General features: G+C 43.3%; 1 long non-coding RNA gene across 1 annotated transcript; it reads left to right on the top strand.

The window, feature by feature from the left end:
* Positions 1 to 72118: 72118 nt before the first annotated feature.
* LOC123439556 lies at positions 72119 to 72672 on the top strand. Its single transcript, XR_006630114.1, has 2 exons — positions 72119 to 72288; positions 72424 to 72672. It is a non-coding gene; the product is annotated as an uncharacterized LOC123439556 (long non-coding RNA).
* Positions 72673 to 144179: the final 71507 nt, after the last annotated feature.

Raw genomic sequence — 144179 nt, 5'->3', positions numbered from 1 at the left:
TTTATCGGGATGATCAAAATTGTTGCTTGCCTTGTTGCTCAGCAGAGGGGTGATATCCGTCAGTCGGATAATCAGTCGTATCTGGAGGGGCGGGGCCTACCGAAATAACAACATACAATTAATAGCAATCATATGCAACAATCATGATGCATGAACATGGCATGAAGTGAGGGGTGATATGATTCAATGTGGTTGGTCAAACCTTATAGTGCATCTGGTTTGAAATCCAAATTCAAATAACATTTGAAATGGCATATTTATCTTAATCATTTAATTGATTTGACCTGATGTTGTTTCATAACTTTGTTTATCATGCATGAAAGTAGCACCATTGTGTTCATTGAATTTTTCTGATCAATTTGCATATATTATTTGTCTGATTTGGAGTTATAATCAAAGTTCTATGAATTTCCAAAGTTTTGCAATTATTTAAAAAACCAGAATTGGACTTTTGCATCAGCATGACATCAACAGGTCAGCTGGCCGTTTGAAAGTCAAACCTGACGAGTGGGACCCACTGGTCAGTGACTCTCGCCAGGAAATAGTTAAATTTAAACTTAATTAGGTTTTAAACAGGGCTGGACCCACATGTCAGTGTCTGTTTAACTTTTAATATAATTTTTATTTTCATTTTAACTAAACCTAATTAGTCTGGGGCTGGCCCCACATGTCATTGACTTTGGGGAGCCCAGATCCACCGACGGCAAGGTGAAACTCGCCGGCGATGAGCTCCGGCGACCACAGAGAAGGCGGGGAGCTTCAGGTTTCTGTTTCCGGCGAGCAAACACACGGTGGAGGGCACCATAAGAACGAGTGGTCGAACGCGGATCCATTTTTGCGCAAAGGAAGGGCTGAAGTGGCCGGAGATGACGCCGGCGACGAGCCCAGCGGCTGCCGGAGTTCAGGCTATGACAAGGTCCTCGAATCCGGGTGCAAAACGTGCGGTCTTGGGCTCCTAGAGCATCTACACGATGCATTGATGCTGCTGGTGGCCTTAGAACAACCAGCCGATCATCGAAGAGCTATCGGTGATGAGCTCCCGCGGCGGATCGCATCGGGCTCCAGTGAAATCGGGCGCTAGAGGAAGGAATCGAGGGGGCAAACATGGGAAAAATCTTCTTGGGCTCACTGGAAGTGCAGAGGCGGTGAGAGCGGGCTCGGGGACGGCCTAAGGAGGGAGAACGGCGGCGGCGAATGTCGGCGATCCGAGGAGGAAGATGACGGCGTCACAGCTTCTCAGGGGTCCTTGGCGTCGAGCAGCTAGCTGAAGAGCTTCTGGAGACCATGGTGATATTTTTGCGCATCTCACGGGAGAGAGAGAGGCCGGAGCGACGGCGTGCTCGAGCTCGGCTCGGGCTCTAATGGCGACCGAGAGGGGATAGAGCAGGGGGAACAATAAGGCGAGGAGGATCTCGGGGACAGCTGCGGGATGCTTATCCCCTCCTTGCCAGCGTGAAGCGGCGGCCAGGCAGGCACGCGGGTGCGTGGCCGCGCCGGAGGGAGCGGCGACCAGCTCGTGCTGCCGACTGGCAGGAGGTGGACGACAGGAGGGGGAGCTGGGCCTAGGCCAGCGATGAGCGACAGGTAAGTTTTTCATTTTTCTTTCTCCATTTCTGTTTTCTGTTAAAACAATTCTGACTTTGTTTCATTTTATTTTTGGCTCCAAACTATTCCTGAAATAGTTTGAAAAATGCTGGGGTGTTATTTGGAAAATTTCCAAACACATATAAAGTTTTCAACATTTTTGGAAACTTTGGATTATTTGAAATCAATTATATAGTTGATTTCAGTAACTTTTAAATTTATAATAAAATGCCAAAAGTATTTTGAAAATATATTTCACCCCTGATATTTTGTTTTTCACATTTATCAGAAATGATGAACTTTTCTAATGGCCATTTTGGGTTCATTGATTTGTCACCAAAGTTTGGAATTGATTGGAATTAGAGTAGCTAGGGTTAGCTTTTGTTTTGTTTTCTTTGCTTTTGATTTCATTTCATTTTCTTGGATGCAATGGAAAAGGCATGAGCACATCCTTGGTAAACTCTAGTAGGGATTCAGGGATGTGACAGAGTTCTCTTCTGAGGATGTATGCAATGTACGGTGTTGTCCACTCGGATGTGATTACCAATATTTGCATAACTAGATCAACCACTGCTGGGACGTCAATCTTAGTCGGATTGGATGTGCTCACTGGTTGTGGGGGCTCTTCAGTGAAAGGATCCTTTTGCACTGAAGGAGTATGCAAATGATCCGAGAGCACATTGCTGCGGATAGGTTTCCGAGTGGATCCAATCTTGTCCAATTCATCAGCCGCTTGGTTTTTCAGTCGGGGAACATGGTGGAGCTCCAGACCTTCAAACTTATTTTCAAGTTTCCATACTGCATTGCAGTATCCAGTCATGGCGGGGTTCCTGACATCCCATTCCTTCATGACCTGATTGACCACAAAATCTGAGTCGCCGTAAACCATCAGCATCGGACGCCGAGTGAAATGGCCATACGCAACCCGTAGAGGAGAGCTTCATACTCAGCCTCATTGTTGGAGGAATCAAAATAAATATGGAGGACATAATTAAGCTTTTCGCCTTTTGGAGACACCAACACCACACCAGCACCGGACCCATTTAGCATTTTGGAGCCATCGAAGAACATAGTCCAGTGTGCCGAGTGAATCTGAGCTGACTGCTGTTGTTCCACCCACTCGACCATAAGATCAGCAAGGGCCTGAGTCTTGATGGCTTTCTTTGCCTCAAATTTGATGTCCAAATATATCAGCTCCATGGCCCACTTAGCCAGTCGACCTGTTGCGCCTAGATTGTGAAGAATCTCTGATAGTGGGGCATCACTCACGACTGATATAGAGTGATCTTGAAAGTAATGCGCCACCTTCTTTGCTAACAAGTATATTCCATAAAGAAGCTTATGTTAATGGGGATACCTTTGCTTCAAAGGGGTCAATACTTTAGAAATGTAATAGACTGGGTGCTGGACCTTGTAGGCTTTGCCTTCTTCCTCTCTCTTGACGGTCACAACCGTGCTGACGACCTCATTGGTGGCTGCGATGTATAAGAGTAGTGGTTATTTGCTGTGCGGAGCAGCAAGCACCGGCTGGGTGGAAAGCAGGACTTTGAGCTCTACAAACGCTGCTTCTGCTTCGTCATACCACTCGAACACATCTGATTTTTTCATCAGTCGGTATAAAGGTAGTGCCTTCTCACCGAGACGAGAGATGAACCGACTCAATGCTGCCAGACAACCTGTGAGATTCTATACATCGTGCACCCGCACACGGCTTTGCATCCGGACGATGGCGCTGATCTTCTTGGGGTTAACGTTGATTCCCCGTTTGGAAATGAGGAAACCGAGTAACTTGCCGCTAGGGACTCTAAAAGTGCACTTAGCTGGATTTAGCTTGATGTCATACTTCCTCAAATTGGCGAATGTCTCGGCTAGGTCAGTCAACAGGTTGGAACCTTTGCGTGACTTGACCACAATATCATCCATGTATGCTTTAACGTTCCGACTGATCTGGTCGAGCAGGCACTTTTGGATCATACACATGAAAGTTGCACCGGCATTCTTCAGACCAAAATGCATGGTGATATAACAGAAACACTCGAAAGGGGTGATGAAGGCCATTTTTATTTCATCTCGACAAAACAGACGAATCTGATGGTAGCCAGAGTAAGCATCAAGAAAAGATAGACGCTCACACCCCGTAGTTGAATCGACAATTTGATCAATGCGGGGGAGTGAGATGTGGTCTTTTGGGAAGACCTTATTAATGTTTTTGAAGTCGATACACATGAATAGGGATTTGTCCTTCTTGGGGACCATGACGACATTCGTGAGCCAGTCGGAGTGCTGGACCTCGCGAATGAATTTGGCCTCCAAGAGTCATGCCACCTCTTTGCCGATTGCTTTTCTCTTCTCTGCTACAGACCATCACAAATGCTCCTTGAAAGGTCTTGCCTTCGGATCCACTCTCAAGCGGTGCTCATGCAGCTCCTTGGGTACACCTGACATGTCAGCAGGCTTCCATGCAAAGACGTCCTAGTTCTCACGGAGGAACTAGATGAGCTCGGCTTCCTATTTGCTATCGAGTGTAGTGGATATGTTGGCCAGAGCAACATTGGTATCCGCCGGGTGGATGTTCACTGGTTTGACTTCGCCTGCCGATTGAAAAGCGGACTCAGAAGAGGGCTTCTTGGAAAGCATCAAGTCAGTAGGGTTGGCATTCTTTCGATATTGTTCTAGTTCGCCCATAGCCATCTGTTGATCTGCAATTTTTGAGCCTTGTTGCAAGCACTATTCAGCTCTCTGCCGATTGCCTGAGACAGTGATGACTCCTTTAGGTCGTGTCATCTTCATCTTTAGATACACGTAACATGGTCAGGCCATGAAACGAGCATAAGCAGGACGACCCAGAATGGCATGATATGCACTCTAGAAGTCCACCACCTCGAACGTCAGCTTCTCTCTGCGAAAGTTCGTATCGCAGCCGAAAACAACATCCAATGCAATCTGGCCGAGTGACTTAGCCTTTTTTCCTGGGATGACTCCATGAAACTGCATGGTGCTATTGCTGAGTCAGGACATCGGAATGACCATTCCCTTGAGAGTTTTCGCATATAAAATATTCAGTCCGCTTCCTCCATCCATCAGGACTTTGTGCAGCCGAACACACTCCACAACTGGGTCGACCACCAAAGCCCTTCGACCAGAGGTAGCGACAAGAGTTGGATGATCCGACTGATCTAATGTTATGGGCGTCTGCAACCATTTGAGGTATATGGGGGTGGAGGGCATAGCCATATTGACTTCTCTATTGATGACCTTCAATCGACTCATGCTCTCAACGTCAACAAAAACCATGAGGGTTGCTTGAACCTTTGGGAAATCATCTTTCTCTTCATCGTTATCCTTCTCAGGATCTTTTTCACTCGACCGATCCTCTTTAAACTATTGGATCAACAGTCTACACTGACGGGTGGTGTGCTTAGGCAATATGAGGTTGCCGTCTTCGTCTTTGTTCGTGTGAAGTACACACGGCTGATCTAGAACATCCTACTGACCCTCGAACTTCTTGGGGGAAACTGTCCTTTGGACTTTCCCTTGTATTTTCCTTGTGTCGCCAGGGCGGCTGCTTCTGCTCGAGTGGAACCATCAGCCTTGCGATTCTGCTTCCGATTGGAATTGCCGTCGGCATCGTTGTCGACTGCTTTCCCTTTACCACTGTGGATGCGGTCTTCCTCTTTGCTGTTGGCGTATCAGGCAGCAATCTCCATCATCTTACTCATGGACATATCGCCTGTGTGGCAAAACTTCAAGTATAGCTCTCTGTATCTCACGCCAGCCTTGAAAGCACAGACTGCGTGGTGCTCAAAAAAATTCTCCACCGTGTGATGAAGGGTGGTCCACCGCTGAATGTAATCTCTCAATGACTCGTTTGACTTCTGCACACAAAGTTGTAGCTCAGACAAACCGCCTGGACGCTTGCATGTGCCTTCGAATGTATTGATAAACACTCGGGCGAGATCCTCCCAGCAGTAGATGCTATAAGGAGCCAACTAATTCAGCCACGCCCTGGCCGAACCATCCAACATCATAGGCAACTGCTTCATGGCGACGCTGTCATTGCCTCCGCCAATCTGCATAGCCACTCGGTAGTCGTCAAGCCATGTTTTAGGCTTGGATTCTCCTGTGAACTTGCTGATTCCAGCCGCCAACCTGAAGTTGGGGGGAATATCAACATAACAGATTGCTCTGCTGAAGCACTCGGGACCAGAAACTGCAGTACCACTTCCACTCGGATGATCTCTGTGGAAACCTGCTAGCAGTCCCCGGCAATGGCGCGAGAAAAGAGCTGCTTCCAGTTGCTCAACAATTAGCAATTGTCTTGCAATGGCCCACCAGCGTGTGGGATTGCGGCTGTTTTCGAGGGTAGAGTATTCAACCCAAATATGTTGGTTCGATACGATGGGAGTGAAAGGATATTCTCCAGTATTAGCAGTTGAGTTGTTGGCTCAACCACACCTGAAAGATTAGTATTTGCAAGCAGGGTATAAGCAGCAAAGGTAATATGATAGCAACGGTGCTAGGAAAGAATCCATTGACGACAGATTATTCCTAACTGAAGTATCAATGGCGCCAGAAAAGTATTGTAGCAGGTAGCAGCAGTGTAACGAGTAACATCAGTGGCAAGGAACAGCAATAGTGACAGCAGTAGCAAGTAGCAACAGTAGCAAGTAACACCAACAGCAAGTAACAGTAGTAGCAACAGTAGTGGCAGCAGAAGCAGGACAAGGCAAGTAACAGTAGCAGTGGGACAAACTCGTAGGCAATGTATCGGTGATTTGTTGGATGATATTCATCATGCAATAATTATAACACGGAGAGATATGTGGCTAGCTCTCATTCGTCAATGTGATGTAGGCATGCATTCCGTGTGTAGTCATACGTGCTTAGGGAACAGAACTTGCATGACATGTATTGTCCATCCCTCCTGTGGCAGCGGGGTCCAAATGGATACTATGGGATATTAAGGTTCTCCTTTTAATAAAGAACCGGACCAACGCATTAGCACTTGGTGAACATATGAACTCCTCAAACTATGGTCATCACCGGGAGTGGTTCCGGTTATTGTCACTCCGGGGTTGCCGGATCATAACACATAGTAGGTAACTACAACTTGCAAGATCGGATCTAAAACACACATATATTGGTGACAACATAATAATTTCAGATCTGAATTCATGGCACTCGGGCCCTAGTGACAAGCATTAAGCATGGCAAAGTAGTAGCAACATCAATCTCAGAACATAGTGGATACTAGGGATCAATCCCCGTCAAAACTAACTCGATTACATGATAGATCTCATCCTACTCGTCATCGCCCAGCGAGCCTACGAATAGATTACTCACGAACGATGAAGAGCCTCATGGAATTGGAGAGGGAATAGATTACCCACGAACGATGGTGACGATCTCCTTGATTCGGAGCCCAAAACGGACTCCAGATCTGCCCTCCAGGCCAAGAACGGGATGTGGCGGCGCCTCTGGATCCTGAAACGCGATGAACTCTTCTCTCTTGATTTTTTCCGGGACGAAAGGGAATAAATAGAGCTGGAATTGGGGGCGGCAAAGCCACGTGGGCCCCACAAGCTTGGTAGCCGCGGCCAGGGGGGAGGCCGTGGCTACACGACTTGTGGCCCACTGGCCCGTCCCCTCCGGTGGATCTTTGCGCGGGTATTTTTCATATTTTCCAGAAATATTCTCCGTAAATTTTCAGGACGTTCCGAGAACTTTTATTTCTGTACAAAAACAACACCATGGCAATTCTGCTGAAAACAGGGTCAGTCCGGGTTAGTTCCATTCAAATCATGTAAATTAGAGTCCAAAACAAGGGCAAAAGAGTTTGGAAAAGTAGATACGATGGAGATGTATCAAAACCATCTCTGTGAGCTCTGCCCCGGTCGATCCTTCTCCGTGCGAGTACATTTCTCGCATCAAATCCTGGATTCCGCTCATCACCTAACGGGCGCCGGGCATCATAGTTTAGGGACACATACATACTGCTTCATGGAGGAGAATGCACTTGATGGCGGTCATCACGGTGAAAACGAGGAGGGAACTGGTTCCGCCCCTAGTCACTGTGCTGATTCTCTTGGTAACCCCTGTCTCTGTGACGCTGAGGCGAGCCTGGACTGTAAACTGAACGGACTGTATCTGCTCTGGGTGAATTGTTGTGTAACCTGTTGAGCGACTGCGATACAGCTGAAGTCTGTTGCTTCACTGCTTGAAGCAAAGTGCAAATCGGCTCTAAGCCCCTACCAACCTATGAATCTGATGGCTGAATAGAATCTGCTATCTTAGCTGTGTCTGCAATGTTAAATACCGGAGTAGGATATACCTCAATGTTGTCCTGTTGACAACATGAAATGAGTTGTCGCAGACGCCGACTGGAAGTTGGAGGACGACGACGGTCGTGTCCAGGCGACGGTTCGCAGACCTCGTGATCGCCGCGACCAAACCCAGGTGGGCTCTCCGCAGAACCCGCCATGAAGACCTCCGCTGCTGGATTGCATCTCTTGCACTCGGAAGGAAAATTAGACTGATCTGATGCCGAGTGGATCGGGTCCCGAAGAGGTACAGCAGGCTCGATGGTAGCGACCTGAGGAGTCGACGGAGATGACGCCTGGCGAGCCACCGCATGCTTCACCCATCGCTGGAGTCGTGAGCGACCGGATCGCTTGTGACGACGAACAGCAGAATGAACGGTCGACAACGGAGTCGATGGCTGCCGAAGGAGTACGCCAAAGGAGCTTGCACGAAAGTGCGTCTCTCCACGGATCAGGAGCGCCTCGATGTCGAGTGGTGCTTCTTGAAGCAATGCCGAGTCATCGGCGATGAAGATGAGCACACCGAAATGGACCTCGCCGCCCACGGATGAATCGCAGTCGGAAGACATGACGGAGAGTAAAAAATGCAAACTTGTCGGAAGTCGCTTAGACGCCTGCCCCACGATGGTGACCAACTGTCGTGGGAATAAACCTCACAGTAGAGGTGTAGGGTACGAACATAGAGGGAAGAGTCCTAGCTACGACAAGCTTGTACACAAGATGTATGAGTTTAGGCCCCTCTCTTAGAGGTAATAGCACTATGTCTTAGTGCTCGGGAGCTCTTGCAGCGTGGAATGTGTGTTACAGGGGGTGCGAACCCTTGTGCCAGAAGGGAGGGGTGGCTTATATAGAGTGTGCTACCCCTCATCAAGGCCTCAACATCTAAGGGCTCGATCAATATGGTTTAAAGGTGTACGTTACTGATAACGTATGTATGTAATTAATGCTATTCATGACCATTAGCTGAGCGCACGCCCATTGGCCTCGCTGGAGGTGGCTTCTGATCTTCTGTGTTGACTGGAACCTTCAGAGTGAAAGTTGGTTGTCGAGTGAAGGGGAATATCTTTCGAGCGACTTTGTACCGAGTGACTTTTTAGGTGCCATGGCTATCCAGTCGGAATCTTCTTTGTTACCCTCCAGCTAATAATGAGGTACCCTTAGGTAGGACACTTAGGTCAGGCCTGTGACCCTACCCTATGTACATATCCCCATCAGTCAGCAAGGCTACACGGACCCCAACCCTGACCGGGCGAGACAGTCCTATAGCCACATTCCCCTCTGTCTCCTGCGCCTTGATGGCTCGGCGCGCCGGCCGCTGATGCACATGACCAGCGGGCCCCGCGACAAGACTCAACCGCAGGTGGGCCCCACAGCCGACCCGAGAGGCTGGCAGCCGGCCCCCACCTCCGATCCTACCATTACCACTGTATCATCCTGACTACACTATAAAGCCTCACCCCTTGCCCACGACAGAGGCAGGTTAGAGGCAAAGACGAGACACACACACTCAGACTCACATTCACCCACACCATTTGAGGCAGCGAGACCGGCAGCCAGTGCTACGGCCCGCTCCTCACGGACAGGTCAAGGAGCAACCTTTGTACTGTGATTCTCATATAGTCACACGGGCAGGACTAGGGGAATTACCTCATTGGAGAGCCCTGAACCTGGGTAAATCGGCGTCATGTGCGTTGCGCCCACACCTGTTCCCAGACGTCGTGGGCGCCCATCATACCCAAACCACGAGCTAAGCCACCCCATGGCATCTGTCTCAGAAATACCACGACACCATGGGTGTTGAATGAATACCTTCTCCGTTTCTTCACCATGCAGGTGGTTTGAGAGGTAATCATCGGTGAACTTGTTTGTAAAGGATTGCAAACAAATATATGCATAAATATATGTTCTAAATTTTTATATGGCACACAAAAAGGGTAAAAGAGTTAGTACCATCCTATAGTTGATTGATGTCTTCTTATTTGTACAAACATAGATCTTGTTGTTATTCATTGATAGTTTCCTTATCCTAACAATCTTTCTTATTTTTTCTTGACTTCAGTGCCATTTATGGACTTGTCATTTCCCCCATATGCAAACTAGATCGAACAGTGGGTCTAAAACTCTGAGTGTAGCACCTATATATGCAAGACCAAAAAGGTAAAAAATTAGAATGGTTGTTGCAATTTTATAATAATGTGATATTAGCCAAAGGACCATGCATGTGCAAACCTCGATGTCTCCCATTGTTTCCCTCTAAGACATATAAGGTAGGTATTGATCAGTTTAAGTGAGAGTTGGCGTACTTTAAGTGAAAACATATTGATGAAAAATAAACACATTGCGGATCCAGTAGGTTAATTCGAGCCACATGGAAAAGAGAGTTATCCAAACCAAGAATGCTTAATAACTAGGAAATGTAGCAACTCCATATGTTTCTCAAGTATTTAGTATAGCCAAATGCGATAAATTTGTCACTTCATAACAATACAAAATTGAACCCACAAGAATTGAACATCGCATTTGAGAATTGAACCAAAGAGTTAACTGAACATCACAACAAATGAAACCAACGTTTAACTAAGCACCACATTGCACATTATATATGACATACATACTACAAGATCAGGTTGCATATTAACATCACAAGAAGGCACCGAATGTAGCCTTGAGAAAACACCATGAAATGACATTTAAAGCAGCAAACTGCGTGGCAGCGTATGCGCACGAGGCATCGATGGTGGCATCTACGGCGAGGTGCTCCTCCGAGATATGGTTATCAACACGCATGGCAGCCCTTGCGACCCCATCCGCGCATGGGGGCCGAGATTTGATTCCCTGCTGCAAGATGCTCCTTGATCTCCTAGCTATACTACATGCACCAAGGCTTAGGGTGGCACTTATTTGGAGGATGGGGCGGAGATTTGGGTGGAAGTTATTGCACCGGATGTCGGGGGCATGTGGGGTGAAGAAGGAGAAGGACGAGAAGGATGTGGGTCAGGTATGGATTACCTAGCAAGATCGACGATGCCGCACAGTAGGAAGGAGAATCGTCGGCAAGGAGGCGGCGCTGCAAGCAAGCAGTGCATGCATGAATTTAGGGAAACAGTGCGGAAACAATGGAGATGTGAATTTTGGTAGTGGCGAGGTAGATATTTCCATGGTTTCCTAAAAAATTCGCTCGATGCGGTGAAAAACTGGCACGTAAGTGCAGTCGACGCGCGTGCGGTGGACTGTAGCCAACTAATCTTCCGGAGTAAGCCAGACCCCTAAATATTTTGCATGTCACAAGGTTCTTGCTGATGGACTGTTTGAGGTGAACTTGATTGTTCATTTTGAATTGAAAAACAAAACGTGGTTACAAAATATAAAAGGACGATGTTTGAATTGCTAGAACATTTTTTCGGTGAACATGGAAATATAGGAGGGGCGTGTTAAATTTTGGAATTATCAAGGGTTCGTTTTGACCTTTTTGTACATTAACCAAGTTTTCCAGTCATTTAGTGTCATGTTTCAATTTTGAACCTCAGGAACAAGCTCTAGTGCAACAAATTGGGTGGAAACTCATATATGTGTCCGAGGGTACATGTTTAGTTCCCTTGCAAGAAATGAGAATGGATGTCAAACACCTTAGCATCATGGATCAGCTGCAAAGATTGAGAAGCTTGCTTTTAAATTCCTATAAATCCAAAGCACGCCTGCAATTCATGAAACTTGGCATGGTGTCATGAAATGGCGCCAACATGGTGTAATAAAAAAATGTCCAATTTGGGAAAAGTGTTGGCACAATCTTCTTACTAACCAGAGCTTCTCACGAGAAGCACACTACTAGGGAAACACATATAGGTGGAGATTAATCAGTAGCACGGGTTAGAGTAACTAGTCATCAACCCGTGCGTTCGCACGGGCGAACTACTTTATATCATAATATGAATATACTTTCTTTGAAGTTTTTGAACAAAATTTTCTGCCTTTTTGAAACACTCGCACAGTCGTGGCCTAGATTTGACAGCTGTCGTGCATTAGATCCGACAGGTCTTTAGCCAAACGTTCTGATCTTCACGTCAGCGAGCCCATGGGTAATGTGCATATAATAATATGGCCTATACAACTATATCTGCCATTTGTATTAGTACGTGATATCCACAAAGCCTAAATCTTATATGCATCATGTGATAACAAAGTAATCTTCAAATTAACTTGCTTCAAAAACATAATATAATCCTGGAAAATTAGGGTTCACATACAATCTTTCAAATTCTTTAGAAAAATGACATAATATTTTTAATGGAGAAACATGCAAGCTGGTAGTACGAATCTGGTCATTGTTGTCACTATAATTTTAAGGCTGCTAAAATCCACATTTATAATTTAAATTTCTCTCTTGTATATAGTAAATTCATTAAATATCTCAATATTTGAGATGAAATACTAAGAAGTAATAAAAATAAGTATGGAAATTAAAAATACATAGATCGTAGTTAAAAATTTAAAGTTCTATAAATTTACAAAGACAACAAAATCAATCTTACCTATATGTAGTATGACAAACCTATACGGAATAACTATACATACTATAAAAATCAATACTTGAAGGTATCATACAAACCCAAGCTCTAAGAAAATAAATGTAATTCATCACTCATTTATGCATCATGCAGAAGTACGTAGTAAATTCAGAAGTTTCGTACCATGTATAAGTTATAACCATATTTTATAAGAAACCATATATATACATGATAATGGGAACCCACAGTCTAGTCTAGTAGTAGCACACATGTCCACCAAACAATATGACGTCTCTTTACTTTGCATTGGTAGACTTTCGATATAATCTGCACATCGCATCCGAAGACATCATGTCTGGCCTGCAAGCGTTGACGGATAGACGGAGGTTTTTTGTGGTGCAGTTGATCGTTGTAGCCTCTTTCTTTATGCCTTTATACTTGCATCTTATCTTTTTATGCTGGGAGTCATGACCCGTGCTTCATGACATATGTTCAGTCATATACAATATATGAGCTATTAACGAAGATTATAACCTCTGATCAATGGACGACCACGACTGGAGATTGATTGCATTGTACCCTAATTTTTTAGTTTGATTCAACGTGGATGACACACTGAAGGGACACACAGCTTGAATGGAAACACGACTGGATGGCAAATGACAAACTGCGACGGTAGGGCACCTTTCATGATGATCCGTCAACAGGTGCAACGAACCGAAGAGGGCAATCTGCGGCAACACATGGGTAATGTTTTTCCTTTTTCTGAGATTTCAATCAGGACAACAAATATGCGATTTATATTTCAGAACTCAATCAGGAGAGTTCATGAGATATAAGCATGTACGCATGTGTGTCAAGATATGTACGCAATGAATTTTTTCTACATAAATTTCAATCGGGAGAGTATGGATGAGATCTAAATAAAGAGAGTCCATGGGACGTACGCATGTACGCATGTACGCATGTGAATCAAGATCGATGCCTACGTGATGGAAACTTAAAAGAACACTATTGATCCAATGGTTTTGTATAGAAAGTAAATAGATCTGACGCATGACTATCTACTTTAAGCAAAAATTAACGTAGAAGATACCATGGAGTTTAGTTTTTTTGTCATTAACCTCGAAGACTCCATGAGTTCAGTTTTTTTCTAAGGATTATGTGGGTCAATCTCCACCGTAATAATTCGGTCCCACAAGATTAACGGCTCCTAATTACTGATTAACGTGGGAATTTCTTGGGAGTGCCTAATTAGTATAAGTATAGATGCGCTACTGATACTTAGCAGTAGTGAAGGTCGATAAAATGCGCTACTGCTCTAGATTTATTAGTAGAGCGGGAGAATAAAAGGCATTGCTCGTATGGTTACTCACCCGACTATGCATAGTAGCAGCACGCGTTGTGGAAGCGTCTAGCTCCTAGATCTATAGAAATGCCGCTCTTCTCCTTCCCGTGCTACTACTAATCTACCCTTATCCTCTTCTCCTCCCCTCCCCCGCTGCTCACTCTCCCCTCCACACACACACACTCTCTCTCTCACCGCATTGTCGCAGCCCGCCATTGCCGCACTGCCATCTCCGCCATTACCGTAAGCCTCCTCCCCGCCCCGCCCTCCTCTCGCCTCCTTCCACGCCCTCCTCCCCCCTCCATCCTCTCCCTTCTCCTTCCTCCGGCCACAGACCCTCTTCCCTCCTCCCTCCACTTCCCTCCCTCCTTCCTCCTTCCATTTCAATCCCTCCCTCCTCCCTCCACTTCCCCCCTCCTCCCTCCACTTCCCTTACTCCCTCCTCCCTCTGTTCTTGTAGAAATTTGTACTGAAAATATTAGGTCAATAACCTCCTCCTCTTATTGTAGAAATTTGTAGTAAAAATATTAGGTCTAGAAATTTTTAGTAGAAAAAATTAGGTCTATTTGGACATGTGTGTATGTTATTGCAGGGAACACCTCCGAGTGTCCAATGTTTTTCCGGAGTGTTGATTCATTTCCGTTCTGGCAAATTTCAGGTGTTCAATATGTCCTTTTTTAGAAATGGTCATGCCGGAATTTTGGCATGACTTGTGCTAGACAGTAGGAAATATCGAGTGCCCGTGATTTGGTAGAACAAGAATTAGATGACATTCTCGCAAAGAATAGACCATTTTTCTTCCATTACTCAATAAATGCAATGTTAATTGGCTTATGCTTATTAGGGTACTTTCAGTCTGTCGGAGCTCCTTGTGTGACTTTCATGTCTGTTCTTGATGAAGAAATCCCGACTGTTGTCATCGGAGTCGATTCCTCTTCCTTTTCTAGCGATATATACCTTGGTATAATGCATGAGAGAGGGAGAGGAAGCGACCAGCACCAATAGTTAAAATATCAAAGGAACAATCCCAACTGTTGTTGTGGGGTTCATTTCCCTCTTCTTCTTCTTGCGATATACACCTTGGTATAATGCACGAGATAAGAAGAGGAAGCTACTAGCACCAATGGTCAAAATATCAAAAGAAGAATCCCAATTGTTGTCATGGGGGTCACTTCCTCCTTCATTCCCATGTGCTAGAGATTTTGGTAATGCATGTGGGAATGAAGGAAGGAGCGATCATCGCCGACCGTCAAAATATTAGTGTGAGGGAGTGTCGAGCAACATACACCACCATATCAGTGTGACAGAGTGTGCACCATCTACACCATGAGATATGAGAGTTTTTCAAGGAAGCCTCGACAGACCGAAACTCAACCCATACTGAATATTTCCTTGTATAATTGCCATCGACTTCTAATCTTCAAATCATGAACACATGAAATGTATGATGATGATAGGATCCTAGAGTGTGATTACTGCAACGAAGATCTGGGTCTATGCGATAGGCCTCACCTGTGAAACGATGGGTTCTTAATTGTGAAGCTTGACAAGACCTTTGATGTTTTTACGGTATGCCACATTGAATTTTTTTTTGTAATTAATGATGACTTTGTGTTTCTTTCCTTCAAAACGTGTATTTTTTGTTTTTTTACAATTCGACTAGTGCATCCCCTGCTATGCAAGACGGTATGTCTTGGAGAAGCTCGGTTTCAAAGATAGTGAGGATATGGAGACGAGGGGAGCTAACATGAGGACTAAACATGGTTTCACATTTCAGATTAAACTATACAATGCAGTTAATCACTCGCATTTTGGTTACTCAAATTGTGAATCTCTAGGAAATACATACGGATTTCAGGAGCATATCGAAATAACCTTTGATATTCATCCTAAAGATGATATTGATGGTAATATCGACATTTGGGTGGATGTGGGCATGCTTCCTATTTTACCTCCATATGAGTTTGTCAACCATATTTGTTAAGTAATTTGTATTGTTTATTTTAAAATAGTTGGTGTTCATCCCTATTTAACTTTTTTACTTTTAATTATCAGCTTATTTCTCATCTTCAACAAAAACTCAAAAGATAGTAGACATGACATACTATAGTCATGGCTCTGATCTACCTTGATTGGAGAGAATTCATTTGATCTGAATTATTGATGATGTTGATCATTTTAAGATCAATTATGAAGATATTGGCGAAAGTTATTCTGATTATGTGCCACTAGTGGACGAGTTGAACCATAGTAACTTCCATGTTGATAGCATGGTAAGATTATTTTTTACTATTGTGTCATTAATTAGTCCATCTTATTTATACATAATTTTTTGTTAAGAAAAACTAGATTGCTAACTATGTTATTATGATGTTTTTCAATAGAAATTCCCGCAAAAGGTTGTCCTTGAACTAATGTTTATAGAAGGTCATTATTTGAATGTTATCAGCTTACGACCATGGTGGCCAGCATGTTTCTGCAATGCATACTAGATTTCGAGAAGGGATGTAAGCGTGAAACCCAAAGAATTTAGCAAAGTAATGAAAGACCGCAGACAACCACTTGGCGGATACACGAAGGATTTGCGCATGCCACAGGTCGGAGATAGGTGGATCTCTATTCGTCACAATGGAGAGAAAGGAGCTTACTTGTTTTGTGTTATTTCACCTAGGAGAGAGTAGTAGGTTATACCCACGAAGAATAATATGTGCTAGCTAAGAGAGATGACCTTTTATAGTTTATGACATTATTTAGTAATGGTTAACTTGTCATGAGTTGTTAGATGATAAAGATGATGATAAGTTGTCATGTGACTAAGGATGAGGAGTTATTAGATGACATATATTGGATTAAAGTGGATGGGTGCAAGTGATTAAGTTGGGTTAGTAGGAAATACGATGTTACATCGGCACACAAGTAATTTCATTCGACACTTGTGTTCCGTCATGAAATCATATTTTTTACTAATTCATCTTGATCACTTGCACCCATCCACTTTAATCTAAATGTTGTTTCTTGCACAATTATTATTGATGTTGTATATTAATATGTATAACCACGTGTAAATACAATATATATAGCTAGCAGTAGCGCGTGATGGGAAAATACGCGATTACGAGTGGCGAGGGAATAGAACCTTGCTACTAATAGCTAGCAGTAGCGCGTGATGTGAACCGTACTACATATATGTTTATTACTAGTAGCACAGGATGACACATGCTACTACTAGTTGTTAGCTGTAGCACTCTAGCAGTAGCGTGTCGCCCCGTGCTACTGCTACGGGAGAAACTCGCGCTACTGCTAGGTTTTCCTTAGTAGTGGCATGATGGCTCTGATAGCGAATGTCTCACCTTTGTGGACAAAACGACATTCGTTGCCTCTTCTCCCCTTTATTATTTTAGGGGCAACATGGATTATTAGGAGTGTCTTGTGAAAATTTTGAATTATCCAGGGTTCATTTGGACACTTTTATACCTTAACCTAGTTTTCCAGGCATTTAGTGTGCATATTTCAAATTTGAACTGCATGCACATGCTCTAGTGCACCACATTGGGTTAAAAATCATATATGTGGCCCGAGGTACATGTTTAGTTCTCATGCAAGAAATGAGAATGAATTGAAAGACCTTGGCGTCGTGGATCGGCTACAAACATTGAAAGCTTGGTTTTTAAATTTCCATAAATACAGAACTCATTTGAAATTGATGAAACTTGGCATGGTGTCATGAAATGGCACAAACATGGTGTGGTAAAAAATTGTCTAATATGGGTAATTTTGGCATAAGATTTTTACAAACCAGAGCTTCTCACTAGAACCATCGGTCGTGCCTCCAACACGGAACATGTCACCATTGTGGACGAAACGACATTCATTGCCTCTTCTCCCCTTGATTTTTTCAGAGGCAACATGGATTATTAGGATTGTTGTGTTAAAATTTGGAATTATCCAGGGTTCGTTTGGACATTTTTATATATTAACCGAGTTTTTTAGGCATTTAGTGTGCATATTTAAAAATTGAACTAAAGGCACATGCTGCTACATGCCCCTTTTATTTTATTGGCCAGGAGGCGCTGTGTATGCATGTTTGGTAGATGGGACACATGCGATCAGTTTGCCGCGCAGGCTCTACGGGACGCTCGCCATCAACCACTGCATAGGCGTAGCTGGCTCATCGGGAATTGATCCCGTTGATCTCCACCCACCGTTGGCCTCACTCCCAAGTCCTCCATTATTTCTCGTCGTTCTCCTCCATTCTTATCTATATGGGACGCTACCAAGGATCACCTTCTTTTCGGATGCAGGATGAGGCGGCCCACAAGCGGGGGAAGGTCGAGGTAGAACCGCAAGAGCCTCGACGAGCATGGACTACAACAACCTCCTCGACGAGATGCTGGTAACCATCATTCCCTCATCCCGATCAAATCTCTCATGTGGATCATCGTCATCTCCTGCCGGTGGCGCCCCCGACACTCCAACCCCTGGACCTCATCGACGATGACGAGCTCTGCAGAGGGGATTGCAAACGCTGAGCCGCATTGTCCCACATCATTGCCATGCATACTGGGCCAGTTAGACGTCGTGTCATCGGCAAGTTCCGTTCCAACTGCAAGGTTGAACGCAAGTTTCATGAGTGGTTCTTATCCCCCGCCCTAGATGAGCTTGAGGAGCTAAGATTTGCAGATGGGCATGGGCGCTCATTGCCTTCGTCTGCGCTCCGCCTTGTGCCCATGCTGCATCACGTTGCGTTCAAGAGTGCTTTTTCCCCAAATTAATGCCACGCACGTTCTTCATCTCCCTATACTGAAAAACCTTGATCTCATTGCTATCAGCATCTCGAAGGAGGATTTGGAGCTCATTCTCCGTGGTTGTACTGCGCTCGAGTACATTCGTCTTCAGGTGATGTTTGGGTTCATTGGCCTCCACATCGCTACGACGAATGCATGTATCATTTATGTGCATGGCTAGAGCCACAACATGTGGACAACTGAGTTGTTTCACGATATGGTCATTGGGAATGTGCCTTTCCTTGAAAGATTGTTTGTACTTGATAAAGAAGGTCCAATAATAACCAGGTTCAATGATGCACCAGAATTGATAGTGTTGGGCTATTCATGTGTTGAATTCTCCGAACTTGTTACAGTTGGATCCATAATCATTCACGTACAACATTCTTCTTCTCCTTCTTATTATAGTACATAACATTTTATATAATTATTGTTAATCTATCTTCATCAGTCATGCAGAAATTGATTCCCATAGGCTTCACCATGTCTATGCATAGAGTGAAGATCCTCATACTACAATCTATCAGCCCCAATCTGGATGAAATTGTTATATTCCTTAGATGCTTTCCGTGCACGGAGAAGCTATACATCTAGGTGGTGCTCCTTTCCTGTTAATTGTTAACCACAAAGTAATTAAATTTGTTCTACTTTACCCATGATTACAATAACAAATCTACCATGATTTCTAAAGGAAATTTGTACGATTCCAATAGACATTTTTGAGATGTTAATCATGAACGATTGAGGATGACATATCAATGTATTAGTGTATTTTAGAAATCCCACAAATCAAAGATGCACATATATAATGTACAAAACTACATCTAGGCACTGATATGTTGTCTTCATTTGCAGATACAAGCAGGATGGTAGTGGAAAATGTAGCGTAATATTACAAGCTCATCAAATGCCTTGAGTTCCATCTCAAAGAAATTACTTTCAACTAGTACCAAGGCACCAAACCAGTGATTCAATTCACCAGGTTCTTTCTTCACAAAGCAAGGGCACTCAAGGTAATGAGGTTTGACCTATATTTAGTGCATCGAAATGAATGGTTTGTTGATCAACGAAGGCTTCTAAAGTTGAATGGAAAAGGCTGCCCGGAAGCTAAAATTGAGTTTGGAACTTCAAGTGACAGATTATTTGAAAGTCACTGTATCAAGCCAATATACGACTTCTTGATGACGGATTCCTTCGAAAAAATATTGCATGACTCAGATTCTGAAGAAGATGAATTTTATTTTTAATATCAGTTGAACCTTGTCATATTTGAATTTGGGCGTTGTAAATCTGGAATATGGACCTTGTAACAATTCTGGTATTTGTGATACAATGTTTGAAATGGTATTATATTCATTTTTTGGTTATGCAATCATGTTCTAATAAGTATATATGTTGTTGTTCCGTGTACACATCATATTGATATTGTACAAACAGAGCAAATCACATCTGATATGATTAAACTAAGGAGCACGTCGGCAATGATTTCAACAATGGTTTACTAGCCACCATCTGCCCACAGCACACAGAGATTGTTAGGACGACTCGTCTGTATTATTATCAGTTTTCCCACACGATTATGATTGTTGACCTATTTGTAGGCAATCATACACATCCTCTTATGCTAAATTGTGTGCTCTACTGTATCATCGCATACAATTTTTCATAGTGAACTGTGTGCCCTCTATCGCACACATCTGGATGTGTACAGCCGTTTGTGTTATTTTACCTAATCGCAAACAGTTTGTCTGAAAAAACTATATGGACGTATCGCACACATAAGTCTTTTATGAATCATATTTGATGGATCTGTCATTGCACACAGTTTGTGTCATTGGCGACGAAGGTTGAACTATATCGTTTGCGATTCATGCATCGCACACAGTTTCGTCGAAGGATATCTAATTGATGTGTCGCCTTTGGACCTTCATACAACAGTGATTGTTGATGGAGAAGGGTTGGCGATGATGAAGGCGACGAATCCCCCTCTTCATAGCCCCAAACATACTCCATACTAGCCCTCCCGAGGAAGAACACGAGGTGGCGGTGGCTCTGTCTCATCAAACGGATGAAACTTCTTCTTCTATTTTTTCTCGGGGAATAGGAATTTATAGGCTTGGAATTATTGTCAACGGAGCCACGTGGGCCCCACAAGGCATCAGGGCGTGCCAGGGGGTGGGCACGTGTTGTTCCCTTGTAGGCAACTGGTGGCCCCCCTCCGGTAGATATTCTCTCTAGTATTTCTTATATATTCCATAAAAAATCTCTAAAAAAAGTTTCATCGAATACCGAGAACTTTTACATCTACAAAAAAACAACACCATGGTAGTTCTGCTGAAAATAACGTCACTCAAGGTTAGTTTCATTCCAGTAATGGAAATTATAGTCCAAACCAAGAGCAAAAGTGCTTGAAAAAGTAGATACATTTGGCACGTATCAACTCCCCCAAGCTTAACTCATTACTTGTCCTCAAGTAATTCAGTTGGCAAACTGAAAGTGATAAAGAAAACTTTTACAAACTCCTTTGTTCTGTTGCTATATGTATTCTTAGCTAGTGTTAAGGTTTTCACCAAAGATCATAAATAACCATATCAATGATAACACTTAGGTATTATATTTACTCATGGAAATAACGTAACCAACTCGCGAGCAATTATAAAATATCTCATATGCCAACAATTTGTCAAAACAATCATGATATAATACGATGATATGGTATCTTGCTAGCTCTTTGTGAGACTGAAAAACATAAATGCAAAGCCTATTTGAGGTCCAAGAAGCGACTAAACATTGTAATTCAGAGTACAGAAGATCCAGTCATGCTCACATCCAACATTAACTAGACTCAATGCATAAAAATGACAATAGTGCTCTCAGGTCTGGTGCTTTGGTAAGAAGATGATGACTCAACAATAAAATAACATAAAAGTAAATATAAAGGCCCTTCACATAGGAAGGCATTGATTTGCAGAGCTCCGAGAGATCATGGTTGAAAACTGGGATGAAATTGTAATTTTGAGTGGTATACTTTTCGTGTAACCATCAGAACAAGAGTTTTCGGCATCTTGCATGCTAAACACATTATTGGCGGTTTTGAAGCAGAATTGTAAAGTTTACTCCCATTCACCATACATACACAAGCCCGATGCTAGCACCAATGCCAACTCTACTTTTTCAAATAGTGATGGCATTGGAAAAATTCAAACGTCATAGCTATTTTCTTAGTGCTTGCGTTGCACATTACGCCCCACGCCAGCATTAGTAGTTTTAATATCCTGACGCAGTAAAAAACTTATCCCTTTGTCACTCTCGACCCCAACTCCATCGACCCGTCCTCCTCTTGATTCCTCCGCTGCCCCGCCCGCCGCCTAATGCGTCTCGTCTCTGCCCGATGCCGCCCTGCCCGACGCTGCCCGACACAGCTTGATGCCTCCCTCACACCTCTCCTCGCTCCCGAGCACCTCCGCGATAAGTCCAGCACCCCTCCCTCTCTCATTTTGGTTAGGGATAGGGCTAGGCAGTGTATTAGCATGAGTACATGGTGATCCATCGAGGAAGGTTGGCACTCATCTTGGGAGTCTGGTTTTTGTTGATACCTAGCTAAGTGTCATGGAATTTCATTTAGTCTAGAAACTGGTAGAAAAATCATTTCACACTAGGTACATTAGAATTTTAGGTCTTTTGTTTTTTAAAGTGTCAAAGTCTTGGATTGATATTTTAAGTTCTTTTTGAAAGTTGTGCGACAGGGAACCTTGCTATGAGTTGGTATTGCGGAAATCACTTGATTGATCTAGTTTAGAATTTCAAGGTGTTCGTTCACACAAAATGTTGATATAGAATCGATATTGCATGAGTATGGCATGTGATCATTACATAGTAGACTATACATTGTGTAGCTAAATTGTGATCTTTGTGTAGCTACATACATTGTGATATTTGTGTAGCTACATTGCATGAGTAAGGCTTGGGATCTAGCTCCATTTAATATACTTACCAATTTTGAATATGTGTTTGGTAGCATATGTGTGGAGATGAACAACCCTTAGTTTGTGAGTAAAGTCAACCGAGAGGAGTTGTCCACATTCCTAATTTTAAAGATAAGAATTGTTTCTACCAGTTTCTTTCTTTTTCTTTTCAACTCACGCAATCGCTAAGTATTGTTTCTATAGCAAAAAGATAAGAATTACAATCGTTTGTGTTTCTATTTATTTAATTGATGCTTCTTGTTGTTAATTGTAGAATATAGTACTTTTTTTCATGCATTATGCACTCCCATGCCTTTATTCTCTAGCCAAACAACATGGCTGACTCTAGCATGTGGATAGGCTCCTATGATCACTGGATGGGGTATGCTGAAGATAAAGGTGACGTGAGCAGCAACCAGGTAATTAAGGTTACGAAAACATGCGTGAGCATTGCAAACATCCATATATCTAAACACTAATTAATTGTTGATGATTTGAAACCCTTGCCAGGCATACGTACAAGGTCCGCCTTCTCCAGCGCCCGTTGTGCAGCACACATGTGATGTGGACATGCTCAATCACGAACTGATCATGTCATGTAAGAGTACCATCAAGGGCGTGGTGGAGTTAAATGACTCCCTGAAGAAGGAGATGGATACGATTGTCGATGAAAATGCAATTGTCTATGATTAGATTTTGTATTCTCGAATGTTAGGTCGTGTCGCTGAACCTCGAGATAAGCGAGATGAAGAAGGAAATAGAAGTCCTCAAGAAGGAGATGACTCAACTGAAGACGGAGAAAGCCCATTACATCATGGAGGGGCAGATGAACAAGGATAATCTTCGTGATCTTAAGTTAGTCCTTAGATGAAACTATGTAGTGTTGAGAGGTGTAAATCGATACATTATTGGTACTTTTCTTTTGTGAATTTGATAAAATGTTTAGTTTTCGAAGCCGGTACTATCTTTTGTTAATTGCTGACACGTTTAGTTTTTGATGCTGGTAGGATCTTTTGTGAATTGCTGACACGTTTAGCTTACACTAAATTCCAACGTATTTTCTTGTTAGCTAAATATGATAGTACCGACATGCAACTCTGTCTAACGCCATTTCTATTCAAAACACTGTTGGCGTCGCCTCCAAGGGCACCACTAAATTCTAACGATGGAGCCATATAGATGGCGTCGGGTGTCCACGCCAGCAGGTCCCTTTTTGTCATGCCATAGCTAGTCTTTTATGCCTTAGTGTTAGGCATGTGCCTATATTTTTTTTCTTCTCATTGATATGCAAATGTCTATGCTTATAGTTAATGCACTGATTACAAAAACAACATGAGCATGACAGACTGTATCAAATGAGAAATATAAAATGTTCAGATAGAGAGGGTTAGGATATAGGTCTGAGTGCCATCGCCATCGCCATCTTCGCGTCACCTTAGGTGCTTCTTGATTCTTCTGTCCCTCCCCCCTTTGATCTTTGCTTCTGAGTGTGTTGGATCGTTGATTATGTCTGTGTTCCATAGGTGAACCTGTATTTGGTTGCTCTTTGCCTCGTTGTCGTCGTTTTCTAAGCCTAGCCTTAACTGCCTCCTCCCACCTCTCTTCCCTCACCGTGTTTATTTGCTGCTGACCAAGACCGTGCCATTGATTATGTCCGCCCCTTGATAGCTCTTTGCCTCATTGTTTGCTCTTGGTGTTCTTTGACATTGTATAATGGAATAGGCTTGCTTTTGTTCACCTTTAGCAGTGTTGCCGTTACTGCTCTCCGTTTTGGTGTTGTTGCTTATTAGGTTTGTTGTTTTGCACAATAGAGGGTGCAGTTAGTTTAGGGCTGTATGCATCTCTCGATGCAGAGGCCGGGGCGTTGCCTCTTTTCCAAAAAAAAGAGGATGCAGTTAGTGTTGGAGTTCAGTGATGGTACCTAAAAGCAAATTTGGAGTTGGATATGTATTTGTTCAGACCCTTATTTTATAAATTTTCTTTTCTTTTCACTGCCATCACATAATATGTCATATGGATAGTTGATAGCAAAAATAAAATGAAATTGTTAGCTTCCTTTGTACTTTATTCAGCTCGGATCATATATGCTTCTGTAACAATACTAATTTAGATAGATAGTTATAAATTTACTTAAGACACATATAAGCTTGATATATGTAGACATTGATAACTAGATCATTGGTGCACTCGCTCAATTCTGAAAGCGTTCATATTTATGGCTTAGGTATAGAATACAAGTTATTTGTTATATGATTCAAAACATTACCCTTTGCTACTGTTGTAATCAGCAAAATGGTCCGTTTTTACATATTATTGAGGCTGCCTAAACAACACATGTGGCTGCAGATACAAATCGATACCTCGTGTTAATTGGCTGGTGGCAGTGGCGGCGCATCAAGGTGCAAGGCCGCGACATCATGTTCATAATACCGGTAAGGAAGAGCTTGTAATATTTTTTATGCTCCATGTTGTAGGTGACCTGTCACCTCTTCCCACGTGTTCGCGCTCATTATCAAGTGATAATCTCCAAGTGCAAGGAATCATCATAGCACTTTCCAAAGATGAAAGTGGTAAGTATGGAGTGTCGAAGTCACAAGGAACTAAATGTAAGATCGATATTCTCTCAAGTCTTATCTGCCACCGACATGACTCTACATACACCGAACGTTTGCTTCTATCTAGTAACAAGAAATAAAACTGCGTTGTGGGTATAAAGAGGATAGCTTTGCATGATATTGGAGAACTAAAATAAGAAAATAGTTGCTGCACTAAAAGAGTTAGAATATATTACAATATATTACAAACAGCGAGTGTTAAATAATGATGGTATGGAGTGCGGAATCATCCTAGGCAATTGATAACAATATCGGTAATCCTTCTTGCAATTTTATATGAGGGAGAGGCATGATCTAACATACTTTCCATACTTGGATCATATGAAATTATGATTGCATCTCTATCAAGCATCCGCAACTACTATAAATCATTAAGATAAACCCAACCATAGCATTGAATATCAAGTCCCATTTACTCCCATATGAAATAAACTCCCATACTCGGGTGTAAGCTTATATCACTCCAGCCACCCATTGTCAGTGAATCATGAACATATCTGGCTTACCGGGCGCGGCAACAGCTTTGCCGTCTTTCTTGAAGTTCTTCTTACCCCTGCCTTTTTTGAAACTAGTGGTCTTGTTGACCATCAACACTTGATGCTCCTTCTTGATTTCTACTTCTGCAGACTTGAGCATCGAGTACAACTCGGGAATGGTTTTCTCCATCCCTTGCATGTTGTAGTTAAGCACAAAGCCTTTGTATCTTGGTGGGAGAGACTGGAGGATTCTGTCAATGATAGCATCATCCGGAAGTTCGACTCCAAGTGAAGTCAGACGACCGTGCAACCCAGACATTTTGAGTATGTGCTCACTGACAGAACTGTTCTCCTCCATCTTACAGCTGAAGAACTTGTCGGAGACTTCATATCTCTCGACACGGGCATGATCTTGAAAAACTAGCTTCAGCTCTTGGAACATCTCATATGCCCCGTGTTGCTCAAAACGTCTTTGGAGCCCCGTTTCTAAACTGTATAACATGCCACACCTGACCGGAGAGTAGTCATCACTCCGCGCTTGCCAGACGTTTAGAACGTCCTGCGCTGCTACGGGAGCAGGAGGGTCACCTAGCGGCGCATTAAGGACATAAGCCTTTTTAGCTTCTTCAAGGATGAGCTTCAGGTTGCGAACCCAGTCCGCATAGTTGCTACCATCATCTTTCAGCTTGTTTTTCTCTAGGAATGCGTTGAAGTTGAGGTTGACGTTGGACATCTACAATATTTATAAAGACAACTTTTAGACTAAGTTCATGACAATTAAGTTCATTTAATCAAATTAAGTATGAACTCCCACTTAAATCGACATCCCTCTAGTCATCTAAGTGATACATGATCCATGTTGACTAACCCGTGTCCGATCATCACGTGAGACGGACTAGTCACCATGGTGAGCAACTTCATGCTGATCGTATTCAACCATACGACTCATGTTCGACCTTTCGGTCTCTTGTATTCGAGGTCATGTCTGTACATGCTAAGCTCGTCGAGTCAACCTAAGTGTTTCGCGTGTGTAAATCTGGCTTACACCCGTTGTATGCGAACGTTAGAATCTATCACACCCGATCATCACGTGGTGCTTCGAGACAACGAACCTTCGCAACGGTGCACACTTAGGGGAATACGTTCTCGAAATTTTAAGAGGGATCATCTTATTATGCTACCGTCGTTTTAAGCAATAATATGTAAAACATGATAAACATCACAATGCAATCATATAGTGACATGATATGGCCATTATCATCTTTGCTCATTCGATCTCCATCTTCAGGCATCGCATGATCATCATCGTCACCGGCATGACACCATGATCTCCATCATCGTGTCTTCGTGAAGTCGTCACGCCAACTACTACTATCACTACTGCTATGGCTAACCGTTAGCAATGAAGTAAAAGTAGTAAGCACATGGCGTTGCATCTCATACAATAAATTAAGACAACTCCTATGGCTCCTGCCGGTTGTCATACTCATCGACATGCAAGTCGTGAAACCTATTACAATAACATGATCATCTCATACATCATACATGCAACATCACAACTTTGGCCATATCACATCACATGTCAAACCCTGCAAAAACAAGTTAGACGTCCTCTAATTGTTGTTGCAAGTTTTACGTGGCTGATTTGGGTTTCTAGCAAGAACGCCTTCTTACCTACGTGACAGCCACAACGATGATATGCCAAAGCTATTTACCCTTCATAAGGACCCTTTTCATCAAATCCAATCCGACTAGAGTAGGAGAGACAGACACCCGCTAGCCACCTTTATGCACGATGTGCATGTCTGTCGGTGGAACCAGTCTCACGTAAGCGTACGTGTAAGGTCGGTCCGGGCCGCTTCATCCCACAATACTGCCGGAAAAGAATAAGACTAGTAACGGCAAGCAAATTGACAAACCATCGCCCACAACTTTTGTGTTCTACTCGTGCATAGAATCTACGCATAGAAAACCTGGCTCGGATGCCACTGTTGGGTAACGTAGCATAAATTCAAAATTTTCCTACGCATATTCAGATCTTCCTATGGAGAGACCAGCAACGAGAGAGGGGTAAGAGCATCTTCGTACCTTTGAAGATCGCTAAGCAGAAGCGTTGCTAGAACGCGGTTGATGGAGTCGTACTCGCAGCGATTCCGATCTAGTGCCGAACAACGGCACCTCCGCGTTCAACACACGTGCAGCCCGGTGACGTCTCCCGCACCTTGATCCAGCAAGGAGGAGGGAGAGGTTGGGGAAGAAAACCAGCAACACGACGGCGTGGTGTTGGTGAAGAGACGAGGTCTCCCGGCAGGGCTTCGCCAAGCGCCGGCAGAGAGGAGGAGGAAGAAGTGCAGGGCTGCGCCGAGGGAGAGGGAAAACCGTGTCCTCCAAAGGCCAAAAGTGCCCACTATATATAGGGGAAGGGGAGAGGGGGTGCCACCCCTAGGGTTCCCACCCTAGGCGGTGCGGCAGCCCTCCCAGATGGGGGGTGTGGCGGCCAGATGGGGAGGAGGGGGTGGCGCACCCCTCTGGTGGGCCTAAGGCCCACCTAAGTTAGGGTTCCCCCCTCTCCCCCCTTTTCTGGTGCACATGGGCTGGGTGGGGGGCGCACCAGCCCACTTAGGGGCTGGTTCCCTTCCCCACTTAGCCCATCTAGCCTCCCGGGGTCGTCACCCCCCTTCGGTGGTCCCCCGGGACCACCTCCGGTAGTCCCGGTGGTCCCGGTACATTACCGGTGATGCCCGAAACACTTCCGGTGCCCGAAACCATCCGTGCTATATATCAATCTTTACCTCCGGACCATTCCGGAGCTCCTCGTGACGTCCGGGATCTCATACGGGACTCCGAACAACTTTCGGTAACCTCGTATAACAATTCCCTATAACCCTAGCGTCATCGAACCTTAAGTGTGTAGACCCTACGGGTTCGGGAGACAGGCAGACATGACCGAGACACCTCTCTGGCCAATAACCATCAGCGGGGTCTGGATACCCATGGTGGCTCCCACTAGCTCCACGATGATCTCATCGGATGAACCACGATGTCAAGGATTCAATCAATCCCGTATACGATTCCCTTTGTCTGTCGGTATAGAACTTGCCCGAGATTCGATCGTCGGTATACCTATACCTTGTTCAATCTCGTTACCGGTAAGTCTCTTTACTCGTTCCGTAGCACGTCATCGTGTGACTAACTCCTTAGTCACATTGAGCTCATGATGATGTTCTACCGAGTGGGCCCAGAGATACCTCTCCGTCACACGGAGTGACAAATCCCGATCTCGATTCGTGCCAACCGAACAGACACTTTCGGAGGTACCCGTGGTGCACCTTTATAGTCACCCAGTTACATTGTGACGTTTGATACACCCAAAGCACTCCTACGGTATCCGGGAGTTGCACAATCTCACGGTCGAAGGAAAAGATAGTTGACATTAGAAAAGCATTAGCATACGAACAATACGATCTAGTGCTAGGCTTAGGATTGGGTCTTGTCCACCACATCATTCTCCCAATGATGTGATCCCGTTATCAATGACATCCAATGTCCATTATCAGGAAACCATGATCATCTATTGACTAACGAGCTAGCCAACTAGAGGCTTGCTAGGGACACATTGTGATCTATTCATTCACACATGTATTACTGTTTCCTGTTAATACAATTATAGCATGAACGATAGACGATTATCATGAACAAGGAAATATGATAATAACCACTTTATTATTGCCTCTAGGGCATATTTCCAACAGTCTCCCACTTGCACTAGAGTCAATAATCTAGTTACATTGTGATGTATCGAACACCCATAGCATCATGGTGTTGATCATGTTTTGCTCGTGGAAGAGGTTTAGTCAACGGGTCTGCAATATTCAGATCCGTGTGTACTTTACAAATATCTATCACTCCACTCTGGACATGGTCCTGGATGGAGTTGTAGCGGCGCTTGATGTGCTTCGTCTTCCGGTGAAACCTGGGCTCTTTGGCTATGGCAATGGCTCCAGTGTTATCACAGAAGAGTGTCATAGGACCCGACGCGCTTGGAACCACTCCAAGGTCGGTGATGAGCTCCTTCATCCAAATTCCTTCATGAGCCGCTTCTGAAGCAGCTATGTACTCCGCTTCACATGTAGATGCTGCCACGACTTCTTGCTTGCTGCTGCACCAGCTCACTGCCCCACCATTCAACACATATACGTATCCGGTTTGTGACTTAGAGTCATCCGGATCTGTGTCGAAGCTAGCGTCGACGTAACCCTTTACGACGAGCTCTTCGTCACCTCCATAAACGAGAAACATTTCCTTAGTCCTTTTCAGGTACTTAAGGATATTCTTGACCGTTGTCCAGTGTTCCGCACCGGGATTACTTTGGTACCTCCCTACCAAGCTTATCGCAAGGTTTATATCAGGTCTGGTACACAGCATGGCATACATTAGAGAGCCCACGGCTGAAGCGTAGGGGACAGAACTCATCTTCTCTCTATCTGCTGCCGTGGTCGGCGACTGAGTCTTACTCAATCTCATACCCTGCAAAACTAGCAAGAACCCTTTCTTTGAGTTTTCCATATTGAACTTCTTCAATATCTTGTCAAGGTATGTACTTTGCGAAAGACCTATGAGGCGTTTCGATCTATCTCTATAGATCTTGATGCCTAATATGTATGCAGCTTCTCCAAGGTCCTTCATTGAAAAACTCTTGTTCAAATAGGCCTTTATGCTCTCCAACATCTCTATATCATTCCCCATCAATAATATGTCATCCACATATAGTACGAGGAAAGCTACAGAGCTCCCACTCACTTTCCTGTACAGACAGGCTTCTCCGTAAACCTGTATGAACCCAAACGCTTTAATCACCTCATTAAAGCGAATGTTCCAACTCCGAGATGCTTGCACCAGCCCATAGATGGAGCGCTGGAGCTTGCACACTTTGTTAGCACCCTTTGGGTCGACAAAACCTTCTGGTTGCATCATATACAACTCTTCCTTAAGGTTCCCGTTAAGGAACGTTGTTTTGACGTCCATTTGCCAAATTTCATAATCATAAAAGGCGGCAATTGCTAACATGATTCGGACTGATTTCAGCTTCGCTACGGGAGAGAAAGTCTCTTCGTAGTCAACTCCTTGAATTTGTCGAAAACCCTTTGCGACAAGTCGAGCTTTGTAAACGGTTACATTACCGTTTGCATCAGTCTTCTTCTTGAAGATCCATTTATTTTCTATGGCTCGCCGGTCATCGAGCAAGTCCACCAAAGTCCATACTTTGTTCTCATACATGGATCCTATCTCGGATTTCATGGCCTCAAGCCATTTGTTGGAATCCGGGCCCGCCATCGCTTCTTCATAGTTCGAAGGTTCACCGTTGTCTAACAACATGATTTCCATCACAGGGTTGCCGTACCACTCTGGTGCGGAGCGTACCCTTGTGGACCTTCGTGGCTCAGTAGTAACTTGATCCGAAGCTTCATGATCATCATCATTAACTTCCTCTTCAGTCGGTGTAGGCACCACAGGAACAACTTCTTGCGTTGCGCTACTTTCCTGTTCGAGAGGGGGTGTAATTACCTCATCAAGTTCTACCTTCCTCCCACTTACTTCTTGCGAGAGAAACTCTTTCTCTAGAAAGGATCCGTTCTTGGCAACAAAGGTTTTACCTTCGGATCTAAGATAGAAGGTATACCCAATAGTTTCCTTAGGGTATCCTATGAATACGCATTTCTCCGCTTTGGGTTCGAGCTTTTCTGGTTGAAGTTTCTTCACATAAGCATCGCAGCCCCAAACTTTAAGAAACGACAACTTAGGTTTCTTGCCAAACCACAGTTCATACGGTGTCGTCTCAACGGATTTAGACGGTGCCCTATTTAAAGTGAATGCTGCAGTTTCTAATGCGTATCCCCAAAATGATAGCGGTAAGTCGGTGAGAGACATCATAGATCGTACCATATCTAATAAGGTGCGATTACGACGTTCAGACACTCCGTTGCGCTGCGGTGTGCCAGGCGGCGTTAGTTGCGAAATGATTCCACACTTCCTTAGGTGTGTGCCAAACTCGTGACTCAAATATTCTCCTCCACGATCAGATCGTAGACATTTAATTTTTCTGTCACGTTGATTCTCAACCTCACTCTGAAATTCCTTGAACTTTTCAAATGTCTCAGATTTGTGCTTCATCAAGTAGATATACCCATACCTACTCAAATCATCGGTGAGAGTGAGAACATAACGATAACCACCGCGAGCTTCAACGTTCATTGGACCACACACATCAGTATGTATTATTTCCAATAAGTCGGTTGCTCTCTCCATTATTCCTGAGAATGGAGTCTTAGTCATCTTGCCCATGAGGCACGGTTCGCATGTGTCTAATGATTCAAAGTCAAGAGACTCTAATAGCCCATCAGTATGGAGCTTCTTCATGCGCTTAACGCCGATATGACCAAGGCGGCAGTGCCACAAGTATGTGGGACTATCATTATCAACTTTGCATCTTTTGGTACTCACACTATGAATATGTGTAACATCACGATCGCGATTCATCAAGAATAAACCATTTACCAGCGGAGCATGACCATAAAACATATCACTCATATAAATAGAACAACCATTATTCTCTGACTTAAATGAGTAGCCGTCTCGCATTAAGCAAGACCCTGATACAATGTTCATGCTTAAAGCTGGTACTAAATAACAATTATTAAGGTTTAAAACTAATCCCGACGGTAGATGTAGAGGTAGCGTGCCGACGGCGATCACATCGACCCAAAGCACTCCTACGGTATCCGGGAGTTGCACAATCTCACGGTCGAAGGAAAAGATACTTGACATTAGAAAAGCATTAGCATACGAACAATACGATCTAGTGCTAGGCTTAGGATTGGGTCTTGTCCACCACATCATTCTCCCAATGATGTGATCCCGTTATCAATGACATCCAATGTCCATGATCAGGAAACCATGATCATCTATTGACTAACGAGCTAGCCAACTAGAGGCTTGCTAGGGACACATTGTGATCTATTCATTCACACATGTATTACTGTTTCCTGTTAATACAATTATAGCATGAACGATAGACGATTATCATGAACAAGGAAATATGATAATAACCACTTTATTATTGCCTCTAGGGCATATTTCCAACAATAGATAGATGAAGATGATCACCACGACGATGGTTCCTCTGGTGACACTCCAATGCCGCCGGAAGAGAGGGGGAGAGAGTCTCCCCCTTAGGCTTCCTCCTCCATAGCCTCTCCCCATCTAGGCAGAGGTTGTACCTCTGGTAGTTGGCCCCCATGGCACTTGTAGGGGCGAGACCCCCCCCCCCCCCCCCGAGATTGGATGTAGCGACCCGACCTCAAACAGTCAATTCTCGGGTGTTTCTCTAACATCCCAAGATCATGTTGGTACACACACAGTACATCAATATATATATCGAGAGTTCAATCACACTGCTTTATTAATCGAAATCTCATATCGAGTCCTTTATTACAATAAAGTGGCTGAAGACCAAGTCATGAGATAAAACTAATTGAAAACTAGCAGAAGCTTCAAAGGTAATTGAGTCCATCTGACTCCAAGGGCATATTACCGAGCGTAGATCGTGTCCTCAATCCTGGTCGGAAAAGTAGTCTACAACATGACACGTTGCACCCGTGTAGGTCAGAACATTGAATACACCAGCAAGTCACAAAAGAGAGGGGTGAAAGACATCATCTATACTATATGCATAAATGGCTAGTGGGGCTGTAAGTTTTAGCGGAAAGCAATTTTTTCCTACAACAAGAGAGGAGGCAAAAGAGAAAATAATTACTACATTTTTTTGTTTAATGAGAAGGTTCCACCAACTATTTCTCATACCAAAATAATAATTCCCACATCAATAAATTTATTTACGTTGAGAATTCCTGATAGTTTCAGTTCCTTTCGCTTAAGTTGTCGGTAATCGTGGACACGGATAATCGATTAGGTTTGGTAATATGCAGAGTTTTGCACACGTTCCCCATAAGATTTGATCGCCTCCGTTCAAGTCCTTGGACTGCAGGGTGTTTGAGAACCGGATAATCAAAACATGGTCTTCTAACGGGTCCCTCTGAGCCACTGTAGGTGCCCATCCATTCCTATCATTCTTCTACATCTCGTAGCACCGCCCTCCCAGAGTAGCCACGATGTCCAACCAAGTCAGAGCCCATAATGGCTTGTGGCTGTGCAGGTAAGCCTAGTGTCTTGAAGTATCCATCCATCTCTTCGTGCCTGGGTAGGACTTTCCGCGTCAGTACTGGCACTTCTCTAGCAACTCCTAGGCGACCACTTGGTACTCCAGGGTGCCGTTCAACCAATTTCCACCCACAGGTATATTGCATCATGAGGTCTTGAAGTTTTGAGATCTTGGTCATTAATTAAGTCTCACAACTCTCATGATAAACACTCAACCAACCCCGTCTACTAAAAGCATAGCAAAAATAAAATATCGTCTCTCGGAACAAAGTGACAAGGTTTTATGGGGTGCCTACCGCATGATACTACTCAAGAACCAAGTTTCCAATTTACCTACTTAGCATGCAATGGTGGAAATTTTCTAATAACGCAATAAAAATCATAGGTAATACATGATCAATGTGAACTTGCCTTGCTGACGGTCTTCAAACTCGACTGACTCTAAATAGCAAGCCTCGCACTCCGGATGATCTAACGAGACAAACAATTCACACAATAAGCACAACATAAACATAACAGCAAGTAAAAACTAATAATATTAAAACAATCAATAACACTAACAAAGACAAGAGAGAAAAACCAAATAAAGAATTCATCCAAATCTCCATGGTAAAGCTTTTAGTAAAACAAAACAAACTATAAATAGTTTTCTGTAGCTAATGACATCTTAACGAAAACAAGAACAATGACTAATGAAATTAACAGAAAGTATTTCACCTAAACTTTTCTACGCAAAAAGAATCAAATAAAAAGGTTTTATAAAACAAAATTGATGGCCTATTTAAAATAAATCTTGAATCTGTCTAGATCGAAAATTTATAAAAATAAAAATATTTTTATAAGTCCTCTCGATAGACATAACATGTAGAAATTATTAGCAAAAAGAAACACTCAATTTTTTAAAATAAAAGTTATACCTAAATTGGTGTTTAGTACAAATCTGTTTGAACTCAAAAATTAAAAGTCCAAAAATATTTTTTTGATGGTTCCGCGTGATAGAGGGGATTTTTTTTGTATCAGCAGCAAAAGGAATCATCTAAATTGGAGTTATAAAACTAAAGATACAAAAAAAAAACAAAACTGAGATCTAATCAAAAAACGAGATTTTTTTGAAAATGTTAAATTGCGGACACATGACACATGGCTATCACTGGTTTGCTGGAAGCGTTCGCTACAAGTGCTAAAGGTGGACGATCTCTACTTAACTAATAAGGAAATAACTTACAAAGAACGAACATGACGAGGCATGGAAGAAGATGATGGTGGTGCGGCGGCTCCGGCGATCAATTGCGTCTGGGAAGTTGTCCAACAAATGCGGGACGTCAAGGGCAACCGATTTTTGCTGATGATGAAGGTTGGTGGTGACCGAAGCAATCGGGGCGTCGAGATGAACTCCGTGAAATACGACGGCGTTACGAGCTTGACGCGGTCGGTGTAGACGAAAGGAGATCACAAGATCATGTCAAAAGGAATCTAAGGATCGGAAGAAGTCGCGTCAGTTCATACGTGTATGTGTGGATTTCTCTATTCTGTACGCGGGGAAGAAGAAGAACTGGTGGGGTCCAAGTGCCAGTGAAACAAAGAGGACATGAAGAAAAATAAATAAACGAGGGATGGGGAGATCTGCACGTGCTATGGTCCTGGCAGCGGCTCCTCGGAAGTATCCTCCCATGCGTGCTAGGGCTAGGGCTTCTACCCTCATGCATGGGCTGGGGTGCTTGCTGGCTGGCTGGGCGGGCCGGGGCGCTGGCCTGGCCAGCAGTTTTTTTAATTCGTTTTTTTCTTACAGAAAAAAACAAAGGGACAAAAACATATACTGAAAACAAAAAAAAAATTAGGGTATTATATACCAAAACGATCGAAAAAATAATTCCTACAACGTGAACATTTTTTATATACACAATAAATACTTATAAAAATGTATTTTTGAATTTCAAATAAAAATCAAATTTGACCTTCAAATAAATTGGCACTATTTTTCTTCTGACTTTTCGGGTGTCATGTTACCTCCTCTCATACTTGTTAGACAAGGTATTTGTCAGGGATTTGTGAATGAAATTCACGTGCCAATAAAAATGAAATCAAATACCAAATGAAAATTCAATTGCCAAATTCATTTCAATCAAAATGCATGGATGCTTACCTATAATTGTAAAACATTCGAAATTGAAAATTTGGGATGTTACAAACTTACCCACCTTAAGATGAATCTCCCCCTCGAGATTCGGGTTGGCTAGAAAATTGGTGCGGGTGGTCTCAACGAAGATCTTCTTCTCGTTCCTACGTGGCTTCTTCCTCGGTGTGATGACTCCATAGAACCTTACAAAACTTGATGATCTTACCGCGAGTAACTCTGTTGGCAGTCTCGAGGATTCTGACGGGCTTCTCCTCATACGTTAGATCACTGTCAAGTTGTATGGCCTCTAGGGGCACTGTGTCTCTCAAAGGAATATCAACAGTCCCAGCATGACAATTCTTCAGCTGGGACACATGGAAGACATCGTGAATTCCGGACAATCCTTCCAGCAATTCCATCTTGTATGCAACTTCGCCTCTATGTTCAATAATTTTGTAGGGGCCTATATATCTGGGTTCTAACTTTCCTTTAACCCCAAACCTCTTGATTCCTCGAAGTGGGGACACATGGAGGTATGCTCGGTCTCCCACTTCGTATGTCACCTCCTTGCGCTTACTATCAGCATAATTCTTCTGTCTGGACTGGGCTATCTTGAGTAGGTCACGATCCGCTTGCCTGCACTAGTGTGATAACTGTTGTTGTATGAGAACTCGACATACGACAAGTTATCGTACCAACTAGACCGACAGTCTAGCGCACAAGCTCTCAACATGTCCTCTAGAATTTGGTTGACTCGCTCGGTCTGTCCATCTATTTGCGTATGAAAAGTTTTACTAAACTCCAGCCTCGTTCCCAAAGTTACATGTAATTGATGCCAAAACTTTGTGGTAAACTTTGTTCCTCTATCTCACACGATACTCGTCGGAACTCCATGCAAACATACAATCCTGATCATATATATCTTGGCCAACTTAGCACTCGTATAGGTAGTCTTCACGGGAATGAAGTGAGCTACCTTGGTCAAGCGATCGACCACCACCGAGATGGAATCATAACCTGAACGGGTCCTGGGTAATCCTGTGATGAAGTCCATACTTAGCTTCTCCGATTTCCACTCGGGTATCGACAAATGTTGAAGTAACCCTGCTGGCTTCTGATGTTCTTCCTTTAGTCGTTGACAAACATCACATATTGCCACATGCTCAGCAATATCCTTCTTCATGCCTATCCACCAGAAACTTTCCTTCAAGTCCAGATACATCTTGGTGTTGCCTGGGTGTATCAAGTATAGTGAATCATGGGCCTCTTGAAGTATCAACTTCCTGAGCTCTGGGTCATTGGGCACGTAGATACGGTCCTCAAACCATAGGTTTCTGTGTTCATCCTCACGAAAACCTTTAGCTTTCTGGTCTTTCATTCCTTGCTTTATCTCAGCTATTTCCTTGTCCGCCTTCTGGGCTTCACGGATCTTTTCGGTCAAAGTGGACTGAGCCTCCAATGCGGCAACATATCCTCTTGGATCTATTTCCAATTTGAGCTCTCAGATATCGTCGGCTAACTCCTGGGGTAATCCTCCCACTATGACTGTGTTCACATAACTCTTATGTCTCAAAGCATCTTCTATGACATTTGCATTCCCTAGGTGATAATGCAACCTCATGTCATAGTCCTTGATCAACTCTAGCTATCTCCTCTGTCTTAGGTTCAACTCTTTCTACGTGAAGATATACTTCAGGCTCTTATGATCCGTGTAAATATCACAACTATTTCCGATTAGGAAATGTCTCCAGGTCTTGAGTGCGTGCACTACGGCTGCTAACTCCAAATCATGTGTGGCATAGTCCAACTCATGAGGTCGTAGCTGCCTGGATGCATATGCTACAACTTTTCCCTCCTGCATGAGCACTCCTCCAAGTCCTTGACGTGAGGCGTCACAATAAACTTGGAAGTCCTTCCGAATGTTCGGCAACTCAACATTGGGGCTGTAACCAAACGTTTCTTCAATTCCTGAAAACTCGCTTCACATTCCTCGGTCCAAATGTACTTGGACTCCTTCTTCAATAACTCCGAATGGGCTTGGCAATCTTCAAGAAGTTCTCGATAAACCTCCGATAATATCCGACAGGTCCGAGAAAACTGCGGATCTCCTTAACTGTGGTGGGTGCCTTCCATTCGTTGAGTGTTGTAACCTTGACAGGATCCACTCCTATTCCGTCTCCAGAAATAATGTGTCCGAGGAATCCGACTTCCTTCAACCAAAATTCACATTTGCTGAACTTGGCATATAACTGATGCTCTCGAAGCTTCTCCAGAACTAAACGCAAGTGTTCCTTGTGTTCTTCCTCATTCTTGGAGAAACATCAGTATATCATTGATGAACACCACGACAAAATTGTCCAGATATTCCGTAAATACCTTGTTCATCATACTCATAAAATATGCAGGAGCATTAGTCAAACCAAATGACATGACTGTGTACTCATATTGACCGTACCTTGTGGTGAAGGATGTCTTGGGTATATCCTGTTCACGAATTTCCAACTGATGATACCCTGATCGAAGATCGATCTTGGAGAATACTCTGGTCCAACTAGCCGATCAAATAAATCGTTAATCATCGGCAGACGGTACTTGTTCTTGATAGTCGCCTCGTTGAGTGAACGATAATCACCTACCATCCTCAAGGTTTTATCCTTCTTCTCCACCAAGAGAACTGGGCTCCCCAAGGTGACGGACATGGGAGAATGTAGCCTTTCTCCAATAACTCCTTGATCTTCTTCTTGATTTCCTCCAAATCATTTGCGGGCATCCGATAGGGTCTCTTGGATATTGGGCCTGTTCCTGGCAATAACTCAATCAAAAATTCAATTTCTCTATCCGGTGGCATGCCTGGCAATTCCTCCGGGAATACATTTGGGAAGTCTTGTACAATGGGCACTTCCTCCTGAACAACTCCCGTGAGGGAATTCACCCGAGTACTCTTCGATGTGTGTCGGGATACATATTTAATCCTCTTATGCTCTGGGGTGGTGAGAAAAACAGACTTACGGGCACAATCAAAGTTTCCTTCGTACTTGGTGATCCAATCCATGCCTATGATTACGTCCAATCCCTGTGACTCTAAGACGATGAGGTCGATGGGAAATACATGGTTTCCAATATTGAGGTTCAATGTGTGGCATCCTATCCCTGCCGTCATCATGCCTCCTGGGGAACTGACCTTAATGGACCGACTAAGGGTTCTAGTGGGCAATCCGTACTTTTCCACAACTACCCTTGATATGAATGATAGAGTTGCACCAGAATAAAAAAGTACCAGTACTGGACGTGAATTTAACAAAAACTTACCAACTACAGTCTCGGGCTGATCATAGACTTCCTCCACATCAATGTGGTTCACCTGAGCACGGGGAAAAGGGTTTGGCTTCTTTGTTGGTGAATTGCCGTTGCCGTTTCCGTTTCCAGTTCCCTACTTGTTGTGGGGACATTCAGTGGCATAGTGCCCCGTCTTCTGGCACGTGAAGCAGGTGATATGGCTCACATCCTTGTGAGATGGAGCAGGATGGTGCTGACTACCATTACCTCCATTGCCATTCTTGAAGTTGTTGTTGTTGTTGCGGTTGTTCCCATTTTCTCCATGGTTGTGTACGGCATGGGTGTGGTGGATGTATCCTCCAAACTTACCGGATCCTGCTCCAGTATTCCCTGAATAAGGAGAGTAATGGGGGCTTCTACTGGGCTCCATAGCTATACTTCCCATGTCCATACTTCCTTTTGAGGTTCTCGATCTGCTGCTGCTTTCCCTCTAAGATGAGGGCCTTATCTACCAGCTCTAGGTAGTTGTTGAAGGTAGCCACAGTCAACTGAATGCTCAACTCATCGTTGAGTCCTTCCATGAACTTTTCGTGCTTGGCAGCATCATCGGCCGCATCTCCAGGTGCATATCGGGCCAACATGCCGAATTCATCAACATACTGGGCCACAGAGCAATTTCCCTAGCGTAAATTGCGAAACTCATGCTTCTTCAGACTCATCGCTCCAGCTGAGATATGAGCGGTGCAGAAAGCCTGCTTGAACTGCTCCCAAGTCACACCGGGAATGTGGTATGTGGTGGTGTAGTTATCCCACCATGCAGCTGCTGGTCCTTCAAGTTGATGTGCGGCAAATTGCACTTTATCAACTTCAGTGCATCCGATGGTGATCAGTACCCTCTCCATCTTGTGGAGCCAGTCATCTGCCACAATGGGCTCAGTGCTGCCGGAGAAGGTCGGGGGATTCAGCCTCAGAAAATGGTTGAGGTTGTCGGCCTTGGGTGGAGGGTGGTTGTTGTTATTGTTGGCCTGGTTCTGAATGATCAACTGCATCAGGGTATTCTACTGCTGGATCAGCTGGATGAGTTCCAGTGGGAAGTTGGAAGCAGGGTTACTTCTCGGAGGCATATGGTTTTTTAGAGTGATGAGAATTATAATAGAACAAGGGTCTAAAGAGAAATACACTACCCAGATGAAATGCAACAAACATCATCACACCAAACATTCATTGATTAATTCAACTCAGGGTTCAAACTTAGATACAAGTCTTGCGATAAACCTAAAATCGGCCTAAATATCTAAGATAAGGTAAAGATAACTTGGTGGTATTGAGTATGTGTCCTCCTCAGAAGTACAGGGTGGTGGGTCCATCGGTTGAGCTCTCTTCGTAGTCATCCTCGTTGCTGATGAAGGGGGCCACGTCGCCTTCTGGGTGAAGATTTTCTCCCATGTCCAATTGATCCTCCAGGTATGCAACGCGAGTCTTCATTTTCTCAATCCTCTTGAGGAAGTCCTTCACTTCTTGTTCGCGCTTGTAGTGGGCTTCTCGGGCTTCTGCTTCGAGGTCAAGTTCACGGAGGATCAGTAGCTTGATATTCTTCGTGTCTTTGCTTACATGGAGCTCCAAAGTCCTGATGTGTGTCTCCAATGTTTGGGCATAGGACAGGATAGAGGCTTTAGTCTTGGTCTTTATGATTCTCCATCTAGTACTCTCCGGGAGACCATGTACAGGTCCGGCGAAATGGGGAAGCCTATGTATACCTCCTAGATACGTCCAAGTGCACAATGAATCGCCATGTCCCTTCCGAGAATCCAGCTGGGCGAGATAAACTTGAAGTCAATGGGCTCTATGCGATGCTCGAAGGTCCTTCCGGGGATGTGAACCTCAATCCTATAGTGAGCGTCTTCCAGGAAAGACATAGTAGGTTTTCCGGTAATGGTTGGCACACCAATCCTTATGTCCTTGATGATCGGCATTAGATCCTTGCCGAAGGGCATTGTTGCATCGGGCTGGCAAAACTCTGTGACCATAAATGGGTTGAAGGTGGCCATCTAGAAATATTGGAAAGTCGGAGAGAAGTCAGAATTGAACAGACGAGAATATAGAAGGTTTAAAGACATACGAAAAATGGTTTTCTTCCTAAGGCTTTTCCAATCCTAGAGATTACGTCCTACGGTCAACCTGGCTCTGGTACCATCTCTGTAGCTACCCGACCTGAAACGGTCAAGTCTCTGGTGTTTCTGTACCATCCAAAGATCATGTTGGTACACACACAGTACATCAATGCATATATCGAGAGTTCAGTCACATTGCTTTATTAATCAAAATCTCATATCGAGTCCTTTATTACAATATAGATTACAATAAAGTGGTTGAAGGCCAACTTATGAGATAAAACTAATCGAAAACTAGCGGAAGCTTCAAAGGTAGTTCAGTCTATTTGACTCCAAGGGCATATCACTGAGCGTAGATCGTGTCCTCAATCCTGGTCAGAAAAGTACTCTGCAACATGACACGTTGCGGCCGTGTAGGTCAGCATATTGAATATGCCGGCAAGTCACAAAAGAGAGAGGTGAAATATATCATCTATACTATATGCATAAATGGCTGGTGGGGCTATAAGTTTTAGCGGAAAGCAAATTTTTCCTACAACAAGAGAGGGGGCAAAAGCGAAAATAATTACTATATGTTGTCTGTTTAATCAGAAGGTTCCACCAACCATTTATCATACCCAAATAATAATTCCGGCATCATTAAATTTATTTGTGTCAAGAATCCCTGATAGTTTCAGTTCTTTTGGCTCCAGTTGTCCGTAACCGTGGACACGACTAATCGATTAGGTTTGGTAAAATGCAGAGTTTTGCACACGTAACCCACAGGATTTGATCGCCTCCGTTGAAGTCCTCGCACTACAGGGTGTTTGAGAACCAGATGGTCAAAACATGGTCTTCCAACGGGTTCCTATGAGCCACTGTCGGTGCCCATCCTTTCCTACTGTTCTTCTACATCTCGTAGCACTGCCCGTCCAGAGTCGCCACGATGTCCAACCAAGCCAGAGCCCATAATGGCTTGTGGCTGTGCAGGTAAGCCTCCGGTCTTGAAGTATCCATCGATCTCTTCATTCCTGGGTGGGACTTTCCGCGTGACTACTTGCACTTCTCCAGCAACACCTAGGCTACCACTTGGTACTCCAGGGTGCCGTTCAACCAATTTCCACCCAAAGGTATATTGCATCATAAGGTATTGAAGTCTTGAGATCTTGGTCATTAATTAAGTCTCACAACTCTCATGATAAACACTCAACCAACCCCGTCTACTAAAAGCATACGAAAAAATAAAATATCGTCTCCCGGACCAAAGTGACAAGGGTTTATGGGGTGCCTACCACATGATACTACTCAGGAACCAAGTTTCCAATTTACCTACTTTGCATGCAATGGTGGGAAAAGTTGAACTAATGCAATAAAATTCATAGGTAATACATGATCAATGTGAACTTGCCTTGCTGACGGTCTTCAAACTCGAGTGACTCTAAATAGCAAGCCTCGCACTCCGGATGATCTAACGAGACAAACAATTCACACAATAAGCACAACATAAACATAACAACAAGTAAAAACTAATAATATTAAAAATATCGATAACACTAACAAAGACAAGAGAGAAAAACCAAATCAAGAATTCATCCAAAACTCCATGGCAAAGCTTTTAGTAAAAGAAAAAGAAACTATAAATAGTTTTCTGTAGATAATAACATCTTTTAACAGAAACAAGAACTAAGACTAATGAAATTAACAGAAACTATTTCACCTAAAATTTTCTACGCAAAAAGAATCAAATAAAAAGGTTTTATAAAACAGAAGTTATGGCCTATTCAAAATAAATCTTGAATCTCTTCAGATCAAAAATTTATAAAAATAAAATATTTTTATTAGTCCTCAGGATAGACATAACATGTAGAAATCATTTGTAAAAAAAACACTCAAAACAATTTTTTAAATAAAAGTTATACCTAAATTGGTGTTTAATACAAATCCGTTTGAACTCGAAAATTACAAGTTCGAAAATGTTTTTTAATAGAGGGGATTTTTTTGAATTAGCAGCAAAAAGAATCATCTAAATCATAGTTAGAAAACTAAAGATAATAAAAACAAAATTGAGATCTAATCTAAATACGAGATTTTTTGAAAACGTTAGATTGTGGACACGTGACACGTGGCTATCACTGGTTTGCTGGAAGCTTTCGCTACAAGGGCTAAAAGGTGGAAAATCTCTACTTAACTAATACGAAAATAACTTACAAAGAACGAACGTGATGAGGCACGGAAGAAGATGACAGTGGTGCGGCGGTTCCGGCGATCAACGACGTCGGGGAAGTTGTCCAACAGATGCGGGACGTTGAGGGCGACCGATTTTTGCTGAAGGTGAAGGTTGGTGGTGACCGAAGCGAGCTGGGCGTCGAGATGAACTCCATAAAATACGGTGGTGTTACGAGCTGGAGGCGGTCGGTGTAGACGAAAGGAGATCACAAGATCATCTCAAAAGGAATCTAAGGATCAAAAGAAGTCGAGCTGTAGAAGATGGAGGTTTGGGATGGCTCACAGACGTCGGAATCCGGTGATGAACCACAGCTTCTGCCACGAGATCCAAATGACGAGCGCGAGACGTGCATGTGGATTTGGCATGGGTTTTTTAGGGAAATCAGTCGAGGAGAGTCTTAGGTATTTATAGGACATGATGCTTGCAGCAGGGGTTGACCGGCGATAAGATTTCCATGAAGTTTAAAACAAAATCGGCGTCGGTTCATACGCGTATGTGTGTATTTATCTGTTCTGTAAGTGGGGAAAAAGAAGAACTGGTGGGTCCAAGTCCTAGAGAAACAAAGAGGAAAGGAAGAAAAATAAATAAATGAGGGAGGGGGACATTTGCACGTGCTATGCTATCCTCCCATGCGTGCTAGGGCTAGGGCTGTTGCCCTCGTGCGTGGGCTGGGGCGCTTGCTCGCTGGCTGGGCCGGCCGGTGCGCTGGCCTGGCCAGCAGTTTTTTTATTCATATTTTTCATACAGAAAAAACAAAGGGACAAACACATATACTAAAACAAAAAATAAATATAGGGTATTATATACCAAAATGATAGAAAAAACAATTCCTACAACGTGAACATTTTATTATATACAAAATAAAACCTTTATAAAATGTATTTTTGAATTTCAAATAAAAATTGAATTTGACCTTGAAATAAATTGGCACTATTTTTCTTCTGACTTTTGGGGTGTCATGTTACCTCCTCTCATACTTGTTGGACAAGGTATTTTGACAGGGATTTGTGAATAAAATTCACGTGCCAATAAAAATAAAATCAAATACCAAATGAAAGTTCAATTGCCACATTCATTTCAATCAAAATGCATAGATGCTAAGCTATAATTGTAAAACATTCCAAATTGAAAATTTGGGCTGTTACATTGGATCTCTCTCTCTGTTTGTCTCCTGTTTTCGCTGCTGTTTTGTGGCCCTTTGCAACCTCTTGAGCTTGTGTTGGTTTTTTCCTTGAAGAGGAAAGGGTGATGCAGCAGAGTAGGAGTAAGTGTTTCCCTCAGTTTGAGAACCAAGGTATCAATCCATTGGGAGTATGAAGGCAAGTCACCAATGTACCTGCGCAAAAACAAACAAACTTGCACCCAACGCAATAAAGGGGTTGTCAATCCCTTCATGATTAATTGCAAGGTGAGATCTGAAGGTGGAACGTGCAACAAAGTAAAAGTGTAGAACTGAAAATATAATGTGAAGTAGACCCGGGGGCCATAGTGTTCACTAGAGGATTCTCTCATGATAGTAAGTATTACGGTGGGTGAACGAATTACTGTCGAGCAATTGATAGAACCGCGCAAAGTCATGATGATATTTAAGGCAATGATCATACATATAGGCATCACGTCCGAGAGAAGTAGACCGATACTGTCTGCATCTACTACTATTACTCCACACATCGACCGCTATCCAACATGCATCTAGTGTATTGAGTTCATAACAAACAGAGTAACGCCTTAAGCAAGATGACATGATGTAGAGGGATAAATTCATGCAATAGATATAAACCCCACCTTTTTACCCTTGATGGCAACAACACGATGCGTGCCTCGCTACCCCTTCTGTGACTGGGTGAGGACACCGCACAGTATGAACCCAAAACAAGAACTTCTCCCATTGAAAGAATTATAGATCAAGTTGGCCAAACAAAACCCACAACTCGAAGAGAATTACAAGGATACGAAATCATGCATATAAGATATCAGAGGAGACACAAATAATATTCATAGATAATCTGATCGTAAATCCACAATTCATCGGATCTCGACAAACACACCAGAAAAGAAGATTACATCGGATAGATCTCCATGAAGATCATGGAGAACTTTGTATTGAAGATCCAAGAGAGAGAAGAAGCCATCTAGCTACTGGCTATGGACCCGAAGGTCTATGGTGAACTACTCACGCATCATCGAAGAGGCAATGGTGTTGATGAAGAAGCCCTTCGTGTCCGAATCCCCCTCCGGCAGGGCACCAGAACGTGCCCCAGATGGGATCTTGCGTAGACAGAAGCTTGCGGCGGCGGAAAAGTATTTTCGTGGCTCTCTCTGCCAGTTTTGGATTTTTGGAGAATTTATAGGCGGAAGAAGTAGGGGAAAGGAGCCACGGGGGGCCCACAATCCTGCTAGGTGCGGCCCCACCAGGCCGCGGCTAGGGGGCTTGTGGCCTCCCCCGGGGTCCTTTGCCTTGGTTCTCAAGTCCCCTGCGTATCTTCTGTTATGGAAAAAATCATTCCATAGGTTTTATTCCGTTTGGACTCCGTTTAATATTCTCCTCTGAAAAAGGTCAAAAACACGGAAAAATAGAAACTGGCACTTGGCACTGAGTTAATAGGTTAGTCACAAAAAAGATATAAAATAGCATATTCATGCATACAATACATCCAAAGTTGACAAGATAATAACATGGAACCATCAAAAATTATAGATACGTTGGAGACGTATCAAGCATCCTCAAACTTAACTCCTGCTCGTCCTCGAGTAGGGAAGTGATAAAGACTGAATTTTTGATGTAGAATGCTACCTAACATATTTGTCCTTTGTAACTTCTTTCTTGTGACATGAATGTTCAGATTTGTAAGATTGAAAACAATAGTTTGCTATTGACATGAAAACAATAATACTTCAAGAAAACTAGCAAGGTAATCATGAAATTTTGAAATAACAAGGCCAAAGAAAGTTATCCCTACAAAATCATATAGTCTAGCTATGCTCCATCATCCCCACACAACGAATTTAAATCATGCACAACCCGGGTATTGGCCAAGTAATTGTTTTCGCACTCTTACTTTCTCAAACTTTTTCAACTCTCACGCAATACATGAGCGTGAGCCATGGATATAACAATATAGGTGAAACAGAGTGTGGTGGAGGTTGTGAGGCAAAAAGGAGGAGATGGTCACATCGACTCGGCGTATCAACGGGCTACGGAGATGCCCATCAATAGATATCAATGTGAATGAGTAGGGATTACCATGCACCGGACGGACTTAGAGCTATAAGTGTGTGAAAGCTCAAAAGGAGAACTAGTGGGTGTGCATCCAACTTGCTTGCTCACGAAGACCTAGGGCAATTTTGAGGAAGCCCATCATTGGAATATACAAGCCATTTATATAATGAAGATTCCCACTAGTATATGGAAGTGTCAAAACAAGAGACTCTCTATCATGAATAACATGGTGCTATTTTGAAGCACAAGTGTGGAAACAGATAGTAGCATTGTCCCTTCTCTCTTTTTCTCTCTCTTTTTTTGTTTGGACTCTTTGGCCTCTTTTCATTTTTTTGGTGGGCATCTTTGGCCTCTTTTTTTTATTTCCTCACATGGGACAATGCTCTAATAATGATGATCATCACATTTTTATTTACTCACAACTCAATACTTAGAGCAATGATGACTCTATAGGAAATGCCTCCGGCAGTGTACCGGGATGTGCAATGATCTAGCTTAGCGTATGACGTTGAAACATCTCGCTAGCTATCTTAAGATCATGCAATGGCAACATGAAAGTGATGGCACAAGTCATGAGATGGAACGGTGGGAGTTGCGTGGCAATGTATCTCGGAATGGCTATGAAAATACCATAATAGGTAGGTATGGTGGTTGTTTTGAGGAAGGTATATGGTGGGTTTGTGCACCGGCGGAAGTTGCGCGGCACTAGAGAAGCTAGCAATGGTGGAAGGTGAAAGTGCATCTATACCATGAACTCACATTAGTCATGAAGAACTCATATACTTATTGCGAAAGTTTTATTAGTAATCGAAACAAAGTGCTAAACGCATACTCCTAGGGGAAGGGTTGGTAGGTGTTAACCATCGCGCGATCCCGACCGCCACACAAAGGATGACAATCAATAAATTGATTATGCTCCGACTTCCTAACATAGCGGTTCACCATATGTGCATGCTACGGGAATCACTAACTTCAACGCAAGTATTTCTAGATTCACAACACCCTACTAACATAACTCTAGTATTACCAAATACATATCTCAAAACTAAATTGTGAGGAATCAAACTTCTCTTACTAATCAATGCACTTGAATTATGGAAGTTTTTATTGTATCCTCTTTGGATGCCTATCATCTTTAGGACTACTTTCATAGCACACGCCAATTACCAAGTTACTTAGAGAGAGCACTCTCAGAAAGATATAAGTGAAGATCGAGAGTTTTTATTTCTACAAAATATGATACCGCCGTGCTCTAAAAAGATCTAGGTGAAGCACTAGAGCAAAGTTATCTAGCTCAAAAGATATAAGTGAAGCACATGCGAGCTAAATTGCCTAACTCAAAAGATATAAGTGAAGCTCATTGAGTATTCTAGCAAACTCACGATGAGTGCATGTCTCTCTCAAAAAGGTGTGCATCAAGGATTATTGTGACACAACAAAAAGAAAAGTCTCCTATTATACACGACACTCCAAGCAAAACACATATCATGTGGTGAATAAAAATATAGCTCCAGGTAACGTTACCGATGGATTGAAGACGAAAGAGGGGATGCCTTCCCGGGGCATCCCCAAGCTTAGGCTTTTTGGTGTCCTTGAATTTGGCTTGGGATGACTTGGACATCCCCAAGCTTGAGCTCTTTCCACTCTTTATCCCATTGTCCATGAGAACATCACCCAAAACTTAAATACTTCACAACACAAAACTTAAACAGAACTCATGATATCATTAGCATAAGAAAACAAACTACCAACTCTTTAGGTACTGTAGCAAACTTGATTTCTATTTAGATTGGTGTTATATTACTGTATTCTCACTTTTCCATGGCTATTAGCCCCCGATACTATCCATAGTTTCATCAAACTAAGCAATCAACACAACAAAAACAGAATCTGTCAAAAACAGACCAGTCTGTAGCAATCTGTATACTTCGTATACTTATGGTATCCCAAAAATTCTGAAAAATTATGAACATTAGGGAAATTTGCATATCAACCAGAATAAAAAAGAATCAACTCAAAATCTCTTTCTGAACAGGAACTAAAAATAATTTCGGGAGCGCAAAGTTTTTGTCTTTTTCAGCAAGATCAAACAACCATCACCAAAACTAGTCATAAAGGTTTTACTTGGCACAAACAAAAAAAACACAAAAAACACAATCATAACAGAATTATGATGGTGTGGACACAACAAAACAGAAAGCTAAAAGCAAAGATAAATTCATTGGGTTGCCTCCCAACAAGCGTTATCGTTTAAAGCCCTTAGCTAGGCTTAACGATTTCAATGATGCTCACATAATAGATAGCAATCGGACACGAAGAGAGCATCATGAAACATGTGACAAACATATCTAAGTCTAACATACTTCCTATGCATAGGCATTTTATAGGAAATTTTTTTATCAAGACAAGCAATAACTACCATATGCAAGGAAGAAGAAAGAGGCAATATCAATCTCAACATAACGAGTGGTAAATTAGTAACATGAAAGTTTCTACCACAATATTTTCCTGTCTCATAACAATTACATGTGGGATCATATACAAATTCAACAATATAGCTATCACATAGGATATTCTTTTCATGATCCACATGCATGAAAAGTTGACGCTCTTCAAAAATAGTGGGATTATCATCAAATAAAGTCATGACTTCTCCAAACCCACTTTCAATATTATTGCAAATATCATATTAATCATGAGGCTTAAACAAATTTTCAAGATCATAAGAAAAATTATCACCCCAATCACGATCATTGCAACAAGTAGTGGACATAGCAAAAAAGGCATCCCCAAGCTTAGGGTTTTGCATATTTTTAGCATGATTGACATTAATAGAATTCATAGTGAAACCATTGCAATCATGCTTTTCATTCAAGGAGCCCTCGTGAATCACTTCATAAATTTCTTCATCACAATTTTCAGATTCACGCATCTCAAGCAAAACTTAATAAAGATAATCTAGTGCAGAAAACTCACTAGCAATTGGATTAACATAATTGGATCTCTTAAAGCGATTAGAAAGTGGATGAGGATCCATATCAATAGATTTTCACCAAGCGAAGATGCAAGCATATTGAAGGCACAAGGCAACAGAAGCAAACAGAAAGGAAGCGAAAGAAAGGGCGAACAAAAAAGGCTAATATTTTTGTAACTTTTGTTTTTCAGCAGTGGGGGAGAGGAAAATGAGAGGCAAAAGGCAAATAAAGTAAATGCAAGAGATGAGTTTGTGATAGTTACTTGGATATGCTTCACTTTGAATACTCCCCGATGCCAGAAATTGACACATTGAAGGGAGACTATTCTTGACTTGATACTCCCCGGCAACGGCGCCAAAAATTCTTCTTGCTACCTCCTGAGCTTGCATTGGTTTTTCCCTTGAAGAGGAAAGGGTGATGCAGCATAGTAGCAGTAAGTATTTCCCTCAGTTTGAGAACCAAGGTATCAATCCAGTAGGAGTATCAAGACAAGTCACCAATGTACCTACGCAAAAACAAACAAACTTGCACCCAACGCTATAAATGGGTTGTCAATCCTTCACGATTAATTGCAAGGTGAGACCTGATGGTGGAAAGTGCAAGAAAGTAGAAGTGTAGAGCTGAAAATATGATGTGAAGTAGACCCGGGGGCCATAGTGTTCACTGGAGGCTTCTCTCATGATAGTAAGTATTACGGTGGGTGAACGAATTACTGTCAAGCAATTGATAGAACCGCGCAAAGTCATGATGATATCTAATGCAATGATCATACATATAGGCATCACGTCCGAGAGAAGTAGACCGATACTGTCTGCATCTACTACTATTACTCCACACATCGACCGCTATCCAGCATGCATCTAGTGTATTGAGTTCATAACAAACAGAGTAATGCCTTAAGCAAGATGACATGATGTAGAGGGATAAATTCATGCAATAGATATAAACCCCATCTTTTTACCCTTGATGGCAACAACACGATTCGTGCCTTGCTACCCCTTCTATCACTGGGTGAGGACACCGCACGGTATGAACCCAAAACCAAGCACTTCTCCCATTGCAAGAATTATAGATCAAGTTGGCCAAACAAAACCCACAACTCGAAGAGAATTACAAGGATACGAAATCATGCATATAAGAGATCAGATGAGACTCAAATAATATTAATAGATAATCTGATCATAAATTCACAATTCCTCAGATCTCGACAAACACACCGCAAAAGAAGATTACATCGGATAGATCTCCATGAAGATCATGGAGAACTTTGTATTGAAGATCCAAGAGAGAGAAAAAGCCATCTAGCTACTAGCTATGGACCCGAAGGTCTGTGGTGAACTACTCACGCATCATCGGAGAGGCAATGGAGTAGATGAAGAAGCCCTCCGTGTTCGAATCCCCCTCCGGCAGGGCACCAGAATGTTCCCCAGATGGGATCTTGCGGAGACAGAAGCTTGTGGCGATGGAAAAGCATTTTCGTGGCTCTCTCTGGCAGTTTTGGATTTTTGGAGAATTTATAGGCGGAAGAAGTAGGGCAAAGGAGCCACGGGGGGCCCACAAGCCTGCTAGGCGCGCCCCCCAGGCCGTAGCTAGGGAGCTTGTTGTGACATCCTCGACTTTTGCTACAGTAGTGATTGTAATTAAGCTACAGTGATCAACCGCTAATGATGCCACGTCATTGAATTCCCATCTCAGACCCGCGTGGATTCGCGTGTGTCCGGATCGATGATTTGAAAACAAAGGAAAGCACTTTATCGGTTCATTACAAGTATTAAAAGGATATATATATAAAAGGAAAGTATTAAAGAAATAATAATGATGAAAGAAAGAAAGAAAACTGAAAGAAAGAAATAATAAAAAAAGGAAAAAGGTAAAACAAAACAAAACAAATCAAAAAAAAAGAAAAGAAGGAACAACCCCCCCAACCGGCCCAGCTGGGCCAAAAGGGGCCCAGCCGGCCAAACCCTAACGCCCTCCTGGGCGCCACCCCCCCTCGCTACTCCCTCCCTTTCCCACGCCGCCGCCGCCAGCCACCCCCCCTCGTGGGGGGCCCCACCCCACGCGCCATCTCCTCCCCCTCTCTCGGCCCCCTCACCTCACGAGAGCCCCTCACCCCCCCGAGATCCCGTCGCCCCCCTCTGCCCCCCTCGCCTCTCCCTTCCCATCTCGCCTCCTCCACCTCGCCCCTTTCCCTCCCCGGCCGGCGGCCACCCCTCATCACGCCGACGAGCCGCCCCCCCCACGGCTCCTCTCCTCCCCCGGCGGCCCCCCACCTCACGGCCTCCTCGCCTCCCCCACCGGCCTCCTTCCCGTCGGCCCCCTCCCTCCCTGGCCGGCGCGCCATCTCCTCCCGCGGCGAGCCCCGGCCGCCCCTCGGCCTCCTCCTCCCGCGGCGAGCCTCGGCTGCCTCGGCCTCCACCGGCCGGCCATCCCCCGGCCCACCATCGGCCGGCCCCTCTTCACCAACTCCGGCAACCACTACCACCACGGCCACGGCATCCCGGCCACCTCGGGCTCCTCCTTGCCGGAACCTCACCGTCACCGTCACCGCCTCGTCCGCCTCCACGCCGTCTCCTCCGCCCCGTCCCGCAAACTCCGGCTTCACCGGGCCGTCACGTCACCGTCGGTGAGCCCCTCCTCGGGCTCCTCCCACCGTGTCGATCTCCTCGCCGTCCCGGTTCCGTTCCGGCAAACGGGGCCTTGATCCGTCGACGGTGGACTCCGGTAGGAAGATTTGAGTTTTTGGTTCCTCTAGGTTGTGTTAGCACAGAGTTGTTCTCTGTTAACACAGAGATGAGTGTTGAGAGTTTTTTGAGAGAAAAGAAATAAAAACAATTGATGTATTAGATGCCGTATGTATGTATGTATGTATTCGATACCCGTATTATGTATGTATTTGCGTATATAGGCATGTGGAGAGATACGACATTTGTATGTTTATTTATTTGTGTTTTAAAATGTGTATTTGGCCTTAGGTCACTTACCGGTGGGGCCATTGCACCCGGGTCTATGACAGGGAGGCCCCACGCGTTAGTTGAAATAAAAATATAAAAATAATGTTTTTCTTAAAATAAATAAATAAATAGATATTTAGTTAAAATAATTAATTAACATAATTAGAGTATGACACGTGGGTCCCTCGTTGAATTAATCTGATTAATAAATAATTAATCTTAAATAAAACTTGTGCCTATGACGTTCGGGACCCGCTGGTCAGTTGACCGGTCAAACGTTGATGTCAGCCTGACATCGCGATGATGTCATAATAGGATTTTACTAAATCTTTTGAATCTGTTTTTAATTCTTAAATAATTAATAAAACTTTGAAAATTAATATAAAATAATCCGTAAGTCAGATCAAAATAATTTCAACATGAAAGTTGATCAATAAAGCGAGACGAACCCGGATACACGGTCTGTTCGTCTGTCACGCGTCCCTAGCATAGCAAACATGGAACTTTTCCATCGTTTCCAGGATAACCGGTAGTAGCCCGAGACCCGGAAAATATCGTCAGATATTCTTCCGACCCGTCTATGACGGATGTTTCCTGCGTTAGCTCATGTCTAGCCTGCATATTTCCATGTCATGTTTTGTGTTGCATCGGTGCTATTATTTATTGTTTCTTCCCCCTCTTCTTACCGGTAGACCCCGAGACTGACGCTGCTGCCGGGTTCATCTCCGACCCTGCCGATCAGTCCTTTGCCGCAGAGCAGCAAGGCAAGCAAACTCCCCTTGATCATTCCTATATCGCCTATGTCTTTCTTTCTACTGCTTGCATTAGTATTTTGCTACTGTTGTAGTTAGCTCCTATATCTGATGCATAGCCTGTTTTTGATGAACTGCTACTTTCAGTCCTGTACTTTTAATCTGCTTAGTATAGGTGGAGCAGTCATCCCCTCTGACCCCGTAGCTCAGTTGCCCCGCTTGTTTTTCAATCTCGATCTCCGATCGACGAGCCAGACCCGACACAACATGTTCACCCCCCTTCGTTGTACGACGCTACAGGGATACTATCGCGTACCGAGGGTGACACCTCGCTAAGTACTCCTGATGATATCTCTGTAGTATAGCTAGTCGGTCGTGGTTATCGAGGGTGATTCCTCTTTCACCATTCCCGATGACGCCTCTGTCGTGCAACCCCGCGAGTGTGGGACCCCCGAGGGTGATTCCTCTAAGCCCACCTTGACGGGTACATCGTCGGGATCCAACGAGGGTGATTCCTCGGATTCCCCCCGATGTTACAACCACACAGTTACTCGACCATGTTACTGGGTTCATTGGTGATTAGTTGTAAGCCGGGTGGATTCCCGTGAGACTGTGTTGTTGGCCTATTTAAAATGCTAATGGATTTGGGTATTTGATCTGGGTTGGTCGGAGACCTTTTCGCACTAACCGGCTACGCGGGAAGAATTTTGGGTACTCGGCGTCGCGGTATCAGCCGAAGCTTTTCAGATGCCAGCAGTGTAGCGGCGCGCGCCAGAGTGGTCCCGAGATGCATCGCGCTTGTGAATAAGGGATGCTAGGACTGACGTCGGCCGCCCACGCCACGTGCAGGAGCGTGAAGGGGAACTGGGCCCATGAACCCTTTGTGCTTAGGATTTAGACCGGCGGGCTGGCCTCTCTGATTAGTCTTAGGTGGGGCTGCGACGTGTCGATATTCCGAGGCCGGGCAGGACCGAGAAAAGTATGTCCGGCCAGAGTGTTATCGAGCGTGACGGGACATGTGGTGCACCCCTGCAGGGATGAAAATTAACTATTCGGATAGCCGTGTCCACGGTTACAGGACGACTTGGAGTTGTGCCCCGATCTTATACAACTACAATTGTTACTTAACTGGATTTAGTTTGCCTCGGGATTGCTTCCTCGCAGGGAGTCGAGGGAGGATCTTTAGGCGTGACCTCACTTTAATGTTGCTGCAACAATATGGCTATTATTGTGTTACCCCTGTTCTACTCTCGTCTATTGCTGCAAACCCTGAAGATGCTAGTCGTCGATAGGACTAGGCCTTCTCTCTCTATTCTCGCATTGCTGCAGTCACTCCACATATAACCCCCCCTTCTTTGATACTGATGCATAAATAGAATAGTTCTGATGTAAGACTTGCGAGTACTTTGGATGAGTACTCACCGCTGCTTTGCTTCCCCCTTGTTCCCTTGATCCGTTTGCTGCGACCAGATGATGAAGCCCAGGAGATGGAGGTCCCCGCCACCGACGACTGCTACCCCGACGGTGCCTACTACTACGTGGAGGCCGCTGATGATCAGGAGTAGTTAGGAGGTTCCCAGGCAGGAGGCCTCGCCTCGTTCGATCGTTGTATCTTTTGTGTTAGCCTTCTCTAAGGCACCCCATGTTTTATGTCTGTACTCAGATATTTGTTGCTTCCGCTGACTCGTGTGTTTATCGAGCTTTCGTATTCTAGCCCTCGAGGCCCCTGGCTTGTAATATGAAGCTGATGTTATTTTATTTGTGTCTAGAGTTGTGTTGTGATATCTCCCCGTGAGTCCTTGGGTTTGATCGTACGCATTTGCGTGCATGTTTAGCGTACGATTAAGCCGAGGGCGTCACAAGTTGGTATCAGAGCCAACTGCCTGTAGGTAGCCCCCTTTCCAACTCCTTGGCCGAAGTTGAGTCTAGTGTTTGAAAAACTTTACTAACACTGATGTTGTGGCTTACGGGCCCACATCTCAATTGGGTGGTATTAGTATCTTTTACTCCTTTCCTATACTCTGGGCTCTACTTTCTCTTCTCTTTCGGGTCAAAGATTTTACTAACTCTAACATTAGGTTCTCGAATCACATCAATCCGGAGCGCTGGACTATCTACTCTTTTTCTCCTGAATATGCATTACACACACTGTCATTGACATCCGTCAATCTTATTTTCAGATGCGTCCCGCAAGACAGCACGTGCGCCTGACACAGGCCACTGAGACGACTGGGTTCCCGGCCATTTTGGTCGATCTCCTGACCAGGCTGGGATATCGCTGGTACCCCGAATACACTGTGTTCGAGGATTTCCGCGAGTACAACCAGTACCAGTACCAGGCTGAGGTTCGCATCTTCGACCAGAGGGGCGGCGAGACCCTCGAGCGCCACGTGTTCTGTGGTATTGGAGTGTCGGTCGAGATGGCCGTCCATGATGCGGCCTACATCGCCATCACCCGTCTCCGTGGAGCGTACCCTCACCTGGAGGAGAGCCCTTTCAGATACATCCCGCATGCTCCTGCTGGGGATGAGACTGGATCTGATCTCACTGCCTACGCTTCTGACGTTCGGGAGCGCAACGACCGTTCCTACGTCGTTGTCTGCGCCCCCTACGTGACGCGTCGCTACGACGCGCGGATTCTGGTGCAGTACACTGAGGCAATGGATTGTGCTTTCCGAGCTCTGACTGTGGAGCTGTATGCTATGCGCGCTCGTCTTTACGACGCGTTGACAGAGCTGCAGCCATCACACTGTCCGAGGGTTCCTCCTATGCGCATCCGCGAGCCGAGCAGGACAGAGCTACCATCAGCTCTCGAGTGGACTGATGTTGGGGGTAGAACCCCTGCACTTGGACCTCAGCTGCTCGACTGGATGCGGTACCCTCACCAGAGTCACAACGGGACACAGGGTCCTGTCCCTACCTTCTATCACCGCCAGCTACCAGGATTCGATCGTCCTCTCCGACGTTGATGTAGCCTTATCGCTACATCTCGTTGTGGTACTCTTCCACCGCGTGCCTGCGCGCCGCCTAGTGAGTCCAGGGTATCGTCAAATGCGTCCGGGCTATCGCCAAATTTCGAGTTTTTAATCGTTAGTCTGTAATCGAACTTATGTATGGGTCTGTATGTCGAACTCAACTACTATGGAGTATCTATCGCATTTCCCTTTCATTATGCTTGATTACTTCATGAATGCGTGCGATGCCTTTCGATTACTTTAAGCTAAACTACCCCTGCTAAATATTTAACAGGATGGTTAGACCAGTTGGCCGCCCGCGTGGTCCTGCCAACGATGCACCACCCCCGCCTCCTGAGTATATGGCGGGGATGATCCAACAGTTTGAGCTGAACCGCCAGTTTATGCAAGGGCTCATGGATCAGTTCCAAAGGCCGAACATGAACCAACCACAAGGCGTGACACTGCAAGACTTCTGCCGTCTCAACCCTGCGATCTACCGCAGCTCAACTCAGCCTCTAGATGCTGATGACTGGCTCCGTGACATTTCTTATGAGCTGGAGTCTGCCAATGTGCCCCTGGCGAGCTATGTCAACTTTGCCGCCTACTTTCTGAAGGGTCCCGCTGCTCAATGGTGGGACAGCCACAGACGCTCTCAGCCCGATGGAACTATCATCACTTGGGCAGAGTTCAAGGCTGCTTTCCGTGCTCGATACATTCCCCAGGGAATCATGGATCGGAAGAAGCGTGAGTTCCGCAACTTAGTCCAGGGCAACAAGACTGTGGATGCTTATCAGCGGGAATTTCTGGAATTATCTCGCTATGCTGAAGAAGACATTGCGACTGATGCACGCAGGGAGGAGAAGTTCCGTGAAGGCCTCCACCCTGATATCAAGCTGACACTCCTCGTTCAGGACTATGCTGATTTCGCCACCCTCGTGAACAAGGCTATTCAGGTTGAGACTGGTCTGCAGGAATACAAGGATAGCAGCAAGCGCAACCGTGACATGGGCTCTTCTTCGGGCTCGTCTGCACAGAAGCGGAAGATCTGGATTCCCAACAACATGTACCATGCACCTGCTCCTACTCCGAGGCCGTCCTATGCTGCACCTCGCCTGCCTCCTCCACCACCTAGGCAGCTGAGGCTTCCAGCTCCACCACCTCGAGTTCCTCCATCCCGTCCTGAGGACGGGTTGTGCTTCAAGTGTGGCCATCCAGGTCACCGTGCTAGAGACTGCAGGCAGAATCAGAATCAGCTGGCACTTCCCGCAACTGGCCGTGGCAACAACCAGAACCGCAATTTCAACACTAAGCCTGCTTATGTTCGTGGTCAGGCCAACAACATTGATATGGGTCAAGCTCAAGACCAGCCTGCTACCGTGATGGGTACACTTCTCGTTAACTCAGTACCTGCTTCTGTATTGTTTGATACAGGAGCATCGCATTCCTTTATGTCGGAAAATTTTGCATACATGCATGACATTAGGAGCGAAGAGATGAACATCCCGATAGTGGTAAACACCCCTGGGGCCGAATGCCGAACCTCTGTGGTTTGCCCCCATGTTCCAGTTGAAATTGAAGGATTAGAATTCCTTGCCAACCCCATCCTACTAAAGTCATCCAACATTGATCTCATATTGGGGATGGACTGGTTGAAAGCTCATACGGCATCGATCGTTTGTGCCACCAAAACCGTCCACCTCCTACACCCTTCAGATGAACTAGTAAGCTACCATGCTCATCTCGTCCGTAATGCTGAGGCACGACTGTATGCCTTGAATGCATTAAATGCGTCGCCTCTTGAAGGGATTGAAAACATTCCAGTGGTCCGAGAGTTCCAAGATGTCTTTCCAGAAGAACTTCCGGGGATTCCCCCTGCTCGAGCTGTCGAGTTTGTCATTGACTTGGTACCCGGTACCACTCCTATTGCCAAGCGTCCTTATAAAATGCCACCACATGAACTCCTTGAACTTAAGCAAGAAATTGACAACTCGCTCCGTCTGGGTTTCATCCGTCCGAGTTCCTCTGCTTGGGGAGCACCTTCTCTCTTTGTTAAGAAGAAGGATGGGACAAATCGATTGGTTCAAGACTATCGTCCTATCAACCAGGCCACTATTCAAAACAAATATCCTCTCCCGCGGATAAATGATTTGTATGATCAACTTGCTGGTTCCACCGTTTTCTCTAAGCTCGACTTGAGATTGGGATACCACCAGATTCGTGTTCGCAAGGAGGATATTCCAAAGACCGCCTTTGTTACTCGATATGGATCATACGAGTACACCGTCATGTCCTTCGGCTTAACCAATGCACCGGCAACCTTCTCTCGATTGATGAATTATATATTCATGGACTACCTCGACAAATTTGTCGTGGTATATCTGGATGATATTCTGGTGTTTTCGAAGAACAAACAAGAGCATGTTGAACATCTTCGTCTTGTACTGGATAAGCTTCGGGAGCATAAACTCTATGCGAAGTATTCCAAATGTGAGTTCTGGCTAGACGAAGTGACTTACCTTGGTCATGTGATTTCCAAGGATGGTATTGCGGTCAACCCCGAACGAATTCAAGCTATTCTTGACTGAACTCCCCCGAAGAATGTCAAGCAAGTCAGAAGTTTTCTCGGACTCGCCAGCTATTGCCGTCGATTCGTCGAGAACTTCTCCAAGATTGCGAAGCCCTTAACCAACCTGCTTCACAAAGGTGTTAAGTATGAATGGACTGATAAATGTCAGGAAAGTTTCCAAACGCTCAAGGACAAACTGACGTCCGCTCCAGTACTTGCTCCTCCAGATACGAAAAGGGATTTCGTCATATACTGTGATGCTTCTCGTCAAGGAATAGGTTGTGTCCTAATGCAGGATCGCAAGGTGATCGCTTATGCTTCACGTCAACTGCGTGCTCATGAAGAGAACTACCCAGTTCATGATCTCGAGCTTGCCGCAGTCATTCATGCATTGAAGGAATGGCGACAATACCTTGTCGGTAATCGCTGTGAAATCTACACCGACCATCAAAGTCTGAAGTACTTGTTCACTCAACCGGAGCTGAACCTGCGTCAACAAAGATGGATGGAGCGTATAGAAGATTTTGACTATAGTATATCATATACCCCTGGCAAGGCTAATGTAATGGCTGATGCCTTAAGTCGCAAGTCATACTGCAACCACCTCCAGGTTCATCAGGTTCACGATCGTCTGCAAGAGGAATTCCGTAAGCTGAACCTCCACATTGTTCCTCAGGGTTACCTTGTTCCCCCTCCTGAAGAGTATCAAAAGATGAACCTTCGTGTTGTTAATCAGGGATCCCTCAGTAACCTAGTGGTTGAACCAGATCTTGTGAGCTCCATAAAGAATATACAAAACTTTGACGATGATGTCGACAGGATTAAGAGCTATATTGCAAGGGGTAAACCCTCCTTTTTTACTGTTGATGAAGGTGGCGCCTTGTATTTCAAGGGTCGCCTATTCGTCCCAAATAAGAAGGAAAATCTCAGGATGACTGGGAAGGTGATGGAAGAAGCTCATGACACACCATTGTCTATTCACCCGGGTAGTACCAAGATGTACCAAGACATCCGGCAAAGATTCTGGTGGCCCAATATGAAACAAGACATTGCACGCTATGTGGCGGAATGTGATATATGCCGGCGTATCAAAGCAGAACACCAAAAGCCTGCTGGAACTCTGCAACCTATCTCTATTCCCGAGTGGAAATGGGATCACGTTGAAATGGACTTCGTCACTGGTTTTCCCAGGTCTCAGAAAGGTAATGATGCTATTCTTGTCGTCATTGATCGACTGTCCAAAGTTGCACATTTCCTGGCCGTCAAAGAAATGATTAATGCTAGTCAGCTGGCAGATCTTTATATGTCAAGAGTTGTTTCACTTCACGGTATTCTGTTGGTAATCAGTTCGGACCGTGGCAGCTTGTTCACTTCAAAATTCTGGGAAAGTTTTCAGAAGGCTATGGAGACTCATCTGTCCTTCAGCACTGCATTTCATCCTCAATCCCAGGGACAAGTTGAACGAGTCAACCAAATTCTCGAGGACATGCTTCGAGCTTGTGTCATTTCTTTCGGTAAGAAATGGGAGGAATCTCTCCCGTATGCCGAGTTCTCTTACAACAATAGCTATCAAGCTAGTCTGAAGATGGCCCCTTTCGAAGTATTGTATGGGCGAAGGTGTCGGACTCCTCTGAATTGGTCAGAAACTGGGGAACGATCACTCTTCGGTCCGGATATTATTCAACATGCCGAAGGTCAAGTCCGCATTATTCATGAGAATCTGAAGGCTGCTCAGTCTCGTCAGAAGAGTCAGTATGACCGTCATCATCAAGATATGGTCTATCAACCTCGCGAAAAGGCTTATCTTCGTGTCACACCAATGAGAGGTGCACACCGTTTTGGAATCAAGGGCAAGTTAGCTCCTCGTTATATTGGTCCTTTCACTGTTCTCGAAAGGCGTGGAAGAGTGGCTTATCAATTGGAACTGCCGGCGAACCTTTCCCAGGTTCACGATGTCTTCCATGTTTCTCAGCTCCGTCGCTGCTTCAAGGACCCTATTCGAGCAGTGGATCACGATATGCTTGAGCTACAACAAGACCTCTCTTATAAAGAGCATCCGGTCCGTATTCTCGACCAAGCTGAACGTAAAACTCGTCGCAAGGTCACTAAGTTCCTTAAGGTGCAGTGGTCAAATCACTCTGAAGATGAAGCCACTTGGGAACGCGAGGATCATCTTCGTGATGAATACCCCGGGCTCTTTCCCTCTACCTCTTAATTCTCGGGACGAGAATTCTTGTTAGTAGGGGAGAATTGTGACATCCTCGACTTTTGCTACAGTAGTGATTGTAATTAAGCTACAATGATCAACCGCTAATGATGCCACGTCATCGAATTCCCATCTCAGACCCGCGTGGATTCGCGTCTGTCCGGATCGATGATTTGAAAACAAAGGAAAGCACTTTATCGGTTCATTACAAGTATTAAAAGGATATATATATAAAAGGAAAGTATTAAAGAAATAATAATGATGAAAGAAAGAAAGAAAACTTAAAGAAAGAAATAATAAAAAAAGGAAAAAGGTAAAACAAAACAAAACAAATCAAAAAAAGAAGAAGGAACAACCCCCCCCCCCCAACCGGCCCAGCTGGGCCAAAAGGGGCCCAGCCGGCCAAACCCTAACGCCCTCCTGGGCGCCACCCCCCTCGCTACTCCCTCCCTTTCCCACGCCGCCGTCGCCAGCCACCCCCCCTCGTGGGGGGCCCCATCCCACGCGCCATCTCCTCCCCCTCTCTCGGCCCCCTCACCTCACGAGAGCCCCCCACCCCCCCCGAGATCCCGTCGCCCCCCTCTGCCCCTCTCGCCTCTCCCTCCCCATCTCGCCTCCTCCACCTCGCCCCTTTCCCTCCCCGGCCGGCAGCCACCCCTCATCACGCCGGCGAGCCGCCCCCCCCACGGCTCCTCTCCTCCCCCAGCGGCCCCCCACCTCACGGCCTCCTCGCCTCCCCCACCGGCCTCCTTCCCGTCGGCCCCCTCCCTCCCTGGCCGGCGCGCCATCTCCTCCCGCGGCGAGCCCCGGCCGCCCCTCGGCCTCCTCCTCCCGCGGCGAGCCTCGGCTGCCTCGGCCTCCACCGGCCGGCCATCCCCCGGCCCACCATCGGTCGACCCCTCTTCACCAACTCCGGCAACCACTACCACCACGGCCACGGCATCTCGGCCACCTCGGGCTCCTCCTTGCCGGAACCTCACCGTCACCGTCACCGCCTCGTCCGCCTCCACGCCGTCTCCTCCGCCCCGTCCCGCGAACTCCGGCTTCACCGGGCCGTCACGTCACCGTCGTTGAGCCCCTCCTCAGGCTCCTCCCACCGTGTCGATCTCCTCGCCGTCCCGGTTCCGTTCCGGCAAACGGGGCCTCGATCCGTCGACGGTGGACTCCGGTAGGAAGATTTGAGTTTTTGGTTCCTCTAGGTTGTGTTAGCACAGAGTTGTTCTCTGTTAACACAGAGATGAGTGTTGAGAGTTTTTTTTGAGAGAAAAGAAATAAAAACAATTGATGTATTAGATGCCGTATGTATGTATGTATGTATTCGATACCCGTATTATGTATGTATTTGCGTATATAGGCATGTGGAGAGATACAAGATTTGTATGTTTATTTATTTGTGTTTTAAAATGTGTATTTGGCCTTAGGTCACTTACCGGTGGGGCCATTGCACCCGGGTCTATGACAGGGAGGCCCCACGCGTTAGTTGAAATAAAAATATAAAAATAATGTTTTTCTTAAAATAAATAAATAAATAGATATTTAGTTAAAATAATTAATTAACATAATTAGAGTAGGACACGTGGGTCCCTCGTTGAATTAATCTGATTAATAAATAATTAATCTTAAATAAAACTTGTGCCTATGACGTTCGGGACCCGCTGGTCAGTTGACCGGTCAAACGTTGATGTCAGCCTGACATCGCGATGATGTCATAATAGGATTTTACTAAATCTTTTAAATCTGTTTTTAATTCTTAAATAATTAATAAAACTTTGAAAATTAATATAAAATAATCCGTAAGTCAGATCAAAATAATTTCAACATGAAAGTTGATCAGCAAAGCGAGACGAACCCGGATACACGGTCTGTTCGTCTGTCACGCGTCCCTAGCATAGCAAACATGGAACTTTTCCATCGTTTCCAGGATAACCGGTAGTAGCCCGAGACCCGGAAAATATCGTCAGATATTCTTCCGACCCGTCTATGACGGATGTTTCCTGCGTTAGCTCATGTCTAGCCTGCATATTTCCATGTCATGTTTTGTGTTGCATCGGTGCTATTATTTATTGTTTCTTCCCCCTCTTCTTACCGGTAGACCCCGAGACTGACGCTGCTGCCGGGTTCATCTCCGACCCTGCCGATCAGTCCTTTGCCGCAGAGCAGCAAGGCAAGCAAACTCCCCTTGATCATTCCTATATCGCCTATGTCTTTCTTTCTACTGCTTGCATTAGTATTTTGCTACTGTTGTAGTTAGCTCCTATATCTGATGCATAGCCTGTTTTTGATGAACTGCTACTTTCAGTCCTGTACTTTTAATCTGCTTAGTATAGGTGGAGCAGTCATCCCCTCTGACCCCGTAGCTCAGTTGCCCCGCTTGTTTTTCAATCTCGATCTCCGATCGACGAGCCAGACCCGACACAACACGTTCACCCCCCTTCGTTGTACGACGCTACAGGGATACTATCGGGTACCGAGGGTGACACCTCGCTAAGTACTCCTGATGATATCTCTGTAGTATAGCTAGTCGGTCGTGGTTATCGAGGGTGATTCCTATTTCACCATTCCCGATGACGCCTCTGTCGTGCAACCCCGCGAGTGTGGGACCCCCGAGGGTGATTCCTCTAAGCCCACCTTGACGGGTACATCGTCGGGATCCAACGAGGGTGATTCCTCGGATTCCCCCCGATGTTACAACCACACAGTTACTCGACCATGCTACTGGGTTCATTGGTGATTAGTTGTAAGCCGGGTGGATTCCCGTGAGACTGTATTGTTGGCCTATTTAAAATGCTAATGGATTTGGGTATTTGATCTGGGTTGGTCGGAGACCTTTTCGCACTAACCGGCTACGCGGGAAGAATTATGGGTACTCGGCGTCGCGGTATCAGCCGAAGCTTTTCAGATGCCAGCAGTGTAGCGGCGCGCGCCCGAGTGGTCCCGAGATGCATCGCGCTTGTGAATAAGGGATGCTAGGACTGACGTCGGCCGCCCACGCCACGTGCAGGAGCGTGAAGGGGAACTGGGCCCATGAACCCTTTGTGCTTAGGATTTAGACCGGCGGGCTGGCCTCTCTGATTAGTCTTAGGTGGGGCTGCGACGTGTCGATATTCCGAGGCCGGGCAGGACCGAGAAAAGTATGTCCGGCCAGAGTGTTATCGAGCGTGACGGGACATGTGGTGCACCCCTGCAGGGATGAAAATTAACTATTTGGATAGCCGTGTCCACGGTTACAGGACGACTTGGAGTTGTGCCCCGATCTTATACAACTACAATTGTTACTTAACTGGATTTAGTTTGCCTCGGGATTGCTTCCTCGCAGGGAGTCGAGGGAGGATCTTTAGGCGTGACCTCACTTTAATGTTGCTGCAACAATATGGCTATTATTGTGTTACCCCTGTTCTACTCTCGTCTATTGCTGCAAGACCCTGAAGATGCTAGTCGTCGATAGGACTAGGCCTTCTCTCTCTATTCTCGCATTGCTGCAGTCACTCCACATATAACCCCCCCTTCTTTGATACTGATGCATAAATAGAATAGTTCTGATGTAAGACTTGCGAGTACTTTGGATGAGTACTCACCGCTGCTTTGCTTCCCCCTTGTTCCCTTGATCCGTTTGCTGCGACCAGATGATGAAGCCCAGGCGATGGAGGTCCCCGCCACCGACGACTGCTACCCCGACGGTGCCTACTACTACGTGGAGGCCGCTGATGATCAGGAGTAGTTAGGAGGTTCCCAGGCAGGAGGCCTCGCCTCGTTCGATCGTTGTATCTTTTGTGTTAGCCTTCTCTAAGGCACCCCATGTTTTATGTCTGTACTCAGATATTTGTTGCTTCCGCTGACTCGTGTGTTTATCGAGCTTTCGTATTCTAGCCCTCGAGGCCCCTGGCTTGTAATATGAAGCTGATGTTATTTTATTTGTGTCTAGAGTTGTGTTGTGATATCTCCCCGTGAGTCCTTGGGTTTGATCGTACGCATTTGCGTGCATGTTTAGCGTACGATTAAGCCGAGGGCGTCACACTTGTGGCCTCCCCCGGGGTCCTTTGCCTTGGTTCTCAAGTCCCGTGTGTATCTTCTGTTATGGAAAAAATCATTCCGTAGGTTTTATTTCGTTTGGACTCCATTTAATATTCTCCTCTGAAAAAGGTCAAAAACACGAAAAAACCAAAACTAGCACTTGGCACTGAGATAGCATATTCATGCATACAAACCATCCAAAGTTGACAAGATAATAGCATGGAACCATCAAAAATTATAGATACGTTGGAGACATATCACCCTTCACCATTTCTGAAATATTCGGAGATTCGTAACTCCGATCGGGCTGAAACTTTGGGGGATTTTTATAGCGAAAATATCTTTCTTGCGTTAGAAGGAGAGCCTCAACCGATTTAAGGGCTAGCCACAAGCTATGAGGGCGTGACCCCACCCCTTGGCCACGCCCTGTTGGCTTGTGTGGCCCTCGGGCACTGTCTTGTGTTGATTACAATTGCCAAAATTCACATATGTTTCAAAAAAATCTCCATATATTTTTATCACGTTTGGAATGCATTTGATATGAATTTTATACGAACAAAAAACACATAAAAAATAGGAACTGGTACTGGCCACTGTATAAGTAAGTTAGTCCCAAATATAATATAAAATGTTGCTAAGAGTGTATGAAAGTTGAAGAATATTGGCATGAATACATCATAAATTATCGATACGTTGGCGACGTATCGGCTTCCCCAATCATAATTCGTGCTCGTCCTCGAGTAGGTAAATGATAAAAGAAATAATTTATGAAGTGTGAATGCTAGCATAGTATATAATTTTGACCAATGTTACTTACAATCACTTTTTCTAGCATCATAAACCAAAAACTACTCTCTCATAGAACTTCTCATGATCAAGTAACAAGCTATTCACATGTTAGAGTATATACCATACACTTTCTTGAAAGCTAGCAAACTATATTTCAGTCCTCAAAGAATTACAATTCATCTTATTTTCAGGAAGGGCCTACGTAAGAGCTTTGATTTAGAAAATTCCACATACTCAACTATCATTTATTCTTGCATGATTGGTGACACTCCAGGCATATTTTTAGAACAAGAAGTTTCAATCAAACACATAGGAAGATAGGGGCTTAAAGTTTCATCTCCCAACATAGTTATCATGAAGATAATTGTCAACAATAATGAATCATGATCACCTATATCCAACTTGATATATGTGCATGGATCTTTCCCCACCACATGATGCTTGACAACTAAAGGATTAATATATTGGAATGGGGAAGAACATTATTGACTCTTGCATAAAAGTAAAAGATAGGCCCTTCCTAGGGGGAAGCAGAGGTTGGCATGCGCTTTTTGTTTTTGGATGTGCAAGCTCTTAATGAAAAGGAACATCACTTTATATTACCCCTTGTGATAGAAAATTTTATTATACAGTCTCTCGCCCTTATTTCTTTGCCATCACAAGATCGTACAAAGCTTATTTCCCCTTACAATAAAAGATCATACATGTTTAGGAGCAATTTTTATTGCCTTGTGCACCAATGACAATTTACTTGAGGGATCTTTTTCAATCCATAGGTAGGTACGGTGGACTCTCACGGAAAGAAACTGGGTTTAAGGGTTAGGGATGCACAAGTAGTATCTCTATTAGTTCGAATTTTTGGGCTAGTGAAAGATCCTAGGCAAGCACCGCATGTTAGAGGATCCATGACAATATAACCACTATGTGAATATAAGCAACCATAACCATTATGGTGTCTTCCTTGTGCAATGACAACTACTTGATGAAGTTTCAAAATAATTAATGGGGGCTCAGAATCATCGAAGATGTCCAAGACAATATATTTATATGGGAAATATCTCTTACTTCAATATTACTTCATAAATTGTTCAAGTGACCAATGCTATGTTTGTTAACCTCCAATAAATTTTATTGCTTATACTCTTAGTATGTAAAAGTCACTACTCCCTCTGGGACAAGCACATGAAGCATACATAATTTCACGTTTTATGACATTCAATTCATTCAACATTTTCTCTTAGGGTATAATCAAGGCACAAGATTGATCATCAAACTACTATCAACAATATATAGGTGAAGTTCATAGAGCATTCTTCAATGAATATAGAGAGACCAATATCCAATCTCAAAATATATAAGTGAAGCACACGAAGCATTCTATAAAGGCATACTCAAAAGATTTAAGTGAAGCACATGAAGAATTCTATAAATCAACCAAGGATTATCTCATACCAGCATGGTGCAGAGAACAAAAGGGAATAGTAAATACAATATATGCTCCAAGAATAGCACATGTGAACGAATGAATACTTAGGATGAACATTGGCTATCCAATAATTGTTGACAAAGAGAGGTGGGACGCGTAGCATCCCAAACTTAGATGCTTGAAACTTCTTGTAATATTTACTTTGAGTGACTTGGGCATCCCCAAGCTTGAGCTTTTGTATCCCATTCAATCCTTTCATATCCCGATTTCACCTAAGTCTCAAAAGCTTCATCCACACAAAACTTGAAAAGAACTCGTGAGATAGGTTAATACACATAAGAATAAATAAACACTTCATGTACTACTAAGACAAATTTCATAATAATTTTCAAACATTAGGTACTGTATACTATTAGTTCCACAATTTATATCTACTAATATAAGCTATGAAAACACTAGGATAAGTAAATAAGAAAACTATGACATCAATCTATCTAAACAGGACAGTCTGTAACAATTTATTTAAAAGGTGTACTTTTGTATACCCAAATTCTTAAAATTAAGGAAGTGATAAATAATTTGTATGAAAACACTGATTTAAAATTTCAGAAACTTTCGATATTCCAGTAAAACTTGAGAATTCAAATACTACAACAAAAGTATCTATTTTTGTACATCACACATCACACATGCAATTCAAGCATTCTAAAGGCATTTCTTGGAACTCCTTATTGAAAAATAAGATTATAAATAGCATATAATGGAGAATTAGAAAATAAAATGACGGTCGAAGAAAAACACATATCATGTGATGATTAAAAATATAGCTCCAAGTAGGATATACCGATAGTGTTGAAGACGAAAGAGGGGATGCCTTTCGGGGCATACCCACGCTTAGAAGTTTGAGTCTTCCTTGGATATTACCTTGGGGGTGCCATGGGAATCCCCAATCTCACGAGTCTTCCTTATACATATCGATATCTCACCCAAAACTTCAAAACTTCAATCACACAAAACTTTATAGAAATCTCGTGAGATCCATTAGTATAATAGGAAAATCATAAATTTTAGGTAATGTCATAAGTTGACTCTTATTTTATTTAGCATAAGGTACTATATTCTAAATCCTTCATGGCTTATACCCCTGATATTATCCATAGCATAATAAAAGCAAGCAAACTATGCAAGCAAAACATAATCTGCCTATAACAGAATAGTGTGTGAAGATATATTTAATTGCCATACTTATGTAACTCTAAAAATTCTGAAAAATTAGGAAGACCTGAAGAATGTGTATATCAGTACTGTGTAAAACATTCAAATTAAAAATACATTCCAGTAAAATCAGAGAAATTCTACACTGGACATCAAAGTTTCTGGTTTTGCACCGTATCATTTCTACTCATCATACGAATCATCCCAAATGCTTTACTTTTAGGCACATTATTGAAATAAGAGACACAAAACATGATTACTACAATATCTTAATCATGTGAACACACGAAAATAGAAAGGATAAGTGTTGGTTGTCTCCCAACAAGTGCTTTTCTTTTAGGCCTTTTAGCTAGGCAAGATAATTTAAATGATGCTGACATAAGGATAGTTCATGAAACATGCAAAAGAGCATCATGAATATTATGAAAAGCACATTATTTTTATCGTATAGTGGTATATACAAGGGTATAATTATTTTTATGAGAAACTTCCATGAAAAATTCTACATTGTTTGCATGAGCATGAACACAAGTGTTCAAGGTCGACCCTCACTTCTTCAATGCATAACTTTCCAATCGCTTCTCTTTTAAGAGACAAGTAAATTTTTTGTATTTTTAATTTTTCAATATTTTGTTTGTTTCAGCCAAAACCAAAGAAAGAAAAAAAAATAAAAAAAACAAAAACAAAATATACTTAGTGATAAAAGCAAACAAGCATACATGAAAATATTAACCCCGCGCTATTGCTCCCCGGTAACGGAGGCAGAAAAGAGCTCGATAATCCCCAATTGAAAGGAATCACCATAGAACTTTCCAAAGAAGGAAGTGGTAAGTATGGAGTGTTGAACCCACAAGGAGCTAAAGGTAAGATCAATATTCTCTCAAGTCCTATCTTCAACCGATATGATTCTACATACATTGAACGTTTGCTTCTATCTGGTAAGGAGAAATTAAACCACATTGTGGGTAAAAAAAAGGATAGAATTGCCGGATATTGGATAACTAGAATATGAAAATAGTTTCTGCACTAAATAGAGTTAGAATATATTCAAGTATAATACAAATAGCGAGTGTGGAATAATGATGGTATGGAGTGTGGAATCATCCTAGGCAATTGATAACAAGATCGGTAATCATTCTTGCAATTTTATATCATGGAGAGGCATGAGCTAACATACTTTCCATACTTGGATCATATGAACTTACGATTGGATCTCTAGCAAGCATCCCAAACTACTATAGGTCATTAACGTAAACCCAACCATAGCATTAAACATGAAGTCCTCTTTACTCCCAACAACACACACAACAAGAACAATAACAACAACTACACAAACAACTCCCTTACTCGGCTGTAAGCTTCTGTCACTCTAGCCACCCACTATAAGAGAATCATGAACATATTGCAAACCCTACAACAAGAATTCCCTCATGCCTGCACTGCATGAAGGGTAGAATAGGATTGCACGAAAATAAAACATACACTCAAATCAATCAAGATCATCAATCAACCCAAATGACAACATAAATCTACTCAAACATCATAGGATGGCAACACATCATTGATTAATAGTATGTGGCATGAAACACCATGTTCAAGTAGGGGATTATAGCGGGGTGCGGGAGAGTGGACCACCATAGAGAGATGAGGGAAGGTGATGGAGACGATGATGTTTATGAAGACGATCACCGCGGCAATGGTTCCTTCGTCGGCACTCCGGCGCCACCGAAAGAGAGGGGGGAGGGGGGGAGTCTCCCGCCTTAGGGTTCCTCCTCCATGGACTATCCCCATCTTGGGAGAGGTTCTCCCTCTTGTCCTTGGCCACCATGGCACTCGGAGAGGCGACAGCCCCTCCCAGATTGGATATCTCTTTTTGTTTCTCTCCTATTTTCTGGCCCTCACCGTTTCTTAAATATTCGGTAAATTCGATCAGGCTAAAATTTTGATGGGACTTTTATCGTGGAAGTATCTTTATTTATTTTGGTAGAAGGAGAGTGTGAACTAACTTAAGGGCTAGGGACAAGCTATGAGGGAGCGACCCCACCCCCTCGCCATGACATGTTAGCTTGTGGGCTCCTAGGACACCATCTTGCGTTGATTCCAACTCCCAAAATTCACACATATTCCAAAAACAATATCTGTAATTTTTTATCGCGTTTGGAGTCCCTTTGATGTGGATTTTCTTGAAATAAAAAACCCACAAAAAACAGGAACTGACACTTGGCACTGGATAAGTAAGTTAGCCCCAAAAATAATATAAAATGTTGCCAAAAGTATATGAAAGTTGTAGAACCTTGAAATGAATACTTCATAAATTATCGATACATTGGAGACGTATCGTCAAGTAACCTCCAGAATGAATTGTGATTGCGAATAGTATCTTTAGACATTGCTCATTAGCTATATTTGTCAGTTCTATCATTCTAATCGCTTGTCTGGCCACTAATGTGGTCCTTTGTTGCTTCTTTGGGAGAATTTTATTAAGTCAGAGGCAACAGGAAGGCATGACAATTATCAAGGTCCTTATGTACGTCGTGTACTGTATTTTTTCTACCATACCATATGCGAAGAGATGAGGATGAACCAACTAAGTCATGTACTATTTATTTACTGGTGGTGTCGATAAGGAGAACATATCTAGTCGATATCTGAATCTATGAACTATTATATCGATGATGTTGAGTTATGTCTACATAGTGTGCCTTTGTATGCTAATATAATCTCAATGTATCCTATGTACTATTCTTGTTCTTTGACTTAGCACATATGCTCATTTTTAGATAAACTGTGATGTTACTATCAATGTTATAAACCAGAATTATCTTTCTGAGAATGCTTATATGTGAACTATTCATCATCTTTGTTAATAAATTCTATCCAATATGTTATTCACGTCTAAGACCCATCTTAAATTTCATATCTTATTCATAGATAATGATTTGGTGTATGGAACCATACTAAGCCAATATCATTGCTATTTTTTATATGCAATGCTCCTATGACTATATTATTGGATTGAAAATGATTATACCCACCACCACTGTTGGAGGCACTCTAATTATTATTTTTTGGAAGGGAGATAACACTAAACATTGACTTTCTAATTTCTACCAATATGGCATCAACTATCCTAGACGTAATTATTTGTATCCAAATGAAGAAGTAATTATTTGTACCCAAATATAGACATAATTATGTGTATCCAAATAATTATTTGGATATTATCCAAATATAATTATGTGTATCCAAGTATATACGTAATTATTTGTACCCAAATATATACTTAATTATGCGTGTCCAAATAATTATTTGGATATTATCCAAGTATAAATATTTGTATCCAAATATAGACTTAATTATGTGTACCCAAATATAAACTTAGTTACGTGTATCCAGATTTGGATATTATCCAAGTATAATTATTTGTATCCAAATATAAAGATTTTTATTTCTCACTAATGATCCATATATGGTAATAAATAGGCTGCAATATTTGGTGTAATAAATGATTAATAAAAAAACAGCCTCAAATATATAAGTGGTCTGAGTGGTCAGTATATGCTTCATCAAATACAATACACAAACTATCTCTCAATAGGAGGACTCACTTGTATGGCGAAGCTTACGATGAACGGAACCAGGGTGGTCATGATTATGATAGTTATCCTCGCTTGTACCATGATTCAATCGGAGTGTAAGTAGATGAAAAAATCATGTGGAATATGATAAAGCTTCTATTGTATCAAAAATTATTACATAGAGTATGACCCCTCCTTGAAGAACCGCTAACACAAAAGCTTGTTGACATGCCATTGTTCTTTGCATGCAGGTCGACCAATTGAGCAGATGAACAACAACAAGCTCCAAATGTGCCTGTGCTCACGGATAAATAAAGTTTACTGCTGTGACTTAGGAGGTGGTTGCTATCGAGATGAATTACAATGCATAAAAGGTTGTGCTCCTGGATGCAAGCGATCTCATACCTTGACAGAGCCATGAGCAAGCACTACATATGATTTATCGTGAGAAATTATGTCATGCCCATCTTGAAATAAAATTATGAGATGTGATCCTGTTATGCTAGTGGTTTCTTACCTTTATGATTCTCATATACTAATATTTACTCCCTGTGTACCTAAATAATTGTAGTTAGGGCGAGTTAGACTAGTTCCCCCCAACTACAATTATTTAGGTACAAAGGGAGTAGTTATTATGTTATATTTTATGGATGTGTAAGCCGTATTGCTGAGGATGATTAGGACCAAGTTGGGATAGTTGTCGTTCGGTGGTCTTGCAATCTCGGCACAATTTTATTATTTGTTGAGATGCTGTGAATTTTTGATGACCTTTGGTAATATAACTGGAATATTTTTGCAAACAAAGGACAAAAACATATCTTTGTCTCTACTTGTACTTAAAAAACACCATCCATACTAACTTTATACTAAATCAACAATAATCTCTACTCCTAAAGGAGCAATCTGCGGTCGTGATGGTAGGTTTCTGTTCCGTGTTTATTTTCGTCATACCTCCCACCTTCGTCCGGTTTTTTGTTCGATTTTGTGTCCCTCCTCCCATCATCATATATTTAGTAATGTATTTATGTGAAAGAATCAATCAAAATTAATTTCTTAAAATTTTTGAAAAACCAAATTTTAATTAATTAACCTTACCATAAGTGGCTCAATCACATTTATTAACATTTCCATACATCACCAAATTACATTAATTTCTAATAAATCTTTAAAGACCCAATCTAAATTATTTAACCTTTTGATAAGTGGCTCATTCACATTTATTCGTATTTCTGTACATCACCAAATTACATTAATTTCTAATAAATCTTTAAAGAACAAATCTGAATTAATTGACCTTACCATAATTGGCTCAATCACATTTATTAATATTCACATACATTAAAAATATATTAATTTCTAATAAATCCATAAAGACCAAAACTGAATTAATTAATCTTACCATAAGTGGCTCAATTACATTTATTAATATTTACATACATCTTAAAATTATATTAATCTCTACTTCTAAAAGGGGAGTGCATATGTCGAGGGGAGGAGCCAGGATAAAAACTGACCGGAGGCACCCAACTATAGAAAACTATCACACATATTTACACATAGGCTTATAAATGCTTCAATCTCTACTCCTAATGGAGCAGTTGGTAGCCTAGTATCGGTTTATTTTGGTCCTCCAGTTTTATTTTCTTCCCACCTCCCACCACCGCTTCCAATTGGTTTTCTTATCCATCGATTTATTTTCTCTCCATTACTTTATTTCAAATCAACACTTTCCTAACATACAAAACATCACATATCTAACTTTTCTAACTGATATATCTAATTAATGCAAAATAAAGGAAAGTGTGTCTCTTAGGATTGCATGTATATCTTTTTGTAGAAAAATGAGAGAAATCCTCCACACATTTATTTCAAATCAACACTTTCTTAATGTAGAAAAGATCACATATCTAACTTTCGTAATTTGTCTCTCTAATTAATGCAAAATAAAGGAAAGTATCTCTCTCACAATTGCATGTATCTCATTTTGTAGAAAAAGGAAAGAATCCCTCTATCGATGGTGTGTATCTCTTTCTTTATTTTCCTAGTTGATTTACTTAAAACTAACCAATAAATTACCCAAGGATAATTTTGTCCAAAATTTTCAATATTATACTTCCTTAGTCACTCTGCCAAAAATAATCTCTACTCCTAAAGTCTCGGTACCTAGGTCATCATTCGTTTTGTTCGTTCCCACTCCCCACCCATTCCCCCTCCCATCAAGCTTCCCCTCCCACTAATCACCAATTTTTTCTATCCCACAAGAAACCGATTGATGAATAGACAACCCCAAAAAACCCTTATGTTGAAACTTAATGTATGTCCTCCCTCCCAATATCATCTCATAGTCGCCGCAAGCCCCTTTGCTTTTCGCCTTCCTACCTCCTCGGCTCCTCCCCTACCTTCGCTAAACCACTTCAGCCCAGGCCTTCCACGCATGTTGCTGGGCCATGCCGCCGCTGTCACAGCCCTAGTTTTAATCTTGGTTGTGATTGTTGAAATGAAGAAGTGATCAAGCGTGAGAAACCAAAAAAATTTCAAATAAGCAATATAAAAATTGCTTCAAAGTGAACCAACAAAATGTCCCTCGTATTCTAATAATATATTGGAATGAGGTAAAATTCAAACCAATAATTATGGAATCATAGGAACATTTTATATTGGGCTTTTGAATTAATCGAAAAATTATTTGAATTGGTTTATATTTGCTATATATAAAATATTGATCCAAACATTATGAAACTTATTGTGTGGCAGTGATTAATTCTAATTAGACCACATATATATTTTTCATGATTTAATAAATGGTTTGATATATTTTTTCAAATAAAAAAAATGTCACGCAATAGAAAAGAAAGAAATAGAAGAAAAACCGTGTCTATCTGGGTCTCCCTGCAAGAGAAGTGGCTTGGCCGAGGGGCGGGGTCGGCTTCCACCTCTGCGAGTAGACGGAGGGGAAGGTGAGCACGGCGAGTCACCGCGCCAGCTCCTGCTTCGTGCTGGCAGCCGCCCGTGCATCCCTATCCCTCCTTGTCCACCACCTAGACCCCCTCGAGCTCATCCCCCCATTACCGCTCTCTCCCTCTTCCTCTGCTACTCTTGCCTGGTCCGAAAGCCGTCGTCGCTATCGTTAGCCACCGCGACCACCGACCATTGCTAGCCCCTGTGACCTGCCCAAGGCATCCGACTTCTTGAGCTGCTCCTCCCCATCATTGGAATCGAGCCCGGACGCCTCATACCTCACCATCTCTGTCGTCTTCTCCACCTCCGACCACCCGCCGTCGTGCTTCGATTCGCCGCGTGCAGAGCCTCCCTGCCCCCACCGTTGTCGCCACTACGATCGCGTTGAGCCATGATATGTCTCCAACGTATCAATAATTTTTGATGGTTTCATGCTATTATCTTGTCAAACTTTGGATGTTTTGCATGCCTTTTATATATTTTTTGGGCCTAACTTATTGACTCAGTGCCAAGTGCGAGTTCCTGTTTTTTCCATGTTTTTGACCCCTTTCAGAGGAGATTTTGAAGGGAAGCCTCAGGGGCCCCACAAGCCCCCACCCCACGGCCAGGGGGGCCCATAGGCTTGTGGGGCCCCTGGGCACCCTCTGCCCTAGGGGTTGCGCCTATATATTCCCTAAAAATCCCAAAAAATCAGGAGATCATCGAAAGTACTTTTCCGCCATTGCAAGCTTCTGTCTCCGCAAGATCCCATTTGGGGCACTTCTGGTGCCCTGCCGGAGGGAGATTCGGACACGGAGGGCTTCTTCATCAACACCATGACCTCTGCGATGATGCGTGCGTAGTTCACCATAGACCTACGGGTCCATAGCAAGTAACTAGATGGCTTCTTCTCTCTCTTGGATCTTCAATACAAAGTTCTCCATGATCTTCATGGAGATCTATCCGATGTAATCTTCTTTTGCGGTGTGTTTGTGGAGATCCGCTGAATTGTGGAGTTATGATCAGATTATCTATGAATCTTATTTGAGTTTCTTCTGATCTCTCTTATGCATGATTTCATATCCTTGTAATTCTCTTCGAGTTGTGGGTTTTGTCTTGCCAACTAGATCTAGGATTCTTGCAATGGAAGAAGTGCTTGGTTTTGGGTTTATACCGTGCGGTGACCTCACCCAGTGAGAAAAGGGGTAGCGAGGCACGCATCGTGTTGTTGCCATCAAGGATAAAAAGATTGGGTTTTCATCATTGGTTTGAGATTATCCCTCTACATCATGTCATCTTGCTTAAGGCGTTACTCTGTTCGTCATGAACTCAATACACTAGATGCATGCTGGATAGCGGTCGATGTGTGGAGTAATAGTAGTAGATGCAGAAAGTATCGGTCTACTTGTCTCGGACGTGATGCCTATATGTATGATCATTTCCTTAGATATCGTCAGGACTTTGCAGGGTTCTATAAATTGCTCGACAATAATTTGTTCACCCACCGTGATGTTTGCTATTTTGAGAGAAGCCTCTAGTGAACACTATGGCCCCCGGGTCTACTCCACACCATATTTTCATCCTTACACTTTTTACTTCGTTGCACTTTCCGCCTTCAGATCTCACTTGGCAAACAATCTTGAAGGGATTGACAACCCCTTTGAAGCGTTGGGTGCAAGCTTGTTTGTGTTTGCGCAGGTACTCTGGACTTGACGAGACCCTCCTTCTAGATCGATACCTTGGTTCTCAAACTGAGGGAAATACTTACTGCTCCTGTGCTGCATCACCCTTTCCTCTTAATGGGAAAAACCAACAGAATGCCAGTCTTCATCAACGTGTCAATTTCTGGCGCTGTTGTTTGAGAAGTAGCAGAAGGATTTCTGGCGTCGTTGCCGGGGAGGAAGATCAAGTCAAGAACTCATCCAAGTAGGTGTCACAAACTCATCTCTTGCATTTACTTTGTTTGCCAGTTGCCTCTCGTTTTCCTCTCCCCCACTTCACCAATTTGCCTTTTTCGTTTGCCTTTTTTCATTTGCCTTTTTCGTTCGCCTTTTTCGTTCGCCCTTTTCTCTCACTTACTTTCTGTTCGTCTGTGTGGGATAGTCTACCCTGATGGCTAGATCCACCACTTCGAACGATACTCCTGAGAGCGAAGTCCTCAATTTCAAACAAACTGAGGAAGAAAACTTAAAGGACACTTGGTATAGGATTCGCAATGCTCAGAGTAGATCCACTCATAAGCAATCCACTACCGTCCCGCTTCGTAGTTTTTATGTGGGTGTTTCTCCTTGGAATAGGTTTATTCTTGACACCATCGTAGGTGGAAACTTCTTGGGTAGCCATACCGTTGATTTTTATGGAGCTGTAAAAAATTTGGTAGGCTCACCCCCACTCATGGTTAATGGAACTACCTTAACTCTGGAACATGTGATGCGTAGGCTGGACGTCATTGAAAATAAAGTTGCTATGATCGAACTCATTAAGAATTTGGATAAAAAGATCCACAATCAAATCACTCAGTACAGATCCAAGGTGGGAATGGTTTTGAAAAATTTAAAGGAGAAGGAACCCACAGTTAATGAAAAACTAGGTCATGATTCCGCTAGGATTGGCAAACTAGAGGATGTTATAACCAACTTGGGTTCCGCTTTTGCCGCTGTGCAGAATACTCCAAATTTTGCCCACAATAAGGTCACCAAGTCTGTTTTTGTTACCAAAAATAGTGGTGAATCATCTAGCAAGAAAGATGAAAACCTTAAGATGATAAGTGATCACGCTACTTATGGTTTGAGCACCAAAGACAATGATACGTTATTCTATCGCTTTTATGCCTAGCTAAGGGCGTTAAACAATAGCGCTTGTTGGGAGGCAACCCAATGAATTTATCTTTTTCTTTCTGTTTTTTGCGTTCACACCATCACAATTCTGTTGTGATTGTATTTTTTGTGTTTCTTTTTGTGTTTGAGCCAAGCAAAACCTTTATGACTAGTCTTGGTAATGGTTGTTTGATCCTGCTGGAAAAAGACAGAAACTTTGCGCTCACGAGATGATTTTTCATTTTTATTCAGAAATAGCTTTTGAGTTGATTCTTTTTGCTGCTGGTTGATATGCTTTTTCCCAGGCCTTCGTAATTTGTCAGATTTGTTGAGGTACCATAAGTATACGAAGTATACAGATTGCTACAGACTGGTCCATTTTTGACAGATTTTGTTTTTTAGTTGGTTGCTTGTTTTGATGAAACTATGGTTAGTATCGGGGGGGGGGGGGTACTAGCCATGGAAAAGTGATAATATAGTAGCCCAACACCAATATAGATAGAATTAAAGTTTGCTACAGTACCAAAAGAAGTGGTAGTTTGTTTTCTTGTACTAATGTTATCACGAGTTTCTGTTTAAGTTTTGTGTTGTGAAGTTTTCAAGTTTTGGGTGATGTTCTCATGGACGATGAGATAAGGAGTGGAAAGAGCTCGAGATTGGGGATGCCCTAGGCATCCCAAGCCAAATTCAAGGACACCAAAAAGCCTAATCTTGGGGATGCCCAGGGAAGGCATCCCCTCTTTCGTCTTCAATCCATCGACAAAATTACTTGGAGCTATATTTTTATTCACCACATGATATGTGTTTTGCTTGGAGCGTCTTGTATGTTAGGAGTCTTTTCTTTTTGTTGTGTCACAATCATCCTTGCTGCACACCTTTTTGAGATAGAGAGACATGCACTCATCGTGATTTTGCTAGAATTCTCATAGTGCTTCACTTATATATTTTGAGCTAGATACTTTTGCTCTAGTGCTTCACTTATATCTTGTAGAGCACGGCGGTGCGTGAATTGGTAGTTGGCTTATGCTATGAGAGTAGTCCCAAATGTGGTAGGAACCCAAAGAGGATGCAAAAACCTCCATCTTCATGTGCATTGAGTAGAAAGAGAAGTTTTGATTCCTCTCAATTAGTTTTGAGACGTCGATTCGGTAATATTGAGAGCTATGTTAGTAGGGTGTTGTGAATCTAGAAATACTTGTGCTGAAGTTAGTGATTCCCGTAGCATGCACGTATGATGAACCGCTATGTTAGGAAGTCGGAGCATAATTGATCTATTGATTGTCATCCTTTGTGTTGAGGTTGGGATCGCGTGATGGTTAACACCTACCAACCCTTCCCCTAGGAGTATGCGTTTAGCACTTTGTTTCAATTACTAATAAAAACTTTCGCAACAACTATGTGAGTCCATGGTATAGATGCACTTTCACCTTCCACCATTGCTAGCCTCTCTAGTGCCGCACAACTCTCGTCGGTACACAAAACCACCATATGCCTTCCTCAAAACAGCCACCGTACCTACCTACTATGGCATTTTCATAGCCATTCCGAGATATATTGCCTTGCAACTCCCACCGTTCTGTCTCATGACTTGTGCCGTCACTCTCATATTGCCATTGCATGATCGTAAGATAGCTAGCGAGATGTTTTCAACGTCATACGCCATGCTAGATCATTGCACATCCCGGTACACTGCCGGACGCATTTCCTATAGAGTCATCATCATTTTGAGCTGTGAGCAAATAAAAGTGTGATGATCATCATTATTAGAGCATTTTTCCCATGTGAGGAAATAAAAAAAAGGGATAAAAAAGAGAGGCCTAAGACCCCAAATGAAGAAAAAAAGAAAAGAGAGAAAAAGAGAGAAGGGACAATGCTACTATCCTTTTCCACACTTGTGCTTCATAATAGCACCATGTTCTTCATGATTGAGAGCTTCTTGCTTTGTCACTACCATATGCTAGCGGGAATCTTCATTATAAAACTTGGCTTGTATATTCCAATGATGGGCTTCCTCAAAATTTCCCTACGTCTTCGTGAGCAAGCAAGTTGGATGCACACCCACTAGTTTTCCTTTTGAGCTTTCACATACTTATAGCTCTAGTGCATCTCTTGTATGGCAATCCCTACTCATTCACATTGATATGTATTAATGGGCATCTCCATAGCCCTTTGATACGCCGAGTCAATGTAACTATCTCCTCCCTTTTTGTCTCACCACCACCACCACACTCTACTATTCCACATATAGTGCTATATCCATGGCTCACGCTCATGTATTGCGTGATAGTTATCAAAAGTTTGAGAAAGTAAGAGTGCAAAAACAATTACTTGGCCAATACTGGGGTTGTCCATGATTTACATTAGTTGTGTGAGAATGATGGAGCATAGCCAGACTATATGATTTTGTAGGGATAACTTTCCTTGGCCTTGTCATTTTGAAAGTTCATGATTACCTTGCTAGTTTTCTTGAAGTATTATTGTTTTCATGTCAATAGAAAACTATTGTTTTGAATCTTACAGATCTGAATATTCATGTCACATGAAAGAAGTTGCAAAGGACAACTATGCTAGGCAGCTTTCCACATAAAAAATTCACTCTTTATCACTTCCCTACTCGAGGACGAGCAGGATTTAAGCTTGGGGATGCTTGATACGTCTCCAACGTATCTATAATTTTTGATGGTTTCATGCTATTATCTTGTCAAACTTTGGATGTTTTGCATGCCTTTTACATATTTTTTGGGACTAACTTATTGACTCAGTGCCAAGTGCGAGTTCTTGTATTTTTTTCCATGTTTTTGACCCCTTCCAGAGGAGATTTTGAAACAGAGTCCAAACGGAAGAAAATCCCCGAAAATATTTTTTCCGTAACGGAAGAAGATCGGGAATCTTGAGAGCCAAGGCAACTGAGCCTCAGGGGCCCCACAAGCCCCCACCCCGCGGCCAGGGGGTAGGCCGCGGCCCACAGGCTTGTGGGCCCCCTGGGCGCTCTCTGCCCTAGGGATTGCGCCGATATATTACCTAAAAATCCCAAAAAAATCAGGAGATCATCGAAAGTACTTTTTTGCCACCGCAAGCTTCTGTCTTCGCAAGATCCCATTTGGGGCACTTTTGGTGCCCTGCCGGAGGGAGATTCGGACACAGAGGGCTTCTTCATCAACACCATGACCTCTCCGATGATGCGTGAGTAGTTCACCATAGGCCTACGGGTCCATAGCTAGTAACTAGATGGCTTCTTCTCTCTCTTGGATCTTCAATACAAAGTTCTCCATGATCTTCATGGAGATTTATCTGATGTAATCTTCTTTTGCGGTGTGTTTGTCGAGATCTGATGAATTGTGGATTTATGATCAAATTATCTATGAATTTTATTTGAGTTTCTTCTGATCTCTCTTATGCATGATTTCATATCCTTGTAATTCTCTTCGAGTTGTGGGTTTTGTCTGGCCAACTAGATCTACGATTCTTGCAATGGGAGAAGTGCTTGGTTTTGTGTTCATACCGTGCGGTGACCTCACCCAGTGATAAAAGGGGTAGCAAGGCACGCATCGTGTTGTTGCCATCAAGGGTAAAAAGATGGGGGTTTTATCATTGGTTTGAGATTATCCCTCTACATCAGGTCATCTTGCTTAAGGCGTTACTCTGTTCGTCATGAACTCAATACACTAGAAGCATGCTGGATAGCGGTCGATGTGTGGAGTAATAGTAGTAGATGCAGAAAGTATCGTTCTACTTGTCTCGGATGTGATGCCTATATGTATGATCATTGCCTTAGATATCGTCATGACTTTGTGCGGTTCTATCAATTCCTCAACCATAATTTGTTCACCCACCGTGATATTTGCTATTTTGAGAGAAGCCTCTAGTGAACACTATGACCACCGGGTCGACTCCACACCATATTTTCAACCTTACACTTTTTTACTTCGTTGCACTTTCCGCCTTCAGATCTCACTTTACAAACAATCTTGAAGGGATTGACAACCCCTTTGAAGCGTTGGGTGCAAGCTTGTTCGTGTTTGCGCAGGTACTCTCGACTTGACGAGACCCTCCTTCTGGATCGATACCTTGGTTCTCAAACTGAGGGAATGTAGCGACCCGACTCAAGACGAGTCAAGCCTCTGTGTTTCTGTGCCATCCCTGGATCAGTATGCTGGCACACACAGTACATCAATGTATATATCAAGTGCAATCACATGTAAAAATAGCGTAAAACTGATATATACCTTAAATATCTCAGCGGAAGCGGTCAAGGGAGTGGAGTCCCAATAAACACCAACGGCAAGTTGAGTGTAGACCGTAACCCTGGATCGTACTCTTACTCGTCGAAGAAAAATATCTGCAACATAAGACGTTGCAGCCGTGTAGGTCAGCATATTGAATATGCCGGCAAGTCACATAAGAGAGGGGTGAAAAGTAATCATCTATACTATATGCATATATGGCAGGTGGGGCTATATGTTTTTAGCGAAAAGAAAATTTTCTCCTACATCAAGAGAGGGCTAAAAGTAAAATGTTACTACATTGTTGGTTGTTAACGAGATGGTTCCACCAACCAATCCTCGTACCCGAGTTGTCAATAATTACCCTCATCAAATATATTTAATGGTGTTGAGAAATCCAGATAACTTCAGTTCCTTTGGCTCAAGTTGTCCATGACCGTGGACACGGCTAATCGATTAGGTTTGAGTACTTTGCAGAGTTTTGCACACGTTCCCCACAAGATTTGATCGCCTCCGTGTATGTCCTCGCACTTCAGGATGTTTGAAAACCGGATGATCAAAACATGGTCTTTCAACGGGTCCCTCTGAATCCCTGTCGATGCCCATCCATTCCTACCGTTCTTCTACATCTGCTAGCACCGCCTGTCCAGAGTCGCCGCGTTGTCCAACCAAGACAGAGCCCATAATGACTTGTGGCTGTGCAGGTAAGCCTTGGGTCTTGAAAATATCCGTCCGTCTCGTTGAGCCCAGGTGAAGCTTTCCGCAGGATGTCATGGCCTCTCCAGCATCCCGGGTCATCCACTGTGTTCTCCAGGGAGCCGATCAACCGTCCATCACCCAGAGTTGCATTGCGTCCGAGGTCTTGAAAATCTTGTCTTAACCGGTCTTGATTATTTAATCAACCTCGCATCACTCGTGTTATGCACTCAAACGAAATCCCGTCTACTCAAGCGTAGCAATATGAAATTTGTCGTCCCGGGGCCAAGTATCGGGGTTGTTGTGTGCCTACTACATGATACTACAATCTATACTAAAATTTCCAAGTACCTACTCAACATGCAATTGGGCATAGGATGGTAGAACTACGATGCATAAAACATAGGTGATAGTATGATCAAAGTGACTTGCCTGGTGATGTTGACGAAGAAGAATTTCTCGAGAAAATAACTTGACAGACTACTCGTCACTCTCCGATGAAATCTATATAACAAACATATCATTCACATAAGCATTCATACTAGCAATCATTCTAGCAATCAAAACAAAAGAGAGAGCGAATAGGAATCCGAAGGAAACTTCAAATAAGACTAGAGAATCTTCTACTACATAGTTTTTGTCTAACAGAAAACACTAAATAGTTTTTGTCTAACAGAAAATAATAACAAGGAACTAAGATAAAATAAAGTATTTTTTCACAAAACTTTTTGAAAGTATTCCCAAATGGGATTTGAAACACGGGGAAACCAATTGCAAGTTACTACGGAACTAGAGTTGATTTCATGAAAACAAATAAAACTAAAATAAAAACTTGTTGTAAAACTACTGTTTAACTAACAGAAACAAAACATAATCTTTCTGAAATAATAAATAAAATATTTTAAAAACAATTATAGAAAATGAATTAGCCGCAATCCTAAAAGAGGTGAAACAGAAATTGTTTCACGAGAAACAGTGAGCTAAAATACTCAAACAAATCTGAAATTTTTACCACTGATACATAAGATCACTAGTGATCAGTAGCAAAAAGAATCAACTCAAAATCATTTTTAAACTCCTGGAATGGGCAAAACAAGGTTTAAGCTAAATCTGATCTAAATTATATTTGAAAATTTCAAACATAGACAAATTATATGTTTTTAAACACTACAGGAAATTTGTGAGCTACTGGAAAAAGAATCAGTATCATTGGACTTCGGGATCAAAAGTTAGAGGCTAAACAAGATTGGAACTTTTCTGTTTTTGCAAATAGGCACAAAAATGAAACTAACTAGTAAGTAATAGGGGGTACACGTGGCACGCTACGATAGGCTGCGGGAGATGTTTGTTGCAACGTTTGGAGCAAACGGCCGAGGCTAACAAAAACTTGCTGGCTAAATGATAAGTGAAATTAAAACCGCCGATTTTCTACTCTAAACCGAAGGGTTATTCTAGGATCTAATCTAAACCATTGAGTAGAGATCTAATGGCTACAAAACAAGAAAAGAGAAATAAAAGAGAGAAAAGAAAGTCTACCGATAGTGGGGGCAGCTCCGGTGAGGTGGCGTCGCCGGCGAGGGTGAGGGGGCTCCGGGGGGCGGTGAAGAGATGGGGAGGCGGCGGCGGTGGTCCTCCTCCGAGGGGAGGCGTCGGGCGGAGCGGGGGCGGCTCGGGTGCTGCTCCCAGGGGGGGCCGAAGGCTGTAGAGCTCGGTTCCGGCGGGGCTGCTGCAGAGGGCGGCTCGGGCGGCGGCTCGTCGAGGAAGGGGTGGGAACGGGGGCGGCCAGGGATGGTGGTATTTATAGGCCATGAGGGGAGAGGAAAGGAAGGAAGAGAGAGGGGATCGGCAGGGGATCCCGAGTTCCTGGGGGACCTCGGCTCGGTCTCGGGCAAAAATTTGGAAGGGGGAGGAGAGGGATGACCGCGGGAGGGAACGGGTCAGCCAGCGGGTCCCACTGGTCATTGAGAGGGAGGCAGGGAAGGAAGGAAAGGTCGGCCGACATATAGGGGATTCATTCCCTGGGGCTGTGGGATTCGGCCCATGGCCTTATAATGCGCTCGGGGGCGGCGGCTAAAACTTTCCTATTTTAAATCCTTTTTCGAAACAGAAAATCAAAAGCGAATAAAGAGGAAGTAAATCAAAATATTAATATAGGGTATTATATACCAATAAAAATCAGAGAAAAAAATATAGATGATGGGCATTTTTCCACGGCAAAAATAAAAACTTCAGAAAAAATTATTTTCACAAATTTGCCTAAAATATTTATTTTCTTTTGCAAATAAATTTCAAAAGACCCTCTAAGTTTTAGGGTTCAAATAACTTTCAAAATGCCCGTGGGTTTGAGGGTCATGTTCCTCCTCTCTAGAATGTATTTCCCGGCATTTCTTGCACGAAGAAAAACAAATGGAAATGCAAAAGAATTCAATGCAAATATCTCCGTTCAAATTCTTTATAGTTGAAGAAGTCATGTCATCTTCTCTCTTTGCTTTTAAAAGATTGAATTTGAATTCACCGGAGAAGGGGAAGGTCATTTTATTCCCTCTCGTTCAAAAGTTTCGAAAAGTTTCAAATTTCACACAAGTTTCAATCACTCAAGCAAACAAACAAACAATCAATCTAATAATTATATTAACATTCCAAAATTTATAATTTTGGGATGTTGCAAACTACCACACTTAAAATGAATCTCGTCCTCGAGATTCGAAGAGGCTAGAAAGAAAGGTTAGGGTTTGGGGGTCTTCTAACAAATCCAATCTCCGGCAAGGTGGGATGATACCACACTTAAAATGAGAGATACTGGTCCCTCAAAAAGGCTTTAACGATCCTCTGGGGTTTTGGCAACTGACATCGCACAGTCTTCATTTCTTCTGTTGATATAAGCTTCTTTCGTCACTCGATCTTCTTAACTGACAGTCTCGTGGTCAATTCTAAATAACATATCGATGGTTCTCATGGTGGTCTACCATTTGTGGTTATCCTGCAGAGAGAGGGGTCTTGGTTTCATCCTCACCGTAAAATTTCCTACGCGTGACAACAAATGCCATGTACATGGGCTTTTCTTATACCACTCTAAGGCTTAAAGAAAAAGCTTCAAAGAACGTCGTCTCTCTATATGGGTAAGTCTCTCAGATTTACCATTCCTAATAGCAAGATAAATGATAAGAGTAAGTCGTCATGGTGATCAATCCATTCCGCACCCAAATCATTTCTCTGAATAAGGTTTAGCAAATCTCGCATTCTAACACTTGGGCATCCTCACAAGCGTTGCAGAATTTCTCTTGTCCACGAACGAAGTTCGGATAATCCATTGGTTCTGCAAGCTGAACGAAACATCTATCGTATCTTCACAACTCTCAAGTTTTCGTATGCTCCTATGAAAACGTTTTGCTGATCCATCATAGCTTCTTCCATAAATCATATTCATTTCATAATCAGTCCTTTATTACATCCTTAATTTATCCTCAAAAACTCCAATTCAAAAGTACTCTATTACAAAATGCTGCCATCCACATTGTTCGGTATGGTCAAGCATTTCTGCCAACTTTATTCATCTGCCTCTCTTGGAGGTACTTTAGTTCCTCTGGAACTTTCCAATGTGCTCCTTGAAATCATCCATCTTTTGCTTCATCATGGTGGTCATGAGCTTTATCTCCATCATCTCCGCACGTACTTCACTCAGGTATTCCTGGTACATTCCTACTCAGTGGATCCTGTGGGGTTGCCGATTACTGCCACACTTAAAATGTATTATACTCATGCCTGCATTGACCATATTTTCTCATATCCTCATAAATGTTCAGAGATCTTTGTTCGTAGAGAAACAACGCATAGATTTTCAACGTAAGCAATCATGAGACAATAAATTCCATTTATTCATGATGTTATTACAATCTCAGGGACTTCTGTTACAAAAAATTTCACTCCATGATCTCATGAAAAACAAGAGTTCTTCATATTACACTAATTGCCGCGGTCAAAACTTAACTACACCTTCTTAGCTTTCTTCCTTTGTGGACAATCGCTAGCAATATGTCCTGCTTCCTTGCAACGAAAGCAAATGATTTCTGACAAGTCTCGAGGCTTCTTAGCTTCTGCTTTTGCTCCTTGGATTCCCGGCTTCCTTCCTAAGCACATGTATTTGTGGTGGCCAAATTTCATACACTTGTAACATCTGACATGACTCAGGTCTATGTCTGCAGAGATTTGGTTCTTCCGAGGGTACTTTTTCTTCTTTCCGGACTCCTTTATTTTGGCCAGTTCTTCTATTTCAAGTGGATCAAACTCCACTTCTTCCGTCGGGAAGTATCCCAGATACTCTTGGCTTCTCTTCGTGCAGTCCTGTGAATAATGTCCTTCTTCTCCACATGAGTAGCATGCGTTGGAGAAAAATCTGGTCAGACCTTGTCCATCAGGGTCTTCAATATTTTCGTTCATCACCGGCTCTTCTGGAATCTTCTTCTTGAGTGTTTCCTTCACTTCATCTTTCTGCTGCTTGACAACTTGTTGCACCTTGGGGTAAATGTGACACTGAGCTGGGTAGTGGGTGGTTCCTTCACAAAGGAAACAAGTCACTTGACTACTTGGGTAGTCCTCAACTGGGTGATTTTCTTCACAATGAGTGCACCCATCCTTGTGTTCTTCCTGGGTGTGTCCTATTTCTCCATAGATCTTGCATGCACAAGTCTTCTCCTTCGGATTGTCATAGCACTTTTGAATAAGTCGGGATCTTAACAGAGTGTTCTTGAATTCGTCCCAACTTTCTGCTCCACTAAATCCTTGTATGGCATGATGCATTTTCCACCAGATAGCAGCACTTTGGGTAAAGTACTGGAGAGCGTGTTCCACTTCATACTTCCTTGAGATCAAGTTGCTCCCGAAGTGGTTCTCCATGTTCTGAATCCATATTTCAGCTTCCAGCTGGGTCATTGGTCCAGAGACTACAAGTCCAGCTTCATACTCCATCTGGTAGGGTTGAGGTTTTGGGGATGAGACGGGTAAGAGAGGGAGATACACAATACAAACAATATTTTGAGAATAGATTTTAGTTGTGGCCGTCAAAAAACACACACCAATGACGGCTCACAATTCATCATATCTAACGTGGGTACATAAAAGGGGTTTGGACTTCTAATGGTCATATAATTATTCGGACACTTCAGGGTCTTCGAGTTCTTCGGGTCTTGAGAGTCTTCTGTTTTTGTAGCTTCAATTCTTCAATCGCATGGTGAAATCCTCTTTACTTTGAAGTAGAACTCTGTTGATCCTTCATGAGGTCGAAGGGGTAAGGGTATTGTCTAACTATTGGAGGTGAGAGAGAACATTTTATGAAGTCAGAAGAGATGAGAGATAAAGAATGTTCTTGGAAATAAAAATTTAGAGAGATCCTTTTCTAAGAGATATCCAGTTTCTAGGGTCACGTCCTACAGTCAACATGTGCTCTGATACCATTTCTGTAGCGACCCGACTCAAGACGAGTCAAGCCTCTGTGTTTCTGTGCCATCCCTGGATCAGTATGCTGGCACACACAGTACATCAATGTATATATCAAGTGCAATCACATGTAAAAATAGCGTAAAACTGATATATACCTTAAATATCTCAGCGGAAGCGGTCAAGGGAGTGGAGTGTAGACCGTAACCCTGGATCGTACTCTTACTCGTCGAAGAAAAATATCTGCAACATAAGACGTTGCATCCGTGTAGGTCAGCATATTGAATATGCCGGCAAGTCACATAAGAGAGGGGTGAAAAGTAATCATCTATACTATATGCATATATGGCAGGTGGGGCTATAAGTTTTTAGCGGAAAGCAAATTTTCTCCTACATCAAGAGAGGGCTAAAAGCAAAATGTTACTACATTGTTGGTTGTTAACGAGATGGTTCCACCAACCAATCCTCGTACCCGAGTTGTCAATAATTACCCTCATCAAATATATTTAATGGTGTTGAGAAATCCAGATAACTTCAGTTCCTTTGGCTTAAGTTGTCCATGACCGTGGACACGGCTAATCGATTAGGTTTGAGTACTTTGCAGAGTTTTGCACACGTTCCCCACAAGATTTGATCGCCTCCGTGTATGTCCTCGCACTTCAGGATGTTTGAAAACCGGATGATCAAAACATGGTCTTTCAACGGGTCCCTCTGAATCCCTGTCGGTGCCCATCCATTCCTACCGTTCTTCTACATCTGCTAGCACCGCCTGTCCAGAGTCGCCGCGTTGTCCAACCAAGCCAGAGCCCATAATGACTTGTGGCTGTGCAGGTAAGCCTTGGGTCTTGAAAATATCCGTCCGTCTCTTTGAGCCTGGGTGAAGCTTTCCGCAGGATGTCATGGCCTCTCCAGCATCCCGGGTCATCCACTGGGTTCTCCACGGAGCCGATCAACCGTCCTTCACCCAGAGTTGCATTGCGTCCGAGATCTTGAAAATCTTGTCTTAACCGGTCTTGATTATTTAATCAACCTCGCATCACTCGTGTTATGCACTCAACCGAAATCCCGTCTACTCAAGCGTAGCAATATGAAATTTGTCGTCCCGGGGCCAAGTATCGGGGTTGTTGTCTGCCTACTACATGATACTACAATCTATACTAAAATTTCCAAGTACCTACTCAGCATGCAATTGGGCATAGGATGGTAGAACTACGATGCATAAAACATAGGTGATAGTATGATCAAAGTGACTTGCCTGGTGATGTTGACGAAGAAGAATTTCTCGAGAAAATAACTTGATAGACTACTCGTCACTCTCCGATGAAATCTTTATAACAAACATATCATTCACATAAGCATTCATACTAGCAATCATTCTAGCAATCAAAACAAAAGAGAGAGCGAATAGGAATCCGAAGGAAACTTCAAATAAGACTAGAGAATCTTCTACTACGTCAAACACTAAATAGTTTTTGTCTAACAGAAAATAATAACAAGGAACTAAGATAAAAATTTAACTAAGATAAAATAAAGTATTTTTTCACAAAACGTTTTGAAAGTATTCCCAAACGGGATTTGAAACACGGGGAAACCAATTGCAAGTTACTACGGAACTAGAGTTGATTTCATGAAAACAAACAAAACTAAAATAAAAACTTGTTGTAAAACTACTGTTTAACTAACAGAAACAGAACATAATCTTTCTGAAATAATAAATAAAATATTTTAAAAACAATTATAGAAAATGAATTAGCCGCAATCCTAAAAGAGGTGAAACAGAAATTGTTTCACAAGAAACAGTGAGCTAAAATACTTAAACAAATCCGAAATTGTTACCACTGATACATAAGATCACTAGTGATCAGTAGCATAAAGAATCAACTCAAAATCATTTTTTAAACTCCTGGAATAGGCAAAACAAGGTTTAAACTAAATCTGATCTAAATTATATTTGAAAATTTCAAACATAGACAAATTATATGTTTTTAAACACTACAGGAAATTTGTGAGCTACTGGAAAAAGAATCACTATCATTGGACTTCGGGATCAAAAGTTACAGGCTAAACAAGATTGGAACTTTTCTGTTTTTGCAAATAGGCAGAAAAATGAAACTAACTAGTAACTAACAGGGGGTACACGTGGCACGCTGCGATAGGCTGCGGGAGATGTTTGTTGCAACGTTTGGAGCAAACGGCCGAGGCTAACAAAAACTTGCTGGCTAAATGATAAGTGAAATTAAAACCGCCGGTTTTCTACTCTAAACCGAAGGGTTATTCTAGGATCCAATCTAAACCATTGAGTAGAGATCTAATGGCTACAAAACAAGAAAAGAGAAATAACAGAGAGAAAAGAAAGTCTACCGGCAGTGGGGGCAGCTCCGGTGAGGTGGCGTCGCCGGCGAGGGTGATGGGGCTCCGGGGGGCCGTGGAGAGACGGGGAGGCGGCGGCGGTGGTCCTCCTCCGAGGCGAGGCGTCGGGCGGAGCGGGGGCGGCTCGGGTGCTGCTCCCACGGGCGGGCGCGAAGGCTGTAGAGCTCGGCATGGTGGGGCTGCTGCAGAGAGCGGCTCGGGCGGCGGCTCGTCGAGGAAGGGGTGGGAACGGGGGCGACCGGGGACGGTGGTATTTATAGGCCAGGAGGGGAGAGGAAAGGAAGGAAGAGAGAGGGAATCGGCAGGGGATCCCGAGGTTCCTGGGGGACCTCGGCTCGGTCTTGGTCTCGGGCAAAAATTTGGAAGGGGGAGGAGAGGGATGACCGCGGGAGGGAACGGGTCGGCCAGCGGGTCCCACTGGTCATAGAGAGGGAGGCGGGGAAGGAAGGAAAGGTCGGCCGGCATATAGGGGATTCATTCCCTCGGGCTGTGGGATTCGGCCCATGGCCTTATAATGCGCTCGGGGGCGGCGGCTAAAACTTTCCTATTTTAAATCCTCTTCCGAAACAGAAAATCAAAAGTGAATAAGGAGGAAGTAAATCAAAATATTAATATAGGGTATTATATACCAAAAAAAATCAGAGAAAAAAAATATAGATGATGGGCATTTTTCCACGGCAAAAATGAAAACTTCAGAAAAAATTATTTTCACAAATTTGCCTAAAATATTTATTTTCTTTTGCAAATAAATTTCAAAAGACCCTCTAAGTTTTCGGGTTCAAATAACTTTCAAAATGCCCGTGGGTTTGAGGGTCATGTTCCTCCTCTCTAGAATGTATTTCCCGGCATTTCTTGCATGAAGAAAAACAAATGAAAATGCAAAAGAATTCAATGCGAATATCTCCGTTCAAATTCTTTATAGTTGAGGAAGTCATGTCATCTTCTCTCTTTGCTTTTAAAATATTGAATTTGAATTCACCGGAGAAGGGGAAAGTCATTTTATTCCCTCTCGTTCAAAAGTTTCGAAAAGTTTCAAATTTCACACAAGTTTCAATCACTCAAGCAAACAAACAAACAATCAATCTAATAATTATATTAACATTCCAAAATTTATAATTTTGGGATGTTACAGGGAAATACTTACTGCTCCTGTGCTGCATCACCCTTTCCTCTTCAAGGGAAAAACCAACACAAGCCCAGTCTCCGTCAACGTGTCAATTTCTGGCGCTGTTGTTTGAGAAGTAGCAAGCCACTACCCCTTTTGCCTCTTTCTCCCACGAGGACCCGCGCCCCCTAGTGCTAGCCTGTCGTGGCCGAGCTCCGACCGCCACGGATGTGCTCGTCGATGCCTTCTCTTACGATCTCGATTCCCCTAGCCAGCCCCACTCAATGAGGTCGAACACGGGCTAACTCTGCTTGTAACGCTGCCGACATGCCACCGCCACACGGGATGGTCGCTACCGGCCAAATTCAGGCCGATGCTGACCTCGCATGACCATTAGGGCCTAATCGCCAATAGTTAGTCCCAAAACCAGTCACTATTGGGCTTTGAGGTGGGTCAAACCCCTGGTCACCTTGGGATTAGCCCGTGTGTGATTGACATGTGGGCCTTGGTTGTCAAGTTTGACCTGGACCGGCTCGGTTGACCTGCTCATGTCAGCATGACGTCATCGTGACGCAATAAATTATATTCTGAAATAAATCAATTTAAGAAAATTCCGCAAAATAACCTAAACTTCAAAAATTCATAGAAATTAATCTATAGCTCCAAATGAAATAAATTATATATGAAAAATTAAAAGAAAAATCCAAGGAATCTGTTGGTATAATTTTCGTACATGTGTGAACAACTTATAAACTATGTTTAGGTCAAATTCATTAAAGGCATTTAAATGCTTATGAATGGAGTTAAAATTAATCTATATGGATCAAATTACTTCCATTTAACTTGTGACTAGTTGCATTAAGTACATTCAACAACATGTTAACATGCCATGCTCATGCATCATTGTGAAGCATTTTCCGTGCTTAATTTGTTCTTTGTTTGATCTTCTGGATAGATTTGCGAGATGTAGTTATGGACGACATCGAAGAACAACTGAGTTCTTCTGATCAACACGCAAGCAACCCCCCATTGAGCATTCTGATACAATCCCACTCTCTCGCTCTTGGTCTCATTTTAATTCATTAGGACAAGATGATTCAACTGCTACTTGTGTTACGGTAAATGAACCCATTCCTTTGCATGACCTGTCATTGCCACAGTAAATAGCTAAACGAAGCAACCTAGCATACTTGGTAGATGCTTGAGACATGTTCTACCATTACCCTGTTAGGCTTGCTATTCTTAGAGTTGAGTTGGTCTAACCATCTGGATGATGAGTTGGACTGAACATGTCTTGCTAATGAGAGTTAAATGTGTGAACCTGTTTTGGTAAAGCTAGCGATGAGAGGCCATGTAGGAGTACATGGTGGGTTATCTCATTGACGCTGCACTTAGGACCTGAGATCTTGTGTTGGTGTTCCAAGACTAGCTACTACCGCACATTGGGTTCCGGTAATTCGGCCCCTCTCAGCCTATTAACTACTCTGTTCTAAGTCCACGAGTCACAATAGTTCAAAACATTCATAGGTTGTGGCACGGCCTGCGAAATGGATGAATGGCCTAATTGGGACCGGCTTGGGGCCCTGCTCACATCGTTTGATGCCATGTTGGAAACCTCGACCGGACTTCCATTATGGGTTCCAACTAAGATAGGCGACTGCCTTGGATGTGATTCGTTGTGAGTTAACATCCATGGCCAACTCGCTTGCTCGGCTTCCGCTTGAAGGTTGCCGAGGTGCATGATGTGCACATGGAGATAAGTGGCGGGAGCATGTGTGACGAAGTACACCCCTGCAGGGTAAACTATCTATTCGAATAGCCGCGTCCTCGGATATGGACTACTTGGGGACTTGCATGTTTCATAAACAAATTTAACGGGTACTCTGAAATGGTCCATATAAGTGTGAGTGCTATGGATGGCCTTCTCATAGGATGACAAGAGAGTATCCATGGTGGTGTATTGATGTGGTGGATATGTGGACTCGTGTGCGCTCTCTTGTAGGGAGACGAGAGAGGTATGATACATTTTCATAGTCTAGGTTAGCCAAAGGTCAAGCTGGCATTTCTGTAGTAAACCCCACAATCCCGTTCATTGATACATGACGCATAAGTTGTTAGTTCTGATGTAAGCCTTGCTGAGTACCTTCATACTCACTGTTGCTTATTTCCATTTTTGCAGAGATAGACGTTGTTCACTTTATGTTTTCCTCTTGACGTTGACATTGATGGATTAGCTTGGGAACCCAGATAGTGGTCTGGCTCCTATGGTAGGGTTGTCGTAGCTTTTCAGGCTCTTCTAGCCGCTTTTAGTAGATGTGTGTACCCAGACATATAACTTCCGCTTGTTGTTTGTATGCTCTTAATGTTGGGTCATGTGACCCCCCTATTTGTAACATTATACTATGTTGGCTCTTTAGAGCCTTCTAAATAAATGATGCGTTGTAGAGTTATGTTGTGATGCCATGTTGTATCTACACATATCATGCATATTGTGTGTATGCTTGAAATGCATTGGTATGTGTGGGATTCAACACCTAGTTGTGTGCCTATGGTAGCTTGCTCTACAGGAAAATGCCTCTTTGTGCATCCACAGAGCCTTGGTAGCTTGCTACTGCTCTGAACACACTGATTGACCGGCATGTATCCTTCTTTGCTGCTATGTCTGTACCTACGGGAAATGTCACACAGTGTAATGGACTCCATGTAGCTTGTTACAACTCTTCTACACACGCTGATGACCGACATCTGCATTGCTGGGTTATGGATACCTATTCTTGTATTGTTGTGCCACTTAGGTTTATAACTAGTCATGTCGACTCGGGTTTTCTGACATATGATTGCAAGCGACAAAGTCATATACTTGACCCAAAAGGTGCAAACTGTCCCGACCAAGGTAATGTGGCAACCGTGGTGATCACCGTGCGTGAGGCCACAAAGTGATCTGATGTGTTACAAGATAGAATTGTATCACCTAGGATCGGGGTCCTGACAGCGCGTACTCCTATATGTCACTCCCTCCGGCCCGACCATCCACCGCGTACATGAGGGGCGTCCATCCGAGGCATGAGTGTAGGGAGTGAAACTGGATCTGCTATGTCGTGGTGGCCACCGAGAAGGGAAAGCCCGCACTCAGGCATCAAAATGTGGCCATCGCATGGTGCAACACGATCTAGGCTCTCGTGTTGCACAGATGGTTGGTGCAACGCGGCTAGATCTCCATCTACACCCTCACCGACCCGGCATCCACCAAGAATGAGGACACGCCGGAGGCGAGGTAATCTTGTGAATACGATGAAGGTACTATCTGACTCCTCGCTGATGCGTTGGTTACCCTCCAAGCTTAAAGGATGATGTAGCACAACGACAACAAGTATTTCCCTCAGTTATGAAACCAAGGTATCAATACAGTAGGAAGATCGACAAGACTATGTAAGCAGCACCTGCACACAAATATAGCAAATCCTCGCAACCCAACATGTGCAAGGGTTGTCAATACCTCGTGGGTAAACTAAGGATAGATTGGCAGATGCAAATAAGAGTGATAGAAAAAAGAACGCGACAAGTTATTTTTGTGTTTTTGATAATATAGATCTGAAATAAAAGAGCAAATAAAATAGAAACGCAAATAGCAAAGTAGAGATTGCAAATAGATGATGTGAAGTAGACCCCGGGGCCGCAGGTTTCACTAGTGGCTTCCCTTGAGAAAGTAGAAAATGGTGGGTAGACAAATTACTGTTGGGCAATTGATAGAAAAGCAAAAAGTTATGACGATATTCAATACAATGATCATATATATAGGCATTACATCCAAGACAAGTAGACCGACTTCTACGTGCATCTACTTCTATTACTCCACACATCTAGCGCTATCCAGCATGCATGTAGTGTATTAATTTCATGGAGAAATGGAGTAATGCCTTAAGAACGATGACGTGATGTAGACAAGATCTATTCATGTCAGAATGGACCCCGTCGTTTTATGCTTGATAGCAACGATACATGCGTGTCATGTATCTTTCTATCACTGAGATTGAGCATCGCAAGATCAAACCCATCAGAAGGCACCTCTTCCCATTGCAAGATAAAAGATCAAGTTGGCCAGACAAAAACCAAATATCGGAGAAGAAAAATGAGGCTCTAATAATCAAGCATGAATATGCTTTCATAGATGTGATCATAAACTCACAATTCATCGGATCCCAACAAACACACAACAAAACAAAGTGTTAAATCATATGGTTCTCCAAGAGACCATTGTATTGAGAAACAAAATGAGAAACAAAGCCAACTAGCTACTTCCTACGGATAGATAGGTCTAATATGAACTACTAACGCATCATCGGAGGAGCACCAATGAGGATGGTGAACCCCTCTGTGATCATGTTCCTCTCCAGAACAGGCTTTAGATTGGATCTCATGGCTCTGGAACTTGTGGTGGCGGAAACGATTTTTTGTCGACTCCTCTAGGGTTTTCAGAATATTGGGGGTATTTATAGAGGTCAGAGGCGGTGGAGGAGTCGCCCGAGGGACCCACTAGACACCAGGCCACGCCAGGGGCCTCTAGCGCGCCCTCATGTCTAATGGCCCCCTTGGGCCTCGTCTGTTGCTCATTCTTGCCTCCCAAGTTTCCTTCTGGTCCAAGAAAAATCTCTCTAGAGTTTTGTGGCATTTGGAATTCATCTGATATAGGTTTTCTACGACGAAAAAACGACAATTGGCACTAGGCACTATGTTAATAGATTAGTCACAAAAATGGTATAAAGTTGATATAAAATGATCAATATCCAAGAATGATAATATAACAACATGGCATTGTAGTTACGTTGGTGTGGGGACCCTGACTTATATGTCGTGGTCTCCGAATGCACGTGTAGAGTGATCCCATAGATCAATGCTCACTGAACACACAGAAGATGAACAACAAGAGTCTTATATCCATACATACTGTCTGATTCAAATAGAGACCATTAAGGTGAAGTCTGATATAGATAGGGCCTCAAAGGCCAACACACCAAAAACATAACTAGCAGCGGAAATCTTGACGGAAAGCGTGAACCCGAGCCATCTGCCTTAAACCTACACGCACTATGACTAGGAAGTGTCCTAGTTCGTGTGTTTATCTTCAACTAACTCTTCTCCATATGCCTGTTGTTCCATGCCTAGCCAATTAAATAACCACTAGAAAGCCAATGAGTACTTTGAACGTAATCGCATGCAACCCATGATGTGGAACGAGGCAATAGTAATGCATGGTATAGCACTAAGTAAGTAAGTTTGCAGATAGCTAATTTTTTAATGCAATGACATGTTCAAACAAGTAAAAGGATGGATCAAGTTGTCGTAGATATCCATAAGAACAAGATATAATTTTCATCATAAGTCGGGGTTGAGCGTCCCACGTTCAATTCCCATACCAAGTCGTCTGACTTAGCTCAAGTATTCTCTTTCTCATATCATCATCTTTTCCACATACTCTCACACACACTTGGTTTAATGCATAAATAACAGGACGTAGTTTAAGTAGCACCACCCAACTGTCCTTGACCGTGGACAGGGCTATTCGAATAGTTTTACACTCTGAAGAGGTTGCACGCTTTATCCACAAGACTCGGGGAGCTTCCGTGTCATCCATGACTCGCGGTATATCACATACCCGAAGTAAGCACCCGAACAATGCCTTTTCGCTCGTGACACTAAACAAAGAGTACACTCGATTTGTACCCAACCCTCATGATGTTCATCATACGAGCCCCGCTCCAGATCGTACCATCCATGAAGGGACCAACGGTGTGACCGATGCCTGTGAAAACAGCTCATGGTCGCCCTACCTGGCCCGGCCCTGTCACGAGAGTGACCACACCACTCTCCCCACTAGTAATGCAGGCTCTGTGCTAGCATCGACCAAGGTAATCAACAAAGCCCTGCCCCATAAGGGGTATCATGGTCACACATGGAATGTTGGGCCGGTTGACAATTCTTAAATCAAATCTCGTTTCCGAAATCACACACACAAAACTTTTCTCAATACACCACTTCATTCTTCCTCAAGTGGTCACCTATTTCTTTTTTCGAAATAATTTCTTTCATGGTCATCATACATAGACCCATCCCATTTGCGTAGCAACTACTAGCTTCCTAGCTACTCCCAACTGCACACCCACATAGGTGGTAGGGTCATGCTGAAGTGCAAGTATCAACGAGGGTTTCTTGGAGACAACCCACCAACATGGTCACCCACTCATCATGAATCGAATGTAACAAAATATAGTGCTATATGTCGTGCAAAATAAATGATTTCTTAGACATGGTCAAAGGGCCGCTTGCATTGCTCAAAAAAGACTCCGGGGTCTTCAAAATCTTTTGGTCCAAGTCCTTCGTCGGCTATGCAATCTATGATCGCAATATTAACTAGCAACAAATAAGAACACCACAAAAATTGGAAAAACAATTTGCTCCAAAAAAGGTCACCCTATTTTTGTAAAATACTAGGGTGATTGTAGGTATTGTAAAAATATCTAGGTTTTATTTTTGAAGTGTAAAAATTTGTGGAAAACATTTTAACACAAGGTTAAAATATTTAAAACTAGGTTTTAAAATAAAATGGTGTATAATAGTTTCTGTAAAAATTACACAAGTGATGTTATTAAATACTACACAATATTACAATATTGGTGGTGAAAGAATAAATGGATTTGTATGCATTTTGGCTTTTGTGGAATTTTTGCAAAAAAGAAAGAAATGGAAAAAAGGAAAAGAAAAGGAGGCGAGCCTCACAACATGGCTAGAGGCGCGAGCAACTGGGCCGGCTTAGAGAATCAGCCCAGGTGGGCGAGGGCGCGTGCGCGACAGGTTTAATTTAAACCTGCACGCGGTCCCTATCTGCCAACGAGAGAGAGAGCGGAGAGACGCTGACGCGCGGGTCCCACACTACGATCATCTTCTACCTCTCGACATGGGTGGGGGGAAGCTCGCCGGTGATGATTCAAGCGACGACGAGAGGAGCTAGCGGCGGGAACAGATTCAGGAGGGACCTACCATTTGGGTGGAGGTCGAATGGAGGCCGGAGGTGCCCTAGGTTGCCGTCGACGATCACGCGCGGTGGAGGAGCTTCAGGAGGGAGTCACCGGAGCGGTTTCCTGCAGCAAAATGACCGGGAAAGTGAGGTGAGGCATCAACAACGAGTTGTGGCTCCAGAAGAGGGAGAGATAGGCTAGAGGATCATATCACCGAGAGAATCGGCGGTGACCCAAAACGGCAGTCTCGAGCTCAATTCCGAGCACAGAGAGGGGGAAGTGGAGAGGGAGTGGTGTGGGGAGGCGTTTGGGGTCGGGTGAGAACGGAAGGGAAGGAGAGAGAGGCACGGGGCCCTTTATATAGGGGTGGTCGTGGTGCACCGAAAGCTTGGTGCGTCGGCGAGCTCGGGGTCGAGGCCAGAGGGCACGGGGGCTCGAGGGGACGTCTGGGGTGTTCCGGGGCGTGGTCTACGCCGAGAGGAGGGAAGGAAGAGAGACGGGAGGTGCTCGTGTGTGAGGCCGCTGGTTGACAGAATCAGGCGGTCCTCGGGCGTGCCGGGGATGGCTATTAGAGAGAGAGAGGGAGGAGGGGGCTGACAGGGGAGATAGTCTCGAATGCCCATGCACCTCGACTGGCGCGAGGGAATGGCTCGAGGCCATCGACAGCGTCGGGCAGAGGGCCGCTACAGTGCGGCTGGGCACTATAGCATGCTATAGAGCACCCGAATTGCAGGCCATGGCATGACAACAATGACTTCTGCACGGCCAATCATGTCGAGGGGTGATGCTAGCAGTCCCCAGCAACGACACTAGAAGAATGTTGTTGACGTGTCCCTGACTTGATGCCTTCGCGACAACAGAGCCAGAACTGCTCCGGGTTGCTCAACAATTAGCAATTGTCTTGCAATGGCCCACCAGCGTGTGGGTTCGCGGTAGTTTTTGAGGGTAGAGTATTCAACCCAAATTTGTTGGTTCGTCGGATAGGAAGTGAGAGGATACTCTCAAGTATTAGCAGCTGAATGTGTGAGATTCAACCACACCTGAAAGATTAGTATCTGCGAGCAAAGTATCAGCAGCAAAGTAGTATGATAACAACGGTGCCAGAAACGATCTGGTGACAAGGCAGACTATTCCTAACTGTCGTATCAATGGCGCCAGAAGTTGCCCGTGGACGGGAAATATTCTTTCCCATCAACGTCGTGCGGACAAGTATTGTAGGAGGTAGCAGCAGTGTAACGAGTAACGGCAGTGGCACGGAACAGCAGTAGTGACAGCAGTAACAAGTAGCAACTGTAGCAAGTAGTAGCAGTAGCAAGCAGCAGTAGTAACAGCAGCAGAGCAAAACAAGTAACAGCAGCAGTGGGACAAACTCGTAGGCAATGGGTCGGTGATTCTTTTGGATGACATTCATCATGCAACAGTTATAACACGGAGAGATATGTGGCTAGCTCTCGTTCGTCAATGTGATGTAGGCATGCATTCCGTGTGTAGTCATACGTGCTTAGGGAAAAGAACTTGCATGACATCTATTGTCCATCCCTCCCGTGGCAGCGGGGTCCAAAAGGATACTACGGGATATTAAGGTTCTCCTTTCAATAAATAACCAGAACAATGCATTAGCACTTGGTGAACACATGAACTCCTCAAACTGTGGTCATCACCGGGAGTGGTTCCGGTTATTGTCACTCCGGGGTTACCGGGTCATAACACATAGTAGGTAACTACAACATGCAAGATCGGATCTAAAACACACATGTATTGGTGACAACATAATAAGTTCAGATCTGAAATCATGGCACTCGGGCCCTAGTGACAAGCATTAAGCATGGCAAAGTAGTAGCAACATCAATCTCACAACATAGTTGATACTAGGGATCAATCCCCGTCAAAACTAACTCGATTACATAATAGATCTCATCCTACTCATCACCGCCCAGCGAGCCTACGAATAGATTACTCACGAACGATGAAGAGCTTCATGGAATTGGAGAGGGAAGAAGGTTGAAGATGACGATGGCGACGATTTCCCCTCTCCGGAGCCCAAAACGGACTCCAGATCTGCCCTCCAGATGAAGAACAGGATGTGGAGGCACCTCCGTATCGCAAACGCGATGAAATATTTTCTCTTGATTTTTTTTGGACGAAAGTAAATTTATAGAGCTGGAGTTGGAGGCGGCAGACCCACGTGGGCCCCACAAGCTTGGTTGCCGTGGCCAGGGGGGGAGGCCGTGGCAAGAGGGCTCGTTGCCCATTGGCCCATCCCCTGTGGTGGATCTTTGTGCAGGTATTTTTCATATTTTCCAGAAATATTCTCCGTAAATTTTCAGGACGTTCCGAGAACTTTCATTTCTCCACAAAAATAACACCATGGCAATTCTGCTAAAAACGACGTTAGTCCGTGTTAGTTCCATTCAAATCATGCAAATTAGAGTCCAAAACAAGGGCAAAAGAGTTTGGAAAAGTAGATACAATGGAGACGTATCAACTCCCCTAATCTTAAAACCTTGCTTGTCCTCAAGCAACTCAGTTGACAAACTGAAAGAGAAAGAAAAACTTTGACAAACTCTGTTTGATCTTGTTGTTGCAACTATGTCTAACTCGTAACCAGAATTTCAGCAAGATCACAAGTTAAACACATAAGCAAGTGACGCAAAGGTCTCACGGTAAACTAATATCAATGGCATAATCATCTAGCAAGCAAATAATAATGAGTTTCTGATACCAACAATTCAATCAAAACAAGCATGAAGCAATATGAATAGGTGGTATTTCGCTAGCTCTTTCTGAGACCGCAAAACATAAATGCAGAGCACTTTCAAAGATCAAGGGCTGACTAAACATTGTAAGTCATAGCAACAAAGATCCAGTCATAGTCATACTCAATATCAATCAAAAGCGAAGCATAAAAATGACAGAGGTGCTCTGTAATTGGTGCTTAAATAAGAAGAGGATGACTCAACAGGAAAATAAATAGACAGGCCCTTCGTAGAGGGAAGCATTGATTTGCAGAGGTGCCAGAGCTCAAGATTTGAAAACAGAGATAATAATTTTGGGTGGCATGCTCTCATTGTCAACGCAATGACCAAGAGTTCTCAATATCTTCCATGCTACTCATGCTATAGGCGGTTCCCAAACAGAAAAGTAAAGTTTTAACTCCCCCACCACCAATCAATCACACTCCACGGCTAGCCGAATCCTCGGGTACCGTCCATACTAACATCAATCCAGGGGGAGTCTTGTTTTACAGTTATGTTTTTGATTTAAGCGTGGAACTGGGCATTCCAATTACCGACCCATTTCTCGTGAATGACAGTGAATAAACACATGTCGAGGATAACACGCCTAACATGGAAGATACCAATAGCCCCCTGTCACCACATGAGCGGTTCGAGCATGCAAAACGGATTATTTCTTGAAGGTTTAGAGAACGGCACATGCAAATTTACTTGGAACGGCAGGTAGATACCGCAAATAGGTAGGTATGGTGGAATCTCATGGAAAAACTTTTGGGTTTATGGAAGTGGATGCACAAGCAGTATTCCGCTTAGTACAAGTGAAGGCTAGCAAAAGACTGGGAAGCGACCAACTAGGGAGCGACAACAGTCATCGAGATGCAGTGAGTTTGACTAACATGGAGTGCAAGCATGAATAGGATATAAATCACCATGAACATGAACATCATAGAGGCTATGTTGAGTTTGTTTCAACTACATGCATGAACATGCGCCAAGTCAAGCCACTTGAATCATTCAAAGGAGAATACCATCCTATCATACTACATCATAGCCATCTCAAAATCTATGTTGGCATTCAAGACAAACCATTATAAGGTCCAAGCTAAATAAGCATGGCATCAGAAACTATGATCTCTAAGTTGTCATTGCAAACATGGTTCTCTCACAACAAAGCTAAATCTGGGACGACAAGCTAGTCATATTTACAAAAACAAATTAGATAGAGTTATACCAACTTTTCCACTCTCAGTCACTTCATCATATACCATCATTATTGCCTTTCACTTGCATGATCGAGTGATGTGAACAATAATAAGAGTGGTCGTGCATTGGACTAAGCTGAATCTGCAGGCAAACACAAAGGAGAAGACAAAGTAATATGGCTCTTTGAAAACTAAATAGGTATGCATGCAGGAGCCACTAAACATTGTAACCAATATCTTCTACCTTGACCCAAAGAAAAAGAAAACTATTTAGACGGGAAAGCTCCCAAAAAGCAAAAGAAGAAAGGAAAATATTTTTGGGTTTTCTCAAAAGGACACAAGACAAGAAAAAAAGAAAACAAAAATAAACTAGCATGGATAATACAGTGGCAAAGTGTGAACACCGATGAACAAAGTGAAAGCATAAGCATGAATGTAAGGTCAGTGAGAACACGTATTCCCCCAAGCTTAGGCTTTTGGCCTAGCTTGGTCTACTCCCAAGGACGGTCCTGGCGAAACCCAAAATCATACTCGGGGTTATACGGGAGCGATGTAGCCACTGCCTGAATAGCTTCCTCACGGAGACGAGCAACCGTCGCCTCCCTCACATACTCCTCTGCCTCTCCTATGGTTATGTAGTATCTCCGTTTAACATGAAAGTCAAAGAAAGTAGGAGCAGGAAGGGTAATATGGAAAACAAGCTACAGGTTAAATATCAATCGGTATAGGAGGGATTCATCATCCCTCTCAAGGAACTGGTAGCGTGTCATAGCGACATGATCAAGGAAAGCTGTATGGAGCGGGGGATCTTCTGAGCGGATGGGTAATCCAAGAAAATTTGCTATGCGAGTGGCATAGATGCCGCCAAAGAAATCTCCCTCAGTAGCGTTCTTATTCATTCTCCTTGCTATAATAGCTCCCATGTCGAAGCTTTTGTCACCCGTAACAGCGCTCTTAAGGATAGTAAAGTCGGATGCGCATAGGTGACAATGTTTAACCTTACCATTAATGCATCTAACTATGAAGAGGGAAAAGTAGTGCAAGGCAGGGAAGTGAATGCTTCCTATGGTAGCTTGCGTGATGTCTCTAGTTTCTCCAACAGATATACTAGAGAAAAAAATCCCTAACCGAAGATTTAGCAGGATCTTTAAGATTACCCCCATTGGGTATTTTGCAAATCCTATTGAAATCCTCCAAATCCATGGCATAGGATTTATCATACAAATTAAACAGTATGGATGAGTCACGACTAACTTAAAATTTAAATCTACGCACGAAAGAGGCAGTGAGCATAGCATACTGTTCACATTTATCTGAGAGGAATTTTTCAAACCCGGCATTGCGGACAAGTGTATCAAACTCATCCTTGAAACCTGCTTCGATCATGAACTCATCGGAAGGCCATTCACATGGTTGTACTGGTGCGTCCCTTAGTTGATAAGGATCGGGCTCCCGAATAGAAAGACGGGGACCCTTCTTACTTGAGGAACCACCATGAAACTTCCTCCTGAACATAATTTCTTTTTGCTGAAATTTTGAAGTTCAAGAAAAAGTGAATAAAGACCAACCACACCTTGTAGCAACTAGTCCTACTAGTGTCTAGAGATAGTATCACGCGCTAAAACTACTTGGGACTAGCTAAAATCAACATTTCAAGCTCAAGAACAGGGTCACCAAGGTAGCAAGAATACGCGAAGGATAAAGCACCAAAGCAAAAACTAATTGGACCAATGGAGGAGTCACTTACCAAGGAGTAATTTCCCCAAAACGGTTCGGAGAATGATGCTTTGAGCAAGGAGATCGAAAATCACAGCCAAATGAGCAAGAACACGGGTTTGAGTTGCGAAACAATTTTTTCTGGAGGTAGAGGAAGAGGATGGGAGCTGGAATGAGTGGAGGGGGCCCTTGTGGGCCCCACATGGTTGCTTGCCGCGGCCAGGGCGTGGCCGCGGTGACAGGGCTTGTGGCCCACTAAGGTGGCCCCCAGGTCAGCTCTCAGTCTCGGAATTTTTCAAATATTCCAGAAAAAATCATACTACATTTTCAGGACCATCGGAGAACTTTTATTTTTGGGGTATTTTTCTCCGGGACGCTAAAACAGAAAACAGGAAAAACTAAATTAAACCTATCATTTTTCTTCTAAGCAACATAAAGTGAAAGCTTAAAACAAAGGTATGTGACTCTTTGGTTCATCCATTTCATGGTCATCAAAGGAAATCCGTCAATGGGGTTGATCAAATCCTCATGACAAAACTTTCTCGAATCGCAAAAGAGAACGAAGAATTTTCGAATAGCCACTAAATCACCTCAATGGGGATGTGAATCTCCCCAACAAGAAAATCATACTACATCTTGACACGAGGAATAGGGCATTCAAAGCTCCCAATAAGAATCGATGAAGTTTTTTCGATAGCATTGATGCAATGTACTTGATATCGTTTCTTCGGAAAGTGCACGGTATGCTCATTACCGTTGACATGGAAAGTGACATTGCCTTTGTTGCAATCTATAACGGCGCCTGCAGTGTTTGAAAAGGGTCTTCCAAGGATGACAACCATGGCATCGTCCTCAGGAATATCCAAGATAACAAAGTCTGTTAAGATAGTGGTATTAGCAACCACAACAGGCACATCCTCGCAGATGCCGACAGGGAAAGCAGTTGATTTGTCGGCCATTTGTAGAGAGATGTCAGTGGGTGTCAACTTATCCAGTTCAAGTCTATGATAAAGAGAGAGAGGCATAACACTAATTCCGGCTCCAAGGTCACATAAGGCAGTTCTTACGTAGTTTCCTTTAATAGAGCAAGGTATAGTGGGCACTCCGGGATCACCAAGTTTCTTAGGAGTTCCACCTTTGAAAGTGTAATTGGCAAGCATGGTGGAGATCTCAAGATCTGGTATCTTTCGTTTATTGGTCACGATATCTTTCATGTACTTGGCATATGGAGACATTTTGAGCATATCAACTAACCACATCTATGGAAAGACGGGTCTTATCATTTCAATAAAGCGCTCAAAATCCTCATCATCCTTTTTCTTGGATGGCTTAGGAGGAAAGGGCATAGGTCTCTGAACCCATGGCTCCCTTTCTTTACCATGCTTCCTAGCAGTGAAGTCATTCTTATCGTATCTCTTAGGTTGTGAGTTATCAGGATTAACTGTAGGTTCAATCTCCACATCCTTATCATTGCATAGTTCTCTTCATGAGGACATAGCTGTCTGGATAGATAGGCTACGACTCTGCCTTCTTGCATCCGAACCTCACCAAGCCCGGTCCTTGTTGCATCACAATATATCACAAATTCCTTGTAAATATCTGGGGTGGCCAAAATTATGGGTCGGGCGTCCATTCGAACTTCTTGTCCTTCTTCAAGAGTTGCATCATAGGTCGGGCGATGCTCGAAAACCCTTCAACCAACTTGCAGTATTACCCATAAGTCCAAGGAAGCTTCTTACTTCCTTCACATTGGTCGGAGGCTTCTACTATGTCACGACTTGAATCTTTCCTGGGTCGACCGACAATCCCTCTACTGTCATCACATGACCCAAGAATCCAACTTCATGCGGCTAGAATTCACACTTGCCGAATTTAGCTTAAAGCTAGTGCTCTCAAAGCTTGTCCAGGACCAACCTCAAGTGTTGCTCATGTTGTTCTTCAGACTTGGAGAAGACGAGTATGTCGTCAATGAAGACAAGGACAAACTTGTCCAAATCCTCCATGAAGACTTTGTTCATGAGGTACATGAAGTTGGCTGGGGCATTAGTTAACCCAAATGACAAGACCGTGCACTCGTACAGGCCATACCTGGTTACAAATGTCGTATTTGGAATATATTTGGGTATGATCTTTAGCTGGTAGTACCCACACATGAGGTCGATCTTTGGGAACACTTCGGCACTATTTAACTAAGCGAACAATTCTTCAATCTTGGGGAGTGGATACTTGTTCTTTATCGTGACTTCATTGAGAAAACGGTAATCAATACAGAGTCTCATTGCTCCGTCCCTCTTGGACACAAATAGAACATGCGATCCCATGGAGAGGCACTAGGGCGACTAAATCCTTTCTTGAGCTGCTCATCCAGTTGTCTCTTCAACTTAGCCAATTCTTTGGACCCCGTTCTATAAGGCTTCTTATAGATGGGTCTTTTTCCAGGCATTAGCTCAATAATGAACTCAACGTCTCGATCAGGAGGCATCCTGGGAAGTTCATCAAGAAAGAAATCCTGGTACTCACATACCGCTCGCACTTGGTCCAACTCAATTCCCGAGAGGCAATTAACTAAAGGGGCTTGAGCGGAGGCAGTGCTGGGAACATACTTAACTTCAACTCCCTGGCTGTTGGTCATGGTAACAATCCTCTTGGCATAGTCCAACAAGCCTTGGTGCTTGGTCAACCAATCCATGCCAAGGATCACATCTAAGCCTTGTGACTTCAGGATGATAAGATCTGCCAGGAAGTCTACCCCGTTGATACTAATCCCAAGTCCTTTACATCCTATCTTAGACCTTAATAATGCACCCAGGATTTGTACCATCACCACACTACCCAAAGGTGTCTGCACCATACAACTCTTTTTTGCAAACTTGTGAGTAACAAAATAATACGAAGCACCATAATCAAACAGAACTATTGTTGGGGTTGAGTTGACAAGGAACGTACCCAGTATAACATCTGGGTCTTCCTGGGCTTCCTTGGCGGTGACGTGGTTCACACGAGCTTTGCCATAGTTGGGCTAGTTGCAGGGAGAGGGGTTCTTGGGTGGCTCTCCATGTCCTTGTCCTTGATTTGGCGCATTGGGGCGCGGTGCATTGGGCTTCTTATTGGGGCACGTCCTCGAGAAGTGCCCAGGTTGTCCACAACCAAAAGAGGTGACCTATCCTGAGTTGCTGTTGTTGGCACCACTCTTGTTGGGATTGTGGTATGCCGGCCTAGGGTTGGCATACTGCTAAGGCTGGTAGCTTGGAGGAGGTGCAGGGGCTTCACTTGCTGAGGCTAATAAGTTGGTTTTGCTGGGGCCAGCTACCAGGGGCAAGGCTTCTGGTTGCTTGAACTGCCCTTGTTTATCATCTTGCGCGTGCGAGTGTCCTCCATGGCATGACGCTTTTCTTCAAGCATAAGAGCCTTAATCACCAGCTCGAAGAAGGTCCAACAGTCACACACAACGAGTTGATACTACAGGGCTTGCTGGAGCCCTTCCTTGAAGCGTTCAATCTTGGCTGCCTCAGTGCTGACGTCTTTCGGTGCATATCTTGACAAAAGGTTGAACTTTTGCAGGTATTCCTTTACAGACCCACTTCCTTGCTTCACCGCTCCAAATTCCCGTTTCTTGGTAGACATAATCCTAGAAGGGATGTGACTGGTGCGGAATAGTTGCTTGAAATTAGCCCAGGTGATTACACGGTCGCCTTGCATGACCTTGAACCCATCCCACCAAGCTTTGGCGGTACCTCCGAGGCAGTGAGAGGCATAAAGAACCTTCTCACGATCCTCATTGCAGTTAAACACCGCAAGGAGGTCCTCAATGGTGCGGATCCAGTCATCAGCATCCAAAGGCTCAAGAGTCTCAGTGAAGGTCGGCGGCGAATTCCTCATGAATTTCGACAGAGTGGAGCGGCCATTGCCATTCCTGCCCTAGTACTCGTTGTTCACAAGGGTCTGGGCCAACGGTTACATAGCTGCAGCGTTGGCTTGGCGCTCCTCCCAGAGAACTTGGAGAAACTGAGCTATGGTCATGTTCTCTGGTGGAGGTGGTGGCGGGGGAATGTTCCCTTGTGGCTACTCGTAGCGACCTCCAACTTTGGCAGACCCACCGGCCTCCGACTGCTAGATGGTGTTTCCCGTGCTAGGGTTGCCAAAAGTGATAGTGCGGGTCGCAGTCACCATCCTGTTTTGAGTAGCCGAGTCAAATAACAGATATAGGCAAGATCATGCAACAAGAGAAAATGCGCGCCTAGGGGGGGCGGGGTTAGCAAAGTGCAAGAGTGATAAACAAAGGTCAAAAAGACCCAAGACATACTATTTGAAATAAGATAGGCGATGCAGTCGCTTACATGCTGCCTAAGTCAAAAGTGCGACTTGCATCGAAACACATATAGTAAAAGAAACAACATGCACACATGGCTTCATATGAAACATTATACGGACTCAACTTCGCATGGCTTATCCTAACCTAGGGGTTCTCGGATTCAAGCAGGGGAGTGCTCTTTCTCGTACTCACGCTCCTCCAGGTCTTCATCCTGATCATCATCTATATGGGCATGATCTCCCGTTGAGGGGGTTGGAGGGTGAAGCGATTCATCCCAATGATGCTTCGCCGGTGGAACAATGAAGAGCCCACGATACTACTTCGCACTCATGCGATAACGTCGTGTGGGTGCATCTGTGGCTGGGGCTACTCCTCCTCTATATGCTATAGCTACTCCTTCCTGATCTCATGTGGCTTCGCCTTGGCCAGTCGAAGTAAATAACGAGTGTGGTGAAGTTCCTTGCGGAGCCTCACGGACTCCTTAGTCGGGCTGTGAGCTAGACTAATGGCGGAGAGGCTGAAGGAGGTCTAGCATCGAAGCGGTGTTCCATCCTCCATGCATGGGGTCAATGTCCAGCTCTCATCAATATCATCCTTCCTGAACGGAAACTGGCGAGTAGCCGGCTCATCATCCATCCGTGGAACAATGTCTCAAAGGTGGACAAGTGCCTTCCCTGCATTTGTCTCAACTGCTAGCGCCAAGGTCTCCATCCGTGTTCCTTCAAAGAACCAACTCGTTGGGGAGTCATTTGTCTTCATGACCATATCAATGTGGTACTCCTTCGTGATGGCATTGACCCAGTGCTCGTGGTTGAGGAAAATGGGTGATCAGTGATACGTCCAAAATGCATCATTATTTTGTATCATAATTTGTCTCTATCCATTGATATATTTTCACAATATCATGTTGTTTTTATAGTGTTTTGGCTTATTTTACATAGTTTACAACTTTCCGGTGCCGAAACAGCACACACATGATTCAATGGAGAAAATAGCATGAAGAGTTGCCATATCAGAACATCTCCAACTGAGTTGAAATTTATGGGGAAGGAGTTTCCGAACAAATGGGGAGTCTATTGGTTTCTCCGTCGCACGTGGTATTCTCTTCATGCAATCGACCTTATATGCTGATTCTTATGGGAGTATTGATCTTATATATCAGGTATGGCTTTGAAAACTTTATTTAATCTTGGCAAACATAGCATTGGTCATAACAACAAGCATGAGTTTTTCTAGTAGCGACATAGCCAAAAACTTTATGTTCTTATGCTTGAAGTGTTATGCTGACGAGGAAGACAACTTGATGTTTCATGCCAATTCTTTATGCTAAAATTTCTATTGTTTTGCATCCAAGTCAACATCATTTGACTGCTTTCAAAATCCTTTGCTAGCCAACCCTTGTATTAAGGGGGAATACTTCTTTTGCATCCATACCTTGAAACCTCAACCTTCCCAAGAGTCCTCCATACCTTCTCTATATGTGGTATTTCACTGCCACTCCTAAAGTATATTACTCATGTGCTATCTTTAAACCTTAAAAATATTATTCCCTCTTTTGTGCCTCTATTTTAGCTCACGAGGAAGTAGTACATAATTCATGATCTTCTCATACTGGACAAGCTTTATCCTGGGTTTGCATGTCTGATCTGCGAACCCCTAATACAAGGAGGGACTGACATGAGTGCGCCCAGCTCATAAAAGATAATAACAACAAATAAAACCTCCTTCACGCTTTGTTTATGACAAATCAGAAAACTTTGGTAGTGATAAACAAAGGAGACTAAGGGGATGTGATCGTCCCCACCTTGGGAGCCGTTCCTCAAAACTTGTCCAGCATGAGAAGTATTGGGCTATATGCTAGCATTCGTTGACGAATTATGCACCTCCCCAAAAGCTTGTTTTCAAAACTTATTAATTTCAAAATTTCTAAAAGCTCTAGCACATGAGTTTTCTGTACTTCCCTCTGCGAAGGGCTAATCCTTTACTTTTATGTTGAGTCAGTAAACCTACTTCTTTCTATCCTATAAAAGAGCAGACACCTTATGTTGACAAAGATGCATGCATTTATATTGTTTCATTGAGAATTTCCATATCAGAACTTTGTTGAAATTATCATTAAGATGAGTAAGTTGTTTGTTAAGCCTAGATAAAGAAAACATCTTCCTTTGTGTTGCATTCTCATCAAAATATAAGAGGAAGAGCAAAAGTTATACGTTATAAGTTGTTCTTTGACCAAGGACATGTTTGTCAGGGTTTGATGAGTTTCCTTAGCCCTACTTTTGATTGTAATTGATATTACTCTTTCATATGGGCCTTATGAGCTTTGCTGCTGAGGATGGTTGAGTTTAGTAGAGAAATTATGATGCTTCTTGTCCGTGTTCTTATTTATTGACACTTCACTCTCTAAACTTGTGGACAAGTTTACCGAGCTCAGTATTCGCTCGGGGATAAGCGAGGTCTAAGCTTGGGGGAGTTGATACGTCCAAAATGCATCACAATTTTGTATCATAATTTGTCTCTATTCATTGATATATTTCACAATATAATGTTGTTCTTATAGTGTTTTGGCTTATTTACACATTTTACAACTTTCCGGTGCCGAGACAGCAAACGCAGGATTCAGTGGAGAAAATAGCATGAAGAGTTGCCATATCAGAACATGTCCAACTAAACTGAAATTTACGGGGAAGGAGTTTCTGAACAAATCACGAAGATAGGCCGCAGAAGGGCTGGAGGGGGGCCACTAGGCACCTAGGCGACTTGGTGGCGTGGCGTGCCTCCTGGCCACGCAGGGAGGCCGCCTGGATGGTGGGTCCCACCTCCGGTTCTCTCCTTTTTCCTATATGACCACCGTGACCTAAAAATTACAGGGACATAAGATTCTCACAGTTCCGCCGCCGCTCCGCGGAAAAAATCTACAGAGAAGAAAAGACCTTTCCGGCGGGCAGATTCCACCAAGGAGAACTCCTCCGAGAAGGGGAGATCGTCCTCATCGTCATCACCATCATCTCGGGCATTATCGAGATCAGGATCACCATCACCCTCCACACCAGCACCATCTCCATCTTCACCCCATCTCACTTTACCATTGCAATCGGAGTTGTACCTTGCACTATTCATTCCCTTTACTCTACCGGTGTTGATTACTCTTTTGTGGTTAATGCTATTGAGTATTGTTGGAGAATTATTGTTATGACCATATTGTTCATCATATTTTCATCCCCTCTGATCATGATCTCTTTTATGTCTTGTGAGTAGTTACTGCAGTTCTGAGGACAAGGGAGAAGTCTAGTTGCTAGTAGTCATTTGATGTTGAAGTAATATGTGCTGATTTATATTTAAGTTATGGTGTTATTGTTCTAGTGGTGTTATGTGAACGTCGACTACATAACACTTCGCCTTTTTAAGGACCTAGGGGAATGCATCGTGTATAAAGAATGCTTATGGTGCGTTGCCGGAGTGACAAAAACCTGTACCCCAGTTCGCATGCTTTTGCACGAGGGAGTGTTGGATCCTAAAGTTTGTTGCTATGGTTAGGCTTTTCCTTAATTTCTCTCTTGTATTTGCGTATGCTTGCAAGGGGTTTAACCATAAGAGTGTACTTGTCTTAGCCTAGACGATGCACTAACAAAGATCCACCCACATAACACTTACCAATACAAAACATAGTACTAGACGGAATATGGCGAAAACACTTGACTATCTTTCCCGTGTGTCGTCGGGAATGCCTTAGTCTTTATAAGTTTAGTCCCTCGGCTTATCCTTTGTGTTCAAAAGGATTGGGCCACTTGCTGCACCTCGGCACCATTTACTTTCCCTGCATTTCTTTCCTCGTTGCTTATACCATAAAATCCATAAAAAGTTACCTTTTAGTGCTTGCAGTTCTTCCATGCTCAAGATCGCTTGTCAGTACCTTCTGCTCCTCATTGGGTTTGACACTCTTACTTACCGAAAAGGCCATGATAGATTCCATACACTTGTGGGTCATCAATTAGCAGAACTAGCACTTCACCAAGCTGTCCTCAAGGAGTAGCGGAAAGACGGATGCTAGGAGGCTTCCGGGTATGACGACCATCTACAAGATTTAAGGGGAGGGTGTCAATAATTATTTTTGAGTTATAGTTGTAGAGGTAAGAAGTGCATAAACTCCTAAGCATAGACACTAGGTATAGTTTTGGAAAGGGGTTCATCCTATCCGATGTCCATGCTAAGCAAGGCTTCCTACAGTCAGGATGGCTCTGATACCAGCTCTGTGGGGACCCCGACTTATACGTCGTGGTCTCCGAATGCACGTGTATAGTGATCCCAAAGGTCAATGCTCACTGAACACACAAAAGATGAATAACAAGAGTCTTACATCCATACATACCATCTGATTCAAATAGAGACCATTAAGGTCAATTCTTACATAGATAGGGCCTCGAAGGCCAACACACCAACCATAACTAGTAGCAGATATCTTGATCGAAAGCGTGAACAAGAGCCATCTACCTTAAACCTACACGCACTCTAACTGGGAAGCGTCCTAGTTCACGTGTTCGTCTTCAACAAAACTTCGCCATATTCCTGCTCTTCCATGCCTGGCCAATAAAATAACCATTGGCGAGCCAATGAATACTTCGAATGTACTCGCAAGCAACCCTTGATGTGGAACAAGGCAATAGTAATGCATGGTATAGCACTAAGTAGCTAAGTTAGCGTAAATCTAATTTTTTGAGTGGAATGACATGTTCAAACAAGTAAAAGCATGTATCAACTTGTCGTAGATATCCATAAGAAAAATATATAATTTTCATCATAATCCGGGGCTGAACGTCCCATCTTCAATTCTCGTACCAATTCGTCAGACTTAGCTCAAGTATAATCTTTCTCATATCATCTTTTTTCCACATACTCTCACACACACTTTTTTATGCGGAAACAACTGTACGTAGTTTAAGCAGCACCACCCAACTGTCTTTGACAGTGGACACGTCTATTCAAATAGTTTTACACTCTGAAGAGGTGACGCGATGTACCCACAAGACCCGGGGAGCTTCCGTATCATCCACGACTCTCGGTATATCACATATCCGAGGTAAGCACCCGAACATTGCTTTTCCCTAGCAACACTAAACAAATAGTCCACTCGATTGGTACCCAGCCCTCATGACGTTCATCATATGAGCCTTGCTCCAGATTGTACCATCCATGAAGGGACCAACGGTGTGCCCAGTGCCTTTGAAAACAGCTCATGGTCGTCCTACATGGCACGACCCCATCACGAGAGTGACCACGCCACTCTCACCACTGGTAACGCGGTTCTCTGCTAGCATCGACCAAGGTAATAAAGAAGGCGTCGTGCCATAAGGGGTATCCTGGTCGCACATGAAAGGTTGGGACGGTCGACAATTCTTAAATCTAATCCCGTTTCCGCAATCGCACACAGAAAAGTTTTCTCAGTACGCCACTTCTTCCTCAAGTGCTCACCCATTTCACACATTATCCCTCGGGCATTAGTGTCACCCAATTTGTTTTTTTCAAAATCATTTCTTTCATGGTCACCATGCATAGAACCATCCCATTTGCGTAGCAACTACTAGCATCCTAGCTACTTCCCAACAGTACACCCATATAGGTGCTAGGGTCATGCTCAAGTGCAAGTACCAATGAGGGTTTCTTGGAGATAGCCCACAAAGGTGGTCATCGACACATCATGAATCAAATGCAACAAAATATAATGCTATATGGAATTCAAAATAAATGGTTTCTTAGACATGTTCAAAGGGCTTCTCACCTTGCTCAACAAAGCCTCCGTGGTCTTCAAAATCTTCTGGTCCACGTCTTTCGTTAGCAACACAATCTATCGTCATAGTATTGACACGCAAAAAATAAGAACAACAAAAAAACAGGAAAAATAATTTGCTCAGAAAAATGTCACCCTACTTTTGTAAAATACTAGGGTGATTGTAGGTATTGTAAAAATATCTAGGTTTTAAGTTTGAAGTGTAAAAAGTTTTGAAAATCATTGTAACAGAAGGTTAAAATGCTTAAAATTAGGTTTTAAAATAAAACTGTGTGTAAAAGTGTGTGTAAAAATTACACAAATGATGTTATTGAATACTACACAATATTACAATATTTGTGGTGAAAGAATAAATGGATTTGGATGCATTTTGGCTTCTGTGATTTTTTGCAAAGAAGAAAGAATTGGAAAAGGAAAAAGGAAAAGAGGGGGGCCAGAGAGCATGGTGAGAGGCGCCAGCAACTGGGACGACCCAGAGAATCAGCCCAAGTGGGCGAGGGCACGTGCGCGTCAGGTTTAATTATACCTGCACGCGGGCCCTGTCTGCCAGCCAGACAGAGAGAGCGGGGATAGGATGACGCACGGGTCCCACCAAGCGGTCGTCTTCTACCTCCCGACAGGGCCGAGGGGAAGCTCATCGTCTTTGATTCCAGCAACGGTGAGAGGATCTAGTGGCAGGAACAGATTCAAGAGGGACCCGTCGTTCGACTGGAGGTTGAAGGGAGGCTAGAGGTGCCCTGGCTTGCGGGCGACTATCATTCATGATGGAGTAGCTTCGGGAGGGAGTCGTCTAAGCGGTTTCCTGCATGAAAACGACGTGGAAAGAGAGGAGAGGCATCAGAACGAGCTACGGCTCCAGAAGGAGGGAGAGATAGGCTGGAGCAACATCTCTCTATGAGAATCGACGGTCGCCCGATGCGGCGGTGTCGAGCTTGATTCCGAGCACACGGAGGGGGAAGTAAAGAGGGAGTGGTGCAGGGATGCAATTGGGGTCGGGTGAGAGCGGAAGGGAAGGATAGAGAGGCACGGGGCCCTTTATATAGGAGTGGTCGCGGTGCACCGAAGGCTTGGTGCGCCGACGAAGTTGGGGTCGAGGCCAGAGGGCATGAGGGCTCAAGGGGAGGTTGATACTTCTCAACGTATCTATAATTTTTGATTGTTCCATGCTATTATATTATCTATTTTGGATGTTTTATATGCATTAATATGCTATTTTATATTATTCTTGGGACTAACCTATTAATCTAGAGCCTAGTGCCAATTTCTGTTTTTCCTTGTTTTTGAGTATTGCAGATAAGGAATATTAAACGGAGTCCAAATGGAATAAAATCTGCGGAATTACCTTTCTTGGACCAGAAGAAACCTACAAGACATGGAGAAGGGGGTAGGAGACCTGCCGGGAGACGACAAGCCTGCAAGGCGCGCCCTAGGGGGGCATGGCTTGTGGGCCCCCTGCAGGCCTCTTACCCTAATCTTTGTACTATAAATTCCAAAATATTCCCCCAATACCAGAACGACACCAAAAGATATTTTTCCACCACCGGGAGCGTATGTTCCCGTGAGATCAAATCTTGGAGAAGGGGGCAGAAGACCTGCTGGGAGATGACAAGCCTGCAGGGCGCGGCCTAGGGGGGGACGCCGCCTGGCTTGTGGGCCTCCCTGCAGGCCTCCTAACCCTAATCCCCATCTATAAATTCCCAAATATTCGCTCAATACCAGACTGACACCAAAAAATATTTTTTTGCCGCCGGGAGCCTCTGTTCCCGTGAGATCCAACTTGGGAGTATTTTCCAGTAATCTACCGGAGGGGGAATCGATCACGAAGAGCATCTACATCAACTCCGTTGCCTCTCTGATGATGCGTGAGTAGTTGACCACAGACCTACGGGCCCATAGCTAGTAGCTAGATGGCTTCTTCTCTCTCTTTGTTCTTCAATACCATGATCTTCATGATCTTCGTGGAGATCTATCCGATGTAATACTCTTTTGCGGTGTGTTTGTCGAGATCCAGTGAATTGTGGGTTATGTTCAGATTATATATGAATATTATTTGAATCTTCTTTGAATTCTTATGTGCATGATTTCATATCTTAGCAAGTCTCTTTGAGTTATTGGTTTGGTTTGACCAACTAGATTGGTAATTCTTGCAATGGGAGAAGTGCTTAGTTTTGGGGTCAATCTTGCAGTGTCCTCACCCAGTGACAAAGTAGGGGTAGCGAGGCACGTATTGCATTGTTGCCATCGAGGATAAAAAGATGGGGTTTTCATCATATTGCTTGAGGTTAGCCCTCTACATCATGTCATCTTACTTAAGGTGTTACTTTGTTATTCATGAACTTAATACTCTAGATGCACGAAGGAGTCGGTCGATGTGTGGAGTAATAGTAGTAGATGTAGAATTGTTTTGGTCTACTTGACACGAACGTGATTCCCATATGCATAATCATTGCCTTGGATATCTTCATAATTATTCGCTTTTCTATCACATGCTTGACAGTAAATTATTCACCCACCGTATTATTTTCCTTTATGAGCCTCTAGTGAAACCTATGGCCCCTGGGTCTATTTTCCATATTATATTTTCAGATCTATACCTAAAAATACTTTGCTACAACTTATTTACTTTTGTTTCCGCAATCTTTTATATCTATCTCTATCAGATCTAATCTTGCAAATAACTCTGAAGGGATTGACAACCCCTTTAGAGTGTTGGGTGCAAGTGTTATCTTACCAAATGCGTTACTCTGTTCTTCATGAACTTCATACTCTAGATGCAGGCAGGACTCGGTCGATGTGTGGAGTAATAGTAGTAGATGTAGAATATTTTCGGTCTACTAGAGACTGACGTGATGCCTATATGCATAATCATTTCCTTGATTATCTTCATAATTATTTGCTTTTCTATCAATTGCTCGATAGTAATTTGTTCACCCACCATATTATTTTCCTTCATGAGAGAAGCCTCTAGTGAAACCTATGGCCCCGGGTATATTTTCCAAATTATACTTTCATATCTATAAACCAAAAATACCCAAAATATATTGCTACCATTTATTTACTTTTGTTTTACTTTTAGTTCTAGCAATCTTTTATATCTATCTCTATCAGATTTCATCCTTGCAAATAACCGTGAAGGGATTGACAACCCCTTTTTAGTGTTGGGTGCAAGTGTTTGATGGTTTGTGTAGGTGCTAAGATTGGGGCCTTGCTTGTTCCTCCTACTGGATTGATACCTTGGTTCTCAACAAGCTGAGGGAAATACTTATCTACTTTGCTGCATCACTCTTTCCCCTTCAAGGAAAACCAATGCAAGCTCAAGAAGTAGCACAGGCGTCTGGGGTGTTCCTGGGCGTTGTCTACGTCCAGAGGAGGGAAGGAAGAGAGAGGGAAGGCGCACGCGCTAGGTCGTTGGTTGGCCTAATCTGGTGGTGCTCGGGCGCGCCGAGAATGGCTGTTGGACAGAGGGAGGAGAGGGACGACAGGGGAGATAGTAGCGGATGCCTGATACGTCACCGTCGTATATATAATTTTTGATTGTTTCATGCCAATATTCTACAACTTTCATATACTTTTGGCAACTTTTTATACTATTTTTGGGACTAACATATTGATCCAGTGCCCAGTGCCAGTTCCTGTTTGTTGCATGTTTTTTGTTTCGCAGATTATCCATACCAAACGAAGTCCAAATGCAATAAAAAACCTATGAGTATTTTTGTTTGGAATATATATGATTTTTAGGAAGAAGAATCAATGTGGAACAATGTCCGAGGGGGTCCAAGCCCCCTAGCCGCGGCCTGGGGGTGAGGCCGCGCCTGGCAGGCTTGTGAACAATACCTGAGGAGGTTGGGGCCCTTCTTTCGCCACAAGAAAGATAATATCCGGAAGAAAATCTTGCTAAAATTTCAGCCCAATCGGAGTTACGGATCTCCGGGAAGTTAAGAAATGGTGAAAGGAAAAATCTGGGAGCGCAGAAACAAAAGGATACAGAGAGAGAGATCCAATCTCGGAGGGGCTCCCGCCCCTCCGCCGCCATGGAGACCATGGACCAGAGGGTAAACACTTCTCCCATCTAGGGAGGAGGTCAAGTAAGAATAAGAAGAAGGGGGGCTCTCTCCCCCTCTCCCCCCGGCGGTGCCGGAACGCCGCCCGGGACATCATCGTGTCACGACGATCTACACCAACAGTTCTGTCATCTTCACCAACACCTCCATCACCTTCCCCCATCTATATTGGGAGGTCTACTCTCCTGCAACCTGCTGTACCCTCTACTTGAACATGGTGCTTTATGCTTCATATTATTATCCAATGATGTGTTGCCATCCTATGATGTCTGAGTAGATTTTCATTGTCCTATCGGTGATTGATGAATTGCTATGATTGGTTTAATTTGCTTGTGGTTATGTTGCTGTCCTTTGGTGCCCATCATATGAGCGCGCGCGTGGATCACACCATAGGGTTAGTAGTATGTCGATAGGACTATGTATTGGAGGGCAAGGGTGACAGAAGCTTCAGCCTACAATAGAAATTGATGCATATGGGATTGAAGGGGTACCAATATATTTTATTGCTATGGTTGGGTTTTACCTTAATGAACGTTATTAGTTGCGGATGGTTGCTAATAGTTCCAATCATAAGTGCATTGAATTCCAAGTAAGGGATGACATGCTAGCAGCAGCCTCTCCCACATAAAACTTGCTATCGGTCCAGCAACATAGTCAATTGCTTAGGGACAATTCCGCAAGTCCTACCACCACTTTTCCACACTCGTTAAACTAACGTAATTGTTTCTTTGTCTAACCAGCCCCTAGTTTTTATTTACGTGTTCTTTCTTTTCTTTCTAACCTATCCTATCACACCTACAAAGTACTTCTAGTTTCATCCTTGTTCTAGGTAAAGCGAACGTAAAGTGTGCGTAGAGTTGTATTGGTGGTCGATAGAACTTGAGGGAATATTTGTCCTACCTTTAGCTCCTCGTTGGGTTCGACACTCTTACTTATCGAGAAAGGCTACAATTGATCCCCTATACTTGTGGGTTATCAAGACCTTTTTCTGGCGCCGTTGTCGGGGAGCAATAGCGTGGGGTGAATATTCTCGTGTGTGCTTGTTTGCTTTATCACTAAGTAGATTTGTTTGATGTTCTAAGTTGTTCTCTATCTTTAGTTATGGATATGGAACACGAAATACCAAAAAAATTAGGTGTACTTGCTACTCATGGAGATGGGGAACCTCCTAAAACCCTCGATGCTCGTTATGTGGAAAATATTATGCACTTCTTTAATAATCCTGAGAAAACCCCATTAAATTATATAACGGGATATACGTTGGATCAACGTGAATACTTTAGGGATTATCGCTTGACTCAAAAAGGGAAACTATTATGGGATCAAATTCATATGTTGAAATGGTATGCTTGGGAGTTATGCTCGAGATATGATATTACTTGTTGCTCTAGGATGAAGGCGAAACACCTTCCCTTTTCGTGAAAATTTAATGCTAATGAAACCTTGGCTTTTTATGCTAATGGTATATATGATTACTATGATGTGGAGCAAATAGAAGAGTTTGTTGCTTTTATGGGTGCTTATGAAATTTAAGCTCTGTTTAAAGGGTGTGATGATAATGATGATGCTGCTTATCGATCTGAAAATTTGGTTATGCTTTGTTATTGTTATACTAATTATGAATATAATGCCCATATTTATCGATTTATGGAGAAATTCTACGTTTCCCAAGAAGAGACTAATATTTTGTAGGAAACTATGGAAGAAGAAAATGCTGAAACTGTGAGCTCATTAGATGAAAAAGATGACGAGCAGAGTGAAGAAAAAAAGGAGGAAGAGCAGACTAGCTACCCGTGCCCACCTTCTAATGAGAGTACCTCTTCAACTCATACATTGTTTAATTTCCCTTCGTTCTTACCGAAGGATGAATGCTATATTGATTGCTATGATCCCTTGGATTCATTTGAAATATCCCTTTTTGATGAACTTAATGCTTGCTATGCTTGTGGCCATGATACCAATATGAATGATGCTTATGAAGATGAACCTTCTATAATTCCTTATGTTAATCATGAAATTGTTGCAATCGCACCCACTTATGATAGTCCTATTATATTGTTGAACTCTCCCAACTACACTATATCGGAGAAGTTTTCTCTTATTAGGGATTACATAGATGGGTTGCCTTATACTATTATACATGATGATATTGATGAATATAATATGCATGTGCTTGCTGCTCCTACTTGCAATTATTATGAGAGAGGGACTACATCTCCACCTCTCTATGTTTCCAATACGATAAAAATGCAAGAAACTGCTTATGCCATGTATTGGCCTTTACTTGATGTGCATGAATTGTTCTTTTATGACATGCCAATGCATAGGAAGAGAGTTAGACTTCGTCATTGCGTGATATATGTTACCTTGTGCTCACTACTAAATTACAAATCATTGTTAATTAAAATTGGCTTTGATATACCTTGGGATCCGGGTGGATCCATTACTTGAGCACTTTATGCCTAGCTTAACAGCTTCAAAGAAAGCGCTGCTTGGGAGACAACCCAGAAGTTTTAGAGAGTCATTTATTTATTTTGAGTGCTTTTATATAGTTTAAAAACAAAAAAATATAGAGGGGAACTTAAAACTTTTTCAAAAAGAGAAGCGATTGAAAGGTGATGCATTGCGGAAGTGAGGGTCGACCTTGAACACTTTTGTTCATGCTCATGGAAACAATATATAATTTTTCATGGAAGTTTCTCGCAAAAATACTTATCCCCTTGTAAAATTGAATTATATTATAAAAATAATGTGCCAAGTAAAGCCTTTATGATTAGTTCGGGTGATAGTTGTTTGATCATGCTGAAAAAGACAGAAACTTTGTGCTCACGAAATTATTTTTAGTTCCTATCCAGAAAGATATTTTGAGTTGATTCTTTTTCTGATGATTGATATGAAAATTCCCTAATTTTCATAATGTTTCAGAATTTTTTGAGTATCAGAAGTATGGTATAAGTTCATTTTACTACAGACTATTCTGTTTTTGACAGATTCTGTTTTCTATGCATTGTTCTCTTATTTTGATGAATCTATGGGTAGTATCGGGGGGTATGAACCATGGTGAAGTTGGATTATAGTAGATATAATTCTAATATGAATTTGGAATGAGTTCACAACGTTACTTAAAGTGGTGATTTATTTTATTATACGAACGGATCTCACGAAGGTTTTGTTGAGTTTTGTGTGATTGAAGTTGCAAGTTTTGGGTGAGACCACGATGGATGAAGGAATAAGGAGAGGCAAGAGCCTAAGCTTGGGGATGACCGAGGCACCCCAAGGTAATATGCAAGGAAGACTCAAGCGTCTAAGCTTGGGGATGCCCCGGAAGGCATCCCCTCTTTCATCTACAATCTATCGGTAATTTTACTCGGAGCTATATTTTTATTCGTCACATGATATGTGCAAATGCTTGGAGCGTCTTTTGTGTTTATTTTTACTTTTTATTTTATGCACCATGCTGGTATGAGATAGTCCTTGGTTGATTTATAGAATCCTCTTTGCAGTTCACTTATATCTTTTGAGTATGGCTTTATAGAATGCTTCATGCGCTTCACTTATATCATTTGAAGTTTGGATTGCCTGTTTCCCTACACATAGAAAACCCCCATTTGTGGAATGCTATTTTGCTTCACTTATATTTGTTAGAGCGGGGCATATATTTTCTAGAAAGGATTAAACTCTCATGCTTCACTTATACCTATTTAGAGAGTTAAGTGGAGTTGGTCATTCACATGGTTAGTTATAAAATAGTACATAAAACTTGTAGATCACTGAATATGATATGTTTGATTCCTTGCAATAGTTTTGCGACATGAAGATTTGAGTAATTGTGTATTCTTAGAAATACTTGTGTTAAGGTTTGTGATTCCCGTAGCATGCACGTATGGTGAACCGTTATGTGACGAAGTCAGAGCATGATTTATTTATTTATTGTCATCCTTTGTGTCGAAGTCGGGATCGCGCGAGGGTTATCTCCTACCAACCCTTCCCCTAGGATCATGCGTGTAGTACCTTGTTTCGATGACTAATAGACTTTTGCAATAAGTATGTGAGTTCTTAATAACTAATGTTGAGTCCATGGATTATACGCACTCTCACCGTTCCACCATTGCTGGCCTCTCTAGCACCGCACAACTTTTGCCGGTGCATTACACCCACCATATACCCTTCCTCAAAACAGCCACCATACCCACCTATTATAGCATTTCCATAGCAATTCCGAGATATATTGCCATGCAACTTCCATCGTTCCGTTTATTATGACACGCACCATCATTGTCATAGTGCTTTGCATGATCGTAAGATAGCTAGCATGATGTTTTCATCGCTTGTCCATTTTTTGATGTCATTGCTACGCTAGATCATTGCACATCCCGATACACCGCCGGAGGCATTCATATAGATTCATATTTTGTTCTAAATATGGAGTTGTAAGTAAATAAAAGTGTGATGATCATCATTATTAGGGCATTGTCCCATGTGAGGAAGTAATAAAAGATGCCAATGAAGCCCAAATAAAAAAAGAGGCCAAAGAAGACCACCAAAAAAAAGGCGAAAAATATTTAAAAAATGAGAGAAAAGAGAGAAGGGACAATGCTACTATCCTTTACCACACTTGTGCTTCAAAGTAGCACCATGATCTTCATGATAGAGAGTCTCCTATGTTGACACTTTCATATACTAGTGGGAAATTTTCATTATAGAACTTGGCTTGTATATTCCAATAATGGGCATCCTCAATTTCCCTAGGTCTTCGTGAGCAAGCGAGTTGGATGCACACCCACTTAGTTTCTTTTTGAGCTCTAATACACTTATAGCTCTTGTGCATCTGTTGCATGGCAATCCCTACTCACTCACATTGATATCTATTGATGGGCATCTCCATAGCCCGTTGATACGCCTAGTTGATGTGAGACTATCTCCTCCTTTTTGTCTTCTCCACAACCACCATATTCTATTCCACCTATAGTGCTATGTCCATCGCTCACGCTCATGTATTGCGTGAAAGTTGAAAAAGTTGGAGAACACTAAAGTATGAAACAATTGCTTGGATAAAACCGGGATTGTGCATGATTTAAATACGTTGTGTGGGGAAGATGAAGCATAGCCAGACTATATGATTTTGTAGGGATAAGTTTCTTTGGCCATGATATTTTGAGAAGACATGATTGCTTTGTTAGTATGCTTGAAATATTATTGTCTCTATGTCAAATGGTAGACTATTTCTTCGAATCACTCGTGTTTTAGTATTCATGCCATGATTAGATTATATGATCAAGATTATGCTAGGTAGCATTCCACATCAAAAATTATTATTTTTATCATTTACCTACTCGAGTACGAGCAGGAATTAAGCTTGGGGATGCTGATACATCTCCGCCGTATCTATAATTTTTGATTGTTTCATGCCAATATTCTACAACTTTCATATACTTTTGGCAACTTTTTATACTATTTTTGGGACTAACATATTGATCCAGTGCCCAGTGCCAGTTCCTGTTTGTTGCATGTTTTTTGTTTCGCAGATTCTCCATACCAAACAAAGTCTAAACGCAATAAAAATCCTACGACGATTTTATTTGGAATATTTATGATTTTTGGGAAGAAGAATCAACGTGAAACGATACCCGAGGGGGTCACAAGCCCCCTAGCGGCGACCCGGGGGTGGGGCCGGGCCAGGCAGGCTTGTGACCAATCCCTAAGGTGGTTGGAGCCCTTCTTTCACCGCAAGAAATATAATATCCGGAAGAAAATCGTGTTAAACTTTCATCCCAATTTTAGTTACGGATCTCCTGGAATTTAAGAAACGGTGAAAGGAAAAATCTGGGAGCGCAAAAACAAAAGGACATAGAGAGAGAGATCCAATCTCGGAGGGGCTCCCGCCCCTCCGTCGCCATGGAGACCATGGATCATAGGGGAAACCCTTCTCCCATCTAGGGAGGAGGTCAAGGAAGAAGAAGAAGAAGGGGGGGGGGGGTTCTCGGCGGCGCCGGAACGCCGCCTGGGACATCATCGGGTGACGGCGATCTATACCAACACTTCCGTCATCTTCACCAACACCTCCATCACCTTCCCCCATCTATATTGAGCAGTCCACTCTCCCGCAACCCGCTGTACCCTCTACTTGAACATGGTGCTTTATGCTTCATATTATTATCCAATGATGTGTTGCCATCCTATGATGTCTGAGTAGATTTTCGCTGTCCTATCGGTGATTGATGAATTGCTATGATTGGTTTAATTTGCTTGTGGTTATGTTGCTGTCCTTTGGTGCCCATCATATGAGCGCACGCATGGATCACACCATAGGGTTAGTAGTATGTTGATAGGACTATGTATTGGAGGGCATGGGTGACAGAAGCTCCAGCCTAGCATAGAAATTGATGCATATGGGATTGAAGGGGTACCAATTTATCTTATTGCTATGGTTGGGTTTACCTTAATGAATCTTAGTAGTTGCGGATGGTTGCTAATAGTTCCAATCATAAGTGCATTGAATTCCAAGTAAGGGATGACATGCTAGCAGCAGCCTCTCCCACATAAAACTTGCTATTGGTCTAGTAACATAGTCAATTGCTTAGGGACAATTCCGCAACTCCTACGACCACTTTTCCACACTCGTTAAACTAACGTAATTATTTCCTTGTCTAACCAGACCTAGTTTTTACTTACGTGTTGTTTCTTTTCTTTCTAACCTATCTTATCACACCTACAAAGTACTTCGAGTTTCATCCTTGTTCTAGGTAAAGCGAACGTAAAGTGTGCATAGAGTTGTATCGGTGGTCGTTAGAACTTGAGGGAATATTTGTCCTACCTTTAGCTCCTCTTTGGGTTCGACACTCTTACTTATCGAGAAAGGCTACAATTGATCCCCTATACTTGTGGGTTATCAATGCCCACGCGCCACGACTGGTCGGGGGTGTGGCTCGAGGCGGTCAGCAGTGTCATGCAGAGGGCGGCTGCACTGCGGGTGGGCACTGTAGCACGCTCTAGAGCGGCCAAACCGCATGCCACGACACGCTAGCGACTTTTGCGCGGCCAAGCATGTCCAGGGGGTCTAGGGGGAATTAAATAATAGGGCAAAGGCTTTGGATGCTTTGCACGTTCGATAGAGAGATGAGATTTTGCTGTACAGAAGGGGAAATGTGGGTTTTACCCCATCAATGATTGAGCTGAGGTCGTGGGAAAGTTACTGGGGGCTGAAGGATTACCAGAAGAAGGTGTGGTAGAAATTTCAAGTGAAGGAGATGAGAAAAACTGGTGAAAGTAGCAACTTTACCAAACTACCACAAGGTGTTTGATGATTGTTTGGGCAAGTTAACTTTACCCAATTGCAGTGAAAGTTACCAGGATTGAATTGAGGTAAAAACCTAATGTGTTCACCAAGTTTGAGCTCATTTAAGAAAAGTTGGCAATGTAAACATTAAAATACCCAAAAAATAACAGAATCATATTCCTGTTGACCTTGGTGACCAAATCAGCTCCCACAAATTTACAATTTGGTGTAGTATCCTTATTTGGGGTATAGATCACTTTTGCAAAACATGGGACCAATTGGATAAACATGGCAATGTAAAGTTGTTCAAGTTTGGCTCTGGACAGGGAAGGTTTTGGGGTTCTTAGGTGAACCAAATCAACTTGGATTGAGATGTAATTTTGCAGCTTCACCACATATACAATGGATTACTTGATAAAATTTTCCTGGAATTTATTGAGAATATTTCCTTTGGAGATATTTTAAAAGCTTGAAATAGGTAGAAAGGGTTTGAGCTATTTTGTCCATGATTTTGAACATGATCTTGTGTTGAAACTCATATGTGTGGAAAATATATGTCCTTTGAGTTTCCCTAAATTTTCTCAAATATTTTTAAAGCAACAAAATAATTTTTGTAGTCAAAATATAATTTTGGCCTCAGAGAAAGGTCTTTAAACAAAATTGGGAAATAACTTTTAAAATAATTATTTCTGGTTTTGGGAATTCTTTTTGATAATAGGATCCAAATAAAATGTTTGGGGTAAAACATCCCTCCTAAATTAAGGACTTGTAGTGCAAATACCAATTCAGGGGTTTTGAAACTTTAAAATAAATAAATGCCCTTTTTTCAAATAACATTTTGATAAGAGTAGTTTCCTATCGTATACACATGGCATGGCCAATGGGTATGGGTTTGGATCAAGGAGTGGAGTTTTAGAGAGAAAATTTATTTTGGTGAATTGAAACACAATCAACGACACAAGCATGTGCAAACAAATCAATCATCACAAACACTCAATTTTTTTAATTGGTTCTAAATTTGCAAAGGCGTAATGTGGCAAAGTGGTACAAACAGAGGGTGTGACAGTTGGAGACGTATCAGTATCCCGTAGCTTAATTACTGCTGGTCCTCGAGTAGGTAAATGATAAAAAAATATAATTTTTGATGTGGAATGCTGCCTCACATGTTTATCGTATTCGTTTCTTTCAGCGGGGACATATGGACTTATAGATGATGCAAAGCAATAGTCTATAGTTTGTCATGAAAATTTCAATACTCAAGCATATCAACAAGCAACCAAGTCTTTCAAAATATCAACATTGAAGAACGTTACCTAGCCCATCATGCTTTATCATTGATCCATTCATGCAACACACTCAAATATTATCTACATCCAATGCTCATGTATGATAAAGGTGTTCCTTAGTTTGTGCTTTATAATAGAAGATGGATACTCAAATTCAAAAATAAATATTGCATAAATAAAATAGATATGCCCTTCGCAAAGGGAAGCAGGAATTTGAAGAGGTTCCAGAGCTCAAAGTGAAAAACCTAGAGATATTTTTTAGGGTGGTATGCTTTTCTTGTCAATGAAAATGACTAAGGGTTTGTAATATCCTCCACGCTAAACAAATTATAGGCGGTTTCCAAACTAGAAATAAAGTTTATTCCTTTTTCCACCATTCCTTAACATTCCACGGCTAGCCGTATCCACTTGTACGGACATACTAACACTTTCCAAGGAATTTTTTATTAGACAACATAAAATATACTTTTTGCATTTCGGGACTAGACATCCCTATTACCGACACACTCTCTTGCAATGACAAGTGAATAAACAATCATCTTGAGAGTAACCTATTTAACATGGAAGATACGGGCCACCCCTCGCCGCTTAATGAGTGGTGCGGGCACACAAAACAGGAATTTATTTTGAACATTAGAGTTTGCACTTGCAAATATACTTTGAACGGCGCTAAAATACCGCATATAGGTAGTTATGGTGGACTCATTAGGCACAACTTTGGGTTTAGGATTTCGATGCACAAGCTGTATTCCCCGCTTAGTACAAGTGAAGGCTAGCAAATAGATTGAGAAGCGCACAGACAAGGAACAAAAATCGTCATAAGTGAACATTAAACATAACTAACACCGAATAATGCAACAAAAGTATGATGTAATTTCATAACATAATTATTGACTTCATGTGCATGCGTAGGGAATCACAAACTTTAACACCAATATTCTTACTAGATCATAATTGCTCATCAACATAACTCAAATATTACTATCTTCATATCGCAAAACTATTGCCAAGAATCAAGTTTCATATCCAATGATATTCATCAAAGTTTTTATTATATATTTCCTAGATATTCATCATTTTGGAACTAATTTTCATTTAAAGAAAATTTCCATTGCAACTAACAAGCTCTGAAACAAATATAACTGAAGAACGAGAGCACATGTTTCTTTAAAATTTTCAACTCTCAAAATTATATAAGTGAAGCAACACAGGATTTCTTCAAAATTTCAGCGAGTCTCAAAATAATCTAAGTGAAGCATGAGAGCAAATTTCTTGAAAATAACAGTACCACCATGCTCAAAAATATATAAGTGAAGCACTTGAGCAATTCCATGGCTCAAAAAATTTAAGTGAAGTATATAGAGAGATTCTAACAATTCTTAGTTTAATTGACCTCTCTCAAATGGGTGTGTACTGTTGGGGAACGTTGCATGGGAAACAAAAAATTTCCTACGCACACGAAGACCTATCATGGTGATGTCCATCTACGAGAGGAGATTATATCTACGTACCCTTGTAGATCCCTAAGCGGGAAGCATTAAGAAACGCGGTTGACGTAGTGGTATAGCTTCATTCAAATCACCGTCGTCCCACGATCCGTCCCATGATCCGTTCCGATCTAGCGCCGAACGGACGACACCTCCACGTTCAGCACACGTACAGCTCGATGACGATCTCACCCTTCTTGATCCAGTAAGAGAGAGGGAGAAGTAGATGAGTTCTCTGGCATCGTGACGGCGCTCCGGTGGTGGTGATGATCTATTCCTGCAGGGCTCCGCCCGAGCTCCGTAGAAATCCGATCTAGAGGTAAAACTACGTGGTATAGGTTTGAGTTGCACGTGGAAAAGTTGTGTCTCAAAAACCCTAAAACCACCAGTATATATACGAGGAGGGGAGGGGCTAGCCTTGGGGATCAAGGAGCCCCAAGGAGCGCCGGCCGAAGGGGAGGAGGTGGACTCCGACCCCAATTCAGTTTGGGGGAAGGAGTCCACTCCTTCCTTCCCACCTCCCTCTTTCCTTTTTTTCTTTCCTATGGTGTTTTTCCACTTGTAGCGCCATGACCTCACCAGCCTACTAAGGGCTGGTGCACCACCCTAGGGTCACTGGGCTCACTCCCGGGTGGGTGGGCTGGTACACTCCCGGGTGGGTGGGCTGGTACACTGTCGGTAATGCCCAAAACTTTCCGGTGACCAAATGAAACCATCCTATATATCAATCTTCGTTTCCAGACTCTTCCGGAAACCCTCGTGACGTGTGTGATCTCACCTGGGACTCCGAACAACATTCGGTAACCACACATATAACTCAACTGACTAAAACATCATCGAACCTTAAATGTGCAGAGCCGGCGGGTTCGAGAACTATGTAGACATGACCCGAGACACTCCTCGGTCAATATCCAATAGCGGGACCTGGCTGACCATATTGGATCTTACATATTCTCCGAAGATATTATCGGTTGAACCTTAGTGCCACGGATTCATATAATCCCGTATGTCATTCCCTTTGTCCTTTGGTATGTTACCTGCCCGAGATTTGATCGTTGGTATCCGTATACCTATTTCAATCTCGTTACTGGCAATTATCTTTACTCGTTCCGTAATACAAGATCCCGTGACTTACACTTAGTCACATTGCTTGCAAGGCTTGTTTGTGATGTTGTATTACCGAGTGGGCCTTGAGATACCTCTCCGTCACACGGAGTAACGAATCCCAGTCTAGATCCATACTAACTCAACGGACACCTTCGGAGATACCTGTAGAGCACCTTTATAGTCAACCATTTACGTTGCAACGTTTGATACACACAAGGTATTCCTCCGGTGTCAGTGAGTTATATGATCTCATGGTCATAGGAATAAATACTTGATACGAAGAAAAAAATAGCAACAAAATGACACGATTACATGCTACATTTATAGTTTGGGTCTAGTCCATGACATGATTCTACTAATGATGTGATCCAGTTATCAAGTGACAACACTTGCGTATGGTCAGAAAACCTTGACCATCCTTGATCAACTGGCTAGCCAACTATAGGCTTGCTAGGGACATTGTTTTGTCTATGTATCCGCACATGTATCTATGTTTTCATTCAATACAATTATAGCATGGATAATAAACGATTATCTCGAAATAGGAAATATAATAATAAGTATTTTATCATTGCCTCTAGGGTATATTTCCAACGGTCTCCGACTTGCGCTAGAGTCAATAATCCAGTCCACACATCGCCATGAGATTTACATTGTAATAAATCTAACACCCATACAGTTCTGGTGTTGATCATGTTTTGCCCATGAAAGAGGTTTAGTCGGCGGATCTGCTACATTCAGATCTGTGTGCACTTTGCAAATATTTACGTCCTCTCCTTCGATGTAGTCGCGGATGAGGTTGAACTGTCGTTTGATGTGCCTGGTCTTATTGTGAAACCTTGGTTCTTTTGCTAAAGCAATGGCACGAGTGTTGTCACAGAACAGAGTAATTGGATTTAGTGCGCTCGGCACAACTCCAAGATTCGTCATGAACTGCTTCATCCAGACACCCTCCTTAGCTGCCTACGAGGCAGCCATGTACTCCGCTTCACATGTAGAATCTGCTACGACGCTTTGCTTGCGACTGCACCAGCTTGCCACACCCCCATTAAGAATAGGGATTTTTATTTTTGTGCCCCTCGTTCGTTAGTTCTACTCATTCATCCCCACGCTCTTAACTTTTGCTCAGTTTTCCGCACTCCCTTGCTCGAAACCCTCAGAACAGCTTACAACGGACGTTGTCGTCGGGTCAACGCCTTTGACCGTTAACTCTGACGAGTGGGGCCGCATAGGGCCGAGCCCACCTTTGACTGTTTACCCGTATAGTGGTTTCGTATGCTGACCGTCCAGTGGTATTCATATATGTGGGTGCATGCAACTGACCGCGGTCGTGGGGTAGCACGTGTCCATGGGACATGCCCAAAACATCCCATCGTATAAAGAGGGGGGAACCACCTTCCAGCGCATCGCCCCTACCATTTCCCCCAAATCCCCTCCACGCCGCATCGTCTTCCTCTACCTCACCGACATCGTCTCGCTCTCCTCCACTGCCTCCACCGCACCGTATCGCAGACCCCCACCACATCCTCTTCCTCACCTTCATCGCCTCCATCTATCCGATGGCGGAAGCTCATGGCCACGTCGGCGCAGCGGCCGGAGATGTAGTGGATTTGCAGGGTGCAGTGACCGCGAATGAAGTGAAGGATGTTGGTGGCGTCCATGGCAGTGCGAGGAAACTCGCAACTGTTGCGGATGTGGAGAAGGAGGTGGTGGTCTCGGCCTCAGTGCTGCTAGAACAGAAGGTGACAACATCGAGCGGCGTAGTCCATCCCGATACCCCCGATGCGCAACCTGGCAAGGAGCAGGAGGTATTTGCACTTGCTTGTTAGTTGCAATATTTAGTATATTAGCTTGTAGAGTTAGTTGCATTGGTTAGATTGTGATTCATACGGTAGTAGAGATGGTTAGAGTAGTTGGTTTGACGGATGGCCCGGGGTGTTCTATATGGGGGATGTCGGTTTTCGTTGCAAAAATGCTAGATAGATCTGTATGAGAGATAGGGATCTCTGTGCTTTAATGCTACACATATGTATGCTTATTAGATTTGTTTTTAATGCTACACAAATTGGGTTTTTAATGCTACAGACATGTAAGCTTATTAGATTGGGTCCCTATTAGATTTTTTTTGAATGCTACGCAGATTGGGGTTTTGAATGTCATATGCCATAATGAATCCATTGATTAAGAAGTTATTTGATTCATTAGTATATAAATTTGTCCACAATATGTAGTTATATTAGCTCTGTTGTTCAATGTGTGTGCATGACAATGGAAAATGCAAATATGATCATAGTATATTTGCCCTATCATCAATCTATCATGTGTGCATCTCTAAATTTTCAATTGGCTTCTGTATTTACTAGTGATGGATGTAATTGTATATTCAGGAGGATGATGGATGGGGAAAAAAGAGGAAGCTGGCCTTTACTGGGTTCGACCCATACGATCCAGAGTATAGTGACGACGAAGAATATGAGGTAATCCTACTTGAAATTCAGATTGTTCATTTAGTTCCTTCGACATGGTGTATATGAATCTTTCATGTATTAATGCAATTCATTCATGTGTGCAGTATGATTCTGGAGAAGATGTGTGCAAGGGCAACTTCGCGTCCTTCACAGCGAAGGAGGTGGAGAAGATCAAGTCCAAGGGAGTTGCTTCCTTCTACAACCGCAAGATCAAGAAGTGGCGCTGCCCCTACTGCACCACCAAGCCAAAGCCAAAGGATGGACGCTTCGATCACCTTGTGTCTCATGAAGAGGATTTAGCGATTCGCGCGGAGGACTACATGATTAGGGGGCAGCATGATTCCCTCACAAAGGCACTGACTCGGGTGTGATGTGATGATCTGATGAACTGAATGTGGCAGCATGATTTATCTTTATCTTTTGGGTTACTTTTGGTAAACTGAATGTGGTTGTTTATGATGTGACAAACTAAATCTATGGTAGTAATGTATTAGGGTACCCAATGTATTATGCTATATATATTTGTCTGTCCTTAAATTTTCCTGTGGTGTATGGTTACTTCTATTTAGATGTTGTGAGCTATGAGTTTAGGTGTTGCAATGATCACACATGTTGTTTCAGTGTTGCTTCACTGGTTAGACATGCTGCAAAATAACCTTGGCAAACTATCTATGTTTGTATAGGAGATCATGTGTGCAAAATTTAAGGTGATTTAGAGGATGTCAAAGAAATTTCAATTTGAGAAATGTGCTCCAAATGAGCTCCGAGGCTAGGGTAAACAGCCCCATTTGTAATCAAGTTTTTCTGGACCTACTCTAAATGAGCCAAATGTTTTTTTGTTAACACCTATTCAATCTACATAGTGTAGATTCGAAGTCTCACTATTTTTTGAATTAATCTTCATATTTTTATATTTTCTTTTGAAAAATATGCTTTAGTATAAAAACTATTAAAACACGTTTAAAATATGAAAATGTAAAACTAAGTTCAGATCCTTCTTACTCACTTTGAAATAAAGCTTTGGTGATTTTTTTTGATTTTTAAATTTTTTCAAAAACAGAAGGTAACCCTACCTCATCTCCTTGAACTCTATGACATCTTGTAGGTGATAGCTCATTTGTGTGAATGTTTTCTCATGAAAATGACCATAGACCAAGTTTATGATTTTCGGTTGGTAACATGTCACATAAGACAACATTGTGCGCAAGTTTCATATTTTTTTGATTTTTTTAAATTAAGGGTGCTCATTTGACCTCGATCGTGCTAGCTAGGATTTTTTTCATGTAAATGACCATAGACGAAGTTTAGTATTTTTCCTCGTTAGTGTGTCTTATAAAACAATGAACAGCGAAAGTTTCATATTTTTTCAATTTTTTTTAAATTAGTTATGCCTAGTCAAAGCTTTCGTAACTCCATTGACCAACTCAAAACCCCTCTAAACCCCGCGGGGTTTTGCCTAACCCTGGCTCCCAATGTCAGCCGTCCGATCACACCCTGGTGCCAAGCGACAACCCTCGGATGTGGTCTTCTAGAAGGAATTCGGCGGGCAGACTGCGTGCAGGCTCCGGGCCATTGGATCACAAGGACGGCTATGCATCGTTGGTGTTGGAAATATGCCCTAGAGGCAATAATAAATTAGTTATTATTATATTTCTTAGTTCATGATAATCGTTTATTATCCATGCTATAATTGTATTGATTGGAAACACAATACTTGTGTGGATACATAGACAAAACACTGTCCCTAGTAAGCCTCTAGTTGACTAGCTCGTTGATCAAAGATGGTCAAGGTTTCCTGGCCATAGGCAAGTGTTGTCACTTGATAACAGGATCACATCATTAGGAGAATCATGTGATGGACTAGACCCAAACTAATAGACGTAGCATGTTGATCGTGTCATTTTGTTGCTACTGTTTTTTGCGTGTCAAGTATTTGTTCCTATGACCATGAGATCATATAACTCACGGACACCGGAGGAATGCTTTGTGTGTATCAAACGTCGCAACGTAACTGGGTGACTATAAAGATGCTCTACAGGTATCTCCAAAGGTGTTCGTTCAGTTAGTATGGATCAAGACTGGGATTTGTCACTCCGTGTGACGGAGAGGTATCTCGGGGCCCACTCGGTAATACAACATCAGACACAAGCCTTGCAAGCAATGTAACTTAGTGTAAGTTGCGAGATCTTGTATTACGGAACGAGTAAAGAGACTTGCCGGTAAACGAGATTGAAATAGGTATGCGGATACTGACGATCGAATCTCGGGCAAGTAACATACCGAAGGACAAAGGGAATGACATACGGGATTATACGAATCCTTGGCACTGAGGTTCAAACGATAAGATCTTCGTAGAGTATGTAGGATCCAATATGGGCATCCAGGTCCCGCTATTGGATATTGACCGAGGAATCTCTCGGGTCATGTCTACATAGTTCTCGAACCCGCAGGGTCTGCACACTTAAGGTTCGACGTTGTTTTATGCGTATTTGAGTTATATGGTTGGTTACCGAATGTTGTTCGGAGTCCCGGATGAGATCACGGACGTCACGAGGGTTTCCGGAATGGTCCGGAAACGAAGATTGATATATAGGATGACCTCATTTGATTACCGGAAGGTTTTCGGAGTTACCGGGAATGTACCGGGAATGACGAATGGGTTCCGGGGGTTCACCGGGGGGGGGGGGGGGGGAACCCACCCCGGGGAAGCCCATAGGCCTTGGGGGAGACACACCAGCCTTTAGTGGGCTGGTGGGACAGCCCACAAGTGCCCTATGCGCCAAGGAGAAGAAAATCAAGAGAGGAAGAAAAAAAAGGAGGAGGTGGGACGGAAGGGGACTCCCTCCCACCAAACCTAGTCCAACTCGGTTTGGGGGGGGAGAGTCCTCCCCCTTGGACCCGGCCGACCCCCTTGGGGCTCCTTGAGCCCCAAGGCAAGGCCCCCTCCCTCCCACCTATATATACGGAGGTTTTAGGGCTGATTTGAGACGACTTTTCCACGGCAGCCCGACCACATACCTCCACGGTTTTTCCTCTAGATCGCGTTTCTGCGGAGCTCGGGCGGAGCCCTGCTGAGACAAGATCATCACAAACCTCCGGAGCGCCGTCACGCTGCCGGAGAACTCTTCTACCTCTCCGTCTCTCTTGCTGGATCAAGAAGGCCGAGATCATCGTCGAGCTGTACGTGTGCTGAACGCGGAGGTGCCGTCCGTTCGGTACTAGATCGTGGGACTAATCGTGGGATTGTTCGCGGGGCGGATCGAGGGACGTGAGGACGTTCCACTACATCAACCGCGTTCTCTAACGCTTCTGTTGTACGGTCTACAAGGGTACGTAGATCACTCATCCCCTCTCGTAGATGGACATCACCATGATAGGTCTTCGTGCGCGTAGGAAAATTTTTGTTTCCCATGCGACGTTCCCCAACAGTGGCATCATGAGCTAGGTTCATGCGTAGATGTCTTCTCGAGTAGAACACAGAAGTTTTTGTGGGCGGTAATGTGCGTTTTGCTGCCCTCCTTAGTCTTTTCTTGATTCCGCGGTATTGTTGGATTGAAGCGGCTTGGACCAATATTACTCGTACGCTTACGAGAGACTGGTTTCATCGTTACGAGTAACCCCCTTTGCTCAAAGATGACTGGCAAGTGTCGGTTTCTCCAACTTTAGTTGAATCGGATTTGACCGAGGAGGTCCTTGGATGAGGTTAAATAGCAACTCATATATCTCCGTTGTGGTGTTTGCGTAAGTAAGATGCGATCCTACTAGATACCCTTGGTCACCACGTAAAACATGCAAACAACAAAATTAGAGGACGTCTAACTTGTTTTTGCAGGGTATGATTGTGATGTGATATGGCCAACGATGTGATGTGATATATTGGATGTATGAGATGATCATGTTGTAATAGAAATATCGACTTGCACGTCGATGGTACGGCAACCGGCAGGAGCCATAGGGTTGTCTTTATACTAACGTTTGTGCTTGCAGATGCGTTTACTATTTTGCTAGGATGTAGCTTTAGTAGTAATAGCATAAGTAGCACGACAACCCCGATGGCAACACGTTGATGGATGATCATGGTGTGGCGCCGGTGACAAGAAGATCGTGCCGGTGCTTTGGTGATGGAGATCAAGAAGCACGTGATGATGGCCATATCATGGAACTTATAAATTGCATGTGATGTTAATCCTTTTATGCACCTTATTTTGCTTAGAACGACGGTAGCATTATGAGGTGATCTCTCAGTAAAATTTCAAGACGAAATTGTGTTCTCCCCGACTGTGCACCGTTGCTACAGTTCGTCGTTTCGAGACACCACGTGATGATCGGGTGTGATAGACTCAACGTTCACATACAACGGGTGCAAAACAGTTGCACACGCGGAACACTCGGGTTAAGCTTGACGAGCCTAGCATGTGCAGACATGGCCTCGGAACACATGAGACCGAAAGGTCGAGCATGAATCGTATAGTTGATATGATTAGCATAGAGATGCTTACCACTGAAACTATTCTCGACTCACGTGATGATCGGACTTGAGATAGTGGATTTGGATCATGTACCACTCAAATGACTAGAGAGATGTACTTTTTGAGTGGGAGTTCTTAAGTAATATGATTAATTGAACTAATTGTCATGAACATAGTCTAATGGTCTTTGTGAATTACGATGTAGCTTGCGCTATAGCTCTACTGTTTTATATGTTCCTAGAGAAAATTTAGTTGAAAGTTGATAGTAGCAAACTTTGCAGACTGAGTCTGTAAAACCGAGGATTGTCCTCGTTGCTGCACAGAAGGCTTATGTCCTTAATGCACCACTCGGTGTGCTGCACCTCGAGCGTCATCTGTGGATGCTGTGAACATCCGACATACACGTTTCTGATGACTACACGATAGTTCATACAAAAATACTTAATGGCTTAGAAGCAAGGCGCCGAAAACGTTGTAAAACGTCACGGAACATAAGTGATGTTCAAAAGAGATGAAATTATGATTTCATGCTTGTGCCCTTGTTAAGAGGTACGAGACCTCCGACAAGATTCTTTGTCCACAAAGCACAGGAGAAAAGGCTCAATCGTTGAGCATGTGCTCAGATTGTCTGAGTACGACAATCGCTTGAATCAAGTGGGAGTTAATCTTCCAGATGAGATAGTGATAGTTCTCCAAAGTCATTGCCACCAAGCTGTGAGAGCTTCGTGATGAACTATAACATATCAAGGATACATACAATGATCCTTGAGCGATTCGCGATGTTTGACACTGCGAAAGTAGAAATCAAGAAGGAGCATCAATAGTTGATGGTTTGTAAAACCACTAAGTTTCAAGAAAGGCAAGGGCTAGAAGGGATACTTCGTGAAACGGCAAAAAAAGTTGCTGCACTAATGAAGAGACCCAAGATTAAACCCAAACCCGAGACTAAGTGCTTCTGTAATGAGGGGAACAATCACTGAGGCGGAGCAACTTAAGATACTTGGTAGATAAGAAGGCTGGCAAAAGTCGAAAGAAGTGTATTTGATATACATGATGTTGATGTGTACTTTACTAGTACTCCTAGTAGCACGAGGGTATTGGATACAGGTTCGGTTGCTAAGTGATTAGTGACGCGAAATGAAAGCTACGGCATAAACGGAGACTAGCTAAAGGCGAGGTGACGATACGTGTTGGAAGTGTTTCCAAGATTGATATGATCAAACGTCGCACGCTCCCTCTACCATCGGGATTGGTGTTAAACCTAAATAATTGTTATTTGGTGCTTGCGTTAAGCATGAACATGATTGGATCGTGTTTATTGCAATACGATTATTCATTTAAAGAGAATAATGGTTACTCTATTTTCTTGAATAATCACCTTCAATGGTTTATTGAATCTCGACATGTTCATGATATCGGTGCCAAAAGATACGAGTTGATGATGATAGTACCACTTGTGGCACTGCCGCTTGAGTCATGTTAGTATAAATTGCATGAATAGGATCCATGCTGATGGATCTTTGTACTCACCTGATTTCGAATCACTAGTGACATGCGAAACATACCACATGAGCAAGGCCTTGTTTTCATTGAGATGAAATAAGATAGTAACTTGTTGGAAGTGATACATTTTGATGTATGCAGTCCAATGGGTGCTGAGGCACGCAGTGGATATCATTATGTTCTTACTTCACTGACGATTTGAGTAGATATAGGAGTATTTACTTAATGAATCACAAGTCTAAAATGTTGAAAAGTTCAATTCCGTTTCAGAGTGAAGTTCGTCGTAACAAGAGGATAAACTGTGTACGATATGATCATGGAAATGAATATCTGAGTTACGAGTTTTGGTACACAGTTAAGACAATGTGGAAATTGTTTTGCAGTTCATGCCACCTGGAACATCATAGTGTGATGATGTGTCTGAACGTCATAGCCATGCACCATTTGGTATGGTGCATACTATGATGTCTCTTATCGAATTACCACTATCGTTTATGGGTTATGCATTAGAGACAACCGCACTCACTTTAAATAGGGCACCGCGTATTTCCATTGAGATGACACAGTATAGACTGAGGTTTAGAGAAATCTAAACTATCGTTTCTTGAAAGTTTGGGGTTTCGACACTTATGTGAAAAAGTTTCAGTCTGATAAGCTCGAACCCAAAGCGGATAAATGCATCTTCATAGGATATCCAAAACAGTTGGGTACATCTCCTATCTCAGATCCGAAAGCAAAGTGTTTGTTTCTAGAAACGGATCCTTTCTCGAGGAAAGGTTTCTCTCGAAAGAATTGAGTGGGAGGGTAGTAGAACTTCATGAGGTTATTGAACCATCACTTCAACCAGTGTGTAGCAGGGCGCAAGAAGTTGTTCATGTGGCGCCTACACCAATTGAAGTGGAAGCTGATGATGATGATCATTGAGCTTCGAATCAAGTTACTACAAACCTCGTAGGTCGACAAGTTCGCGTACTGCTGCAGAGTAGTACGGTAACCCTGTCTTGGAGGTCATGTTGTTGAGCAACAGTGAACCTACGAGTTATGGAGAAAGCGATGGTGGGCCCAGATTCCGACAAATGGCTGGAAGCCATGAAATCCGAGAGAGGATCCATGTTTGAAAACAAAGTGTAGACTTTGGTAGAACTACTTGATGCTCATAGGACTATTGAGTAAAATGGATCTTTAAAAGAAGACAGACGGTGATGGTGATAAGTCACTATTAAGAAAAGCTCGACTTGTCGCAAAGATGTTTTTGATAAGATCAAACAGTTGACTATGATGAGACTTTCTCACTCGTAGCGATGCTAAAGGTCTGTTAGAATTATGTTAGTTGTTGATGCATTATTTATGAAATATTGCACGTAGGATGTCAAAACATTGTTTTCTCGACGGTTTCCTTGAGCAAACATTGTATGTGATACAACCAGAAGGTTTTGTCGATCCTAAAGATACTAGCAAGTATGCAAGCTCCAGTGATCCTTCAATGGACTGGTGCAAGCATCTCGGAGTTGGAATATACACTTTGATGAGATGATCAAAGATTTTGGGTTTGTACAAGGTTTATGAGAAACTTGTATTTCCAAAGAAGTGAGTGGGAGCACTATAGAATTTCTGATAGGTATATGTGGTTGACATATTGTGGATCAGAAGTAATGTAGAATTTCTGTAAAGCATACAAGGTTGTTTGAAAGAAGTTTTCAAAGGAGTACCTGGATTACGCTACTTGAACGTTGAGCATCAAAGATCTATGGAGATAGATCGAAAGCGCTTAATGGAAGTTTCAACAAGATGCATGTCTTGACAAGTTTTTGAAAGAGTTCAAAATAGACAAGCAAAGAAGGAGTTCTTGGTTGCGTTGTGAGGTGTGTATTTGAGTAAGACTCAAAACCCGACCACGGTAGAATAAAGAGAATAGACGAAGGTCGTCTTCTATACCTTAGCCGTAGAATCTAAAGTATGCCATGCTGTGTACCGCACCTGAAGTGTGCCTTAACTCAAAGTATGTTGAGAGGTACAGAGAGTGATCCATGATTGAATAACTAGCAGCGGTCGAAATTTATCCTTAGTAACTAATGGACTAAGGAATTTTTCTCGATTATGGAGGTGGTTAAAGAGTTTGTCGTAAAGGGTTACGTCAATGCAAGCTTTGACACTAATCCGGATAACTATGAGTAGTGAAACGGATTCGTATAGTAGAGTAGATATTTGGAGCTTTTCCGAATAGCACGTAGTAGCAGCATCTATAAAGATGACATAAAGATTTGTAAAGAACGCACGAATCTGAAAGTTTCAGAACCGTTGACTAAAACCTCTCTCCCGAGCAAGACGTGATCAGACCCCATAACTATATGGGTGTTGGATTCGTTGGAATCACATGGTGATGTGAACTAGATTATTGACTCTAGTGCAAGTGGGAGACTGTTGGAAATATGCCCTAGAGGCAATAATAAATTAGTTATTATTATATTTCTTAGTTCATGATAATCGTTTATTATCCATGCTATAATTGTATTGATTGGAAACACAATACTTGTGTGGATACATAGACAAAACACTGTCCCTAGTAAGCCTCTAGTTGACTAGCTCGGTTATCAAAGATGGTCAAGGTTTCCTGGCCATAGGCAAGTGTTGTCACTTGATAACGGGATCACATCATTAGGAGAATCATGTGATGGACTAGACCCAAACTAATAGACGTAGCATGTTGATCGTGTCATTTTGTTGCTACTGTTTTTTGCGTGTCAAGTATTTGTTCCTATGACCATGAGATCATATAACTCACGGACACCGGAGGAATGCTTTGTGTGTATCAAACGTCGCAACGTAACTGGGTGACTATAAAGATGCTCTACAGGTATCTCCGAAGGTGTTCGTTGAGTTAGTATGGATCAAGACTGGGATTTGTCACTCCGTGTGACGGAGAGGTATCTCGGGGCCCACTCGGTAATACAACATCACACACAAGCCTTGCAAGCAATGTAACTTAGTGTAAGTTGCGAGATCTTGTATGACGGAACGAGTAAAGAGACTTGCCGGTAAACGAGATTGAAATAGGTATGCGGATACTGACGATCGAATCTCGGGCAAGTAACATACCGAAGGACAAAGGGAATGACATACGGGATTATACGAATCCTTGGCACTGAGGTTCAAACGATAAGATCTTCGTAGAGTATGTAGGATCCAATATGGGCATCCAGGTCCCGCTATTGGATATTGACCGAGGAATCTCTCGGGTCATGTCTACATAGTTCTCGAACCCGCAGGGTCTGCACACTTAAGGTTCGACGTTGTTTTATGCGTATTTGAGTTATATGGTTGGTTACCGAATGTTGTTCGGAGTCCCTGATGAGATCACGGACGTCACGAGGGTTTCCGGAATGGTCCGGAAACGAAGATTGATATATAGGATGACCTCATTGATTACCGGAAGGTTTTCGGAGTTACCGGGAATGTACCGGGAATGACGAATGGGTTCCGGGGATTCACCGGGGGGGTGGGGGGGAAACCCACCTCGGGGAAGCCCATAGGCCTTGGGGGAGACACACCAGCCCTTAGTGGGCTGGTGGGACAGCCCACAAGTGCCCTATGCGCCAAGGAGAAGAAAATCAAGAGAGGAAGAAAAAAAAGGAGGAGGTGGGAAGGAAGGGGACTCCCTCCCACCAAACCTAGTCCAACTCGGTTTGGGGGGGGGGGGAAGAGTCCTCCCCCTTGGACTCGGCCGACCCCCTTGGGGCTCCTTGAGCCCCAAGGCAAGGCCCCCTCCCTCCCACCTATATATACGGAGGCTTTAGGGCTGATTTGAGACGACTTTTCCACGGCAGCCCGACCACATACCTCCACGGTTTTTCCTCTAGATCGCGTTTCTGCGGAGCTCGGGCGGAGCCCTGCTGAGACAAGATCATCACCAACCTCCGGAGCGCCGTCACGCTGCCGGAGAACTCTTCTACCTCTCCGTCTCTCTTGCTGGATCAAGAAGGCCGAGATCATCGTCGAGCTGTACGTGTGCTGAACGCGGAGGTGCCGTCCGTTCGGTACTAGATCGTGGGACTAATCGCGGGATTGTTCGCGGGGCGGATCGAGGGACGTGAGGACGTTCCACTACATCAACCGCGTTCTCTAACGCTTCTGCTGTACGGTCTACGAGGGTACGTAGATCACCCATCCCCTCTCGTAGATGGACATCACCATGATAGGTCTTCGTGCGCGTAGGAAAATTTTTGTTTCCCATGCGACGTTCCCCAACAGTTGGATCGTGGGGCGATCCGCGAGAGCCGATCCCGTGGGTTGTGCTCGACTGCTCGCCCAACACTGACTCCACGAAAAAAAACGGTGGTGTTGGGCCCAAAAGGAAACCAAGCTCTAGTTGGGCCGTCGAATCACGTCGTTTCTTTCGTCGTTTTTTCGCATCATTTTTTGCATCGTTTTTTGCATTGTGTGTGAACGTGTTGGATCTTTCACATTTGACCCCGATCACAGTCCACTCATCAAACCAACCACAATTTCCCACGCGTGTACACTTCTGATGCCATGGTGGGTGTGAAAACGGGGTGGTTTAGGGTTTAGGCAAGCGATGCTACCTCAAGAGGATTTCGAGGAGCCGGAGGAGGAGGCGTCGGAGGAGGAGGCGCCGCCTCAGGAGCCGGAGGTGGAGGCATTGTAGGGGAACGTTCCATGGGAAACAAAAAATTTCCTACGCACACGAAGACCTATCATGGTGATGTCCATCCACGAGAGGAGATTTGGATCTATGTACCCTTGTAGATTACACAGCAAGAAGCTTTAAGAAACGCGGTTGATGTAGTGGAACGTCCTCATGTCCCTCGATCCGCCCACGAACCGTCCCACAAACTGTCCCGCGATACGTCCCATGATCCATTCTGGTCTAGCGCCGAACGGATGGCACCTCCGCGTTCCGCACACGTACAACTCGACGATGATCTCGTCCTTCTTGAGCCAGTAAGCAAGACGGAGAAGTAGATGAGTTCTCCAGCAGCGTGACAGCGCTCCGGTGGTGGTGACGATCCACTCCTACACGGCTCCGCCCGAGCTCCGCAGAAATACGATCTAGAGGAAGAACTATGGTGTCTAGATCTGAGTTGCACATGGCAAAAGTTGTCTCAAATCACCCTTAAATCACCGCTATACAGAGGAGGGAGGGGGAGGAAACTTGCCTTGAGGGCCAATCCCTCAAGGGTTCGCCGGCCAGGGAGGAGAGGAGGAATCCTACTCCATTTAGGTTTGGAAAGTGGAGTCCTTCTCTTCCTTCCCACCTCCCTTTTTTTATATCTATAAGGGCTGGTGCACCACCCCTTAGGCCATTGGGCTTCCCCCGGGTGGGTTGCCCCCCTCCCGGTGAACTTCCGGAACCCATTCGTCACTCCCGGTACAATGCCGGTAATGCCCGAAAACCTTCCGGTAACCAAATGAAACCATTCTATATATCAATCTTCGTTTCCGGACCATTCCGGAAACCCTCGTGACATCCGCGATCTCATCCGGGACTCCGAACAACATTCGGTAACCACACATATAACTCAACTATACTAAAATATCATCGAACCTTAAGTGTGCAGACCCTGCGGGTTCAAGAACTATGTAGAGATGCCCCGAGGCACTCCTCGGTCAATATCCAATAGCGGGACCTGGATGCCCATATTGGATCCTACATATTCTCCGAAGATCTTATCGGTTGAATCTCAGTGTCAAGGTTTCATATAATCCCGTATATATACCATTCCCTTTGTCCTTCGGTATGTTACTTGCTCGAGATTTGATCGTCGGTATCAACATACCTATTTCTATCTTGTTACCGGCAATTCTCTTTACTCATTTCGTAATACAAGATCCCGTGACTTACACTTAGTCACATTGCTTGCAAGGCTTGTGTGTGATGTTTTATTACCGTGTGGGCCCCGAGATACCTCTCCGTCACACGGAGTGACAAATCCCAGTATTGATCCATACTAACTCAACGGACACCTTTGGAGATACATGTAGAACACCT

Source organism: Hordeum vulgare, chromosome 3H (assembly GCF_904849725.1).
Source record: "Hordeum vulgare subsp. vulgare chromosome 3H, MorexV3_pseudomolecules_assembly, whole genome shotgun sequence".
Taxonomy (NCBI): Eukaryota; Viridiplantae; Streptophyta; class Magnoliopsida; order Poales; family Poaceae; genus Hordeum; species Hordeum vulgare.
This window is presented reverse-complemented; position numbering and strand designations above follow the sequence as displayed.